General features: G+C 41.7%; 1 long non-coding RNA gene across 1 annotated transcript; it reads right to left on the bottom strand.

Annotated features, from left to right (window-relative positions):
* Positions 1-69,762: 69,762 nt before the first annotated feature.
* On the bottom strand, positions 69,763-109,292 carry LOC140197248 (uncharacterized). Its single transcript, XR_011885893.1, has 3 exons — positions 109,192-109,292; positions 78,661-78,777; positions 69,763-71,496 (listed from the first exon to the last, which is right to left on the bottom strand). It is a non-coding gene; the product is annotated as an uncharacterized lncRNA (long non-coding RNA).
* Between the last annotated feature and the right edge of the window lie 34,887 nt (positions 109,293-144,179).

The raw sequence follows: 144,179 nt of genomic DNA, 5'->3' as shown, positions 1-144,179 counted from the left end.
TCATAAAGAGACTATTAGGTTTGTAAAAGTTAAATGAATCAGGGGCTATGGGATTACTGCAGGGAGGTACTGCTAAGGTAAAAGATCAACCCTCTCTTTAAATAGAAGAGCAGGTATGAGGTGCCAAACTCTCACTCTGTTGTGAGTGGGTAGTGGGGCAGCGAGCTAGATGCCAAACTCTTTGGATTTCTTAACAACTGGACAGCATGAAACACTGTTAATGAAGTTCACCAAGAAGGCTGACTGCAATGTTCATGGTCAAAGATCATCTTCACCTATCCTCAACCAAGTTAGCAGGGTCGAAAGCTGGAGAAATTTTGTTGCTGCTACAGACTTAACTCACTTACAATGAGCCCACACACCAGTGATATTTTAAGCGTCTGCTAAGCTGTTCACCATGTGCCCTAGTCAGAAAAAAATCTGCAAGTGGGAGGTGAGTAATTTAAGCTTGTGCCCATGTTTTCAAGTGCACAGATACAAGCAGATAAACGTATCCTTGTAACCTATTTGTGGCCTCAAACTTTTAGTAATAGACTGGAAATATTAACAATCCCTTTCTGGATAATTATCCATGTTGTGTGCTTCCTCTGGAAGTTGTTCTGTGACAGAAAAATCAAAGTGAAGAGAGAATTTACTGATGTTTCAGAGCAAACCAGAGCACTGTTGGCAGACTGTGAACCAATCCAACAAAGCACTCGGCTCCCTTGGACTGTGCTAGGAATGATGTTATACTCAGTTAAATTTAAGAAGCTGTCACTTGATGGTAGATAGTCACAGGAAATCAACACAAGACTTAATTAACTGTGTGCTGACAATGACAAAACAATCTCATTCTTATTTTCTTTTTAGCTGAATGCAAGAAAAATTAAAAACAGGCAGATTTTTAATGAGTGCATTATTGAATCATCAGTCACATAGTCCATCTGTTCCCAAGTTTCCAGCATAGAGGGATTTGCTAAATAACTCTCATTGCAAAAGCATAAAGTATAAAGCATTTTTATAAATTATGCAGCATTTGTTTCCATGTTTTGTATTTGTTTTATTAAATGTGAAGATATTTTTTAAACAGGAGCATTTCTTAAAATGAACAGGTTATTGAATGCCTGAAATTGAATTAGTCAAATAGTATTTAATAACAAAATATCACAACATCATGATTTTTGGTTGCAAATACTTATTTCCTTTCAATACCAAAATAAACTGTTCAATAGCTTGGTTAAAGTTTTCTTATTCCATATATCAAATGTGAAGGTTCATTATTCTTGTAAAGAAAATTCAAAGTGTGTGTTATTTCTAGGAATGAATTGGCTATTGATTTTCTTGTCCATGACTGGGACTTGCCCTACATTTGGCCATTACAAAGGGTAATCACAGCTTCTTGTGTCAATGGACATGCTTTGCTCTGATTCCATGTCAATTAGTATTTTTAATTATTTAGAGATACAATGCAGAATAGGCTCTTCCAGCCCTTTGTGCAGTGTAGCCCCGGCAACCAGAGACAACTACAATTTAACCCTAACCTAATCACAATTTACAATGACTATTTAACCTACCAGGTACGTCTTTGAGCTATGGGAGGGAACTGGAGCACCCTAGGAAGACCTATGTATTCTATAGGGAGGATGAACAGGGTCTCCTTAAAGTGGATGCAGGATCCAAACTCTGAACTCTGACACCCCAAGCTGTAATACATGGCGTTAACATCTATGCTATTGTGACACCCAATTATTTGGCCTAATTCACCCTTCGTACCTCTTAGCAGGATAAACTACAATTGTTTTGGCTGATACAACACTGCAGCTTAGACTCTCCTCAGGCAGGGTTCCAAATAGGCCGATCAATAAAGCCTTCCCCAGCCTTTCTAATGCAGGGTGCCACTGTCATCAACATGACACCATCAAGCTAATACACTTGATGGAAAACTTTTGAATACTGACATGTTTTTCAGATCTGCAAAGAATTGAGTGTGTTGGTTGAAGCTGAAAAATAAAGTTAAGTTTCAGTTATTTTTCAAATATGGTTCCTTTTATTAATAAAATTGAGGATATTAACAGAGCAAAGCTTAAACTTAAAGCCACCCCATTGAATCTCATAAGCACCATAAAATACATCAGCATAGGTGGAATTGGCTGGTTGCTATATTCCATGCCTGTTCAGTTCTGTTGGTTTAACTGGAACTGAATTTTGGGTAGCGAGTAGAAAAGACATCTTTGCAATAGTGATTTTCTGGTATCATTCAAAATGAATTTCTAACCAAGGTGTTTTTAAAGTTTTTTCAGACCGATGAACTGAAGTGTCAAAGGCTTTCAACGTGACTCCTAAATTGACATTAGAACATAAAAACATAAGAAATAGGATCAGGAGTAGGCCATCTGGCCTGTCGGGCCTGCTCTGCCATTCAATGCAATCATGGCTGATCTGGCCATGGACTCATCTCCATCCACCTGCCTTTTCCCCATAACCCTTAATTCCCCTACTATGCAAAAATCTATCCAACCTTGTCTTAAATACATTTACTGAGGTGGTCTCCATTGCTTCATTGGGCAGAGAATTCCACAGATTCACCATTCTCTGGGAAAAGTAGTTTCCCTTCTTCTCCATCCTAAATCTACTCCCCTGAATCTCGAGGCTATATTAAGTTTGCGTTGTTAAAATGAATGTGGTTAATTCTAGATTCAATTTTCAAGAACTTAATATTTTATAGTTCTAAGGCTATTTTATCAAATGTTATTTCTTTACTCTAGGGAAATGCAGTAGTGGGGATGGTGGGGGGGGGGGGAACATTCCCATGTGCAGTTCTTCAGTTGGTTATTCTTGTGTGAATAGTGTTAATGTGCATGACTACAGGTCAACCATCTTTACGAATAAAGGTAAATCAGTTCTAGCTCTTACAAAATGACAATTAAAGGCTGCTGTGCAAATCCAGTAAGAGAACAGACAAACTTAAAGTTCAAAAAGTTCAAATTTACTCTCGAAGTATGTGTACCATAATCAACCTGGAGGTTTGTCTTCTTGGAGGTGGCCACAAAACAAAGGAGCACACGATAGAATACATGGCAAATATCCAATGTGCAAAAGAGGACAAATTGTTCAAATAGCAATAAAAAGTAAACAATAAATACCTGGAGCATGAGCTGCGGAGCCCCTGAGAGTGAGCACACAGCTATGGAATGAGTCAGTGAAGATAGTCCAGAAGCCCAATGGTACCAGTTCAAATGAGGTGTTTTTTTTAGCTTTTGTGTCAGATTAGCATTGATAAACATCGTGTGCTTTCTCTGCATATTTCCAGTGTTTAAGGACTTTTCTCATGCTAGTTCTTAGTCTGAATCTATCACAAATATACACAGTCACCAGAAGAGTAATTGAGTCATTTTTCACAGTTTGGGTCTCTGCTACTGTGATCTTGTGCCTAAAATTCAAGAGACGGTGTGACGTTTGCGGTACTGAAAAGACGGGTGGCCATGAGTAATACACAGGAGAGACAGGTGAGAAACAAACATGCAGCTGTTTATTTTGCTTGCAAGTCATCTTCTCAGAATGGCCACTCACATTATGATCTGTACGTAACATGCAGGGAAACTTGACACCAACCCTCAAGGGTCAAAGTATACATGAATACATAACGTATATTCTTATTTTAAAGGTTTCTCCCCTTTCCAATTCACAGACCAGCTGCAGAGCTATTAATATTCAATGGAGTAATCATCCAACCACACAAGGCATTTTTTCTAAACTAGGGAAAGAGGGTAGACTGCCTCTAATGCCCTACGTAACTCTGGGGATTATTCCACCCCACGTGCTGAGGGTTAATCACCATCTAGAGATTCAATCTGGCTGGAGGCTGCCTGATCCTGTAAGGGTACTGACAGCCCGGGGGATGTCAGCAAAGTCATTTTATCTCTTGTGGCGTATTCTTGGTTTGGGTACTGCATTGTTATTAGGATGCATCTCAGAAAGCACTGGTGATGGGGGAGGCACTTGCTATGTCACTTGATCTTAACAGAGGCTCTGCAGTTGTCTCAGAATCCAGTCTTATTTCTACAGCTGAGTCTGGTTTGGTCAGTTTGTGCTAGTTTTCATTTGCCTCAGAAACAGGCAACTGCTGATGAACATGCCTTCTCCAGATGTTGTCGTTACAAGTTTCCACCAGGTACAGCACATGGCCTTTCCCGTCAGTGCTGTCCTCCAGTATTTAATCAGTTGAATGACAAAGCTGGATTGCATGTATGTGTTTGTCTGAGGAATGCTGGGAACTACACCATCAATTTGCAGGACATGTCACCCAGGGACCTGGGTTATAGATACAGTGCCTATAAAACATATTCACTCCATCTTGGTGAAGGAGGCCACGAGGAGACATATGATAACTCTGAAGGAGTTAAAAGCTTCGGTGATGGGAGAGACTGCACATACAGATGTTGCCTGGGTGCTTCACCAGTCACAGCTTTATGGAACAGTGGCAAAGAGAATGCCTCTGTTGGGGGTGAAAAAAAAACTCACATGAAATCTCAGCTAGTGTTTGCCAGAAGGCATGTGGGAGACTCTGAAGTCAGCTGAAAGAAGGTCCTATGGTCTGATGAAACCAAAATTGAGCTTTTTGGCCATCAGACTAAACGCTATGTTTGGCATAAGCTAAACACCATACATCATCAAAAACACACCATCCCTACCGTGAAGCATGGTAGCGGCTGCATCATGCTGTGGGGATGGTTCACGGCAGAAGGCTCTGGAAGGCTTGTGAAGGTAGAGGGAAAAATGCATGGAGAGAAATACAGGGAAAATTTGAAGGAAAACCTGATGAAGTCTGCAAGAGAGTTGTGACTTGGGAGAAGATTTGTTTTCCAGCAAGACAATAATCCCAAGCATAAAGTCAAAGCTATACAGGAATGGCTTTGAAACAACAAAGAGGACAGAGCTTGAGCAGTTTTGTAAAGAAGAATGAGGAAAAATTGCAGTGTCTAGATGTGCAAAGCTGATAGAGACCTATCCACACAGACTCAAGGCTGTAACTGCATCTACTAAACACTGACTTGAATAGGGTGAGTAATTATGCAATCAGTTATTTGTTTAATAATTGTAATAAATTTAGAATAATTTATAGAGTTCTGTTTTCACTTTGACGCAAAAGTCTTTGTTGATTGATGTCAAAAAGCCAAATTATATTTTTGTGACTGTATGTGTGCTCGGTATCAACCCACTCAGGATCTGATCCATTGCTCACAGAAGAAGTGTGGGAACTGATACGTATGCCAAATGGAAGCCATCGGTATCTGAACATTTCTTTGAGAGTCACTATGGTCAACAGTTCCTGTGACTTTGGTTCCACATGCATCACAAGTACGTTTGACACAAATCAGCCTTGCTAAATATCTGTCCTCTGCTCAAACCTGCAAAAAAGTTATCAATGAGGGGAAGAGTATTGTTCTGCTCTAAGAGCCAGGTTAATGCTTACCTTAAAGTCTCCAAAAATTCCTTAAAGATCCATCCATTTCTAGGACAGGAACCACTGGAGATATCCATTTACTTACACACACTGGTTCCAATACCTTATCTGGACTAGTCTTTCATAGAACATAGAATAGTACAGCACATTATAGGCCTCTCGGCCCACAATGTTGTGCCGGCCCTCAAACCCTACCTCCCATATAACCTTTCACCTTAAATTCCTCCATATACCTGTCTAGTAGTCTCTTAAACTTCATTAGTATATCTGCCTCCACCACTGACTCAGGCAGTGCATTCCACGTACCAACCACTCTCTGAGTAAAAAACCTTCCTCTAATGTCCCCCTTGAACTTCCCACCCCTTACCTTAAAGCCACGTCCTCTTGTATTGAGCAGAGATGCCCTAGGGAAGAGGTGCTGGCTATCCACTCTATCTATTCCTCTTATTATCTTGTACACCTCTATCAAGTCTCCTCTCATCCTCCTTCTCTCCAAAGGGTAAAGCCCTAGCTCCCTTAATCTTTGATCATAATGCATACTCTCTAAACCAGGCAGCATCCTGGTAAATCTCCTCTGTACCCTTTCCAATGTTTCCACATCCTTCCTACAGTGAGGCGACCAGAACTGGAAACAGTACTCCAAGTGTGGCCTCACCAGAGTTTTATAGAGCTGCATCATTACATCGCAACTCTTAAACTCTAACCCTCAACTTATGAAAGCTAACACCCCATAAGATTTCTTAATTACCCTATCTACCTGTGGGTCAACTTTCAGGGATCTGTGGACTTGCGCCCCGAGATCCCCCTGCTCCTCCACACTACCAAGTATCCTGTCATTTACTTTGTACTCTGCCTTGGAGTTTGTCCTTCCAAAGTGTACCACCTCACACTTCTCCGGGTTGAACTCCATCTGCCACTTCTCAACCTACTTCTGCATCCTATCAATGTCTATCTGCAATCTTCGACAATCCTCTACACTATCTACAACACCACCAACCTTTGTGTCATCTGCAAACTTGCCAACCCACCCTTCACCCCCACATCCAGGTCGTTAATAAAAATCACGAAAAGTCGAGGTCTCAGAACAGATCCTTATGGGACACCACTAGTCACAATCCTCCAATCCAAATGTACTCCCTCCACCATGACCCTCTGCCTTCTGCAGGCAAGCCAATTCTGAATCCACCTGACCAAACTTCCCTGGATCCCAAGCCTTCTGACTTTCTGAATAAGCCTACCATGTGGAACCTTGTCAAATGCCTTACTAAAATCCATATAGATCACATCCACTGCACTACCCTCATCTATATGCCTGGTCACCTCCTCAAAGAACCCTATCGGGCTTGTTAGACACGATCTGCCCTTCACAAAGCCATACTGACTGTCCCTGATCAGACCATGCTTCTCTAAATGCCCATAGATCCTATCTCTAGGAATCTTTTCCAACAGCTTTCCCACCACAGACGTAAGGCTCACTGGTCTATAATTACCCGGACCATCCCTACTAACTTTTTTGAACAAGGAGACAACATTCGCCTCCCTCCAATCCTCCGGTACCATTCCCGTGGACAACGAGGACTTAAAAATCCTAGCCAGAAGCTCAGCAATCTCTTCCCTCGCCTCGTGGAGCAGCCTGGGGAATATTCCATCAGGTCCTGGGGACTTATCCGTCCTAATGTATTTTAATAACTCCAACACCTTAATATCAACATGCTCCAGAACATCAACCTCACTCATATTGTCCTCACCATCATCAAGTTCCCTCTCATTGGTGAATACCGAAGAGAAGTATTCATTGAGGAACTCGCTCACTTCCACATCCTCCAGGCACATCTTCCCACCTTTATCTCTAATCGGTCCTACCTTCACTCCTGTCATCCTTTTTTTCTTCACATAATTGAAGAATGTCTTGGGGTTTTCCTTTACCCTACTCGCCAAGGCCTTCTCATGTCCCCTTCTTGCTCTTCTCAGTCCCTTCTTAAGCTCCTTTCTTGCTTCCCTATATTCCTCAATAGACCCATCTGATCCTTGCTTCCTAAACCTCATGTCTGCTGCCTTCTTCCACCTGCCTAGATTTTCCACCTCACTTGTCACCCATGGTTCCTTCACCCTACCATTCTTTATCTTCCTCACCGGGACAAATTTATCCCTAACATCCTGCAAGAGATCTCTAAACATCGACCACATGTCCATAGTACATTTCCCTGCAAATCATCATCCCAATTCACACCCTCAAGTTCTAGCCTTACAGCCTCATAATTTGCCCTTGCCTAATTAAAAATTTTCCTGTCCTCTCTGATTCTATCCTTTTCCATGATAATGCTAAAGGCCAGGGAGCGATGGTCACTGTCCCCCAGATACTCACCCACTGAGAGATCTATGACCTGACCCGGTTCATTAGCTAGTACTAGATCCAGTATGGCATTCCCCCTAGTCGGCCTGTCCACATACTGTGACAGCAATCCGTCCTGGACACACTTAACAAACTCTGTCCCACCTAAACCCTTGGAACTAATCAGGTGACAATCAATATTAGCTAAGTTAAAGTCACCCATGATAACAACCCTGTTATTTTTGCACCTTTCCAAAATCTGCCTCCCAATCTGCTCCTCGGTATCTCTGCTACTACCAGGGGGCCTATGGAATACCCCCAATAGAGTAACTGCTCCCTTCCTGTTCCTGACTTCCACCCATATTAACTCAAAAGAGGATCCTGCTACATTACCCACCCTTTCTGTAGCTGTAATAGTATCCCTGACCAGTAATGCCACCCCTCCTCCCCTTTTTCAGCCCTTGCTATCCCTTTTAAAGCACTGAAATCCAGGAATATTGAGAATCCATTCCTGCCCTGGTGCCAGCCAAGTCTCTGTAATGGCCACTACATCATGATTCCATGTATGTATCCAAGCTCTCAGTTCATCACCTTTGTTGCTGATGCTTCTTGCATTGAGGTACACACATTTCAGCCCTTCTACCTTACTGTCTTTACACCGTTTATTCTGCTTCTCTTTCCTCAAAGCCTCTCTAAGTGTAAGATCTGGCTTTACTCCATGCACTTCTTACACTGCTGTATCGCTCCGGGTCCCATCCCCCTTGCAAATTCAACTTTCAGTTTGAGGGTGAATGGAACAGGTCTTGCCTTTAGACATTTGGATGTTGTGTCGGGCTTAACAGTGACTCCTTTCACGCTGCCCACTACCTGTAGAATACTTCTGCATGTTTCTTCAATACTGCTTGAAGACCAGTGCCCACACCAATCAAGTACACTTCATGCGGGTTCTGTTTGAGCTGCTCTAGCCATGAGCACTTCAGAAGAGCTAGATTACAACCCTTAACACTGTACAGTGGAAGTTTCTTCCTCTGTTTGTCACTCTCCACTGTAACACTTAACACTCCCCTCACTGGAACAACCTCATCAGTGTAAGTCCTTAAGATCAACCTTTGCCCTGCTGGGGAAATATGCTGAAACTTCTTGTAAACAGTCTCTGACACCAGCGATACTGCTGCATCTGTGTCCACCTGCATCCCCCCTGTGGTCCCATCAGAACATGGGACCCCCCAGTAGCCACCCTTGTGTCCTGAAATAGAGAAAACGTGCAAAGCTTCAAACAGAGTGAGGGCCACTCAGTCCATCCTCAGTATGCTCAATCTTGTTCACATGTTTCTTCTTGTTTTTTCAAAAAATATTATCTTTACTGCAGCGCTTTTGCTTGACAGTGTCTTTATTTTTTACTTCCATAAGCACATTCAAAGTATCCTTTTTGCAACAGCATCAACAACCTAAATCTTTAAATCATTATTCTTTTACTGAATGCCCAGTTTTGCTACGATAGCAACATTGTTAATAGGTGTCTTATTCTTAGTCAGTAGAAACTTTATGAACTTGGGAAAATGCACTTGATAGCTGTATTTCTTTAGCTGCTATCTCCACAGACATACTAATCTCAATTGCATTACGTAATCTTAGTCTGTCTTCTGTTAGCAATCATTTCCGAATTGCCTCAGTACACAGACCGCATACGAGTCTGTCATGTGACATGTCATTCAGCGACTGCCCAAAATCAGTGCTCAAGCAATTGCTTCACCACCAGCACAAACTGAAATAGACTCTCCTTCCTCCTGATTTCTTTTAATGAAATCTAAACCCCTCAGCATAATCAACATTTTAGGTGACTTTAACTATGTCCTCACAAGGCTCATCAGCAGGCTTAGCAGGTTGCGTTATATGGAGTAATAAATTAAATGTTTTTACACCCATCAGTCAGAAATGTTGGAACACAAATGTAATCTGAAAATTGATTTGCCAGTGCAAAATATTCAAATCTTTCAGTACATGAACTCCATTGCTCCATCATTTTGTCATACAGTCCCATACTTCCAAACATTGTCATGATTTTCAATCACGGTCCAGAAAAGTTAACTAGTCTTATTGGTCTCTCTCTCCTCCCTTATTTGTTTTATTTAACTGCCCTGTTCTCGTTCTCTTCCCTTGGATTCTTTACTCACCATGCTTCCTGTGACCATCTCCTTATTGCTCACTCACATTACTTAGCAGTTCACCACCAATGTTGCACACGGACTTTTCATGCCGAAGGGAACAAAACAATAAATATCATGAGGACTTGTCTCCTCATCACCACTTGTTATGTTTATGGTACAGGGAAGCTGGGTGGCTGTGAGTAACACACATGAGAGACAGAGAGGCGAGGAGCAAACATGCAGCTATTTATTTTGCTTGCAAGTCATCTACACAATGCCCACTCACATTATGATCAGTACTTAACACAGGGAAGCTTGTCAGCAACCCATAAGGGTCAAAGTATACAACAATACATAACAGACAGGGTAATACTGTGTCTGCAATGCTTATTCTAAAGCTTCCGCACTTCGGGGCATAGATATGTGCATCAGAAAATAATTGTGGCTTTTTTTATCCTGGTGTTCATCCTGAGATTGAGCAAATCTAAAGGGGGCTTTTAAACAAAGATAGTAAGCAGACTTATTTGCTAAGCCTTGTGAACCTCCTTTCTGATGGTGTAAATGTGTCGATGGCTGTTAATCAATACATGCTCTTTTATTTCTCATGTAGTCTTGCAACATAAACCTTTTAAATCTGTAGTACCCAGACAAAAGTCTTTCTACTTCAGTGTGCATGCAGTCTGTATTCTGGAAGACACAGCAGCTTCAAATGTCTCGTCACAGAAGAATGAAGAAGCATGCTTGCAAGCACTTCAGTTTACGAAGAATTCCTTACATTTGCCTCCTATGAAAAGACAGCCTGAGGGTTGTGCATATTTTTTTTAAAAAAAATAGAATATTCCTGACTGGCCTGCCATAACATGTTCATGTCTGTCAAATTCAAAAGTGACTGTATTTAATGCAAATATGGTATTAAGCTTTGCAATCTTTGTAGCTTATTTAAAACTTGTATGGTTTCTGATTAAATAATTAAAGTTAAATTCTGCAGAATATGGTAAATATCTTACTCTTGCTGCTTATGCAGTGGGATTAGAACACATAGTTGCCACTTAGATATTTTCAAAACCACCAATGCCATGTGATTTTTCTCTGATTAGTATTATTTTTCCTTAGTGCCAGGACTCCAAGTTTGATAGTTTTCCACTCTTTCAAATGGACAAGCGCTAGACAAAACATTCAATGAGCAGCAGGACATTTAAAGGGGATGCAATGTTAATTTTAACACACAAAAGTCTCCGAAAAGAGCAGCAGAACATGCAGTTTCGTAACTCAGATATCACTGTGCTCCCCTAAGTAGTCGAAATGCTGGTTTGGAGTAATATCCTTGCAGGAGAAAGAGAGAGAATTGGCATGGCTTGCTATAGAGGAACTGGAAGAAGTTTGCCACCTTCAGGAGATTTCAAGGTAAAACCCTTTTGCATTCCTTTCAATAATACAAGCAGGGAAATGTAATCATTTCAGAAATAAATTTCTTTTGGTAAATGAAAATCAAACACTCAGCAGTTCAGGTAGCACCTCTGGAAAGAGCGAAAAAATTAATTTCAGGCCTGGGACTCTGAGGATGACATTCTGCCTGTAGTCTTCTGCTCTGTTTGCAGACCCAGACATGACTATGACTATCTGCCTTGATTTATTTAGGGATACACAGTAAACAGGCCCTTTCGGTCCAATGAGCCTGACCACCCAATTACACCCGTGTCAGCCTGTGTTTAGAAAGGGAGTGTGTCAAAACATAAGCACTCTTGTCCAGGAAGCAAATATTCATCACAATCATAGCCTAGTGCAGCAATCACAGTGCATAGATAAGCACTAGTCTGTAGAGTAGGGGACACAATTGGTCCATAGAAACAGTCCTCCCTACCACTAACAACTCCAAGGGGAGCTGCCACCTCAAGGTGGCAGCATTGAAGATCCCTGCCATCTGCATCATATCCTCTTCTCATTGTTATTGTCAGCCAGAAGGTAGGAAAATCTGAAGTCCCATACACCAGTTCATGAACAGCTACTTTCCTATATCTATCAAGTTCTTGAACTGAGCTGCATAACCCCAATCCCTCCTCAGCAATTAAACATTGCGCACTCTTGCTCTACCATGGTGTTGTCTCTTAGTGTGTGTTTTGCACTAGTTGTCTATATTCTTCTATGTCTTATACTTTGTTCTGTGTGTTGTCTGTAGCTATGTACCTGAGAAGTTGCTCTCAGTTTTTCATTGTAGCTGTATGTCAGTATGCTTGTGTACATGACAATTAACTTGACTTAATGATTTCAATGAAATTAAAAAGTGGCATAAATCAAGATAAGGGAGATGAAGATGGAGGCAACTCCATAGCTTCTGCCCTTTGCCCCATTTTAAAAAAATAACCCAATAAATAATGAAATAGAAAATGTTTGCTCCTCAGCACCAACATCCAAATGTTGAAATGTTCAATGGAGTCCAGTTTCAGGCCTGATGAAGGATCTCAGTCCAAAATATTGACTGTATATGTTCTTCAAAATAAATGCTGCATGACTTGCTGAGTTCCTCCAGCATGTTGTGTGTGTTGCTCAAGTTTTTTTAGTATCTCCAGAATCACTTGTGTTTCTGAAATTCTGTTTGCTCAGTAGCATGCAGTCCACAGCTCCTAAGGATATGTAGCTGGGCTGCAGCTGCCTAAAGAGAAAGGTAAACATACTCATGTTGACTTTAAAATAAATATTGCTGCCATTCATACAAGATTTACAATTTATATAGAGACACAAGTTACTGCACATGCCAAAAGAAAACCCAAAAGCTGGTTGAAGTCGATAGGTCAGGCCACATCTGCAGAGGGAAGTGGAGATTTTGGCATTTCAAGTCAAGACCCTTCATCTGGGCTGGAAGCAAAAAAGGGGATAGCTGGTATAAAGGGGGAGGGGTGAGGCTGGCAAGCATCTATGGGGGAAATTGGTGGAGAAAGAGTCAGTGTATAGTATGGAAGCAGAGCCATTAATTCAGTTGGCCCATGCCAGCCACAGCATCCTCCTTGCTAGTCCCTGATGCTCATTTTCAGCCCATAAACTTTCAAGCCTTTCCACTTCACATACTGTACCTAGATAAATGCCTCAAATATTGCAATTATATTTGCTTCAACTATTTCCACTGGCAGCTAATTTCAGGTACTCACTACCACTGTGTAAGCAAGTTGCTATTTAAATCTTAACTCTATTATCTTGTATCCACGTGCTCTAGTTTTGGACTCACTCTGTCACCCTGGGGAAAAGACCATGACCATCCACTTTATCCACTTCCCTCATGAATTTAAGCATCTGAAATCACCCCTCGTTTACCTGTGCTCTAGAAAGTAAATCGCCAGTGTGGCCAACTTCTCCCTATAAACCAGGCCTTCCAGTCCAGACTACATCTTCATAAATCTCTTCCAAGCCCTCTCTAGCTTGACAATGTCTTTATTATAAAAGAGCAACCAAAGCCACCTGGAAGATGATAGATGAGATCAATTGGGGGAAGGGAGTGGGGAAGGGGGATGTAGGAAGCTAGAAGGTGATAGGTGGAAGAGGTAAAGGGCTAAAGGAACTTGATAGGATCCTTGTACACAAGTCACTAAATGCTACCGCAGAAATAGAACAAGAACTTGTGTTGTATATTTATTATTTCAATGATATTTGAGTAATCTTGTACGTGCGTACCTTGCTTAAAGTAAGCACAAAGATACGCCTGCACTTCCAGACTCCCTTATCTTCCTTTGAGTTAGATTAATGTTTTGAAGTTGCAAAACATTGGCAAGAAAATATTTTTAAAATGAACCTGAAACAGCTACCAACCCATTAAAACACAGCAAGCTGTAGAGGTTAATAGAAAAACACAAGCAACAGCAGGTAAAAATACACATGCTGGCACATGCAGGCTGTCAATTTTTTAAAAAAGACAGTAAATGGAGGAATTCACAGGTTCATAAAGAGTGAGAACACAGTGATGATAATAATTTTTTAAAAAAAGCAGAAATGGCAGGCTAGGTTGGAAAAGTTGACTAGTTTGATTATACAAAAGATAACTGGAATATGTATACTGAGCTAATTCAACAATATTTTGAAGCAAATGAAATGGCCAATGAGAAACGAATTCCAATTTTACTGAGTACATTGGGTTTAAAGGCTTCGAAGTTTATCAGCCCAACCAAACCAGCAGAAATTAGCTTTGCTGATATTGTCAAGTAACGCAGGAACATTTAGAACTGAAACTATTGATTGCAAAATGCTTTAGGTTTTGTAAGCAGAATCAAAGGGAAGAGGGGTCTATTTCAGTGTATGTGGCTGAATTGAAGAGCTTGTCTGAGCATTGTCAGTTTAATAATGGGCTCAATGATACACTAAGATGATTTAATTTGTGGGCTCTTACAAGAAAGCATTCAAAAACAGTTTCTAACAGAAGCACAGCTTGCATTTAGAAGAGCAGTTGAAATAGCTATATTTATGAAAACAGCAAACAGAGGCACAACTGAGTTGCAGTGAGGAATAAAAGTGAGTGTAAACAAAATTGCAACGTCTAAACAGAAACCAGCCTGGCTGAACAAATTGTGTTACCATTGTGACAGGGGCTCACATACTCTGAACCAATGCAGGTTTAAGGGTGAAACTTGTTGAAAATGCAACAAAGTCAGACACATACAAAGAGTATGTTGGGCAGACAAAAAGTAAATGGAAAAGAAAAAAATAAAATGTCAAACTGCAGTTTCAAAAAGAGCACTAATCTGCATGCTGTTGAAAAATCTGATAATGATAAGAGTGCAACAGGATTATATAGCCTTGAGATTTACAATGTGAAAATTAATAATAGACAAGCAATATGACTTACACCAGAAGTGAGTGGCAAATTAATTAAATGGAATTGGACACTGGTTCAGCTGTTCCAGTCATTGCAGAAAATGAGTTTGAGAAGCATTTCAAAGATATAAAGTGTAGATAACTATCTAAGAATTTATACTGAAGAAGAGATGACTCCTGTTGGAATGACATCTGTAACAGTGAAATACAACACCAACAGGCCACATTGAACTTGAATGTGGTAAAAACAGAAGGATCAGCATTGTGGAGAGGTGATTGGCTGAGACAACTACAACTTGATTATGGATCCATCCACAACTTGCACGCTACATCCCTGCAATGAAGCCTTATAAATGCGGATTAAGGAAGGTACTGGATGATGCCACAACTGTCTCCATGCTGAACACTATGAACTGTTGCCCCACAGAGGACAAACAGGTGTTGGTGCCAGCCTCTGTGCCTCTGGTTGGAAAGCATATTGGACCAAGGAAGGACCATGCTGCTCAGAGGAATCGTGAAGATAATGAAAGGAGTGGTCCGATTACATCAGTTTTGGTTGGCAACGCATCTGAGAAAGCTTCTGATATGTTAATCAGTTACTTGTGAAATGTGACTCGGTTTTAAGCTAAAAGGGAGTTCAAGTAGCTTTAGGAAAGCTTCAAGCATTCAGCTTTTGTGAGTATTAAGAACCAGAAATTGCTGTGAAGGAAATGGAAGGAGAAGAAAGGTATCCAGAGCTGTCAGAACCACTTACAGTCTCAGAGGCAACTCCACAACCACCATGGAGGAGGCCCGGGAACCTGAAATTGTTTTCATAGCCTTAAGTCCAACCTGCCCATCAGAGTGACCTCCTTACTCAGGAAAGACATTATTCCACAAGAGTAAGAAATCCTCCACAGCGATTAAATCTTTAGGTCTGAATAGGACTGTGGATGTCCATATATAGTAGTTGTATTACATAATATGCAATGTGTATAGCTGAGATGTATACACTGTTGAGTTGGATTTTATAGCTAAGCAGGGAGACGTGTTGTGTATTAATATGTCAATAATATTTTAATAATGTGCATATTTAAATAAGCATTCTTGTTTGTTTAAATAATTAATTATGGGTTATATTGAATTGCCATACATCATCACACTACCACGTGATATGTGTGCACCTCGCTTAAAGTAAACAGGAAGTTAGAAAAACATTCTTGGGCTGCTGTGTCTTTCTTGAATTGATTTAATGTTTTGAATTTGCAAAGTACCACAACTTAGGAGGAAGAATGTTACGTTGGTTTTATTTGGACAGAATTTGAATTCAGGACTAAAGATGTGTTACTGCAATTATATTGAATATTATGAAATGCTCAATATACAGTTTTCTTCTTAACCAAGAAAGAAGATTCTTGCCATAAATGAAGTGAAGTGAAAATTTACTGGACTTTATTTATTGAGATACAGAATGGAAAAGGCCCTTCGAGCCATTTCACTCTGGAATCTCTATTTCCTGAGGAGACTGAGGTCTTTTAACATCTGCCGGACGATGCTGAGGATGTTCTACGAGTCTGTGGTGGTCAGTGCTATCATGTTTGCTCTTGTGTGCTGAGGCAGCAGGCTGAGGGTGGCAGACACCAACAGAATCAACAAACTCATTCATAAGGCCAGTAATGTTGTGGGGATGGAACTGGACTCTCTCACGGTGGTGTCTGAAAAGAGGATGCTGTCTAAGTTGCATGCCATCTTGGTCAATGTCTCCCATCCACTACATAATGCACTGGGTGGGCACAGGAGTACATTCAGCCAGAGACTCATTCCACCGAGATGCAGCACAGAGTGTCATAGGAAGTCATTCCTGCCTGTGGCCATCAAACTTTATAACTCCTCCCTTGGAGGGTCAGACACCCTGAGCCAATAGGCTGGTCCTGGACTTATTTCATAATTTACTGGCATAACTTACATATTACTATTTAACTATTTATGGTTCTATTATTATTTATGGAGCAACTGTAATGAAAACCAATTTCCTCCGGGATTAAGAAAGTATGACTATGACTATAAATCACCCAACGTAATCCCAGCCTAATCACAGGATGATTTGCAATGACCAATTGACCTTCCAACCGTTACATCATAGGACTGTGGGAGAAGACTGGAGCATCTGGAGGAAACCTATGCAGTTACAGGGAAAATGTACAAACTCCTTCCAGACAGCGATGGGAATTGAACTCAGGTTACCTGTACTGTAAACAGTTGTGCGAACCACTGTGCTACTGCACTGCCTGTCAGATATGACGGGTTTTTCTTACAAGGTGAGATTGATTAGGCAAGCGTTGTATTCACTAGTGTTTAGAAGAATGGAAGTGATTGCATTGAAACCAACAAAAGTGTTATCGGGGCTAGACGGAATGCAGAGAGAATATCTCTCACAGCTTGGAAAACTGGAATCAGGTTCATGGTCTCAGAAAAAGGCACAGATTGCGTGAGAGGGTGCAAGCCTTTTGGAATTCTCTACCCTAAATGGCTCTGGATTCTAGTCAGAGTAAGTTCTAAACAGATACCTGTAGATTTCAGAACATTAGGGGAAATCAATAAACAGCATACAAAAATGAGCCAAAGTAGAAGATCAGCCATGATCTTGATGAGTGGCAAAGAAAGCCAAAAAGGGCAGAAGGCTAAATGCTGCTCCAAGTCCTTGTGTAAAAATGCACTGCAGAGTTTAATTTCCGGGCAGAATTTTTGCTCCTTGCTGGGGCAGAGCCCAAGTACCAGCTTCAAGTTCAATTGTCATCCAACCATACACATGTATACAGTTAAATGAATCAGTGTTCCTCCATAGCCAAGGTGTAAAACACAGTACATACAATTGCACACAGCACAGATAGTTACAGTAGTATGTACAGTCACAAAAACTCTTAGCACAAGTCCCCGAATGGCACTGCAGTGGAAGCGTAGCGCAACAATTTCAAAAGACTCATTGGGAAAACTTCTAGTGATACATGAGCACATTGACAAGGACATGAACCCTGACCTATATCCTGCATCTCAACATTTTCCCACATATCAAGGTTTTGCAAATCCAAGAGTGATGCGAGCCAATTTGAGATCCGTTTTCTGTTTACTATTCTCACAAGTTATTCGCTCCTCCAAATAAAACAGTTCCTTACATCAAATAGAAAGAGGAAATATACTGTATGAGTCTTACACTGTTCAGAGTCTTCTCATTAGTTGATCTCTACTCAAGTCTCACAACAGTTGCACTGCATCATTAATGTCACTTAAAATCAGGGATTACTATTGTCTGAGTTTGGGGGAAAGAGAGAAAGTAACCCCACAAATCAGGCTCAAAACTAATAGCCAGGTACATTTTAATTGAGAGCAAGTGTGGATTGCGTTTGATTGTCACAGAATTCTCCTACTCTCAGCGTCACTCTCTCAGGATGATTTGGATCAAAACTGGAAATAGCAAGCTGGGATTTATTTTAAATTCTTTACTTGGTGTGAACAGCTTCTGCTGGATACAAGATATCTTGAGACTCAAGTGGCTGGAAGTTAATGACATTCTACATATATTACTGTGAAAGTCAGTAAACGGTCATGGTGAGATAGAGAATGGAAACAGGCTCTTTGGCCACCAGGTCTGTGCTGGCCCTTAAACACCCTTTTATACCAACCTTGCATAATTCCCATTTTTTTCCTCTAGTCTCTTCAATTTCCCTTAATTCTACCACCCATCAACCTACTAAGGACAACTTTGTGGCAAATTAATTGACCAAATGTACACATTTTTGAAACAACCTGAAAGTGTTCTCTTGTTGCACTTTCTCTAGTCTCTCACTCCTATTTTGACAAAAAGTTTCAAGGTTCTTTGTTGTTCAAGGCTCTTTTCTCCCCCCAGCTACTATCGTAAAAAAAAATACATAGCTCTCTTATAGTTGTGCTCAGTCACAAACAAAGCCAACAACTGATATATCCCCATCAAGCAGTGGTATATTCAGTACAAGGAATCAAAGCAAGGATCTGCTAGCTAGATGGATAACTTGTGTACTTCGTCAGCCCAGACGATAAGGCTCAAGACTTCACAACTAGTTATCAGCAGAAGCACCTTCTTGCAGTGACCATCCAGCGAGATGCATAGAAGACTTCAGTTTCTGAAGACCCACACCATCAGATTCAAGAACAGCTACTTCACTTCAACCATTCAGTTCTTGAACTATCTGGCACAGCCATAATCACTACAGTTTAACAACACTTTTCCACTAATCACTTCTCAAAACCAAATTTTTGGTTCTAGTTGTATTTTCATGTAAGTATTGTATACAGTTCACTTGTGAATGCTGCTTTCTCTGATGCCATGTGCCTATAAAGGTGCTGCCTGCCAGTAGTTTTATTCACCTGTATCTGCATAGCCCTGTGTAGATGATAAACTTGACTTTGAGGACATTATGAAGTGATCTGAGAGTTGACAATTTTTCTTTAGTAGTTGAGTCAGATGTTGTGGAATCAAATGAAAGGATTACATTTAAGGGGGACTTAGACACTTAAATACACAAGACAGAGGGATATCAACCAAACGCAGGCAAGTGCAATCCATGTGGATGGGCAATGAGATTGGCAAGGATTTGGTAAAGCTGAAGGGCCTGTTTCTGTGCTCTACTGCTCTTGAGTAGAAATATATTGTTGTAATTGCTGATTATGCCAAGTATCAGAGTTTACAGAGTACTTAAATGCTACTCTCCTACAATTTATTGGAATGAAGTCTGCAGTGTCAAGCATCCTATCCTAATTGTGGTGACAATACATTTATAAATACACTGACACCTGGTGAAAAAAAGTCCTAATTTTTCAGTTTTCAAAAATTACATACTAGTGTCATTAACTTTTTGGACTGACTTTATTGCTGCCTAAATGCTTATTCCTGCTTAAAGCAGTACTTAACCGACTAACATGACTGGTGTCTATAAGTTGTTGGCATGCTGCAGTGTGGCATATGTATATAAAGGTTAACTTGCCGCTTACACCCATTCTGTCCTGCTTTAATACCAACTGAATAATTTGACCTCATAGGGTAAATTTTACCTCAGAAAGAAGTGTACAAGCTTTGATTTCACTTCATTTTCTCAACGCCTTTAAGGTAACATGCATTCCAATTTAGGGACCATTCATACCCAACTTTCTGCAACAACCTCAAGGTGAGAGAGGGGAGAAGAGATTATGTCTGGGGTGGGTGGGTTCTTGGATTATGCTGGATGCTTTACCAAGGCAGCAAGTAGTACAGACAGAGTCTGTGGAGGGGAGGCTGGTTTCTGTGATGTGCTGGGCTGTGTCCACATATCTGCAGGTTCTTGCAGTCATGGGTAGAGAAGATGCCATGATGCTTCCAGATAGGTGCATCAATTTTATAAATGGTAAATGTCAATGTGAACTTGCCAAATTTCCTTAGCCTTCTGAGGAAATAGAGGAGTTGGTTAACTTTCCTAGCCATGGCATTTATGTGGTTGGACCCAGGACAGGCTTGAAGCTCTCAGCCTTCTCATCCTCAGTGCTTCATTAAATAATGAGATGAAGATTCTTCCAAATGCTTACTAACATAACATAATATGTAACCTAACTTCCAGAATTCAGCAATCCTCCAACAAAGAAGGTTGGGTACTACAATGCAAGAGTCATGCTACACATTTGCTTTTTATTATGCAGCTAGAAAAGAACATTTTAATATTAAACATCTGTTCTACTTCAAGTTAGAGGTGAAAAGCAACCAAAATGAGTAACTTACTAAACAAAATACTTGAAAGATTAAAATAATTCAGACGTACATAGTAAATAGAAATAGAAATACACCATGATGCTGTTAATTAAAAACCTGTTTAATCATTTACAGTGAAATATAAAAAAGTAAATCCAAAACTATTACTTTTCATCTGATATATACCAGTAGCTGAGTCTGTTTAGGCAGTGCATGTTTTGACGTTGATTAGAGATGTAGTTGATTACAACTACTCGAATTAAACTAACATTTCTACATTGCTTTGGGAATACATCAACATAATTCCCAATTATTTTTGATTTTTATTAACATCAAATATTTCACCTAGGCAAGTTGGAATAGATTTGAGACACGACATTTGATCAATAACTGAGTACAAATAGGGCATGTCAGAAACACTCATCTGGCTTTTGTCCGCAGTACAATGTACAAGTTCAATAATTGAAACAAAATAGTTCATTTTATATTGCAGCTGTTGTCACAAATGGAATGCAAGAATTATTTAAAATATATTTCAATCATTTCCATCATGTACAGATTTGGATTGGTATACATTTTATTACTGTGAGTAGAAATACAAGCTGTTGGACAATTCATAGAAGCATTTGCTAGATCCATGACCTGACACTAAAGGTGCTCTACTACACTGGCCAATGATCCCAATCTTAAATACTTCAATAAGGCCTATGCCTGTTTTAAGAGGATACTGGCTATTCCAAGTTCTGTTCAATGGAGAAGTCTGAAAGGCTTCAGGTAGTCATCAGATTTTTATTAATTATTTTACCACACCTCCCTTTTCAACTTAGCTGCCCAGGCAACATATCATTATGTCTAGGTATGGCAAGTATTCTGGCCCAGATAGCAAGAAATTGCTGAGAGTTGTGAACACAGTTCAGAACATAATGAAAACCCAGCTCCCTCCCATAGACTGTCTACACCAGTGATTCCTAACTGGGGCCCACTTGACCCTCGGTTAATGGTAAGGTCTATGACATTAAAAAAAAAGGGTTGGGAAGCCCGGTCACAATGTTCACTGGCTCAGTAAAGCAGCCAACATAAATTGAAGACCCCACCCATCTTAGAAATTCTGTTCTCCTCCCTCCCATCAGGCACAAGATTCAAAAGTTTGAAGCTCAAGGACAGCTTCTGTCTCACTGTTATCAAACTATTGATTAGACATCATACAATAAAGATCAGTTCTTGACCTCAAGGGACACCTCCTCATGGCTCTTGCACCTTGTTTTCTACCTGCATTGCACATTCTTTTCCAAGTGTAACATTGTTGCTTTCTGCTACACTACCTTGATGTACTGACATGATGAAATGATCTCTATGGATGGCATGCAAAACAGATTTTTCCACTGTACATCAGTATGTGACAATAATAAACCAGTCTACCAACCTGAGAGAATGAAGGCATTGCCACGGCCTACTTATTCTATGAAGGTCAGCATTCAGTTAACATAGCAACCTTTGGCAAGTACCTGATACTAAACATGAGAATTCAGTTCACTTCTCAGACTTCCTTTCTCCAGGTGGCTCTGTTATTTGGCTTTTAATGGGCAGGCAGAATTGAGGAAACTCCCAGATACAGGAGTCTGGCATACACTAAGGAGGGATTACCTACCTGCACAGACCCTTATCATTAACCGAGGGGTCTGTGGTCCCCAGTCTGGGAAACCCTGCACTAATGCGACTATTTTTCTGTGGAAAACAAATTGAAACCATGTGGAACTTCAGGGCCATTACAAGCAACTGTACCATGAATTGATACCAGGACTTTTATAAAAGAGAGGATATTCCCTTTTTTTTGGGGGGGGACAGTCATTATTCATTGGGCTGTTATATTAATTGCTTCACATAAACATAAATGCAGTTACAGTATAGAAGTGAGCTTAATGCAAAAATACATATACTGTATGTGCTTTTAAAAGTTTATATTTGCAGTCTGTTTTGAATGGGTGAATCCCGGTGATTCAACTTTGCAATAAATATTTTGCAGATGCAATTATCCTGTCGGGCCCAGGTTATATATTGTACCAATTGCATAAGATCTGAATCCAAAAATACATAAAACCGTTGTAATGAACATGATAGATCAGATAAGTGGTACCTTATTTCACAGGGAGCTGAAATAACACAAATTACAGCTGAGGTAGGAATCACATGTGATTAGGTTAAAACATACCAGGTATGGTAATTTGAATGTACAAGCTGCTGCAGCGAATAGTGGGCTTAGCTTGGGTGCATCCCTCCTTACCAGTAGTATCTACAGAAGGTGCTGCCTAAAGATACTAAAATCCGACAATCCCTGCGATCCCATACCATGCCACATTCTCACAGCAATCACTGGCAGGAGCTACAGAAGCATAAAGTCCTACACCATCAGGTTAAAGAACAATTACTTCCCTTCAGTCATTTGGTTCTTTGAAATAACTTGCACAACCATCATCATTAATTTAGAAACACTATGACCACTCATCACTAAAAAGCTTAGCAGAGACAATGTCATCAAATTGTAACTCCTTTGCTCACATCTTCGGAAACAGCTCTATTTTGATCTTTAATATCTCTAATTTTCCCTTCCAGGGTTCCTTTGAAGATCCTGACCTGGTGTTACACGTTGACTTCGGTTCTTTGCGGGAATGGGACCTGCTCTCAGGGTATCACGACTGGCCACTATTCGATATACCAAGGACACGTCCTAGAAGATTAGCTCGTCTTCGGAGTTTCGGGATTTCGTGGCTCTGGATGCGGGCAGACTCGAGGTCGGTGCCCCTGCAGAGATTGGTGTATCATCGGAGATGGATGATCGCTGGCTGTGTGCCCAGAGACCCAAGTTCTTTGGGAACAGAGCTTGGAAAAAGCAATGCAACAGACTTTTAACATTGTAAATCAGCGAATTGTTTGTTATGTCTCCCCTCTCGCTGTGAAATGTAGACATCTCTTTTTTCCCTTATTAGGGAGGGAGAGAGCCAGTGGTATGTTGAATACCGGGTGGTATGTTGAATACCGGGTGAACGAGTAGTCTTTGGGGTACTGCAAGTCTGTGTCTTTATTGATGCTTTGCTGCATGCTTGAGTGCTCGGTGGGTAAGGGGGGATTGTTGCTTTGCTGCTGCTTATGCATGGGGGGCTGCTGGGCGAGCTTTGGGGTTCTAACATCTAACTGTCATTCATTCTTTGGAGCACTCTTCTGTTTTTGTGGATGTTTGCAAAGAAAAGGATGTACATTGTATACATTTCTCTGACATTAAATGTAGCTTTGAAACCTATGAAATGGACTTTTCTAGTTGTGCCATCACAAACAAGAGAAAATCTTGAGAAATCTGTCCGGAACCGTCACTGTTAACTCTTTTCCATAGGTGCTGTCTGGCCCCAGCATTTTGTGTGTGTTGTTCTAGTTGTGTTCTTTCTTGTAAAAGTTGGTGTACAAATAATGTTAATGTTTTTCTTATGAATGCTTCTGTCATGCTGGTCCAAGTTTCCCATTGCCCCCTGTGCAGACATGTACTTGTACATGACAATAACCACTGACTTTTGATATGTTGGCAGGTTCTGTGAAATTATAGCATACATTAAACTGGAAACTGCTCTGGAGTAACAGGAAGACTTAACATCTGGTCATTAATATGATGAACAGTTGTCAGAAAGGAATTAAGTCAAATCAAAATATTCTGGAAGAAATCTATAAACATGAACGAATGGGTTACAAAGTTCAAAGTAAATTTAATATTAAAATACATTTATTACCATATACAACCCTAAGATTCATTTTCTTGTGGGCATCCTCAATAAATCCATAATAGAATAATAACTATAACAGAATCAGTGCAAGACTGTACCAACTTGGGCATTCAACCGGTGTCCAAAAGACAACAAACTGTGCAAATACAAAAAAGAAAGTAATAATAATAATAAATAAATAAGAAATTAATATCGAGAACATCAGATGAAGAGTTCTTGAATGTGAGTTCATTGGTTGTGGGAGCATTTTAATGATGAGGCAAATGAAATTATCTCTTGTGATCGAGAGCCTGATGATTGAGGGGTAATAACTGTTCCTGAACCTGGTGGTGTGTGTCCTGAGGCTCTTGAATGTTCTTCCTGATGGCAGCAATGAGAAGACAGCATGTCTTAGGTGGTGGATAATGCTGTTTTCCTACAACAGTGTTTCATGTGGATGTACTCAATGGTGGGGAGGGCTTTACCCATGATGGACTGTGCCATATGCTCTGATTTTTGTAGGATATCCATTCAAGGGCATTGGTGTGATGCAGCCAGTCAATATACCCTCCACTGCACATCTATAGAGGTTTGTCAAAGTTTTAGATGTCATGCCAAGTCTCCACAAACTCTTTAGGAAGTAAGGGTGCTGCCAAGCTTTCTTCATTATTGCACTTACATGCTAGGCCCAAGACTGGTCCTCAGAAATAATAACACGGAGAAATTTAAAAGTTGCTGACCCTCTCTACCTCTGATCCTCCAATGAGGACTGACTCATTGACCTCTGCTTTCCATCTCCTGAAGTCAGCTCCATGGTCTTGCTGACATTGAGTAAGAGGATGTTGTTGTGGCACCACTCAGCCAGATTTTCAGTCTCCCTCCTATATGCGGATTCATCATAATCTTTGAATCGGCCCATGATAGTGGTGTCATCAGCAAACTTGAAGATGGCATTAGAGCTGTACTTAGCCACACAGACATAAGTGTAAGGTGAGTACAGCAGGAGCATCTAAGCACACAACCCTATGGCGCACCTGTGCCGATGGAGATCATAGAGAAGATCTGGTGGAAAAATTGACAATTTTACTTGCCACTAAATTGAATGGCTGTGGTTTAGGCTAAGAACCATTTTGCACCATTTTTTTTTTACAAGTTTTGACACTGATTATTGTGAAATGTAACCCAAAGTAAATCCTGCACAATTATGACTGAAATGAGTCATAGAAAAGTACAGCACAGAAATAGGTTCTTCAGCCCATCTAGTCTGTGTCAAACTATCCAAAATGCCTAGTCCCATTAACCTACACCCAGATCATTGCCCTCCATATCCCTCCAATCCATGTACCTATCCAAACTTCTCTTAATTGTTGAAACTGAGCTCTGGAAATCTAGATCAACACACACAAAATATTGGAGGACCTCAGCAGGTCAGGCAGCATCTATGGAAAGGGATAAAGAGTTGATGTTTTGGGCCAGGACCCTTCATCAGGTTTGAACTACTGGAATATAAAGAAATATTGACAATTATTCCTATTTAGTATTATTTCTAGAATGAAGGGATCAATGGAGTGAAGGTCTGCTCCATGTTGATTGTAGGGATGGAAAGGATACAAATACAACTAAGGGGACTTAACATTTCCCCCCTCCCCCACCTATCATTATCTCTATATACATTTGCTTTTGGCTTGGACGACAGCCATTAACTAAGCTGTTTTCCTGAGGTTGTTCCCTTCCCTCAAATATTTCAAAGAAGCAACATACTTCCAGTTTCAGCATGGATTTGTTTGCAAGTATTGTGTCCTGGAAGCCAACAGATGAGGAAGGAGAGAAAGTTTGGGTGTAACAATGAAATGCCTTTCCTGAGTAGTCTGTGAGTGAAGTGCAAGAAGCTTTTTAACCAAGTCAACCAAGATTCCATACAGCTCCCCAGTCCAATAATTCAAACTCCAGACTGGACATTCCCTCCTCTTCCCACCATCTCCATTGACCTGATCTCCTCTTCATCTTTCAGTCCATCTTGACCCGATATCACCTTCTTGTACCTTCTTCACATTTCCTTTTCTACACTTCTTCAACAAAGTTCACCACAGTCTGTCCCGATTTCTCCATAGTTATCGCCCCTAATGCCTTCACACAAATTCCATGACAGCCTGCATCTCTCCACAAGCACACCTATTGAATTTTCCACAGACACGATCTCTTCAAAGTACCAACAGTATTCCCCTTTCCAACTCTATCTATACCTTCATATTACATCCATTACAATTTATTTGCAACACCAATCCCTCCCTCCAACTCTAGTTGGATATTGTTTGGGAAATGGGTTTAATAATCTACTTTACATCCTGCCATTTCACATTCCCCGCCCCTGCCCATTTACAACCTCCACTCAGCACATTCCCTCCTGCCACAGACCTCAGGGCTTCCAATGACAATTCTGATGATGTAAAGTATAGCTCAAACATTGAATGTCAGGCTGTTAGGAAATGGAGCCCTTATCCAAAATATTATGGGGCAGATTCAAAAGTCAATGCTTCTACTTTGCTTTACTGATTACCTTTGCAGCAGGTGACCCTTGTGTTACAGCCATTTGGGTTTAAGAAATCCACCCTTATAGAAATCACAGATCACTACCTAGAATTGAATAAAATTCATTCTCACAGAATGTTGGAAAAATAATTCTTTTCAAGTTCACGTTTCTGGACTCATAGGCATATGACATGACTCCATGTTACAGAGAAAAAAAATTGTGTTGCAGCCACTTGGAGGGATTATTGTATTAATAACCAAATGGTTACACAAATCAACGAACAAAGTTTTGTCTACGTGAAAGAGATGAGAGCTACAATAACATGGATTTAGAATCATAGATTCATACAGCGTGGATACAGGCTCTTAGATCCACTGTGTCCCCGTATCTACCAATGCTAATCCCGCTTACTAGCACTTGGACTATAGCCTCTTTGTTATATTTTTACAAGAAATTCATGTCCAAGGCCATAGAAGACATATAGAATACAATTTAAACACAAGAGATTCTGCAGATACTGGAAGGAATCAGCAGGTCAGGCAGCATCAATGGAAATGAATAAACAGCCGCCATTTTGGCTAAAATCTTCATCGGGACTGAAAGTCATAGCCATAGTCATATTTTCTTAATCTCGGGGGAAATTGGTTTTCGTTACAGTTGGTCCATAAATAATAAATAGTAATAGAACCATAAATAGTTAAATAGTAATATGTAAATTATGCCAGTAAATTATGAAATAAGTCCAGGACCAGCCTATTGGCTCAGGGTGTCTGATCCTCCAAGGGAGGAGTTGTAAAGTTTGATGGCCACAGGCAGGAATGACTTCCTATGACACTCAGTGCTGCATCTCGGTGGAATGAGTCTCTGGCTGAATGTACTCCTGTGCCCACCCAGTACAGTACGTAGTGGATGGGAGACATTGACCAAGATGGCATGCAACTTAGACAGCATCCTCTTTTCAGACACCACCGTGAGAGAGTCCAGTTCCATCCCCACAACATTACTGGCCTTACGAATGAGTTTGTTGATTCTGTTGGTGTCTGCCACCCTCAGCCTGCTGCCCCAGCACACAAGAGCAAACATGATAGCACTGGCCACCACAGACTCGTAGAACGTCCTCAGCATCATCCGGCAGATGTTAAAGAACCTCAGTCTCCTCAGGAAATAGAGACAAAGGGAAGGGGAAAAGGTGCCAGAATAATGTAGGGGTGGAAAAGAAGGAGTACAAACTAGAAGGTGATCTAGCTTTTACTTATAGCCTTCCTCCATCTTCTTATTCTGGCATCTTCCCTCTTCCTTTCCAGTCCTAATGAAGGGTCTCGGCCCAAAACATCGAATGTTCGTTCCATAGATGCTGCCTGAGCTGCTGAGTTCCTCCAGCATTTTGTGTGTGTGTGTGTGTTGCTCTAGAATATGGTTTAATTACTTTCACAGGTCAGGACGAGGAAACTTACTTAATGCTTACACAGGCTGATAAATTGTGAAATTATTATCTTGCAGTGATTTAGAATTCAGAAATAGTCAACACTAGATGAAGCAGGTTAAGCCTGTATATTGTTAGCGCACAAGTTGAAACAGATGTCAGTGATTTAGTGAGAGATAAATGGAGGTGAAGGTTAAAGATTCAGATATAATTTATATACAGTCTAGTCAACACATTGAATATTCTGTTGAGGGATTTACTAATAATTCCTTTCCTCAGAGATTTGAAAGTCTCCTTTGAAAACCTAGCCAAAGAAGGATCCTCTGAGGGAGACGTGATTAGCACTGAGAAACCATGGTTATTGATGGTGAAACTGTGGAATACTTTATTCATTTCCCATGTTCCATCATATCATTGCTTATACAGAAATAAATGCATCACAGTTCCACGGGCAAAACAACCTCTTGGTTTGATCTGATTCAAAAGGACCCAAAAATACCAGGTTCTTACGTATCTAAAGCATTGCTTAACCTTTTACAGAGCAGGTCACATTAAAAATCTTGAGGCAACATTATGATTGATAGCAAAGCACTCTTCAGATCTTATGAACAGCCTATTGCAAACTTGTCATGCAAAGCAAAAAAAAAACCTGAAGAACTCAAAAACAGAACATGAAAACAATTTAGCATGTAGCAGCTCAACATTAATACACCATGCCTGACAAAATGCTGGGAAAGCAAAGAGTTGTACTCTGAAAACTGACTATAGTAATTCACAAATCTGACCTTGATGCAACTTTAATTCTCATGCAAGTGCCAATGACTTATGAGTTAAGAGTTAGACAACATAGAAGCCGTCCCTTCGACCCATCAGATCCATGGTGATCATCTATACTGATCCTTCAATGCGTTGTCTGTCTAAATGTCTGTTAAATATTATAACAGTATCTGATCCCACCACCTCCACTGGCAGCACATTCTCGATATCCATCACTATACAAAACATCAGTGCCTCAAAATCCCCTTTAAAATTCTTATCCCCTCTCATCTTAAAATCATGCTTCTTTGTCTTTGATATCCTCATCAAGGGAGAAAAGATTTTGGATTGTCTATACCTCCCAATCTTATTTACCTCTATCAGGTCATCCCTCATCCTCCTTCACTCCAGGCAAAACAAACCCAGCTTCTCCAATCTCTCTTCATAACTAAAGTTCACCAATCTAGGCAGTGTTCTCTAGGCTCAAGAGGGATGTGAGGTGCAAGTTTTTTTTACTCAAGTGTGTGGATGCCTGGTATGGTGGTAGAGCTTTAAGAAGTGTTCGCACGTGGATGGAAGGAAGATGGAGGGCTAAGGACATTGTGTAGGTAGGAGGGATTGGCGTTTGTGTTTTTGATTTGCTTTTTAGCTAGTTTGACACAACATTGTGGGCCAAATGGCCTGTTCCTGAGCTGTATTATTCTATGTTCTATGCTGTTATGATTTATTTTTGCTGTATTTTACAATACTGTTTAGTCCTAAAATGTAGAAGTGCAGTGTAAAACATTACTAATTAAAAGGGGAAATAAATTGCATATTGCTTAGCACTTTGGAAGATTATGTATAGAATAACAGTGTATGATGTGCATTTTTTGGCAATTCACATTACCAATACCGACCATTCCCCATTGAAGCCAGAGAGTATGTCATACAGTGTTATTTTAAGCTGATTTTTATAAATTAATTAAATCGAGATTTAATTCAACTCATGGCCTATACTAACTCAAACAGAAAGATTTAGGCTGGCTCAAGCTAAGCTTAAAGTGGAGCAAAGTATGCTCATGATGAGTGAGCCAACTGTGTACAATTTTGCAGTCATTATTATTCATAGCTTTCTGTCAATTTTGACTTTGTGCTAGAAACAGTCCAATGACAATACAAAAAACAGTTACATTAAAAAGACAGCTTGTTACATGTGGGGGAAAAAATATGTTGAGGGAGATTTTTAACTCCTACATGACCAGTGTGAAAAATTCTAACCCACCGTATTACAGCTCCAACGCCTTTATAGATCTCTTTCAATAGTAAAATTGTGTAATACAAGGACAATAATGATCGGAGAATGCTGGAAATCCATAGCAAGAAATTCATTGTCTTCTGCCAATACCCAAAACAAACTGCCAATTGTTTTCTTTATATTTGTATTGATCTTCAATGTATGGATCTAGGAAACATGTCTTTGGTTATGATTTCCAAAAAGCAATTCTTAAACATCTATCTTGCTTCAGATAAATTAATTGTGGAATAGGACCTTAAAGGAATCTCTACTAATGGTTGGGAAGAGGCATTAACCAGGATTATTCTGCAAAGCTGCCCGCCAATCATATGTGAATAGTTAACTTTTGGAAGCCCTTGCTGTTAATATGCAAGAACTAGGTTACTTCACATTCTCATCAGTTACCCTTTGCACCTTTTATGCATATGATTGTAAAGTATTGCTGCCTCTTCTCCACTGGGAATTAAATAGGTTGGTTGCTTTGATGAACTGAAGATCTTCAGCTCACTTTGTGCACTTATGCACTATGGATTTGTTGATGTTGTACATGTACAAATCACCATGTTCACCACAGAAGGCACATTAGTTGAGATGTTCAAGGGCTGGGAAGTTATGCTGCAGCTTTATATGACTCTGATTAGGCCACATCCAGTTTTTGTGACCCCATTATAGGACGGATATGGAGGCTTTGGAAAGGGTGCAAAAGAGGGTTAACCAGGATGCTGGCTGGATTAGAGGGCAGGTGCTACAAGACGCGGTTAGACAAACCAGGGCAGTTTTATCTGGAGTGGCAGAGGCTGAGGGGAGACCTGACAGAGTTGATACAATTAAGATACACAGAGTGTTCAGCTGATATCTTTTACCCCCAGATGTAATTTCAGTGTGGAGCCAAAGCTAACATGCACTTTGAGTGGCTGAACACATTATCAAAATAGCAAGACTCATGGCTAGTGCCACTTAAAGCTAGTAACTACTTTTTAAGGAGGGGGATGATGCCTGTTCCAAGGAACAAGTCATTCTGACATTGAAAATAATGATAGATCTTGGGATTCTCTAATATCAGGAGGCTGGGGCAGAATAAATGTCACGATGTTATGTTGCAACTTTACAGAACTTGGTAAAACTTCGCTTGGAGTATTGTGTGCATTTCAGGTTACCACCCTACAGGAAGGATGCTGTTGCATTATAAAGAGTGCAGAGATTCACTACAATGATACCTGGATTAGAGGGCTTTAGTCACGGGGTGAGATCGGACAGGCTGGATTTATTTTCCCTGAAGTGAGGGGAGACTTGATAGAGGTGTATCAGATTACAAGAGGTATAGATAGGATAGTACAGTAGTCAATCTTTCTCCCATGGTAGTGGAGATAAGGTTACAGTTGTGCAAATTGTTAACGAAGCCACGTGTGGACCACTGGGTACAGTTAGTCACCCTGCTATAGGAAAAACATGATCAAACTGGAAGGAGAGCAGAGATTTGAGGATGCTGCTAGGATAGAGAGCCTGAATTATAAGGGAGGTTGGCCAGGCTAAGGCTAGGTCTTTATTCCTTAGAGCGCAAGAGAATGACAGGTTATTATAGAGGAGTATAAAATCATGAAGGTGTTGAAGGTGATATACTGTATAAGGTGGATGCAGGCAGTCTTTTCCCCAGGGTAGGGGAGTCCAAAATTAGGCGATGTCAATTTAGGGCGAGAGGAGAAAAGATTTTAAAAAGGGTCCTGAAGGACAAGTTCTGTCCCCACCTCCATGCAGAGGGTGTTTAGTACATAAATCAGGCTACCAGAGGAAGTAGTTCAGGCAAATAGAAAAGTAACATTTAGGCACTTGTATTGGTACATGCAGGGGGAGGGGCTTAGAGGGATATGGACCAATCACAGGAAATTGGGGTGAGATGGGTTGGCATGATGGTCAGCATGGACCTGCTGAGCTGAAGGTCCTGCATCTGTGCTGTATTATTCTATAACCATCACTATCACTGCATTTAAGAGTCATTTAAACAAGGAGTAAAATAGGATAGGCATTGAAGGGTACAGACTGAGTGAAAGCAAAGAGGATTTCTGTAGATGGACAAAATGTCTGCATTGATGTGATGGGCCAAAAGCCCCATTTCCATCTGTGTGACTTTATAACCCTGTACTCGTGGAGGAGGAGAGATGCACATCATCCAGAGGCTAGGCTGGATTCTCTGTACCTACACAGGTGCCATTGCTGTTCGGTTTAAGCAATTGTTACCAGGAATATATCTCCAAAGACCACAATATAATGCCACAAGGTCAATTTACTTCAAACAGTCGTTCTGCTGAATGGAGCTTCAAATACCCTATTCTAACAACTGCCTCCCAACTCTCAAACACTGCTCAATAAATATCCACTCATCTTGATTTATCAGCCGCACACTTTGCACACTAAGCACTGATATATACTTACACCCATAATAACTTGCACGCAGCAGATTTTCAACCATGACAGGCAAATGATACACGTTGACGGACGTTCATTAACAATCCCTGGTTTTCCAGGACAAACCCATGTACCACCTGAAATACAGACAGACAATAGGCACAAAAGCAAAATTACATCACCATTGTCAGGGTAGCCAGTACTGAAGCTGTGACCATGGATGTTGCATCTGAGCTGTCTGCATGACATGCAAGCCAGGGCAGTACAATATGGAGAGCAAGCTGTTGCCATACAGCAGACTACCCCTCTCCACACAGCAGATGAATCCAAAGGAATGTCAGAATCTGATATTGTTTGGCCCCAATGTCATTGCAGGAGTTGGCACTCGATGTAGAACTCAGAGTAGAACTGTCTTAGGGACTCCAGCTCCGGATTTTTCCTCAGGGTTTACATCCGAAGCCTTCCCCATGTGTGGGTATAGCCGCAAGGCAGCGGGTATTTGAAACCTGAGTGGTTCTGCTGGGCTTAGTAGCTAAGCCACATGTGAAAGCCAGGAGCTGGACTTGGTTGTCAGAGGCTATTTAAGATGCACATTATTGGGAGTGTATAGTAGGTAGTGGGAGCATCTCCCCACTACCAAGAGCCATCCCTCCCACCAATCCCAGATATAACAACCTTAAGGAACTTACCATGTATGGTAACATCATATCTAAACTAACTATTTAGAACATGGAACTTGGAGCATAGAATAGTACAGCACAGTACAGGCCCTTCGGCCCATAACGTTGTGCCGACCCTCAAACCCTGCCTCCCATATGAGCCCCAACCTTAGATTCCTCCATATACCTGTCTAGTAGTCTCTTAAACTTCACTAGTGTATCTGCCTCCACCACTGACTCAGGCAGTGCATTCCACGCACCAACCACTCTCTGAGTAAAAAACCTTCCTCTAATATCCCCCTTGAACTTCCCACCCCTTACCTTAAAGCCATGTCCTCTTGTATTGAGCAGTGGTGCCCTGGGGAAGAGGCGCTGGCTACCCACTCTATCTATTCCTCTTATTATCTTGTACACCTCTATCATGTCTCCTCTCATCCTCCTTCTCTCCAAAGAGTAAAGCTTTAGCTCCCTTAATCTCTGATCATAATGCATACTTTCTAAACCAGGCAGCATCCTGGTAAATCTCCTCTGTACCCTTTCCAATGCTTCCATATCCTTCCTATAGTGAGGTAACCAAAACTGGACACAATACTCCAAGTGTGGCCTAACCAGAGAGTTTTATAGAGCTGCATCATTACATCGCGACTGTTAAACTCTATCCCTCGACTTATGAAAGCTAACACCCCATAAGCTTTCTTAACTACCCTATCCACCTGTGAGGCAACTTTCAGGGATCTGTGGACATGTACCCCGAGATCCCTCTGCTCCCCCACACTACCAAGTATCCTGCCATTTACTTTGTACTCTGCCTTGGAGTTTGTCCTTCCAAAGTGTACCACCTCACACTTCTCCGGGTTGAACTCCATCTGCCACTTCTCAGCCGACTTCTGCATCCTATCAATATCTCTCTGCAATCTTTGACAATCCTCTACACTATCTACAACACCACCAACCTTTGTGTTATCTGCAAACTTGCCAACCCACCCTTCTACCCCCACATCCAGGTCGTTAATAAAAATCACAAAAAGTAGAGGACCCAGAACAGATCCTTGTGGGACACCACTAGTCACAACCCTCCAATCTGAATGTACTCCCTCCACCACCACCCTCTGCCTTCTGCAGGCAAGCCAATTCTGAATCCACCAGGCCAAACTTCCCTGGATCCCATGCCTTATAACTTTCTGAATAAGCCTACCGTGTGGAACCTTGTCAAATGCCTTACTAAAATCCATATAGATCACATCCACTGCACTACCCTCATCTATATGCCTGGTCACCTCCTCAAAGAACTCTAGCAGGCTTGTTAGACACGATCTTCCCTTCACAATGCCATGCTGACTGTCCCTGATCAGACCATGATTCTCTAAATGCCAATAGATCCTATCTCTAAGAATCTTTTCCAACAGCTTTCCCACCACAGACGTAAGGCTCACTGGTCTCTAATTACCCGGACTATCCCTACTACCTTTTTTGAACAAGGGAACAACATTCGCCTCCCTCCAATCCTCCGGTACCATCCCCTTGGACAAGGAGGACATAAAGATCCTAGCCAGAGGCTCAGTAATCTCTTCTCTCGCCTCGTGGAGCAGCTTGGGCAATATTCCGTCATGCCCCGGGGACTTATCTGTCCTAATGTATTTTAACAAATCCAACACCTCCTCTCCCTTAATATCAAAATGCTCCAGAACATCAACCTCACTCATATTGTCCTCACCATCATCGTTCCCTCTCATTGGTGAATACCGAAGAGAAGTATTAATTGAGGACCTCGCTCACTTCCAGCCTCTAGGCACATTTTCCCACCTTTATCTCTAATCGGTCGTACCTTCACTCCTGTCATCCTTTTGTTCCTCACATAATTGAAGAATGCCTTGGGGTTTTCCTTTACCCTACTCGCCAAGGTCTTCTCATGCCCCCTTCTTGCTCTTCTCAGTCCCTTCTTAAGCTCCTTTCTTGCTTCCCTATATTCCTTAATAGACCCATCTGATCCTTGCTTCCTAAACCTCATGTCTGCTGCCTTCTTCCACCTGCCTACATTTTCCACCTCACTTGTCACCCATGGTTCCTTCACCCTACCATTCTTTATCTTCCTCACTGGGACAAATTTATCCCTTACATCCTGCAAGAGATCTCTAAACATCAACCACATGTCCATAGTACATTTCCCTGCAAAAACATCATCCCAACTCACACCCGCAAGTTCTAGCCTTATAGCCTCATAATTTGCCCTTCCCCAATTAAAAATTTTACTGTCCTCTTTGATTCTATCCTTTTCCATGATAATTATAAAGGCCAGGGAGCGGTGGTCACTGTCCCCCAGATGCTCACCCACTGAGACATCTGTGACCTGACCCGGTTCATTACCTAGTACTAGATCTAGTATGGCATTCCCCCTGGTCGGCCTGTCCACATACTGTGAAAGGAATCCATCCTGGACACACTTAACAAACTCTGCCCCATCGAAACCCTTGGAACTAATCAGGTGCCAATCAATATTAAGGAAGTTAAAGTCACCCATGATAACAACCCTGTTCTTTTTGCACCTTTCCAAAATCTGCCTCCCAATCTGCTCCTCTGTATCTCTGCTGCTACCAGGAGGCCTATCGAATACCCCCAGTAGAGTAACTGCTCCCTTCCTGTTCCTGACTTCCACCCATATTGACTGAAAAGAGGATCCTGCTACATTACCCACCCTTTCTGTAGCTGTAATAGTATCCCTGACCAGTAATGTCACCCCTCCTCCCCTTTTTCCGCCCTCTCTATCCCTCTCCTTGCCTCTCACTTTCACCATATCCAATAATTTCTATCTTACAAGTAGCAGATGCTGTAACACACATCTCCTCTCTCTACAAGTAAACTCCTACATTGCTGTATTTTTCTTCCCTCAGACAGGCCAGGACTGCAGTCTGGTCAGCAGAAGAACAGAAAGTCAACACAAGTACCAACACAGATATTTAAAATGCATGCAACTTAGAAAGCAGCTCAGATAGAATCGAGGTGGGTTGAGATAGAAGAAATGGAAAACTAATGACCCCAAGACGAAGTGACAGTTTCTACCTCCCAGGTAGGCTCTGTTACAGAAGATTCAGATAGGTACTTTGATGGTTCAGGCTGCAAAAGGCAGATGATTAAAAAGTGACATCAAACATTTGTTTTTGTCCTGAAAGACAATGAGGAAAGAAGGAGTCCTATATCTGTACAAAATGTTAGACAGCAAGAGAGAGAGAGAAAGATAAATATATATATTTTGTTAATTGTAAGTGCCTTCTCCTTGGTAGGGAGAGGGGATCTACTGCTCAAATAGTGGATATTGGCATCTAAATTCACTGTGGAGATAAACAGAGAAGCGAACTAGTCTTTGAAGATTGGATAGTTACAGTATAACCTCCTTTTAGTGATGGTACCCTTAGCTATATGTATCTGACAGGGAGTAAGATCTTTGTTTGAGTTTAGAACTTAGTGGTTAGCAAACCAGTACTACCACATTCACAACACGCTGGAGGAACTCAGCATATTGGGCAGCATCCGTGGAAACGATGAGTCAATGTTTCAGGCTGGAACCCTTCATCAGGACTGTAGAGGGAAGGGGCAGAGGCCCTATAAAGAAGGTGGAGGGAGGGTGGGAAGGAGAAAGCTGGTAGGTTCCAGGTGAAAAACCAGTAAGGGGAAAGATAAAGGGGTGGGGGAGGGGAAGCAGGGAGGGGATAGGCAGGAAAGATGAAGAAGGAATAGGGGAAAACACAATGGGTAGTAGAAGGAGGCGGAACCACGAGGGAGGTGATAGGCAGTTGGGGGAGGGGCAGAGTGAAATAGGGATAGGGGAAGGGAGAGGGAGGGATTTACCGGAAGTTGGAGTATTCTATGTTCATACCAAGGGGCTGGAGACTACCTAGACGGTATATGAGGTGTTGCTCCTCCAACCTGAGTTTAGCCTCATCATGGCAGTAGAGGAGGCCATGTATGGACATATCTGAATGGGAATGGGAAGCAGAGTTGAAGTGGGTGGCTACTGGGAAATCTTGTCTGTTGCGGTGGACGGAGCAGAGGTGCTCGACGAAGTGGTCCCCTAATCTGCGTCGGGTTTCACCAAAGTAGAGGAGGCCGCACCGGGAGCACATGATGCAGCAATTCAGGATACATTCAGAGATTCAAAGTACATTTATTATCAAAGTATGTATACAGAATACAACTCTGAGATTCATCCTATCGCAGGCAGCCACAAAACAAAGAAACACCATAGAACCTGTTCAAGAAAACATTAAACATCCAGTGCGCAAAAAAGGAACTAATTGTGCAAACGGCAAAGACTGAGTGAACAACACCTGGAATAACAAATATCAAGCCAGGAGTCCAGTCATGTTCAGTTCAGCACCACACAATTAGCCCACTGCAGGCTGCTGGGCCTTTCTTCGCCGAAGCGCCTGTCTGCATCAATCGCCCTGTCCAAACTGCTCAAAAGCAGCAAAAAAAAAGCAACCAGAATCCAGAACCACATGCAACATGAACCTCAAAGTCCCTCAAAACAAGTCCACAGCCTTGTCAATCAATCCTTGCAGTGTGGATCTCAAGGCTTCTGCGCTTTCCTCTGAAAGCAGCTAGTGAGAGGGAGAAGAAGACCTCAAAGGCAATCAGAAGGCACCGAACATCTGCCCATCCACTGCTGTCATCCTCATCGACTTCAACCTTGCTCAACACCTTAACCAGGGAGAAGTAACGGAGTCGATCATGGGCTCGCGCCCCGTCTCCAGGCTTCCAGGCTGCACACTCCGCTCCAACCTTCAATGACCTCCCTCAGAGACGGCAGAGGACCAGTCACTCAATCATCAAAATGTAAATCATGGATTCCAGAACACACAACTTAGTAGTAGGATCATATTTGAAAGAGGTTGTTTTGTGAACGGACTGCAGGACGTCGCTGTTCGTCGTATGTTCACTGGTGCCATCTTGTACATGGAATAATTGCTTTTGCACCATACAAACCAATCAGAATGAATTGTGTTGAATTCTCGACGCTCTTGGAAACAGTGGGTGCTAATTTATATGTTTGCCTTTCTCCTCACAAGTCCTTGTGAATGGAGAGGTAAAAATTCTACAGCTTTTCTTGTGAAATAAGTGCCAAATTTCACCTGTGTTTCCAAGCTTTTGGCCTCCTGGGTCACCTGACTTACTGAGCACCTCTGAGGAACATTTCAACACCATCTCCTTAATCATATAAGAGCATATTATATAGAGGTATATCTGGCCATTCAATCATTTTCTCCTGTTGATTGACTGACTGATACATAATCTCATTGACATTTTCCTATACTAGTCCCATATCCCTCCCTTCCTCATAGCATGAAAAGAAATTATCAATATCCACCAGCACTGTGCTTTGGGATTGAGTCACCAGAAACATTTGGATTGAGAATTACGAAGATTCACCATGGGTATTTTAATTTCAATCTACTAGCAAATTTAACTCAAATCTTTTCCAAAATACCAATCATAACTGGATTCTATATGCAAAGGACCAAACCTCTGCCCTCCACAGTCAGCAAAACTAAGTTATCCCAAGAAGTGAATTGCATTTTCAAAGTGCAGATGTAACACATTGAGTGAACCATGAAGTTGTAATTCAGAAAACCTTGGTGCTCACTTAGCTCAGAAGTACCCGCCGTATTTGCATTAAGTTTCCTTTCTTTATTTTGATACTCTTCATGATTGAATTTATCTTCACTGATCTGATATAATGCAACTCAACTTTCTGGGGCCCAGGTGGGATTGAACTCACCACCAGCAATCAGTGTCATGCATTTACACTTTCATTTCAAACAACAGTAAAGCCTCATGTACCCCCCAATTCAAATATTATACTTTAAAAAAAACAATATCAGAAAAACCTATTCCATCCTTCTCCCTTTCACCATTACCTGACTCTATGACCATCAATCATATCCTGTGTCCATTCAACAATATTGCCAAATTGGGTACACTTTCAGAGACAATGACATAAACCAATAAAGACTGAAGTTTGAAATGTTGTGGAATATTGGTAGCTCGTATTAGCTATTTTGGAGTTTGGTTGATCACCGAGCTTGGCAAAATGTTTACAGATGTTTCAGTTCCAATCAAGAAGCCATCATCAGTGCACAGTTGTGGGTGTTGTTCCCTCAGAATGCCAGCTTATGTAATCCTCCGGGGTCCGAATGGATATAGATTAGACGTCGTGATCTGGTTGGCTGGTTCACAACACTGTGGACAGTTTAGCAGTAGAAGATTCTGATTAGCTAGTTTCAAGGGTGATCCGTTGGAAGTGTTTGCTTTGCTGTCCAGAACCCAGGGTTACTGGTGGTTCATTGATTGTCAACGCCGTTGTTTCTCCTTTCTCCATAACGGTTCATATACCGGATCTATGTCGATGTGTTTGTTGATGGATCCTTCTGTAGAGAACCACACTTCAAGAAATTCCTATTCTATTCTTTTTCCTGCTTGAGTCAAGAGTCTGGTTGTCGTCCAGTTGAACTGGTGTCCTTCTTCATCTTCATGAGCTGATACTAGAGAGAGTGGGTCGTGTCTTCTGCTCACTAGTTGATTCTCCTGTACCCTGGTCAATAGTTTTCTTCCTGTTTGACCGATGTAGTACTTGTCGCTGTCACTGCACTGGATTTTGTACATAACATTGGTTCACATTTTGCTGTGCTTTGAATTTTGATAGGTTCCTCCTCAAAGTTGCAGTTGGTTTGTGAACAACTGTGATGCTGTGCCGCTGAAGCAGCCTTGCTGTCATTTATGAGATGTTCTTTCTGGATGGTAGTACAACTAGTTTATTCATCACTCGTGTACTTTGTATGTTCAGGTTTCTTACCTTGAGGTACATTCAGATGAAACTTCTTGGATATCTGTTCTGTTGTAAAGTCTTGAAAAGGTGCTTTTCTTCTTCTAGTCTTGTGTCTGTGGCATTGTAATGGGACTCCATCCTCTTGAAAAAGGTCCTCATGCAGCCTTACTTGAAACACTTTGGGTGATTGCCATTGAAGTTCAGAATTCAATCTCCCTCGAAATTAGCCAGTCAGCGTCTTCTACTGCTAAACTGTTCACAGTGTTTTGAACCAGCTTTCCAGATCATGATGTCTCATCAAGATCCATTCGGACCCCAGAGGAGTGTACAAGCTGGCAGTCTGAGGAGACAACATCTTCAACTGCACACCGATGATGGCTTCTCAATTGCAGCCAAAATGTCTGCAAACATTTTGCCAAGTTCAGCGATCAACCAAATTTTCAAAGATTAAAGTTGAAGCCAACTTTACTGGAAGAAGGAGAAAAGACTTGTTGAAAATTTGTCAGGTTGCTTGTTAAAGTGAATGAATTACTACACCTGCAATCTAGACATCAGCAAGTTTATTTTAAGAGGGATAAGGCTTATTTATCCATGCATCTTGGAACTTAATTAGAAGAATTTGCCCTAAACAATTCTCCAAAGGTTCATCAAAGTGTCTCCCGTTGAACAACTTGGAAAAGTGGCCATGAGAGAGTTTGCCATGTGTTAAACTTATCAAGCAATATACTTGTGAAAAATAGGTTGTTCATGGGGTAGGAAATTCCAAAGTTTTAAGGTCTCACAAATGAATGGATCAGAATAGATTACAGCTTGATTTTAAACTAGGTCCTTGCTTTCCATAGGTCTGCACTGGAATCAGTTCAAATCTTGCCTGGACAGAATAAAAAGAGGGAGTGTGTTTCAAGTCTTCTAAATGTCATGCCAATTCTACAGCCCAGTGGTTGGTTGACAGGAATGATAAATGACCTTAGAGTTGTCCACTCCATGACTTCAGCATCAGATGCCAAATAATCCTCTCCTAATGTACTGATCAGGAGAATAGATCACTGCAGGGAAGACTAAGATTTACTTGAAGGTTACAGGGGTAAAATCGTGGTCACAAATCTATCTTTTCAGCCTTGATTTGCCTCCTACACCAAAAGCTGGAAGAACCAGACAGGTCAGGCAGCATCTACTGAAAGAAATTTTGGGTCAAGATGAAAGTCCTCAATAACCTGTTCATTTGCCTCCATGGATGCTGCCTGACCTGATGGGATTCCCCTGTTTTTGTGTATTGCTCTAGATTTGATATCTGCAGTCTCCTGTGTCTCACCTCTGATTCACTTTCATACTAGTTTGTTCTGTCAGAAAATGTATTCATTTCTCTCTGTCACAAAGAAAGCATTACAGTTAATATTTGCAGGATTCATGACTAGGTTTAAAAAATGTTGCCTGCTTAACGAAGGTTTAAATCATGGTCTAAAGCCCCTCCTTTTAAATTGACAAATTAAGATCTCCTAGTATGTCAGGATTCAGATGAAAGGTTCTATCTTTAAATTGTTTTAAGCCCAGATTACTTATTTACCCAAGGCCCCATCCTGACTTTTGACCCAGACAAGGTGGGGGCAACTTGTAATATTTGATTTTGAAGCAAGTAAATTAAGCTGGAAAACTAAAATCAACTAGATCTACTTTCTGAGCCTTCAACTGGGCTTTACCACTGCAAATTGCCAAAAATTCCCTACAGCCAAAATTTAAGTTTCAGGTTTGAGAAGAATTGGAAATTTCTTCTACAATAAGGTCTACCCCCTAATCCCTTCTTCATTCTGGCACCATTTTTAAGCCAGCTGTTCCCAAGAAATCGCAAAATGGGGCATATCTATTTGAATCAAGTTCTCTAAACTTGTCTCAAAAAGCCTAGCATTCCAAAAAATGAATCCAGCATGAATTTCCTCTTCTTCCCTCATTTGGAGCCACAATAAATATGCAGTTTACTGGAGCAGCACAAATGTTCCACAAGAATGTCCTGGAAGACTGGCAAAGAATTGAGGCCGTTACTTTATCAGTCATGATGTCCAACAATACAGCATTTAGGAGGGATCAAATGACCTACTTCTTGGTTCTTTTATTGATGTCCTCTGATTTCCCCTTGACAGGCTCTCCAGTCCTCATGCTTTGCTCACAGTCTCCTGCTTTACCAGTCAGATACTAGACTACAGAAAATGGAGCAGAATCTGCTCTGACCGAGCCCACCGGCAATGAATGGAGCACTGCTCCCACCCTAAACCTGGCCACAGATATTTGGCCCTTTGATTTTTTTTCCAACTACTTAATTTAATGAGAGCATATGTTTTTCTTTGCTGAAATCTCCCTTAGAGACCACTCCTTTTCAACTATTGATTGCCATTTGAACCAATGATACTGGATAATCCACAACAGGGGTCCCCAACCTTTTTTGCACCACGGACAGGTTTAATATTGACAATATTCTTGCAGACCAGCCGACATGGGGGAGGTGTTCAAGTGGGGTTAAACTCACCTCAACATGTCTTTTACAGTTAGGGTTGCCAACTTTCTCACTCCCAAATAAGGGACAAAAGTTGCGGTCAAATCCTGGGACACTTTACCACATGGAAGACGACCATGATCATGAAGCTTTGCGCGGGCACCTGTGTGCGCATGCATGACGTGCGCGTACATGCCGATTTTTTTTCCTCACAAATCGGTTTTGCCTTCATCCTCCCGACTCTACTGTACATACATTATTTCTATTTTATATAGGCTATGTATTTATCATATCATTCCTGCTTTTACTATATGTTAGTGTTACTTATTTTCAGCTTTATGTGTTATTTGGTATGATTTGTTAGGTTATTTTCCCATATAAATTAATGGTAATTGCTTCTTCGCTTCACGCCATTTCAGCATGAAAGATTTCATAGGAACGCTCTAACTTAGTGGGGTAAATAAGGGACAAACCAATTTAGCCCAATATACGGGATGTCCCGGCAAATATGGGACAGTTGGCAACCCTATGTTCAAGTTCAACAGTGCGTGACAGGGAATGAGGAAAGGTGCAGCTGACTCATATTGTTTCCTCACGGCCCGGTAGCACATGCTTTGAGGCCCAGTACTGGTCTGCGGCCCAGTGGTTGGGGACCGCTGATCCAGAGCACCTTCCAGATCATTCAGCCTTGTCGTATCTGGTCAGAGATAGCGTGTAAGAGAGGAACAAGTGCAAGAATGGGAACCATCTAGGACTTAAACATTTCTATTTGAAATATTTGCTGTTATGTAGCACAGTTGGAATATTGGCCAGTATCAAGTATTACCAAAGAATTGATTGGTGTCCCAGGTAACACCAAGTAATGTCTAAAAATGTTTCTTCACTGATTTTCAGAGGGAAGGCTAGAAACAAATAGGCATACCTTTATATGCATGAGCCATTCTGAAACCACTTTAAAAATTACAAATAAAAATCCTAACCCTATTAGTCCACCTTACACCCACTTCATTGTCAGGACAATATTCCATGAAAGTATATGACAAGTTCAGCAAGATACTTTCAGAATAAAATTTACCCAAGTAAGAAGATGGCAGTTAATCGAAATTGAAGTTTTAAAACACAACTTCATGGTACATTTCTGTAAACCAGATGTCTTTGTGCCTATTGAAACAGCAAGACTCATCTCTTGCCCATTTCCTTTCCACTCCATTGCCTTGCACGAATTTTAGTGTTTGCACTGGCCTTGATTGAATAGAAACAAAAGATTTTATTGGTACTATCTGGACTCCTCTATTTAGGGTTTCATTACAGCTGATGATTACCTCCAGGGGGAGCCTGCTGGCAATTTCTTTCATTTCAAGCATAACTCTGACTTCTTCTGAAGCAGGATTATGCCCAGCAGCTGTGAAATATTCTCTGATCTGCTTTAAGCGCCCTGCTTCCTGGAAGGAAAAATGGGGCTGTACAGAATGTAGATCTTCAGAATGAGTGATCTTCCTCTTCCCTTTTCAGCTCTCTACCCGACATGGATCCTCCCAATAGTGAATTAGTGAATGCTACCTATGAAATGGAAGGTGAAGAGATTTTTCTGCTCCCTGCCACATTCCATCTGCAGTGATGAGTGTGCTTGGAGATATATATATATATAAAACAGGCCTTTGCTGGGATCAGTTCAATTGATTATAGAACTTGTAGCCGTCAGCCATCTCGGGAATTGATTTTTGCACAAGCAGAAATGTATCTGATTAATAATGCTTTAACAATTACATCTTACAGAGTCAGAAATCCATGTTAACACAATACCAATCATGTCCAGTGTGCTCGAAAACGTCTTAGAAACTTAGTAATATTGCTATCATTTTAAAAAGAAATAAAACCCAGAAGCTGATGTGATGGTGACTTTCTAAAAGAATTTCTGTTGCCGACAGAATAGAAGACTCCTTTAGAGGAACATGCTCCTAGTGGAGAGCTTCGACAGCTTGCTACCCAAACTGGGAAATTTATAGGCACACTTCCCTTGATTTTCAAAATCCTGTTTAAAGACTGGAAATTTGTGATTATCAAGCCATCCTTGACCCATTGTGAATTTTCTTGAGTGCTCAGAAGAGACATATGGTGATGGCATTTTCAGTAAGGACAGACTGTTCTAACCATCCTATTCATCACCGCTATAAAGTGTTTCCTCCATCACCATACAGTATATTGTATCTAGAACACACTTTGACAATTCAGCTTACTATAATTTGCCAGCACCTCCCTAAGTGCGCCCTTCACTTCCATGAAGAACAAGGGTAGCCGAAGTTTTGGAACACAACATAGAACATAGAATAGTACAGCACAGTACAGGCCCTTCGGCCCACAATGTTGTGCCAACCCTCAAACCCTGCCTCCCATATAAGCCCTCACCTTAAATTCCGCCATATACCTGTCCAGTAGTCTCTTAAAGTTCACTAATGTATCTGCCTCCACCACTGACTCAGGCAGTGCATTCCACGCACCAACCACTCTCTGAGTAAAAAACCTTCCTCTAATATCCCCCTTGAACTTCCCACCCCTTACCTTAAAGCCATGTCCTCTTGTATTGAGCAGTGGTGCCCTGGGGAAGAGGCGCTGGCTATCCACTCTATCTTTTCCTCTTATTATCTTGTACACCTCTATCATGTCTCCTCTCATCCTCCTTCTCTCCAAAGAATAAAGCCCTAGCTCCCTTAATCTCTGATCATAATGCATACTCTCTAAGCCAGGCAGCATCCTGGTAAATCTCCTCTGTACCCTTTCCAAAGCTTCCACATCCTTCCCATAGTGAGGCGACCAGAACTGGACACAGTACTCCAAGTGTGGCCTAACCAGAGTTTTATAGAGCTGTATCACTACCTCGTGACTCTTAAACTCTATCCCTCGACTTATGAAAGCTAACACCCCATGAGCTTTCTTAACCACCCTATCTACCTGTGAGGCAACTTTCAGGGTTCTGTGGACATGTACCCCGAGATCCCTCTGCTCCTCCACACTACCAAGTATCCTGCCATTTACTTTGTACTCTGCCTTGGAGTTTGTCCTTCCAAAGTGTACCACCTCACACTTCTCCGGGTTGAAATCCATCTGCCACTTCTCAGCCCACTTCTGCATCCTATCAATGTCTCTCTGCAATCTTTGACAATCCTCTACACTATCTACAACACCACCAACCTTTGTGTCATCTGCAAACTTGCCAACCCACCCTTCTACCCCCATATCCAGGTCATTAATAAAAATCACGAAAAGTAGAAGTCCCAGAACAGATCCCTGTGGGACACCACTAGTCACAATCCTCCAATCTGAATGTACTCCCTCCACCATGACCCTCTGCCTTCTGCAGGCAAGCCAATTCTGAATCCACCAGGCCAAACTTCCCTGGATCCCATGCCTTCTGACTTTCTGAATAAGCCTACCATGTGGAACCTTGTCAAATGCCTTACTAAAATCCATGTAGATCACATCCACTGCACTACCCTCATCTATATGCCTGGTCACCTCCTCAAAGAACTCTTTCAGGCTTGTTAGACAGGATCTGCCCTTCACAAAGCCATGCTGACTGTCCCTGATCAGACCATGATTCTCTAAATGCCCAGAGATCCTATCTCTAAGAATCTTTTCCAACAGCTCTCCCACCACAGATGTAGGGCTCACTGGTCTCTAATTACCTGGACAATCCCTGAAACCTTTTTTGAACAAGGGGACAACATTCGCCTCCCTCCAATCCTCCGGTACCATTCCCGTGGACAACGAGGACATAAAGATCCTAGCCAGAGGCTCAGCAATCTCTTCCCTCGCCTCGTGGAGCAGCCTGGGGAATATTCCGTCAGGCCCTGGGGACTTATCCGTCCTAATGTATTTTAGTAACTCCAACATCTCCTCTCCCTTAATATCAACATGCTCCAGAACATCAACCTCACTCATATTGTCCTCACTATCATCAAGTTCCCTCTCATTGGTTAATACCGAAGAGAAGTGTAAAGGGGTTTCGACTTTTATGTTACTGCGGAGGCTAATTAAAATGGCGTCTTTGTTATGTTAATCTGGGGAATGCGGCTTTGTTATGTTAAATGCTGAGAAAGTTTGCACTAGCAGCTTATTTTGGTTTAGAGGGTGATAAGTGGGTGCTATTAACCAATTGGGATAGTTGTTATGTTTTTGGTGTATTTGAAGATACTGGATGCATGGGGTTTTGGGGCAGAAGGCGGGAGAACAAGACAGAGGATGAATGAGGTGCTCTGAGTCCACTAACGGGGTCGGACCCCGAGCGGGACGTTCGGCAAGGAGACAGAGACAGACTCGTGTGGAGCGTCTGGTCGACCACCGTTGTTGGTCCCAGGCGGCCGGTCGAGGTGGTCCGAGGGGTCACAGGGTGAAGAAGAAGGTCCTTGAGCTCCAACGGTTTTTGTGCACGAAGAGATTGAACTTTGATAAGTGTGGCGCCTTTTATTTTCCTTTTATATTTTATTCTCTTTTAATTATATAGTTCCAGTAATATCTATAAACTGTAAATCATTTAATTGCATCTGGTGTATTGTCTGTTATTTGGGCGGGATGGAGTACCTCACACAGCATCCACACAAACGAATTACCCAGTTTGCCGGGGCCGAGGCTGTTTCCCTAGACGACAGCAAGCCGAGCGACCCTGAGGGTGGCCGGGGGGTGGGGGGGGGGGGGGCGGCTGCAGAAGTATTCATTGAGGACGTTGCTCACTTCCACAGCCCCCAGGCACATCTTCCCACCTTTATCTCTAATCGGTCCTACCTTCACTCCTGTCATCCTTTTGTTCCTCACATAATTGAAGAATGCCTTGGGGTTTTCCTTTACCCTTCTCGCCAAGGCTTTCTCATGCTCCCTTCTTGCTCTTCTCAGCCCCTTCTTAAGCTCCTTTCTTGCTTCCCAATATTCCTCAATAGATCCATCTGACCCTTGCTTACTAAACCTCATGTATGCTGCCTTCTTCCACCTGCCTAGATTTTCCACCTCACTTGAGTTCCTTCACCCTACCATTCTTTATCTTCCTCACCGGGACAAATTTATCCCTAACATCCTGCAAGAGATCTCTAAACATCAACCACATGCCCATAGTACATTTCCCTGCAAAAACATCATCCCAATTCACACCCGCAAGTTCTAGCCTTATAGCTTCATAATTTGCCCTTCCCCAATTAAAAATTTTCCTGTCCTCTCTGATTCTATCCTTTTCCATGATAATGCTAAAGGCCAGGGAGCGGTGGTCACTGTCCCCCAGATGCTCACCCACTGAGAGATCTGTGACCTGGCCCGGTTCATTACCAAGTACTAGATCTAGTATGGCATTCCCCCTAGTTGGCCTGTCCACATACTGTGACAGGAATCTGTCCTGGACACACTTAACAAACTCTGCCCCATCTAATCCCTTGGAACTAATCAGGTGTCAATCAATATTAGGTAAGTTAAAGTCACCTATGATAGCAACCCTGTTATTTTTGTACCTTTCCAAAATCTGCCTCCCAATCTGCTCCTCTGTATCTCTGCTGCTACCAGGGGGCCTATAGAATACCCCCAATAGAGTAACTGTTCCCTTCCTGTTCCTGACTTCCACCCATACTGACTCAAAAGAGGATCCTTCTACATTACCCACCCTTTCTGTAGCTGTAATAGTATCCTGACCAGTAATGCCACCCCTCCTCCCCTTTTACCCCCCTCTCTATCCCTTTCAAAGCACTGAAATCCAGGAATATTGAAAATCCATTCCTGCCCTGGTGCCAGCCAAGTCTCTGTAATGGCCACTACATCATAATTCCATGTATGTATCCAAGCTCTCAGTTCATCTCCTTTGTTCCTGATGCTTCTTGCATTGAAGTACAATGTTGAGTTTATTGTCATTTGCACAAATGCATATATGCACAGGTGTAGTGAATAGCTCTGTGTTTGAACTACACACATTTCAATCTAAGCTCACTTGGAGTGACTATTCAGTTTAGCAATAAGCTGTAATGTTTCAAAGAAAAGACTAATTGCTCAGTGACTTGGAAATTGAATCATAAATGGAAGTTAATGAGTGAAATGTAAATTGATGTGCATTGGCAAGCATAGCAGCAAACATTATTAAAAAATGAAGGTTCTATTAAAATAAGTTATAAAGCCCAGTCAGATACATGACTGATTAGTGAATAGTTCCTAAAGAATTTTACATCAACTGCAAAGTGAAATAGCGTTAGTATTTAGCAGTTGGTTTTAAGATCTTACGTAACAGAAACAGATCTTTTGGTCCATGTCTATGCCAACCCATTTGGTGAAATATACAAGTAAGTACTTAGTTTGACTCTACAAAATTTGAAGCAGAGGAAGAAACCGTCAAGAAGGTAAAAGTAGCAATACAACACACACAAAATGCTGGAGGATCTCAGCAGCTCAGGCAGCATCTTTGGAGAGGAATAAGGAGTTCATGTTTCAGGCCGAGACCCTTCATCAGAAATTCATGAAGGGTTTCGGCCAGAAACCTTGACTCTTTATTCCTTTCCATAGATGCTGCCAGACCCATTGTGTCCTTCCAGCATTTTGTATGTGTTAATCTGGATTTTCCGCATTTGCAGAATCGCTTGTGTTTAAGAGTAGGCAATAGGATTGTTTCTAGGTTGCTCTAGTGAAGAATTCCTTTGGAAGTTCATGTGAAAGATTCAGAATCTAATGGCTGCTGCCTTCATCTACACAGGGAAAAAATGATTGTAAGTGCTGAGTGCTGTTGCTAATTAATACAATACCAAGCCAGTAGACATGCTGGATTGATTTGTATTGGAATTCATAAAGACATCAAGGTACAGGCATGGCTCTAGCTGAATTGTATAACTTCAGGAGATTGCTGCATTTGGAGAAAGGAAGTGAGTAAGGAGAAGTGGAAAGAAAGCTTAAAATCAAGACAAACAAAAGGTAAAGAATACTGTGCAATTGATGTGAGAATTAGACTTCCTCTCTCTCTCACACCCTCAAATCTCCATGCACTGGAGTCAGTTTTGTGTAAGTTTCATTTGCAAGTAGATTTTGGAAATCTGCAATTTTAAAAAAAACAGAAAACAAAAATAAGTACACAGCAGGCCAGTCAGCAGCTGTGGGAAGCAGCAGGAAGGGGAAAGAGGGTGAGCATGCAGCACTGGAGAGAATCAGTGTCTTTACAAGTCTGGTGCCCCAGGCCCAGCAAGTACAGTAGATATAAAATGCTGGCATGCTTTCCTTACTTTTGGGGTTAAGAATGTTTAACTTATCATCAAAAACTCTCACAAGCTTCTACAAATGGTACTGTTGCATCAGGTTACAGGACTTTGAATGCACAGGAATGCAAGAACTTGCAAAGAGTAGTGGGCTCTGTGCAAATACATCATGAGCACATCTTTCCCCACCATTGAAGGTTCTGCCTCAAGTAGACAACATCTATCATCAAAGATCTCCAACATCTGGGCTATACCATCTTTTCACACCTACCCTCTGGCAGGAGGTACAGAAGCCTGACCAACGAGACCAAGACCAGCTACTTCCCTTCAAACATTCTGTTCTCGAACCAGCGGGCTAAATCCTAATCACTACAGTTTAACAACACTTCGAATGCTTTGCCCACTTTGCACTAAAATGTTGTTCTCTTCTCATTGTTTTTTCTTTTAAAAGGTGTATAATTTTTTTTAATGCTAGTTATGATGCTCTGTGTCTGAGACCCTGCTGCATTTGATTTTCATTGCAGTTCAGCATACATGTGTTTGTGCAAAGGACGATAAACTCGACTTTGACCTAGTGAGGAGAGAAGTCGTTAATATTTCACATGCCTGATCCTACTTTAGATTAAAGGTTGTCAAGTTGTAATGTTGATCTGAGGACACACTGACCTTAACTTGTCCCTTCTTCCTTAGAACACCATCTCTTTTTGTTCTGAACAGGCCTTAAAATGTAGAACTGTAGAAACATACAATACAGCACAGAAAGGGATCCTTATGGCCAACCATGATGCCTATCTCCTCTAATCTCATTTTTCTGCATTAGGTGCATATCCTTCTGTTTCCTTTCTATCAAGTATTTGTCCAAGTGTAATTGCTCCTCTACTACCTTCTCTGGGAGCTCATTCCAGATAACCACCACCTTCTTTGTGGAAGAACTTCCCCTCAGATCTCCTTCAAATTTCTCCCATCTCACCTTAAACATTAGCTCTATGCTCCACTGCCTTGGGGAAGGGGTGAGGAAGGAAGGGAAGGGGATGCAGAATGCTTTTGTAATCTACCTTATTGATGCTTCTCATAACCGTATAAACTTCAGAGCCTCCAATGTTCCAGTAAGAGTAAACCCTACCTATCCAATCTCTCCTTATAACTACAGCCCCCTACTCTATGCAAAATCTCTACCATACCCTCCATTGCTACCACATCCTTGTACTGTGGCAACCAGAACTATACACACTACTCTAAGAGCTGCCTAACTGCAAGATAATATCCCAATTCTTATCTATGCTCAACCTATGAAGGCAACCAACTAAATTGATTCTTTGCTGCCCTGTGTACATGTGTCACTATTTTAAAGGAGTTATGGATTTTCACTCTGAGGTCTCTCTGTACATCAATGCAAAGGTCTATGCCATTTACTTTATATGTTCAAGCAAAATTCGACCACCCAAGATGTATTATGTCACACTTATCTATAATAAATTCCATCTTCCACTGTTCTATCCAACTTTCCATCTGATCTATGTTCCACTGTATCCTCAAACAACCTTCTTTATCTATAACTCCACCAATTATTGTACTGTTGACAAACTAGGTCACCCCATGATGTTCTTATGTTATACCTATAATCAAAACAAGCATGTCTCCCTTATGGAGTGAAAGTGATATTTACGTTCAGTAACATTTTTTTGCCTCACAGTAGATGTTACATCAACGTTCTATAGGTAATGTGCGGGCATTTGTTATCTTGAAAAGCCTTTGTAAAAGACAAAGGGTCTGAAGAGATCACTTTTTTGCTGTGTGACAGTCCCGGTGACAATTCAAGGCTGTTTGATTAGATTTATTTCTTCTTTTAAGATTCAAGATTGTTTAATGTCTTTTCCAGTATGCAACTGTAAAGGGGGCAGAACATATACTACTCTGGATCCAATGCAGCATAAGAAAAAACACAATAAGACAAAGGACATAATAACTTAAAAAACACACAATAAGTATAAATACATATGATAGCTTATATACAGAGATTGATTGTATGTTCATAAAGTGATGCTAGGCACAGGAGTGGCTGTACATAAGGTGACTGACTGGAAATGATAAAGTAGTGGTGGTTGCTGGTGTGGAGAGTGGGTCAGTAGCTGTAGGTGTTGATTAGTCTTACTCCTTAGGAAAACTAACTGCTTTTGAAACTAGTAGTTCTGGCCTAGATGCTATGCAGTCTCTTGCCTGATGGGAGTGGGACACCAGTCCATCAATAGGGTGGATGGGATCCTTCGTGATGTTACTTGCCCCCTTTAGTTACCTTTCTGTATCTATGTCCTTGATGATGAGTAGGCCGGTGCCTACCCATTGTAGAGCCATCCAGTCCACCGCAGAGCAGTTTCCGTACCATGCAGTGAGGATGCTCTCTACTGCGTGTCTCTAGAATAATGTGAGTATAGATGTGCATAGTCCAGCTCTCTTCTGCCTCCTCATAAAGTAGAGGTGTTGGTGAGCTTTCCTGATTGTGTAGAATGTGTTCATGGACCATGACAATTGTGCATGATGTGCACTCCCAGGAGTTTGAAACAGCTTGCGGTTTCTACTGCTGTGCCGCTGACATAAAGAGGAGTGTGAGTGGTGCGGGATCTCCTGAAGTTGATAACCATTTCATTTGTCTTGTTGACATTGAGGAAGAGGTTACTTGCTTGGCACCAGGCCTTGAGCTCTTCTACCTCCTCTCTATAGGCCATCTCATCGTTGTTGACAAGCCCCACCACTGTCACGTCAGCAACGAACTTGACAATATTGTTACTCGGATGTTTGGTCATGAAATCATATGTGAGCACAGTGTACAGCAATGGTGCCAGCACACAGCCCTGGGGTCACCCATGTTGAGAATGATGGGAAGGGAGGATTGGTTGTGCATACTGACCATCCGAGGTCTGCTGATTTGGAAATGTCACACCCAGTTGCAGTGTGGTGTATTTAGGCCAAGGAGTTGGAGTTTGTTCACCAAGGTCTGAGGGACAATTATGTTGAATGCCAAACTGAAATCCAGAAACAGTATTCTGCCATAAGTGTTGTTTTCTAGATGTGTCAGGACCAGGTGCATGACAGATGTATGGCAGCTGTCGTAGAGTGATTCTGCTGGTACGCATATTGGTGAGTGTCCGGTGTGGCAGAAATAGAATTTTGGTATGTGCCATCACCAGCTATTTGAGAAACTCTCAGTGTAATTTGAACTGGAGACTTATTTTGCATTTCTCTATTATTAGGAATGCATCAGTTACTTGACAAACAACTTGTTAATTGAGTATAAGTGTACTCAGCCAATATTTTGATGATTCAATCATTTAATACCCTCCAGCTTTACAAATTAATTGCATTTGGTTTTCCTGCTAAGTTGCCATTAAGTTCATAGGCAACTGATGTCATTCTTTTCACAAAAGTTACTCAGAATCTCAAGAACTTACATTTCCTAGTTCCTGTAAATGTTTCCTGTGTATGGTAATGTTTTAAGTGAACTCCAGAGTTTTCTTCAGAACTAAGAGCAAAAGTAATCTCCCTTATAAACCTTGGGAAAGAATCATGGTCAAATTTGATCACATCTTCACTTGGTAACCACACTGCATTTTTTGCACAGAGGCAACAACATTCACTACTTAGTGCATGATCTGGATTGAAGTAGCTATAATTGAGCTTTGGATGAACCTGGAATCAGTCCTGGCCCTTAAGTAAATTTGCACTATTGAACCACATTTAAAAACAATGTCCAAGCTAAATACACACAGCTCCCAAGATTATTGTTTATCCAATTTAAGACTCCCAAAATAGAATGCTGCAGTTAACTATTCGTGTGCTGGCAGTTGGATAGATTTTAATATTGTTACTTTGCTACAAAGAATTATCCTACTCTATTTAGTGGAAGGATGTTAGTAGTGTTAGACAAAAAATGGGCTGAATGGCTGGAAAAGATCTCTGCTAGTACCTCAATGAAGTTACATCAGGTCAGGCAAAGGATCAATGGATCTCAGGAACCAATTGGGATTGGGTTATTATTGTCACATATACTGCAACACAATAGAAAAGCTTTAATCTTAGGGCAGCTGACTCCGAAGGGGTAAGCCAAAGGTTCAAGACAGGCTCTAACAAGTTATAGTAATTAGCTTGCTCTTGTCACTTGCACCAGGACATGATGAAAAGTATTATTTGCATGCATCCATACAGATCATTTCAAAACATAAGTACATCAAGTTAGTTCCAAGGAAATCAACAACCACAAGCAGAAAGTGTAACGTTACAGCAGCAGAGAAAGTGTAGTGCAGCCATATAGTAAGATGCAAGGCCATGATGCGGTAGATTGATAAATCAAGAGCTTGTCTTTACATTTGTATTTTGTTTTGAACAGCGAGGGCTTTGATTGCATCACGACCTCAAGAACCAGAGTGTGAATCACGACAAACTTTAGCAGCCTCATTGATGCATGTCTGTGGTTGGTACATGCAGGCACAAACTTCTGCCGGTGGCGACGACACTATTGTTGTAGGCTGAATCAAAGGTGGTGACAACTCAGCATATAGTAAGGAGACTGAAAATCTGGCTGAGTAGTGCCACAACAACTACCTCTTATTCAATGTTAGCAAGATCAAGGAGCTGATTATTGTCTTCAGGAGGAGGAAACCACAGGTCCATGCGTCAGTCCTCTTTGGGAGATCAGAGGTGGAGAGGGTCAGAAAATTTAAATTCCTTGGTGTTATAATTCTGTAGGTCCTGCCCTGGGCACAGCATGTAAGTACAATTATGAAAGAAAGCCCAACAGTGCCTCTATTTCTTTAGGAATGTGCGAAGATTCAGCATAATGTTGTAGAATGCTGCTACTATTGGGAAGAGCATCCTGACCCACACCACCAGGTTCAGTAACAGTTATTACCCCTCAACTATCATCCTCATGAACCAAAAGGGATAACCTCACTCAACGTCACTTACTGCAGCTTTGGTCTTTCATTGTTTCTATTATGGTTGTTATTCTATTAATGAATTTATTGAGTATACCAGAAAGAAAATGAATCCATGATGACATATATGTATTTTGATAATAGATTTACCTTGAACTTTGAACTTTTGATCTAGAGCAAGTATGTACACTTGCTGATTTATAGATCCATGTGTGTGTGAACTGTTCCAATGTGTGTATGAGCTGGTGTGCAAGCTCCTGGAGTACTCAGCGCGGGATGTTGTCTGACCCAGCTGCGTAACGAGGTTGACTCAGGTTGAGTCCTTCTCAGGTCTATTACAGTGGCTGCTCACCTGGGGAGGCGTTAGCTTTTATGGCCAGCATTGTGCTGAAGTTAATATATCGGAATATTTCCAGTAATATATTAAATTTAGCAGAAGTCTCATGTAAGAGCTGGAAATTGATTCCCACATTCCTAATGTTCAGTCAAACCTTACATCCAGACCATAGTACTTAGGCAGTCTTTCAAATCTCAGGTTTGATTGGACTGAGATTATTAACCATAGCTCAGTTTACAATCACTTTTCGTACAGTCTCACCTATTAAAGCAAGGAGAAACACCCAGTCCTTTTGCTTTCATTGAAAGGTCGTGTTTGCACTTTGCATTGTTCAGTAAAATCAGGGATATTTTGTTTTCTTTAATTAAATTCAGTAAAGAAATTCATTTGCTATCAATGCAAGGAACTGGTCTGAACTGCCATTGAGATTTTGCTGGTCTCCATCCATAGCATGAGCAAACAGAAATCATGAGGCCGTAAGTGTAATATTGAGCTCTGTACTTCAGTGCATGAGACAGTATTACACTGTTTCGTCACTACCTTCTAAAACCCTGGCAAGGTACTAATCTGTCAAAATGAAAAATTCTCATCAAGAATTGAATTATTGCAATCAGTTCCCAGGCATGCAACCACATATTGGAAAATTAACTGCAACTAATGTCAGTAGAAGACATGCCAACCTACCTCTTTCAAATCAGATAAAATTATTCTAGTAGTAGCAAAAAGTTTGGTAAGCTCAGAACAATGTAAATTTTACTGACTTTCCAATCATAATCTTTTCAGCACATCTATGAGGCAGTTAAGATTTTCTCATCAGACCAAAGTAATCTGCTCCTGGATTAGAGGAATGTCAAAGTCAAAATGCCCGATTGACATGATATCCAGTTGGTGTTGCAACTTTTTGATCAGTGCTGTGGACCCTCCCAGGTTCAGCATGCCCAGTATCCTGTAAACAGAGATTAGACTTCTTCAGTGAAGTCTTTACTCAAACAGAAATCACAATATGAAAACCATTGTGAAATGTACTGAAGACTGGCATGTTAAATCTACAAATTTGAGTTGAGTGATTTTGCTCCGTCCTGGAATGAGATGGAGGCAATTAAAAACCAACAAATTATCTTACTTTTGTTTTCATGTAATCTGTGAATGGACAAAATAATATTCACATTGAAGTTCAATCTCATCGACTTCATTGCACTGGAAAGGAGACACTTCACTCAGTGTCCTGGGGATCTGAAGAATCGGCACTTGTTCAGTTCAAGACCTTCTCAAATGTGATTGTAAACATTGTTAAGGGAAATGTCAGGGAAGTTTTTCAATAGAGAGTGGTGAGAGTACAGTAACAGGGATAATATGGTTGATCTGTGGCGATGAGAGGAGAATTCCATGTGTTTGATTGCGTTCCAGCTGTTATCTGTTCCGACTCAATATATGTCTACTTTGTTTTACTGGTGAAATGGTTGGAATGGATAAAAAATGGGTGCATAACTCAGAGGATGATGCTGTCAATTGGAGCCTGCATCAACGTCACGGCCAAGGTGTCCCAGAGTTTCTGCGCAGAACTATGTGTGTGCACGTGCTGGAAGTCATAAAATCATTCAGCTTGCAAACAGGCTCTTTGACCCAGGTAGTACATGCTAACCTGGATGCCCATCTAAGCTAGTCCATTTGCCCATGTTTGACGCATATCCCTCTAAACCTATCCTATTTATGTACTTTCCAATTGTATCTTAAGTGTTACTGTGTCTACCTCAGCCACTTCCTCTAGTAGCTCATTCCATATGTGTACCTCCCTCTGAATAAAGAAGTTGCCCCTTGGCTCCCTTGTTAAGTTTTTCCCCTCTCACTTTAAACCTATGTCCTCTAGTTTTTGAACCTCCTGTCCTGGAGAAGGAAAATGCTTTGTGGTCTTCCAATCCATTGCTTAAAGTAACGAGGCAAATCAAAGAAGTAAATAGTCCAATCACGTTTTCTTGAAATTATGCAAGTAGCTAAACATATACAATGTCCTTGTTTGTAGGGTAACTTCATTTTTAGCAGTGGTACATCTTTGGATAGAGTTAGGATTATTAGAAAGCTTAGAAGAGGATTCTCTGTCCCTGTCTGTCTTGTAGAAGTGTTTTTCTGTCATTGGTCTGTTAGTGACTGAGGGAGGGGTGAACTAACCTGCAAATCTGATTGCTCATTGGGGATTAGTTTGCTGAACTATAGTGCAATTCACAATCAAATTAATTCAGAATAAATTATTTTATTTTGTCTGCCTCCCGCTATTACCCATCTGCCTCTTTCACTTAACAGGCTCCATCTGCCCATTAACATTCACCCCTCCTTAGTCCCCCAATCACCTACTGGCCCCTACCTCCCACTTCTCCTTCTTTTCTCCTCTTTACATCTATCTTCCCTCCCCATACTCCCCAAACCTTGCTGCAGGTTTTCAACTCAAAATGTCAACAATCCCTCTTCTCCCCCCACCCCACTTCACAGATGCTATCTGACACAGTCCTCCAGCAAACTGTTCATTGCCACAGAGTCAAATATCTACCATCTCTTCCTTTACATCCATTACACAACTGCTGAATCAGCTAAGCAGATGCTTCAAGAATAAAAATGGTACACAGGGCATCAATCCAGCTGCAGAGTGCTTTATTTCTTAGTGAATTTGGAAGAGAGCCCAAAATAATACAAATCATGCTTTACAGACCCAACATCTGAAGATCGCAACAGATGGCATGAATACACTTCGAAGTATCTCCTTAGTAAAGAGCCAGCTTTGGTTGATGCTGACTATGCATGCAGGACAGAGAATAGATAAACAAAACAGTCTTAATAAGCTAAGACAAGCAAATTCTATAATGCCTCCAGAGAAAATAAGCTGAGCTGATGAAGTGGAAGAACAACTGAAATATATCAAAAGGAGATTGATAAAGCCACGGAGGAACTAGAACTCAGAAGGTAAGCCAAAATTAATACATTTTCTGCCACTGACCAGGGTCGAAGTGATTAACCTCCTGATGCATGGTAAGGCATACAAAGTGGGAATGAATGAATGACAGCTTCTGAAAACGCATGGGACTGATTTGCAGCAGTTTTTGGATTGCTCAGAAGGATGATTGACCAGAATGAAACATGTGGTATGTTAATATATTGTTTTAATTTAAATTAACAATACTAGAGAAGTTAGAAGAAGAAATTCAGGAATATTGTGTGTGCAGTAACAGTTATGTTAGTGGTCTCAAGTTAATCACTGCCTTAGGTCTGTCAATAAACTATGCAGAACTTTCACCAAATTTGCAACCTATAGTACGTCATTCAAATCACAACTCCCAATCATGGGATTCATTCAATAAGTAATGGCAAAAATGCTAGGACAAGGCAAGCTTGTTTCTATTTACAGCCATGGATTCTGATTGCAGACTCACTCTCAAACTTGCCACTACAACTGAGGACACACCTGGAAGAAAGAGTTCCCTTGGTATCACTAGTCTAGGTAATTTGAGTTTCTTTGCCACTCAGTTGTTTCTGGGTCCTTCTATTGCACCTGCAGCAGCCTTATATTCATGCTGTGTGCTTGACCAAGGCCAGTACTTCAGTTCAACCCAGACCCATGAAGGGTTTTGAAGTTGAAAAATAATTCTTGTTTCTCTTTCCACAGACGTTTTCAGTGTCTGAACTACTGAGGTATTTCTAGCATTTTATGTTTATAATTCTAATTTATTGTCTTGGTTTAGCCACATTCCCCAACGGTGTTGCCAAGGGACCAAGGAACAAGTCTTTACAAATTGCTGCAGCCGATGTTTTGCTTCCCGTTCTCCCATTACATCAGGCACTGGGGACAAAGTGCTGGAACCATTTAAGATTTAAGGAGTCATTGACCTAAAACATGAACTCAACTTCACTCTCCACAGAAACTGTTTGATATACTAAATGCTTCCAGCATTTTCTACTCTTTTCAATAAACAATCTGAACGAAAAATTCCTTCATCCCCACAGATGCTGTTCTCTACCCTCTGAGGTTTGTTTATAAACTTCAGTTCATACTGAAAATAATGCAATGCTCTGAGGAGGGGAGAAAAAAGACTTGTGCTGAAGTCATCTGTGTAATTGCTTGGAACAGAGTCTGCCCACCAATTTCCCTCACCCCTGGCCCGTTCATTGCAATTTACCAAAGAGTTTGCATTTATATTAAAAAGGTTTGATTTCATATTTTGAATTCAAAAATTGGATGCTTTCTATGATGTATAGATAAAAATTGGTGAGGGCCAAATTTCTTTAGCTTTCTGAGGAGTAGAAGCATCGATGAGCCTTCGTTTCTGTGCGGTCTAAGAGGTCGGACCAGGACAGGCTTCTGGTGATGTGCTCTCCTAGGAACTTGAAGCTCTCAACTTCAGCACTATTGATATAGACAGGGACATGTGCAGAATCCTCTTCCTGAAGGCAATGAAGGCTTTATTGTATTGTTGACATTGAAGGAAAAATTGTTGTCATGACACCATGTCATTAGGATCTCTTTCTCTTTCCTCTAGTCCAACTCATTGTTGTTGGAGATATGACCCATTACAGAGGGGTCATCTACAAATTTGTAGATGGAGTTGGAGCAGATTCTGGTCATGCAGTCAGGAGTGTACAGGCAATAGGGCAGGGACTGAGGACCTAACTTTGTGCAGCATCAGTGTTCAGAGTATTTGTGGTATCAGTGTTGCAGCATAGTCTTACTGATTGTGATCCGTTAGCCAGGAAGTCGAGGATCCCTCTGCAGAAGGAGATGTTGACTCCTAGATCTTGGAATTTGGTGATGTGTTTGGTTGGAATTGTAGTATTGAAGGTGGAGCTGTAGTCAATAAACGATAATCTAATGTCTTTCCTGTCCAGGTGCTCCAGACATGAGTGTAGGTCCAGGGAGATGGCATCTGCCATAGACCAGTTGTAGTAGGATGGGGTTGCCGGGGATGCTGGAGTTAATGTCTGCCATGCCATGACCAGCCTTTCAAAATAGTTCATGATGGTGACTGTCAGAGCCACTAGGTGGCAGTCATTAAGGCACTTTACCTTGTTTTTCTGAGGTACTGGGGTGACAGTGCTCTTAAAGCAGGTGAGAAACTAAACTGAAGCAGGAAGAGGTTAAAAATGTGTGCAAATATCCCAGCCCACCAATCGGCACAATATCTAAGGACACAGCTAGAGACAGTATCCTGTCCAGTTGCTTTCCATGTGTTCGCTCTCCAGAAGAGTGATCTTATGTCTGCAGTGGTGACTGTGTGTTCAGATGTATTAGATACTTACAGGATGCGTGGTGACATGCCAATCTTCTGTTCAAAATGTGCTGAGATTGTGTTAAGCTCATTGGGGAAGGGATATGCTGTTGTCAGTGATGTTGCTTGACTTTACTTGATAGCCCTTTATAGCATGTAAACCCTGCCACAACTGACAGCCAGTGTGGGACTGTTTTTAAGACTGGTATCGTCTATTGGCATCTCTGATAACTTTACAGAGGATGTACTGTATCTCAATTTCTAGCAATATAGTGGAGTAGTCAACAGGTCAGACAATTCCTGTGGAGAGAAAAACAGAATTAATTTTCTACATCAATGACCAGAACATTTCTTCAGTCATTTATACGAACATGCAATTATTTTTTTTTCCGGTGTTATCAAACTGAGCCTGCACACCTTGTGACATTACTGCACACTGCCATTCTCATTGATACTCCACATTTAATGTCCTACAGTGCATTAGTTCAAGTTTCATTATCATTCAACCATACATGAATACAGCCAAACGAAACAGTGATCCTCCAGGGCCAAAGTACAAAACATAGTACCAATAGTCACACACAGCACAAGGCACATATAGGACAAATAGGATAGCAGTAAACATACAGTCACACAAATATTTACATATCCCAAATTCCTGAGTGACATGTCCTGTAAATTACACACACACACACACACACACACACCAATCCAGCTTGTCTTCTACCAAGTGAACACTAGAGGGCAGCACCAATGGGAGGAGCAAGCCCCCAATTCAACATGGACACTGAGCCACACTGCCTCTGGTGCCTCCCCTCCAGGACTACTGCAACAGGCAAGACCACAGCATGAGGCTTCCTCCTTGCTACAACCGAGGCCAGGCAGCTTCCCTACTGTTGGTTTCGCCAATGTCCAACAGGGTGTTGTGATTGCAAGGAAAACGTCCCAGACAATCACTCGCTGTTAGCCTGCACACCAACTGTGTGCACCAACTTTGATGCTCTTCTGTAGCAGGCAGTAACGTGTTCCACACCAAATCCAGCTCCCCCAGCTCTTCCACCAAAGAAAAACTCATTGATAGAGTAGAGCTGCAATACCTGAAGTTCTTAATATCCAGCATTATCTTGCAATTGTAAAAAAAGACATTTATAAAGGATTACTGAGCCCTTGTATCCAACCATATTTTGTCATTCTTTAATAATTAAAAAAAAGTCAGCATAGCATACCGAAGTAATGCACTGCAGAATTTCTAGGTTACTTACATTGTATTGTGGCGGCTTGCGCATATGGGACTCGAACCGCTATTGGGAGCCACGGGCAGATACGTGGTAGTGCATTTGGAACTACCCGCTGGGGGCAGACCTTCCGGGGACAGTCTGACGTCACGTCCACCCCACGGGTCGCAGGGGCCCATGGGAGGGGAGATTTAAGCGCGCGATTTTGAATCAGTAAAGGCATTCTGAGTTCAGCTCTCTCCGCCTCCGTATGTTTCTTTAGTAGCACATTTGTGCGCAACTACAGTATAACATTATCTTAATTCTGCTAAACAGTAATTTTTAGTAAGCATGGAAATGATACTGACTCCTTACCCACTGCAGATACCATGAAAATACATCTAATAAATGGTCAGTTAATGTAATTGGCGCTGGTTCAGAGGGGACCATTCTCTTCTTGGAGGTATCACTGGTTGAGCCGCAGGTGAAATACATATTGAGTCCTCACTTTAGAACCGGTGTGTGTGTGTGTGTGTGTGTGTGTGTATGTGTGTGTGTGTGTGTGTGTGTGTGTGTATGTGTGTGTGTGTGTGTGTGTGTGTGTGTGTGTGTGTGTGTGTGTGTATGTGTGTGTGTGTGTGTGTGTGTGTGTGTGTGTGTGTGTGTGTGTAAAACAAGCTTCTAGAATTATGTCAGAGATAAAGGGATAGAAATTGAATAGTGAGCTGGAAGGTACAGTCTAGATGTACACAGAGATTAATATACCAGGAAATTGGAATCAGCAGAAGAACATCTAATAAGTTAGGGATGTTTACAGTGGAGATGCTGGCAGTGCTGGTTGTGTTGCAAAGGGTGCAGAAAGCCAGACAAGCCAAAGCATTGATATGTTCAGATTCATCCTCAGTTCTAGCAAGTTTAAGGTCTTTTCACACAAACAGTCGGCAAGATGTACTTTATGAAGTCCTTCAGTTAGTTACAAGAATTGCAAATCAGGGAGGTCAGGTAAAATTTCTATGGGTTCCAGCACATGTAGGGGTGAAGGGGAATGAGAGGGTGGATGAGTTGGCAAAGAGGGTGTTAAAGAAAGAAAATGTGGAAATGCACATTAGTATCAGTAAAGCAGAGGTTAAGTGTGTAATCTGGGAAAAAGTCAACCGAATGTGGCAAGAAAGATGGGACAGGGAGGGGAAAGGGAGGCATTTATATCAAATACAAAAGAGTGTTGCAGTTACTAGGGTAGGTAATGGAAACAGAAGAGAGGAAATTGTGTGGACTAGGTTAAGGCTGGGGCATTGTGCATTAAACAAAACATTGAAAATGATAGGGAAACATCAGACAGGATTGTGTGAGGAATGTCAGGAAGAGGAGTCAGTAGAACATGTAGTTTTGTGTTGCAGGAAGTATGGGATACAGAGAGAGATGATGAGAAATAAATTAAGGGAGTTGGGGATGCAGGAATTCACATTAAAAGGGTTGCTGGGCATGGGTGAGAGAGCACAAGTCCGGGTATTTTTAGCGTCCTTAAGGGGTACAGGGGTTTTTTATAGAATATGACGAATAAACAGGAATAGGATACTAGGATGGTCAAAGATGGGAGGGTGAAGTGTAGGTTTGTGCGTGTGTGTGTGTGTGTGTGTGTGTGTGTGTGTGTGCACGCGCGCGATTGGGTGAAGGGATTTAGAATGTATGTCTAGTGCACATTCCGGAGCAGAGGGTGGTGGTAATGCACCATTAAGCTGGATGCCAACCACCGTAAAACAAGATACAGACAGACAGATAGAATTCCCTGCTGGACTGTTCCCTTCCCCTTCCTTCTGAAGTCTTGCCTGCATCCCTGTTAAGTTCATCTGCTGGAGTGAGACTGAAGCCTTGCCATGCCAAGATAAGGAACTATCTATTGTAGAGTTTGGAACTATCTCTTTATGTCCCTGTGTTTAGTGTCTGTGTCAAAGAAGAGTCCCAGCCCTAGGTCCTATTCCCAAGGAGGGGTCCCAGCTCTGTGTTCTGTGTTCCTGTGTTCCAAGTTCCAGGCGCTGTGTTCCAGTCCTGTCCAAGTCTGATCTTCGTGTTTTCCAGTCCATGTGCCTCGCCCAGCACAGGAGTTCCTCACCCAGCCCAGTGCTGGAGATTCCTCGTCCTGCGCTGGATCGTCCCCATCTGCATTCTCGGCAGTTTACCTTGGCAGTCATCCCGGCCCTGCATCCCAGAGAGGGTCCTGGCCCTGCACTCCAAGGAAGAGTCCTGGCTCCGTACCCAAGAGCCTAACCAAGCTGAGTCCAAGAGCCGAGCCAAACCTAGTCCAAGAGCCACGTCCTGCCCTGGAGTACCTCGCCCAGCTCAAGTCCAAGGCTCTGAGCGTCCAGCTCAAGACAAGGCTCTGTGTTCCAGGACCAAGTCTAGGTGCTGTGTTCCAGCCCTGTCCAAATCTGAGCTTCATGTCCTCATCTAGTTCTGGTGCCTCGCCCAGCCCAGTGCTGGAGATTCCTCGTCCTGTGCTGGAGTACCTCATCCTGTCTTTGCCAAGATCCTAGTCCCGAGTCCTAGCCTAGACCCGGGTTCTGAGTCAAGACCCAGGTTCCGATCCTTGCCCAGACTCTGGTTCCGGAGTTCCAAGTTTCTAGTCCAGGCTCCTTGTTCTTAGTTCCACGTCTGGGTCCCATGTTTCTAGCCCAAGTCCTAGCCCAGGCCCTGAATCCTAGTCTCGTCCAGGGCCTGTGTCCATGTCCAGCATCGTCTCTTCCTGATTCCCCGTGCTTCCTTGATAACCTTGTCCTGTTCCTAGTACTTCAGTGCCTGTGTCTTGCATTTGGGGCCGCTACCAGTGCCCCTGTATAACAACTTTTGTCTAAATCTGGTCTTCATAAGGCTTTTCCAAATACCACTTCTCAAATGATATGCCCAAATTCTTCGCCTGCATCCGGGTTGGTGCTAAGCTTATGTTATCCCACGTTGGTTTTTCTCTGAGGACTCAGGCCCACAAATCAAAAACACCCCACAGACAGACTTGATAGACTGTACAGTCTTTCCACTGCTTGCAGATGTAGGATAAACTGGTGGAAATTGGACTGCTGTTATGGGAGGTGTGCACTGAAGGAGCGTTAAATTGAAAGAAAATAGCAGCAAGCAACAGGCAATAAAAAATGATATTCGAGCAGGCTATTTTCAGTTTTTCAAACCAGAACCAGCAAGTGTTGCAAACACAGCAACCTAGATTTAAGTGGTCAAGCTCTTAGTAAAATAGTACATTTTGTACCATATATGTAAAACAAGTTACAAATTCAGTCACTTTTCCAGATCTGTGTACTGATAGACTAAGAATTTGTAATTTAATGAGGGCAATTATGGTAGCAACTAATGTGCTACCCCAGGCAACACTAATTTCTGCAGAAATTTAAAGGGGAAAAAAATATGGCTTTTCAAGAGGAGAGAGGTGGGGAGAAGAAACAAAAAGATGAGGATTTTCTTAGAACTGCTGATACTCCACTGTCATAACCTTACCAGAGCATTGAAGGATAATTGGATTCCAGTCAGGTTACAGTGATGGACAGCAAGCAGTTCCAAGGAAACAAGAGTTTAGATTATTCTAATAGATTATATCCAGTGTGATAATCTACAAGCTAACATTAATAAAAGAAACCCTTAGGTTATAACATGATCAACAAAATAAATACAGTAAACACATTTAAATCAATTGGTAGGTTTTGCATGGCTACAGTTAGACTTCATTGGAAAGATGCAAAGCTTAAATCAATACCAGATGTTGTTTGCGAGGCTCGGCAAGATCATTTTGCATTTTTTCATAAATTGCATAAATGAATAACTGACAGAACATTTGGAAATGTTAAGAACTTAAACTTCTCTAAACTCAATTTGGGTGTTCAAATAGTATTTGGAGGGCCAGTGTTAAAGCTTTGAAAAAATATAATTATTTCACCACAGACTTTTAATTACAATTAAGAAATTACACATACAATAAGTTGAACTTTGCCAATGTTTGCATACGCATAGACATTCATCCTGTTTGTGTGTGTGTCTTTGTGACAAATTATGCTGGTCTGTTCTTGAAAGCTTAACGATGGTGGAGGAGAAAGAAATCAGTTTGCAATCAAAAGTATGGCATATCACAGTCAATAACAAACCTTGTTGCAACAGGAATATCTTGTCTTACTAAACTGTAGCTCAGAATCTCACTTTCGGCATTACCTTATGCATTATTTCAGTTGCCATTCATGTACAATGTTACAGTGCACAGCCACAAAGTTGATTCCATGTAGTGAATGACTCAACTATAGTTAATTTAGTTCTCTTCTTTGTGTAATAGGATTGGTGAGTGTTTTATCTCAGTTTTTGTGGATTATGTAAACCCATTAACTTTCATCCAAAGGCTACCTGTTGACAATGCAAGTTTAGAAATTAGCTTCACTATCTTGTTCTTGTTCTTAATGCAACAGGGCCAAGTTTACCACCTTGGGTTTATTCCTGGAAATATTTAATGATATTCTGTCTTAACCTCACACATGTGCATCTGGCTACCAAATTGTTCATTCTGCAGCAACTGAAAGACAAATAGCGTCTTGTACTCAATTGTATTATTCTTAGCTATCAGTCAACTGTCAGATGTTTGCCATGCCTAGTATGTTTATTCTTATCAAATGGAAATGCAAAGCAAATTGAAACAAAACAGATGTTTTAAAAAATGATACCACTAAAGTATTACTCCAGAACAATTTGCACCAGAGCAATAGAGATTAGCTTTTAATTCCTTAAGACTCTGACCCAATTCTGGAAGACTGGCAATGTTGGACTCCATGCAGTATTTTTTTTTCCATTTGCTCCAGTGGACCCAGTCAACTTCATCACCCCCCTTGCTTATCAAAGCCTGCAGTGGAGGAAAATTCAATAGCTGGAAAATTGCTGGAGAATGTAGTGATAAAGTGGTTGTCTGTCAGGATATGTTTGAAGAATCCAACAATTTCCCACTGCAATCTATCCAAAAAATTGAGCTAGATTTTACAAGCGAAACAGTGGTGAGTTTAGTGAGATCTGCAGCTTGTAAACTATGAGTTACTCATTAATCTAGAGAAAGGAAGAGATCCACATTTAGTGAAGCAATAGATATTGTGTAAATTGCCAGACATTGCAAACTGTTGAAAAATGTGCACTGTTCTGCCATTAACTTCCTCAAAATATTTAAAAAGGATGGATGCATTGGCAGATTAACTATCCAGTAAACTCACTGCAAAACATAATGACTGATTTTTGATAGCAAAAGGACCTCTTTCAGAGATGAAACTGAAGTCCCTAAGATGGCACTTCGCTTTTCTGTCTTAGATTGGGAACAATTGAAATTTGATAACTCAGCCAGTTAATTGAAATTTGGATTACTTGGCCAGCCAACAAACCAGTCAATCAGTAAAAATATCAAGTTCCATTGAGTTGGCTTTGACTCCTCATAACACAATTCATCCAAGCCCTTGCCACATTGAGCATCCAAATCCTGTAACTGCTTACACTAAATTTGTTGATACCATTGCTAAATCTTGGTGATTTTTATTTCCATCCTTATCATCAAGTTTGATCAGATTTTCCATTCTGTTATCTGCATCTCACACCCTAAATATGCTTCTTTAATCTTCCAAATGTTGTAAGGACCAAATGTTGTAAGGAGATGATGTTTCTTCTGGTTGAGTTATCCAGAACTAGATGGCACAGGCTTAAAATTTAGGGGTAACCTTTTAGAACAGCGGTAAGGAGGAATTTTTTTAGCCAGGAAGTAGTGAATCTGTGGAATACTCTGCTATAGACTGTATCGGAGGTCAAATGTGTGGGTATATTTAAGGCCGAAGTTGATCGGTCACTGCATTAAAGGATATGGCGAGACGGCAGGTGTATGGTGTTGAGCGGGATCCAGGATCAGCCATTATGGAATGGTGGAGCAGGCTTGATGAGCTGACTGGCTTAATTCTGCTCCTATGTCTTATGGTCTTATGGCTTTTCTCGTTGAGCATCGTGATCTTAGGAAACAGGAATTATCAGTAGTTTGTTCCTATTATTGATAATGGGGATTTTAAGCACTTATCCCAATTACCAATATTAGGTGGGTTAATCCACTTGATTTTGACTTTAGTTCAGGAAAATTCCTGTTATTACAATGTCAGGATAGCAAGCATATCATTACTCTCACTATTCCAGGTATTAAACCGCTTTTCGAGATGTAATCATTTTTCTTTCTGCCTACACTTTTTGTTCCACTAGTAAAGCAGCCAACGAAATGACTCCACCACCCCAGATGTTCTCTCTTCCTCCCCCACTGTAAATAACAGCCTGTAAGTACATACCACCAACCTTAAAGGGCAACTTCTATCCTGTTGTAATAAGACTATTAAATGGACCTCCAGTATGATAAGATGGTCTCTTACTCATTGGTTGTTTGTCTGTCTTTGTGTGCAATTTTTCATTAATTCTTTTGTGTTTCTTCGTATCTACTGGAATCTCTGTGATATAATGAATTTCAGGGTAGGATATGGTGACGTGTATGTACTTTGATAATAAATTTACTCTGAACTTTGAGCTTTGAACCTAATTACATGACATGAAATCGTGCTGCGTTTGAGCACATACTTATGTAGCATTGGCTGAATAAAGAAGACACATTGTACGGTGCTGTTCCAAACCACTTAAGGAAGTTTTTGTTCTTTAAATGTAGTTTAAAATCGAGAACTGGACACTGGTACTATCATGAGAAAATCTGCAGATACTGGAAATTCAAGCAACACACACAAAATGCTGGTGGACTGCAGCAGGCCAGGCAGCATCTATAGGAAGAAGTACAGTCGACGTTTCGAGTCGAGACCCTGTGTCAGGACTAATGGAAAAAAGAGATAGTAAGAGATTTGAAAGTGGGAGGGGGAAGGGGAGACCCGAAATGATAGGAGGAGACAGGAGGGGGTAGCCTCCAACCTGATGGCATGAACATTGATTTCTCTAACTTCTGTTAATACCACTGCTCCCCTTCTTACTCCATCCCTGATTTATTTATTTATTTATTTATTCATTCATTCTCTCTCTCCCCCCCTCTCACAATAACCCCTTGCCTGTTCTCCATCTTCTTCTGGTGCTCCCCTCCCCCTTTCTTTCTTCCAAGGCCTTCTGTCCCATGATACTCCCCCTTCTCCAGCCTTGTATCCCTTTTGCCAATCAACTTCCCAGCTCTTGGCTTCATCCCTCCCCCTCCTGTTGTCTCCTATCATTTCGAGTCTCCCCCTCCCCCTCCCACTTTCAAATCTCTTACTAGCTCTTCCTTCAGTTAGTCCTGACGAAGGGTCTCAGCCTGAAATGTCGACTGTACTTCTTCCTATAGATGCTGCCTGGCCTGCTGCGTTCCACCAGCATTTTGTGTGTGTTACTGGTACTAACATGAAATGATATGACAAATTGAACATTGAAACAAACTGCAGAACTAACAGTGGTACAGACTGCAGTTGGACGATTAGTAGGAAGCATGCACACTAGTCACTGAGTCGATGACCCATCATTCTGCACTTCCCTGGGTTATGCAGTACTGTCACTTTTGATTCCTTTTGATGCTTTGGGAGAGTGTTACTCGTGAGTGACCAATAATCGTTTAGTCCCTTGAAACAAGCTCGTTTCTGCTCAATGGTTGAACTCTGACTTCAACAAAAGGAGCAGCTATTACACTCTCCTAAATTATTCTTGCTGTTCTTTATCTCAGATTCTCAGGAATATTATTCAAAGTGTATACACGTGTAATGAAATGCATAGGAACACAGATGCATCATAGTGAAATCAATAAAATAACAAAACCATCAAATCTCAAGCATACATTTATTATCTAGTCTGTACTAGGGGAAAATGTATTGCTGTTATTTGTATTACTCAATTAGTGACTATATGGCCATAGATTATAAATAGATTCATAAATGGACAATTGTGATGTGAATCAATGTAATATTTTATTTTCATTTATTCATCATTGATGAAGTCAGTGCAGATATACTGTCACCAAAACTCAACATCCATCATTAATATAGAAAACTCACAAAACGTCATTAACACATGGAACTGAGTTGAATTGACTTTATTTCTTACATCCTTCACATACATGAGGAGTAAAAAGCTCTGCATTACATCTCTATCTGAGTGGACAATGTGCGAATTATAGTAACTTGAAATAAATAGTATGTGCAATAAGATATACAACAAAACAGTCAGAACACCTCTATGGTTTTAAAGAATAAAGTTTTATTTCATGTTATAGCTTTGTTATATCTCATTTCAGATCTCATCCATATTTATAGATGAGCAAACTAAACAGCAACATCCACAACTCCACCTTGATTGATCACTCTCATCTCCTCATCAAAAAATTAAATTGAATTGACTTTATTACTTACATTTTTCATATACATTAGGAGTAAAAATCTTTACGTTACCTCTCCGTCTAAATGTGCAATGTGCAATTTATAGTAATTTATAATAAATATTATGTACAACAGGACAGTCAATATAACATAGAAATACAATTGTATCCGCATGAATTAATCAGTCTGATGGCCTGGTGGAAGAAGTTGTCCCGGAGCCTGTTGGTCCTGGCTTTTATGTTGCAGTACTGTTTCCCGGATGGTAGCAGCTGGAATAGTTGTGGTTGGGGTGATGCAGGTCCCCAATGATCCTTCGGGCCCTTTTTACACACCTGTCACTGTAAATGTCCTGAATAGTGGGAAGTTCACATCTACAGATGTACTGGGCTGCCACACCACTCCCTGCAGAGTCTGCTACTGAGGAAAGTACAGTTTCCATAGCAGGACATGAATCAGCCAGTCAAGATGCTCTCATTTGTGCCCCTGTACAAAGTCCTTAGGATCTGGGGGCTCGTGCTTTTTTCACCACACAGCCGGTATGTACAGACCAAGTGAGGTCCACAATGATGTGTATACCGAGGAACGTAAAGCTGTTCACCCTCTCAACTCCAGATCCATTGATGCCTGTCTCCATTCCTCCTGTAGTTCACAACCAGCTCCTTTGTTTTTGCGACATTGAGGGAGAGGTTGTTTTCTTGACATCACTGTGTTAGGGTGAAGACTTCTTCTCTGTTGGCTGCCTTGTTATTATTTGAGATTACGCCAATCAATGTAGTATCATCTGCAAATTGAATTAACGGATTGGAGCTGTGGGTGGCGACACAGTCACAGGTGCACAGAGAGTAAAGGAGGGGCTTAGGACACAGCCCTGGGGGGCTGCTGTGTTGAGGGTCAGAGGGGCAAAGGTGAAGAAGTCCACTCTTACCACCTGTCGGCGATCTGACAGGAAGTCCAGGATCCAACTGCACAAGGCAGGGTGAAGGCTGAGGTCCCTGAGCTTCTTGTCAAGCCTGGAGGGAATTATGGTGTTGAATACTGAACTTTAGTACAAGAACAGCATTCCTCTTCTCCAGGTGTGCAAGGACTGTGTGTAGAGCTGTGGCTATTGCGTTGTCTGTTGATTAGTTGTGTCGGTAGGTGAAATGTAGGGGGTCCAGTTTGGGTGGTAGCATGTTGCAGGTGTAGTCTTTGAACAGCCTCTCAAAGCATTTGCTTATTATTGAGGTGAGTGTGACAGGATGCCAGGTATTCAGACGTGTTGCCTTGGTCTTTTTAGGTACAGAGACAATGGTGGATGTTTTAAAACCTTGCCATAAGCTGCATGTGTTGTTGGTGGAGAGTTGTGTCTGGATCTTGTCCCTGTATTGTTGTTTCGCTGCCTTGATGACCTTGTGTAGATTGTAGCTGCATTTATTGAGTTCCTGGTGGTTAGCGGCAGTGAAAGCTCTGTCTCGTGCGGTGAGCACAGCACACACACAACTGTTGATCCAGGGCTTCTGGTTTGGATGGACCCAGATCGATTTTTGGGGGACAACATCTTCGATGCACTTCCGGATGAAGCTCGTGACCCCTTCTGTCAACTCGGAGACATCCTCATCACAAAAGACATTCCAGCTGATGTCATCAAAGCAGTCCTGCAATATGGAGACAATCCAGTTATAAAGTGCCACGCAGCTGGGACACCATCCTCCCGGCCCACTCCTCATAATCACTGCCCATGTGACTACGTCAGTTCAAATAACATTTTGTGGCAGTGCACATCACATCCCAAAGGTCCCAAGAGACCAGTTTTGTCTGCAGTTTCGGTCACCTACCTACAGGAAAGATGTAAATAAGGTTGAAAGAGTACAGAGGAAATTTACAAGGATCTTGCCGAATCTGGAGGACCTGAGTTATAAGGAAAGATTGAATAGGTTAGGGCTTTATTCCATAGAACATAGAAGATTGAGATGAGATTTCATAAATGTATACAAAATCACGAGGAGTATAGATAAGGTAAATGCAAGCAGCCTTTTTCCACTGAGGTTGGGTGGGACTACAACCAGAGGTCATGGGTTAAAGGTGAAAGGTGAAATGTTTAATGGGAACATGAGGGGAAACCTCTTCACTCAGAGGGTCGTGAGTGCATTGAATGAGCTGCCAGCACAGGTGGTGTATCCAAGCTCGATTTCAATGCTTAAGGGAAGTTTGGATAGGTAGGTGGATGGTAGGGGTATGGAAGTCTATGGTCCCGGTGCCTGTCAATAGCAGTAGGCAGTTTAAATGGTTTCAGCATGGACTAGATGGGCCAAAGAGCCTATTCCTGTGCTGTACTTTTTCATGACTCGATGACACTTGGATGGGAAAATTAGTTGGCATGGATCAGTTCAGCTTCCATCGAGGAAGTGGTACAGCAGTTTTAGATCCCACACGACCAGGTTTGGGAGCAGTTATTACACTATTCATCAGGATCCTGAACCAGTGTGGATAACTAACTCACCTCAACTCTGAACTGATTCCACAACCTATGGCTCTGAACTGATGGCACTGGCTAGGGCCCCTTTCTGTCCTGTATGGCTCCATGACTGACTATAGAGTGCAGACCTTCAGTCCTTCTGCTGGAATGTCATTTGAGCACTCTGCATTTGACGCCTCCAGTGCTCTTGGGTATTTCTTTGATTCCATGTACAGTGAGTTGAATTGGCCAAAGGTTGGCCTCTTTGATAATGAAGATCTCAGGCAAACTGAGATGAGTCATCCACTCGACACTTGTGGCTGAATGTGCTTGCAGCTGTTTTAGATACACCTGTTGGGCTCTGTCATCATTGAACATGAGGAATTTCTTGCCACCTACCCTTCCCATTAACTGGTTGATTGTCAACTAGTATTCATACCCAGCAGCAGCAGCATGCAAGACTTTGTTCTGATCCATTGTTTTTGACATTGTCTATTACAAGTGTATCTTCATCAGGTGTGTTCTCATTCTCAGGTGTGTTTGGTGTTGCTCTAGCATGCACCTTTTGCACCCGTTACTGGTTTGTTGATGATAGTGAAGTGAGGGCAAAACCAGGTCACAAACTTACAGATGGTGGTGATGAAAGTTTCCACTACTAATGATCCACATATCCAGTTTCGAGCTCTTGGAAGATATACATATTGCAACACTGTCTCCGTGAGGAACCCATGCTGCTCATTTTTACAATGTTGGCACCAACGGGTGAAACTTCTTAAGTAGAATGTTGAGGACCGGCTCATCCTTCACTGAGTGCCTACCTAAGACTCTGTCCAGTACTTCCATCCTTCAGGGCCCACTCAACTCAGTCAGTGATGGTAGTGCCAAATGATCGATTTTGAAGACATAAGGATGTCCTCAGAGTGGTTTACAAAATTATGAGGAGTACGGACAGGAGAGAGAGTCAAAATCACTCTCACAAGGCAGGAGATTGTAAAGCTAAAGGGCATAAGCTTAAGGTTATAGTAGTGAATGACAGAGAAGTTTCAAGGAGATCTGAGGGTATGATCTTCACATAATGATGTGGGGAGTCAGGGAAGTGGCTGAAGAGCAGAACCTCCAAGGCAATAATCTTTGGATTAATCCCAGTACCATATGCTACTCAGAGCAGAAATAGGATGACTTGGTACATGAATGAGTGGCTCAAGGAGTGGTGCTAGGGAAGGGCTTCAGATTTGTGGATCATTGGGTTCTGTACTGGGGAGGGTATGACCTGTACAGAAAGTGTGGGTTACATCAGAAGGTGAGGGGAGCCAATATCCTTGCTGGCAGGTTTTCTGGAGTTGTTAGGGATGGTAAAAACTAATTTTGGCAGAGGGAGTGGGAACTGGAGTGACAAAGCTAAGGATGAGGCAGTTGGTTTGCATGTCAATACAGTGAGTAGTAAGACAGTGAGGAAGAACAAGCAGACGATAGGGCAAACTTACAGTCAGTGGGATGGAATGAAGTGTAACATCAGAGCAAAATCGAAGAATGTGATGAGAACAGGACTGAAGGTTTTATACTTAAATTCATGCAGTATATGAAGTAAGGTAGATAATCTTATAGCACAGTTAGAGATTGCAGGTATGATGTGGGCATCACCGAATTGTGGAAAATGATAACTGGGAGCTTAACATCCAAGGGTCAAAAAGAACAGGCAGATAGGCAGAGGGATGGGTGTCTCTGTTGGTGAAAATTGATATCAAATCCTTACAAAGGTGTGACATAGGATCAGAATCCTTGTGGGTATTGTTAACAAACTGCAAGGGTTAGGCACTTTGAACTGCCTTGTGTATGAGAAGTGCTATACAAATAAACTTGCTTGTTTGCTTGCTTGATTAAAGACGGTGACTTGAGTTATATACAGATCGCTGTACAGTAGCCAGGATGTAAGATATACATTTCAAAAGGAGATAGAAATGTATAACGGACAATGTTACAACAGAAATGGGGATTTCAATTTGCAAGTAAATTGGAAAATCACGTTGGTGCTGGATCTCAAGAGAACGAATTTGTCAAATGCCCAGAAGATGGCTTTTTAGAGTAGCTTGTGGCTGATCCTTCTAGGGGAAAGGAAATTCTGGATTGTTGTTGTGAAACAAACCAGATTTGATTAGGGAGCTTACGGTAAAAGGACCCTTAGGATGCAGCATTCAGAACATGATCAAGTTCACCCTACTGTTTGAGAGGGACAATCTAAAGTAAGATGTAGTACAGTGGAGTAAAGGGAATTAGAGGCATGAGAGAGAAGCTGGCCAAAGTTCATTGGAAGGGGACAGTAGCAGAGATGACAGCAGAACAGCAATAGCTGGAATTTCTGGGGACAAGTTGTAAGGTGTAGGACAGATACATCCTAAAGATGAGGAAGTATTCTAAAGGGAGGATGAGACAACTGTGGCTGACAAGGGAAGTCAAAGACAGCATAAAAGCAAAACAGAGGGCATATTATATAGAAAAACAATGGCAGGAAGTTAGAGGACTGGAAAGCTTTTAAAAGCAACAGAAGAGAACTATAAAAGCCATAAGGAAAGGAAAGATGAGATGAGAATGTAAGCTAGTCAATTAAATAAAAGAGGATACCAAAAGATTTTTCAGATATATAAAGAGTAAAATAGATGGGAGAGTGGATATTGCACTGCCGGAAGATGATGCTGGAGCGAGTGTAATGGGGGACAAAGAAATGGCAGACAGATTTAATAAGTATTTTGCGTCAGTCTTCACTGTGGAAGACACAGGCGTTATGCCAGAAATTAAAGAGTGCTGGGGGCAGAAGTGGATGTAATTGCTATTACCAAGGAGACAATGCCTGGGAAGCTGAAAGGAATGAAGGTAGATAAGACACCTAAATCAGATGGACTAGACTCCAGGATTCTGAAAGAGGTAGCTAAAAAAATGATGGAGGCTTTAGTAATGATCTTTCAAGAATCACTAGGTTCTGGAATAGTTTGGAGAGCTGGAAACTTGCAAATGTCACTCCACTCCTGAAGAGCTTTTGAAAAGAAAACTGTGCACAGTGTTGGATATAATGGTACCACAGCATCCAACATCCAAGGTCAGGTGCACAAAGGCAGCCACACAGACCTTAGTCGACAGATGAAGTCATTCAAGCCCAGAGCTCCAGTGTGGTCTAGGCAGTATCTCAATGAGCAAGTCCCCAGTTACCATGTCAGATTGTCAAATGAATGGGGAAAGCACTCTATAAAGTTATCGTCCATCAACATCCCTGGCATCACCACATCAACTACTTGTGGCCACGTGTTCATGAAGGCACAACAAATTGATCAGGAAGATCATTAAACACCGAGCAGACCTTCATCTCCTCCTGGAAGGGTTCAATTTACCAGATCGAACCAAAGCACCAATGCCAACAACATCATGACAAGAAATTCACAGCCTGCAATATTATGAAGGACTGATCACCAGCACAAGCCACTTAATCCAGTCCAAATCAACCATCGGCTCAAATCCTAGAGGTATCGTCCTCAAGAAGGTGTTATGGGTAGTTGAAACGACAAAAGTGTATTGGTCAGCTGACAAACAATCCCAGGCTGACTTTCACTGAGTGGTCATTGTGCTTTACAATGTCTTGAATGTCCTTGAGTAAAATGTTTAAGTAGTTGGGTCTGCATGCACTTTTGAGGTTCTTGCAGCTCTGTGGTTTCAATGAATAATGTTTTATTTCATGTTACAGCTTTGTTCTATCTCCTCGTTACAGATAGTTACAGATGAGCAAACAAAACAACAACATCCACAACCCTACCTTCATCAGTCACCCTCATCTCCTCATCAAAAAATTAAATTGAATTGTAAACTATGAATTGACTTGAATTGACTTTATTGCTAACATCCTTCATATACATGAGGAGTAAAAATCTTTATGTTACCTCTCCGTCTAAATGTGCAATATGCAATTTATAGTAATTTATAATAAGTAAATAGTATGTACAACAGGACGGTTAATATAACATAGAAATACAACTGTATCAGTATGAGTTAATCAGTCTGATGGCCTGGTAGAAGAAGCTGTCCCGGAGTCTGTTGGTCCTGGCTTTTATGCTGTGGTACCATTTCCCAGATGGTAGCAGCTGGAACAGTTTGTGGCCGGGGTGACTCGGGTCCCCAATGATCCTTCAGGCCCTTTTTACACGCCTGTCTTTGTAAATGTCCTGAACTCCTGCCTCAGCAAGGACCTGGACCCATTGTAATTTGCCTGTCGCCACAATAGGTCAATGGCAGATGCAATGTCAATGGCTCTCCACTCCGCTCCCAGGGCATGCCCTTTTCTCACTTTTACCATCAGGTAGGAGGTACAGAAGCCTGAAGGCACACACTCAGTGATTCAGGAACAGCTTCTTCCTCTCTGCCATCCAATTCCTAAATGGACATTGGACCCTTGGACACTACCTCACTTTTTAAAAAATATACAGTATTTCTGATTTTTGCATGTTTTTAATCTATTCAATATACATATACTGTAATTGATTTACCTATTTATTTTATTTTCTTCTATATTATGTATTGCATTGAACTGCTGCTGCTAAGTTAACAAATTTCATGTCATATGCTGGTGATAATAAGCCTGATTCAGATTCTGAAGTTCACATCTACAAATGCGCTGGGCTGTCTGCACCACTCTCTGCAGAGTGCTGCGATTGAGGGAAGTACAGTTCCCATACCAGGCAGTGATGCAGCCAGTCATGATGCTCTCAACTGTGCTCCTGTAGAAAGTTCTTAGGATTTGGAGGTCCATACCAAACCTCTTCAACCATCTGAGGTGAAAGATGCGCCTTTTTCAGCACACAGCCAGTACGTACAGACCACGTGAGATCCTTGGTGATGTGTATGACCTGCTGCATACAAAATATCAGAACTAGAATCAGGTTTAATATCACTGGCATATCTCATTTGTTGGTTTGCAGCAGCAGTACAATGAAATACATAAGAAAAAAGATTATAAATTACAGATATATACAAACTTAATTAAATAAGTAACGGGAAAAAGAGTAAAAAATAGTAACATAGTGTACAAGGGTTCATTGTCCATTCATAAATTTAATGATGGTGGGGAAGAATCTGTTCCTAAAATGTTGAGTAGGTGTCTTTAGGATCCTGCATCTTCTCCTTGATGGTAGCAATGAGAAGAGGGTAGTGGCTCTTTCATACCAGACAGTGATGCAACCCGCTAGAGTGGTCTCCATGGTATAAATAATAAAGGCATCCGTTAGTCTTGCGAGACCATGGATCTGCTCCTGGAAAGTCTTCACTCTCCAGGGCGCAGGCCTGGGCAAGGTTGTATGAAAGACCAGCAGTTGCCTATGCTGCAAGTCTCCCCTCTCCACGACACCAATGTTGTCCAAGGGAAGGGCATTAGGACCCATACAGCTTGGCACCAGTGTCGTCGCAGAGCACTGTGTGATTAAGTGCCTTGCTCAAGGACGCACACGTTGCCTCGGTTGGGGCTCGAACTCACAACCTTCAGGTTGCTAGTCCAATGCCTTAACTGTTTGGCCACATGCCCACTCTCCATGGTATATCTGTAGAAATTTGCTAGAGTTTTTGGTGACATACCACATCTCCTCAAACTTTTACGGCAATATAGCTTCCTTTGTAATTGCATCATTATGTTGGGCCCACAATAGATCTACAGAGATGTTCGCACCCAGGAACTTGAAATTGCTCACCCTTTCCGCTGCTGATCTCTCAAGGACTGGTGTATATTCCCTCAACTTTCCCTTCCTCAAGTCCACAATCTACTCCTTGGTTTTATTGGTGTTGAGTGCAAGGTCGTTGTTGCAACATCACCCAGCCAGCTGATCTATCTCACTCCTGTACACCTTCTCATCACCATCTGAAATTTTGCCAACAATAGTTGTGTCATAAACAAATTTATAGATGGTGTTTGAGTTATGTCTAGCCACACAGTCCTGGGTATATAAAGACTAGAGCAGTGGGCTAAGCACACATCTTTGAGGTGTGCCAGTATTGGTTGTCAGCGAGGAGGAGGTGTTATTTCTGATCTGCACTAAATGTGGTCTCCTGATGAAGACGTCAATGATCCAGTTGCAGAAGGAGGTACAGAGTTGTCATATGTTGATTAGTACAAACCCATGCTTGTTCTCCCCAAGCAGGCCTTGGCTTTCCAAATGTTCCTAAGTCCTATCCCTAGGAATTATTTCTAGTAACTTCCCTACCACTTACATGAGAAGGCTTTCCCCTTTGTGTGGTTTGATGTTAAAAACTGTTTTTGTGGTCAGAAACTTGAAGCTGCTCACTCTCTCTGCTTCTGATCCCTCTATGAGGATTGGTATATGTTCCTTCTTCTTACCCTTCCTGAAGTTCACAATCATCTCTTTCTTCTTACTGATGTTGAGTGCTAGGTTGTTTCCGTGGCACCACTCCACTAGTTGGCATATCTCACTCCTGTACGCCCTCTCGTCACGACCTGGGATTGGAAAGAGGCAACATTTCTTCACACAAAAAGTAGTGAATCTTTGGAATTCTTTTCCCAAAAATGTTGTGGAGGTCTGGTCACTGTGCATATTCACAGAACTTTTGAATATGAAAAGAATCGTAAGATATGGAATTTGTACTGGAAATTAAAGTATCAGCCATGATCTTTTTAGAACAGGAGGTAGATGTGTGGAGCCAGTGGGCTTTCCCTCATTCCTATTTTTTGTGTCTTTAACTGCTCTGCAACAAGACCGAATATGATCATGCGTTAAAGATGTTAAATATGTAATTTGTTTGGTGTTTCTATAAATATTTGTCAGTCTTCCTTGGTAAAATCTGTCACCTTCACCCAGGATCAAGAACGTGCCTTAAGCTCAGAAGCACCTCTACTTCCTCAGAGGGCTAAGGAAATTTAGCATGCTCTCTCTGAACCTCACCAATTTTTACTAATGCACCATAGACTGCATCTTATCCAGATGCATCGTCAATAGACATAGAAACTGCTCGGCAAAGAGTTGTGCTCAGCACATCATGGAAAGCACCTTCCTCTCCAGGGACTTTGACTATACCTCTCGCTGCTTTGGTAAGACAGCCAACATAATCAAAGCACCCTACCCTCACAGGACATTCTCTTCACTCCCTTCTCTCATCCGACAAAAGATACTAAAACCTGAATGCGTGTACTACCAGTTTTAAGAACAGCTTCTACCCCACTGCTTTAAGACTACTGAACATTCTTCTAGGACAATAACTTCCTGACTTGACTTGACAAGCTACTTTGTCATGGTCTGGCATCTCATTGTATACCTGCAATGTATTTCTATCTAATGGTAACACCTTATTCTGCATTCTGTTATTGGTTTACCAGATTCTACCTCATAGCACTGTTGTAATGAATTGATCTGTATGACCTGTATGCTGACAGGATTTTCACTATACCTTGGTATATGTGACAAATAGGAAATAATAATGAATAAACTTTCACTGACGGCTGAATTGTAAACTCTACAGACATGAGTTAACTTTCTGTGTGCCAAAATGGTCATTGTGATGCATCTAGTGTGGTAGTGTAGTGGGTAGTGCTTGTCATTCTCACTTTCAGCTTCCACTGCTGTCTAGTAGTCTTGTGAAAAAAAAGAGCTGAATGTGTAAGTCTCTCCCTGCCAGTACATATCTTCTTCAACAGCAGGCCTCATGCAGTGCCTCCTCGCTGGGGACATACGTAAACTGAATTCCTTTCAGACAGGCTGAACTGCGGAAGACAGGGAGGAGAGCTGGCCTTTGCACACGTAGCATGCAGGCTCACTGGTGTGTGGACACACCCTGGTGCTCATGAACCAGATACCCAGCTATGGGTAAATAACCCCACTGCCTTGTGGGCAGCCTTGGTAGAAATAAAGGCTACGGGAGTAAACCCAGACAGCAGATCCAAAGTGAAGCCCCTGTGGCAGCTGGACATCATTGAACATCCTTCCAGCAGCTCCTGCAGCCAAGCTGGTGCCAAATATATTGTTCATAAGCTTTCCTTTGGACTACATCGGTGAGGCTGAGAGGGGGATCTTGGCGACTGGGCATCTCAGGATCTCCATACATTCCATCCAGGGTTGTGGTGATGATCATCATCACCCATTGTCCATCAAGACAGACAGATGCCAAACAAACAAGTATTAATTATTAATTATTCTCACTGCTACCATCAGGTAGAAGGTACAAGAGCCTCAGAACTTACACAACTAGGTTCAAGAACAGTTACTACCCCTCAACCATCAGGATCTCGAATTAAGGAGGATTACACCCACTTGCCTATCATTGAAATGTTCCCACAACCAATGATCTCACTTTAAGGTACCTTTATCTCATCATCTCATGTTCCCATTACTTCTTACCTTTTATTTATATTTGCATTTGCACAGTTTGTTGTTTTCTGCACTTTGGCTGATCTTTCATTGATCATGTTATAGTTAATATTCTATACATTTGCTGACCATGCCCACGAGAAAACTAAATCTCAGGGTTGTATATGGTGACAAATATGCACTTTGATAATAAAATTTACTTAGAACTTTGAACTCTTATAATTAGATTATTACATTTTCTAGCATACTTTTCAGGTGGACTTGTACACCTTCGAGCTTTCATTTCCCTACTGATTCCTAATCACCGTTCATCCGTTGTAAATCGGTATGATCTCAGTCAAAGCTGTAGCGATGGTTGAATACACAATAGATGCAGATGCACGTTTATATTACTGTTATTATACATCAACAAATTGACATTACTCTTCCCTGGATGGAAAATTTATTGTGGTTTGAATATACTGCAGTAGTTTTTTTTAACATCACTAAAAAAAGAACAAGAGTCCCACTGTTCAAAATTACAGCTTATGTCACTCACTAACATATAGGACACAGCGGAATTTAGAAAAGAAGGGTATTTTAATATGTTTCAGGTCTCCCGAGCACTAATCCACAGATGACACCTGACATAAAGTATTAGTTTTCTTTGCTGATCTTCATGAATTTCGTGCAGGTGAAGGGAACTATGGCCTGTTCCTGATGTTTTCCCTGCCTATGCAACCATATTTAATATTTCAGAGGTCTTTGTGCTGTGCTTTCATTACCATGTAATGTTTATGCATTTACAAGCATGTTGCCATAAGAAAGGAAGGATAAAACAAAGATCTATGTTCCAAGCTGATATTCTGTCAAACTCTGATAGTCTCTCCCTTTTCCTCGCTCTCATAATCTAAAGGACAGTTTTTGGAAATATTTGATGTAAGAATATTCATTGATATATTTAAGCCACAGATTAAAAAATAAAGTAAAGGTTTCGGTTAGTCTTGCGAGACCATGGATCTGCGCCTGGAAAGTTTTCACTCTCCAGGGTGCAGGCCTGGGCAAGGTTGTATGGAAGACCGGCAGTTGCCCATGCTGCAAGTCTCCCCTCTCCTCCACACCAATGTTGTCCAAGGGAAGGGCATTAGGACCCATACAGCTTGGCACCAGTGTCGCCGCAGAGCACCGTGTGATTAAGTGCCTTGCTCAAGGACACAGCATACTGCCTCGGCTGGGGCTCGAACTCACGACCTTCAGATCGCTTGTCGAATGCCTTAACCACTTGGCCACGTGCCCAATTAGGTTGCAGATCAGGTGTTGAGAATTTCTGTTATGGAACCTATAGTCATACTGTGGGATGTAGTGCTTGAAACTGATTCTGCAGCAAATTTCAAATGAATGTGTGGGTGGAGGTCGACCAAGATAAAAGTTAGACTAAAGACAGTTGAATGTTTCAAATTAATTTTGAAAATCTGGCAGAGGAGCAGTTGGCTGAAAAGCCTCTGAAATAATATTTCTCAAACATTCTGTAAGCCCTGTAAAATAGTCATCACATTAATGTTTTATATTTTGAGCAAAGGAATTCATACCGGAGTTTAAGAAAGGCATAAAGAAAATCACCTTTAATCAGGTGTATTGACAGAATCACCCCTGACAACTCTTCAATAATTTCATCAATAAGTGATAAAAGGCTTTTCAGTCTGATTCTTGCAATAAGCTGTGCAACTGTTAAGTTATATTTTTTTATCAAACCTAATTGAAGAACACAACAACAGACAGACTCTTCAAAGAAGAGTCCCCATGTATTTGGTGAAATTAAAATATCAGGATCATTATGGAATTTTAAATCTATAGCAAAATTTATATTAGTGTGCTCCCAGCAGTTGCATTATGGTTTGCATTGCAAACGGGGCTGTGTTGAGGCCTTTGGTTGTGTAGAAGTCAATATCAGCAGATATTCTCTTCCCATTTTGCTAGAGGCATATTGCCAAAGATATCAAACTGCTTGCCGTGAGCTGTAGTGCCCATGGTTAGATGGATATACCAAAGCATTCAATGAATGCAAGCCTGCCCTTTGAAATATTACTTTCAACTGCCAAGATCAGGATGCATGCGGCCTTTACCACTTGGAGTGGTGAGCAGGAATGTGAGCTTGTTATTCAGCCAGCAAGTCCAGTTACAACTCACAGACAACATTTCCATACTTGCAGCAATCTTGAAACCACAGTTTTCTCTTAAAAAAAACTCTGGTTTCCATATCCTTTACATAATCTAGCTCTTGTTATAGGAATTGATCAAGAAATATCTTTCTTCCTCTCTTCCAAGCAAATATGACATTGCAATTGGATCAATTCAAATGGCAATAATGTGCCCTACACCTCTTTCCTTGGCCTTACCATTCTCCCAGTCATGCAACTAAGCCAGAAGCACTCCAAATCCAGTGGCTGTCATTGACATTTGTCTTGTCCCATTTGTTAATGCCTGCAATAAAATGTATACCATCCATTTTCAGGAAAATTAACTTAAATTAGCAAGCTTCAGAATGGAGCATTAGAAACTGAAAGACTAGGAATAAATTCTTTAAGGTAGTAACTCATTCTTAGAGTTTCTGGTTTTTAAAATGCTCTGACTCCATGAATGTGGGAAATTTTGATAGCAATGTTACACAACTTAAGAAAGGAACACCTGTACTTGCAAAAAGTACATCATATCCTAGCATTGGCATGAATGTTTATGCGATGTTCACTGATCTGCTATGTTTAAATAGCTGGTAGTTGCTTATGGTGTCAAAATGGTTGTTGTGACACATCTTGTGTGGTAGTGTAGTGGGTAGTGCTTGTCGCTCTCACTTTCAGCTTCCACTGCTGGCTAGCAGTCTTGCAAAAAGGAGAGCCGAGTGTGTAGGTCTCTCCCTGCCAGCACACAGCCTCTCCAACAGCAAGCCTCGTGTAGTGCCTCCTCACTGGAAACACGCAGAAACAGAACCCCTTTCAGACATTGGCTGAACCAGAGAGGACAGGGAGGAGGCTTGGCCCCTGCACACGTAGCACGCAGGCCCATGCAGACACACCCTGGTGCTCGTGAACCAGATCTCCAGTGTGGGTAAATAACGCCGCTGCTTTGTGGGCAGCCTTGGGAGAGACAAACAATATAGCAGTAAACCCAGTCAGCAAATCTGGAGTGGAGCCCCTAAGGTGGCTGAACGTCATTGAATATCCTTCCGGCAGCTTCTGCAGCCAAGCTGGTGCCAAACGTAATGTTTCATTGGCTTTCATTTGGGCGACACTGGTGAGGCTGAGAGAGGGATCTTGACAACTGGGCATCTCAGCATTTCCATACCTTCTGCCAGGCTTGAGATGGTTGATAGTCAGCAGCCGTTGTCTTTTGAGACAGACGGATGCCAACCTGTTGCATATATATGGTTAAAGCCACAATGTGAGAATAGGGTGTAGACAGCTACCACTTTGCTTGTTTAAAGTGACTATGGATTTCTTAGGGGTTTGTTGGAGATTGATGGATAACCAAGAGCAGACCCTTTGCCAGAGGATATTGATGGAATGATGAAGGAAAAAAACAAAGATTATATACCTTCCACGAGCCCCCAGTTCCAAACTCCCCCACCCGCCAAGTCTTCCAGCAGCGATGATCTGATGTTCAAAGAGCAATGAATGAGAGCCCAAGGCTTACAGAGGGGTTCTTAACAAGAACTTGCTGCTTTCTCCATCGTTCACCTGTATCAAGAATGAAAGTCAGTTCCACCAAGTTGTCATAATTCAGACAATGTTCTTGCCCATTTCAAAGCACCATGAGGAAGAGGAAAACAAAGAATAAAGGAAGCTGTGACAAAAGAGACTCCTCTCTACATGTGCCTTCAGGCACACTTAACCTCCTGCAGCTCAAATGGGAATCATCTGCTGAGGCAGTCTGTAACCAAGTATCTCGGCATTTTTCAGGTTTGCTACACTAGCATCAGCCAATGACCTTCTCCATGAAATGGAAGTCTCTTCATTTATTTTCTGCATTCAACATGGTGACTATTACTCATTTCTCCCTCCTGTCAACATCTTGGACAACACTGTTATCAAGAAGCAGGTATGGATCAGTTACTGTGGGCTGGGACTTGGCTGCCAACCTTATTAGGATTTGCCATTAGATCTGAGGCCTGAATCTTTTTGCTTTCAGAAGAAGCACCCAGGTACTAAAAATCGCTCCCTTCTTGCCTCTTTTTGCCAGATAATGGAAAATGTACAAAGTAAAACCTTACCTCACTTACATCAGCCATGCTCACTGCTCTCTTACGTCTACTAAGTTCCTGTACAATTTTTCTGTTTCCAAATAAATATCAGCAACTTGGCAGAACACAAGAAAAATCTTTTCCTCTTTCACTTCGTAGGGCAAAGACAACAACCACTTGAATAGGCTGATCACGACAAGTTGGTCAGTAAGCTGAAGCATTTAAGATCCTTAGGGAATGTGACAGTGTAGATGTTATGATGGCTCCATTTATGAAAGAAATTTCAATAAGGCAATATTATAAAATTAGAGACAGTCATTTAGAAGTCAGGTCTATAGAGGGTAGTGGATTTCTGGAATTCTGTATCAAACAGGGATGTAAAAACTGGATAGTTGGAAGTACTTAAAGATGGGAGTTTTTTTTTAAGATCAGGTAATTGAGGGCTATGGATAACAGGCACAGACGAAATGAGTCCTGGGTCAAAGCAGCCATGGTGATATTGAAGGGTTGGGCAGGCTTGAGAGCCCGAGTGTGCTGCTCCTATTTTCCAGTGTTCCTGTGTTCTAATTTGCCTGTGATCCTGCCCTGGAAATGTGTTATCATTCCTCTTCAGTTTCCCATCTGGTGGAGCTGCCCAAGTAACAGGTGAAGTTCTTCTACCTGAAGTTTTGCAATAGGTCATAAGTTCAGCTTCTCAACCTTGATAATGATTGAGTGCAGTTATTTCATGCTGACTCCCAGCTAGCCCACCTCTGAAAGCAGATTGATATAAGGGAAACCACGGGAAGACAGCTCCTTCCTTCTGTCACTCTGTTGTGGGGATCTCAGGGTCCACTTGAGCACAAGTCATGCATAAAATTAAAAACCCAGATGCCATTATAGTTAATTACCAAATCAGCATGGCAAACATTTTCATGCATTTAAGGTCAAAACCATACACTCATTGTCTTCCATTTGCCTTACTAACTACTACCAGTGAGCCCCCACTATGAGTGCAGCCAAGCTGGTAGATGGTTGCCTAGGCACAGAGGAAGTTGAAAAAGGCAACTGCAAAGGGCTCTGGATCTAAATGGCATGTAGATTTGCAAGTTGATAAGTTTCTTGAGGGAAAACTCATCTAAGAAATACACTTGGCATGTGAGAGATCCTTTCCTAAGACAGAACTATTGAAAATCACGCAAGTACTGGTCTAGGTATGAAAGAAAATGCTTCAGGATCTCAAAAGATGGAAGGAGTCATGGTCGTACACTCCTGTTTCATCTGTGGTGGACGTGCAGATGTCATGAAACAAAAACAGAAATGCTGGGAGGACTCAGCCAGCGTAGCCACATTGTGGAAAGTGAAACCAGTCAATGTTTCAGATCAAAGAAGCTTCAACAGAACTAAGGAAGAGGGAAAGTTCATTTAAGCAGCAGAGAAGTTGGGCCATGGTCGCAACGAAGGAAATGCCTGTCATCGGGTGGAAATTATCAGAACATTGAATGGTTTCAGTAATCACCTTGGAAACCACGGAACTGGAGTAGAAGTAAGTCAGCTCGACTCTGAGGGACTACCTATCGGGAGGAAGGTCAGACAATGCCATAAATCTGCCATGTGACAACATTGCTACTTGCAGGACAACTGCTGGTTGACAAATGCCAAAGCAGAAAGCCTAAACCTAAAGTTTAAGCTTCTTCAATGCTTAACTTGAATACTGAGTCTGCCTTCAAGCCTTCAACTAAGACTAAAGTTATATTTCTACCTATTGTGACTGCTTCATGTGTAAACATCTCACTGTTAAGAGCTGTATAATGCAAGCATTTTTAATCTTCATTTTAGCTTGATCATGATTCATTTAGTTAAGTCACATTACAAAAAAAAGAGTAAAAAAAGTAATATTTTAATTCAGCCTCCATGTCCCCACATAAAGTCAATACACATGTTTCAAGGACTTGGGTTGCTTCCAAGGTTATTTCCCTGAGGGAAAAGCTAGTTACATATCCAAACAAAACTATACTTATGACTTACTCAATCATGTGCAAGGTTGGCAGTTCTTTTTGAAATAAAATGACAAATTGATGAACTGCAATAACCATTTGGAGATTAATTGTGAGGCTGGACAATCAGAGTTTAAAAAGTGATCTGAATCAGAGTTAGTTCTGGAGCCTTTTGTGAGATCAACTGCGGTTGTTTACCTCCTGCAGTTAGTAATAATGTGCTGATATATGGACACCAGTGGAGACCATGGGAATAGTCAATGACACTATATCTGCTGATAGACTAGACACATGACAGAAGGAGGCAGTAGTCAGCACTGGGTACAACAACAATGGGCATGATTGGTGATGCTGTTTCTCAAGAGAGCCACAGGACTGGCTGATTATTATGCAGGTTGAACCATCTCAGATACTATACCCATAATACTCGGATACCATCTAATCAATGCACATTTGAGGTTAAGACCACATACACACTGTCACAAAAATACAGAAGGGATTATGCTCTCACAAATAGAACTTGAATGCAACTAGACTGTTGCTGCCGTGTGTTAGTATATGTCCACAGTACAAGGCCCAGATTTGGGAGCCTGTTCTTTTTCTGGTGCAGAGAATGAAAGATTTGTAAGATGTGCAAAAGATGTAAAAGATTGTAAAAGGAATACACATTCTGCTAAAGTGCTGAACACATTACCAAGTGCTGATAAAAGGACCTTGTATTATCAGGCAAAATATTTTAGACCAAATGTCAGGACACATTTTTCTTCTTACATAACGTGTAATTATTTTTTCATTTAGCTTTATTCTCTGTTCTGTGTTTATTACCATATGTCCATTGGAATCACACATAGCACAGGTCCATCAGATCACCTCTCGTCTGCTGTAAGTACAACAGTCCTATTCCTTCCACAGGCCTGGTACTGCTCTGGTGAAAATCTTACATACTTTCTCAATTGGACTGACATTCATCCTCAATTATAGCATCCAGAATCAAGCATGCTATTCAAGCTGCTGCAAAACAATTGTTTTCTAATGGTTTAGGGCAACTTTTTTTGTTTTTATAGTCTATGCATCTTTTCATAATCCTAAAGATCCCAAATCTTTTTGTTTCTGAAAGCAACTTCTCCAATTTATCATCCCAGTTTCAGAGTTTTATGAAAATAGGACCCAGGTTGTCTGCTTCTGCAACTCTTTTCAAAGTGCAATATTTAGGCTTCATTGCTTCTCTTCATGCACCTGTTGTCATTGATATTAAAACAAAACAACTAAAATAACTGGGTCCAGAACACACACACACACTTATGACTCAACCATACTTCATTTTATTTGTGCACAAGGAGAACAGCATGGCCCCTGTTATCCGCACTGTTCTGATCTGAACAGAAAACTGCTATTTTTATACAGAATTTGCTTTCCAGTTACAGATATTGATCTTTGGTAAATAGTGTATACTTGAATTCCTTACTTGCAAGACCATTCACAATAGAGATGTTACAAGTTAATAGAAACTGAAGTTGATACTTGAAAGTTAGTAAAACAATTGTCCCTTAGTTGTTAGGTGTGTTTCACATCCTTCCGTTATTCCTATCTCATCTGAAAGCATAGTGTTTACTTAAGATGACAAATAGCAAACATATAAAGTCAGTCCATCATTCCTTATCATGAACATGTTTCTAGCCACCTGTTCCCTGGTCTGGTGTGTGATGTGCCAGGCATGTTTCCACATTAGCTTTCCTAGGACCTTTAAAGTGACATATGTGGTCAGCAACACTTGGAGTGGACCTTCCTAGCAGGGTCCAGGCAGTTCTTTTGTTGGTAGGCTCTCACCAGTACCCAATCTCCCGGCTGGTAGGTGTGGCACTCTGAATTCAGCACAATCTTCTTGGCTTTAAGTAACTATTGATGGAAACCTTTAAGAGCTTATCTTAGCACTATAGGTGTCATAACCACAGATTTGGCAATGCAGTAGAGTGTCATAACCACGGATTCGGCAATGCAGTAGATATGGCAATTGCGTTTGTGAATTTGCACGTGTCAGCTAATTATTATTTAATTGTGATAGTACTTAACTCCATTCTTGTCATCATAGTGCTTGTCGAGACTTGGACAGAGCATAGCAACACTTCGCTGCTGTTTTGCATTTGGCCTTCCCTGAGGTATTGGACTTTCAAGTTAACTGACTCTGAAGACTAGCAGTATTTGTTTAATGTTTAGATGTTCTTTTCAGCCGCAGTGCGGGCTTCATTTTCCTTCGAGAGTTTTAGTTAACAGCTCTGTTTGGTCTAGTGTTTATTGTTTTATTTTCCCTTTAACGCTGTTTATATTAAAGTCCGAGAACTATAGACCTGCTTCAGTGTCTCTCACTCCGCACTTGGGCCATATCCGAACCACAGTGACAGCAAGTCTCGACCACACAAAGATGGAACCAGCAGAGAGAGAGCAGCTGAACTTGGCCGTGAGATTCATTAGTCAGGTAGGAGATAAGCTACAGGCAATAGAATCTGTTCTCAGTGAAGTTATGGAGGCAGTGAGGCAGATAATCTCGTGCCGTTCACTTCTCGCTTTTAGAAGTCTTTCTGCTCTCTTGTAGGAGCCATGGCCAGCCTGCCATCTGGCTTCCACTCCCAATCTAATGGCCAGACTGAGAGAGCGAACCAGGAGACAACCCTGCGCTCTCTTTCCTCTTCCAACCTCACGTCCTGGAGCTCCCAATTGGTTTGGGCAGAAATTGTCCACAATAACTTCCAGTCGTCCTCCACCGGCATGTCTCCCTTTGAATGCCAGAAGGAATTCCAGCCCCAGCTCTTCCCTGATCAGGAGATCGACATAGGAGTTCCTGCTGCTGAACAGCTGATCCAGCGCTACAAGTGCACCTGGAGACGAGCCAGGGCTACTCTGCTGCACGCCCAGAAACAGCATTCCCAGCAGGCTGATCGGCTCCATCGACAGGTAAGGCCATTCAAGCCAGGAGAGGGGGTCTGGTTGGCATCAAGGTATCTTCCCCTGAAAGTCGAGAACTGGAAATTGACACCACGCTATGGGGGACCGTTTGTAGTGGAAAAGGCTATCAACAAGGTGTCCTATAGATTGCGTCTGCCAGCATCACTGAAAATCCACTCAGTATTCCATGTTTCCCAGCTCAAGCTGGTTACTACCTCTCCTTTGGCACCTCCTGGCATCTCGCCGGGTACGTGGTAAGGTCCAGTACCTCGTGGACTGGGAAGGGTATGGCCCAGAAGAACATACTTGGATCCCAGCAAAGGCCATCTTGAACAAGTTGCTGTTGGGGGACTTCCAGCAGACACAGGCGTTTGGTGCCTCAGGGGCTGCGCCTAGAGGGGGGAGGGCCTAGTCTCAACCACGGATTTGGCAACACAGTAGATATGGCAATTGCGCTTGTGAATTTGCATGTGTCAGCTAATTATTATTTAATCATGATAGTATATAACTTCATACTTGTTGTCACAGTGCTTGTGTGGGCACGTGGCCAAGTGGTTAAGGCATTGGACTAGCGAGTTCGAGCCCCAGCCGAGGCAACGTGTTGCGTCCTTGAGCAAGGCACTTAATTGCTTTGCTCTGCGACGACACTGGTGCCAAGCTGTATGGGTCCTAATGCCCCTCCCTTGGACAACATTGGTGTCGTGGAGATGGGAGACTTGCAGCATGGGCAACTGCTGGTCTTCCATACAACCTTGCCCAGGTCTGCGCCCTGGAGAGCGAAGACTTCCCAGGTGCAGATCCATGGTCTCACAAGACTAACGGTTGCCTTTACTTTGTCGAGACTTGGACAGAGCATAGCAACACATACATTTAGGTAACTATAAAGTCCATTAGAAGATGCACAAATGAATTCTGGGGCGGGGGGAGGGCCCAGCAGTGGCAGATACCAGCAGTGTCTTACAGGGTTATGTCTCTGGCAAATCATACAGCTGTTGCTTTGGTCCAGAATCTCTTATTTTCAATTATACCCATCCCTCTCTATAGTCTTGTACACAGTATGCTTTTGTCCACAAAGCCTTTCAGCCTTTGATGCATCACATAGTAATTGTACTAGTTCATCAGAAGAATTTGGAAAGTATTGGCAGCCTGTTCACACTGGAGTGCTACGTGGCCATAAAGATCTGCTGTTGCTGCCTTAGCAAATGAGTCAACTCGTTTGTTCCCTTGAGTTATTTCATCCTTCCTGTTAGTACGAGCCACATAATTTGTAACAGCAATTGCAGCAAGTAATTGAAAAGCAGGAAAAGGTTCACAGTTAGTTCACCATGTTTTATCAGAGTTCCAAAGAGATGAGAAACCCGGGTAGTTTCCTTAATTGTCCATTGTTATGTGCTACTCCAAAGGTATAATGAGATTCAGCACCGACAGTACCAGCTGCAGGAATGTAGACCTTTGTTAAAGTAAAAAGGTTCAACTGCTTCAGCGGAACAGGAGGGAAGGTAGCTCTGCCACCTTAGCTGTTGTATGACATGCACACACTGCACATCCACTAACATATTTTTCCCCAATATCAGTTCAACAGGAAAAGCCATCAAAGAAAAATTACATGTGGGCTTACAATGAGCAGAATTAAGATCATTCAGTTTCTTAAATACAGTTCAGGAACAGACTATTTAAACTGCATAGTCTATGGAGCTGGCGGTGGTGGTGGAGGGGAAATTGTTATCTAAGGTGTCTTGGCCCAAGGGCATTTTCGAGGCCTGTGGCCAAGCTGTCTGCAAACAAAAATATACCCTTCACGGACATCCACATTTCCACCATTACCGTGTTCACCAACCCATTTTCATGTTTGTTGGATCAAAGAACCGTAAACCCATAAATTTAGAATAGTATTATCTGAACTACAATGCTGCTCAAAACAAAAATTACCAGTCACAAGTGGTTCATATGAATTGAATTGAATTGACTTTATTTCTTACATCCTTCACATACATAAGGAGTAAAAATCTTTACGTTATGTCTCCCTCTAAATGTGCAATGTGCATTCATAGTAATTTATAATAATTGAGCAGTCAATGTAACTTAGAAATACACTCAGATCAGCATGAGTTAATCAGTCTGATGGCATGGTGGAAGAAGCTGGCCCAGACCCTGTTGGTCCTGGCTTTTATGCTGCGGTACCATTTCCCGGATGGCAGCAGCTGGAATAGATTGTGATTGGGGTAGATCGGGCCCCCAGTGATCCTTCAGGCCCTTTTCACACACCTGTCTTTGTAAAGGCCTGAATCATGGGAAGTTCACAACTACAAATGTGCTGGGCTGTCCGCACCACTCTCTGCAGAGTCCTGCGATTGAGGGAAATACAGTTCCCATACCAGGCAGCGATGCAGCCAGTCAGGATGCTCTCAATTGTGCCCCTGTAGAAAGTTCTTAGGATTTGGGGGCACTGAAACTGAACTTTACTAAAACTGAAGCTTACAGTGAAATTTTAAGCAGAAATTAACCTGGTAATAATTAGCCAAAATTTGTTCACTGTCAATCTAGTTAAACACAGAACACTCAAACTGTATAGGCCAGCTATTGCAATACTTATAAAGCAATGTACAATATTGCTCAGAGGCTATAGTGAAGCTGCTGGGAAACATTGTTCCCATTCCCCTTAACAGCTTTAATCCTTTGATGTTGTAATTTTGTAAGACACTCGCAATTTTACTTACCTCTTATGGTTAATTGGGGCATCAGCTATTTGGAGTAACTCTTAAAAACAAAAACTAATTGAAAATGGAGATGGAGTTCAACCTAGATAAGGGCAGATGGAGTTCAATCCAGATAAGTGTGAGATGGTTCATTTTGGTGGGTCAAATATTATGGCAGAATATAGTATTAATTGTAAGACTCTTGGCAGTGTGGAGGATCAAAGGGATCTTGGGATCCGAGTCCATAGGACACTCAAAGCTGCTACGCAGGTTGACTCTGTGGTTAAAAGGCATACGGTGCATTGGCCTTCATCAATTGTGGGATTGAGTTTAAGAGCCGAGAGATAATGTTGCAGCTATATAGGACCCTGGTCAGACCCCACTTGGAGTACTGTGCTCAATTCTGGTCGCCTCACTATAGGAAGGATGTGGAAACCATAGAAAGGGAGCAGAGGAGATTTACAAGGATGTTGCCTGGATTGGGGAGCATGCCTTATGAGAATAGGTTGAGTGAAATCAGCCTTTTCTCCTTGGAGTGACGGAGGATGAGAGGTGACTTAACAGAGGCGTACAAGATAATGAGAGGCATTGATCGTGTGGATAGTCAGAGGCTTGTCCCCAGGGCTGAAATGGCTAGCACGAGAGGGCATAGTTTTAGGGTGCTTGGAAGTAGGTACAGAGGAGATGTCACGGGTAAGTTTTTTACGCAGAGAGTGGTGAGTGTATGGAATGGGCTGCTGGCAGCGGTGGTGGAGGTGGAAATGATAGGGTCTTTTAAGAGACTCCTGGATGGCTACATGGAGTTTAGAAAAACAGGGGGCTATGAGTAAAGCCTAGGTAGTTCTAAGGTAGGGACATGTTTGGCACAACTTTGTGAGCCGAAGGGCTTGTATTGTGCTGTAGGTTTTCTATGTTTCTATGAAAATAGTCAGGATTCTTTGTTTATTTGGGATAGTATGTCACTTAACTGGGGCAGGAGACTGTTGTCAAACAGTTTCTAACCAGCGTCAGACACATGTACTTGTTGGCTGTTTGACATCATCATGCTTAGAGCAAACAACTTAAAAATAGTGACAGCTGTGTGTGCTTGCGTTCAATATGCAAATGTATACAAATACAAAGATTTTTGTCACAGATAGTTGACAAGAAATAAGCAGCAAGACAATTCAGAACTGCTTTGCTCACTGCAGTTTTAAGCATTGAGGCTTGGAAATGACAGAAACAGCTGCGAGTGAAAATGAAACAATTTCACTACTTCAGCAATTTGCAAATTATGAAGGATTTGAGGAAACATCTTGAATGTTACAATGAAAATGAAGATGTGAAGAATGCAATCATTGATAGCATTGTATGAAGGCTGTCCATTTTCCGTAGTAGGTGTCTGCGCTGCTTTGTTAATATATAGTTAATCAAAAGGTCATGGTATCCTCTGCCGATAACTAACAGGAAATAAAACACAGTTTTAAAGTACTCTAGTGGTGTACTAATTTGTTCTGTATTTCATTTAAATACATAATTTGTTATTCAGTTTGTCTTTTTTTATAGCTTTTTAACTATTTCCACAAAACTTTGGCTTATTTGGGTCACAATGTATTGATCTGAATGTGTCCCAATTAACTAGAATCCAGTGTATATGTTTTTCTTTAAACTAATGTCAGTATCTCTAATTGAACTCTGTCTTTTTGTGTGTTTTCCCCAGCTGTCAGTCTGTGGTTTTGTATTGCCATGTACTCCTGTCCCCGCTCCTGCTCTACTCTGGCCCCTACATTACTGAGTACTCCGTCTCTCATCTGTTTCTCATTATTACCTGTTTTGCTGCCACCTGTGTCTCATTGTGCTCCACCTATCATCTGCCTCTCTGTTTATTGCTCAGTGTATTTCAGTCCAATGTTTTCACCTGCTTGTTGCCAGGTTGTGTCAGTAGATTTTCTTGTTCCTTTCCAGTGTTTGTATCTATTGTCTGTCTGTATATCAACTCTGCCTGTTTCTTGATTCTGGTTTTTGGATTTCTCTGGATGTTTTGATCTTTGCCTGAACTTTGACACTGACTTGGTTTGCACCTTGGGATTTGTTATTCCATTAATATCACTGTGTGCATAGTACTGAGTCTGCGATTGGATCCACGCTCCAGTGTCCTGACACCTAAGTTGTAACTTATCTATTTATTATAGTACAAATACACAAAATAAAAGCAGGATGAGTGTAAGCATATTTTCTCCAATTTCTGAATAATTTTTCCCTAGCTTGTTCTTAGTTTGATAGGTGAAATTAAGGCAAAATGTTAAGGGATAGAATTGTATTAGTTTAATACCTTCATATCTTTTGCAGGAATACTAACAGAGTGATCTGGTTTAGTAACTGAAGGAATATATTAGAGCACCAAATCTGCATTATGAAGGTCACACAGATCATACAAATTACCAGGACATTCTGCTGGTTGAACAGTCTGCTTTCTTCAGCAAGGTTGAGATTTTAAAGCTAGTTAAATGTTGGTCATGAATAAATTAAAATGTGGATGGAAACATTGAACACTAATGAGTCAAGGACAGTGAAAGTAGACAAACCAATTGTCTTTGTTCTTGCCATGTAGTCGAAGGAATTGGGGCTGACATTTTGCAAAGCTGCTCTGTAACCTCCATTCTGTGAGCTGTCTTGTGAACTGGTTTTGCTCAGTATGAAAGTGCTTTAAAGTGGACACAACAATGCTCCTGATAATCTGCTGAACTAGAGATCATTTCCAGGTAGGAAGTAATTTGTGCAGTGTTCATTGGTATGAAAGAACATAAAGATTTATGAATAGGGGAGTTTGTGCTGATCTGAGTAATTCAAGCCTAGTAACTGGTTGGTCTGCTTTGATTCAGAACAAAGATATTAATTATAAATTGTCACTTGCAAGAAGGGCAATAAAATGATGTTGGCTTAGATCAGAGCCAATGAAATGTTGACACACATTAGCCAGCTAGGCGAGGTTGAAACACAACATTTGAACTGATAATGGGGGTATAAGAATGATGAGCTTCAAATTCAAATGGAGACTAACTACTGCAAGGAAGACCCCCATGCCAGGGACCGGGAGAAGGATCAATCACTTGGCCAATGGGAGATCTCCTATTTCAGTGTTATAAGTTAGAGAAGTGGTCTGAGTGAGAACTGGTAAAGTGGAAACAGTAGAATTCATGTTTTAAGTTGTTGGCCTGGAGTCAATATACTGTAAGTTAAGTTGAATTTTGTGCAGAGACAATAAAGTGCAAGATTTGATTAATGAAGAGTAGTGTAGTGAATTGCCTAACCTACATTAGTTAATAATAATCAACAGATTTGGTATCCCTTGGTCATTTTGAAAACAAAAGAGCTCGGGGACCCAAGTTTCAAGTTGAACCACCCACTAGGTTAGGATATTAAAATGGGAAAATGGAAGACTGACAAAAAGAACCCGGAGGTTCAGAGGATTGGAGACTGCATTCTGAAGGGGTGGATGAAGAGCCAGGAGTCATGGTCCATGTGGGTTCCAGTGACATGGGTAGGTCAAGTGGTGAGGTTCTGCGTAGGGAGGTAGGTGCTAAATATTTTGAGGATGTGACTAAACACGAAGGCTGAGCCATAGATGTAGTGTGTATGGATTTCAGCAAGGCATTTGGTAAGGTATCCCATGCAAAGCTTATTGAGAAAATAAAGAGGCATGGGATACAAGGGGACATTGCTTTGTGGATCCAGAACTAGCTTGCCCACAGAAGGCAAAGAGTGGTTGTAGATGGGTCATATTCTGCATGAAGGCTGGTGACCAGTGGTGTGTCTCAGGGATCTGTTCTGGGACCCCTACTCTTTGTGATTTTTATAAATGACTGGGATGAGGAAGTGGACGGATGTGTCAGTAAATATGCTGATGACACAACATATTTGTTGTGGATAGTGTGGAGGGCTGTCAGAGGTTACAGCAAGACATTGATAGGATACAAAACTGGGCTGAGAAGTGGCAGATGGAGTTAAAACCAGATAAGTGTGAAGTGGTTTATTCTGACAGGTCAAGTATGATGGCAGAATATAGTATTAATGGTAAGACTCTTGGCAGCGTGGAGGATCAGAGGGATCTTGGGATCTGAGTCCATAGGACACTCAAAGCAGCTGCACAGGTTGACTCTGCGGTTAAAAGGCTTACAGTGCATTGGCCTTCATCGATCATGGGATTGAGTTTAAGAGCCGAGAGGTAATGTTGCAGCTATGGCCAGACCCCACTTGGAGTACTGTGCTCAGATCTGGTTGCCTCACTACAGGAAAGATGTGGAAACCATAGAAAGGGTGCAGAGGAGATTTACAAGGATGTTGCCTAGATTGGGGAGCATGCCTTATGAGAATAGGTTGAGTGAACTCTGCCTTTTCTCTTTGGAGCAATGAAAGATGAGAGGTGACCTGATAGAGGTGTACAAGATAATGAGAGGCATTGATCGTGTGGATGGTAAGTGACTTTTTCCCAGGGCTGAAATGGCTAGCATGAGAGGGCACAGTTTTAAGGTGCTTGGAAGTAGGTACGGAGAAGATGTCAGGGGCAAGTTTTTTTTACGCAGAGAGTGGTGAGTGCATGGATTGGGCTGCTGGCAGTGGTGGTGGAGGTGGAAATGATAGGGACTTTTAAGAGACTCCTGGATGGCTATGTGGATCTTAGTAAAATAGAGGGCTATGGGTAAAGCCTAGGTAGTTCTAAGGTAGGGACATGTTGAGCACAGCTTTGTGGGCTGAAAGGCCTGTATTGTATGTTTCTATGTAAAGGGCAGGACCTTCAGGGTTGTGATCTCATTGCTACCCACACCACATGATAGTGAGGCCAGAACTAGGAAGACTATACAGTTTAATATGTGGCTAAGGATTTGGTGTAGGAGGGAGGGCATAAGATTTTTGGACATTGGGCTGTCCTCCAGGGAAGGTGGGAGCTCTACAGAAGGGATAGTTTGCACCTGAACTGGAGGGGGACTAATATCCTCAGGGGAAAGTTTGTTAATGCTGCACAGTGGGGTTTAAACCAGAGTTGCAGGGGGATGCAAATCAGAGAGCCAGAACAGTCAGTGGAGGCAGATGTTTGTAAGACCTCAGGAAATAATTAGGAATCTAATGTTGAGCAGAGTGTTACTAGTATCCTGCGCTGCATGTATTTAAAAACAAGAAGTATTGTAGGAAAGGCAGATAATAGTGCTGAAGATGAAGCAGCTGATTTACAAACAGAGGCAATGTGTAGTGAGGAGAGACTGTTGATGGGGCAAAATTTCAGTCAACAGGATAAATTGCAACATAAAAGGTGGACAAAATTGAAAAGGATGAATACAGGACTGGAGCTGTGTACCTGAATGTGTACAGGATACAGAAAAAGGTAGATAAACTTGCAGCATAGAATAGGGGCATCCTTTTAGAACAGATGGGGAGGAATTTCTTTAGCCAGAGAGTGGGGTATCTGTGGAATTCTTTGCCACAGGCAGCTATAGAGACCAAGTATTTATGCTTAAGGGAGTAGTTGATTGATTCTTGACTGGGAGAAGGCAGGAGATTGGGGCTGAGCGGGAAATTGGATCAGCCATGATGAAATGGCAGAGCAGACTTGATGGGCCAAATGATCTATATCTTATGATCTTATATTATGTTCATAGTAATATATGAAGAATTTGGCCAGCCTATCAGGAGTGCCTAGGAAAGGTTGAGAGCGGAGGGTCAGGGACCCTCGGATGCATTGTGGAAATAAATGAGTCAAAATAAACCAATGAAATTACAAGGGATTAAAAGAGCCATTACAATGTACTGAATGCTGGAAGATCTAACTGAAGTGAAGAGAAAAAATCAGAAACTGGCAGATGAATTGTGAAAGTGTAGAGAAGAGATAGAGAGGAAAGAAAATAAAGTGGTGAGGGGCAGAGTTAAGTGAATTTGATACACATGGCAGTTTAATGCTCTATGAACGCATGACAAGAGGAAAGGGAAGAGAAGTGTATGTGAAAAGGGGAATATGGAAGTAGAGAAATGGAAAAGTCAGTGTCAGCATTTACGGACTACTCTGAATGTTATGCACAAATCAGTAGCTGAGGAGATGGGGGGCATTAACCACACTAGGTGTTTTAAAACATATCAAAAAGCTACAAAGTAAACTTTCAGGTCAGAGGAATGATAATGTGCTTTTCAGATGAGAAACTAATGATGGGGTGATCTAGTGACTGGAGAAGTGGCCCAGCTCCCTCTTTTTTTATTTGGAGAGGGGTTGCAACCTTCAGCACCTACTGTCCCCAGTGGTGTTTGTGGTAATGGCAAGAGTTCAGGAGACACTGGAGCCATGGGGGCCAATTGTGACACAGTATTCTACCCCTTTTGACGTGGCCTAATTGAGTGCTGTAGCTGTGAATATACCAAAATGTGGACTGGGCGATGATCCTTGACAACTTCTCCAGTTCACTCACAGTGCAGGATAATTCATGGTTTGGGATGAAGCGGAAGAGCGGAAGTTAGCCCTTTAGTGTTTAACTTCAGTGTTAGACTCATCCCTGCTAGAGCAATAGGCACAAGACAGGGGACTGAGCGAGGTGACCCAGTGGAGGCTGCATAAGTGCAGACAGCAGAAAAGGGAGTAAGTGCCTCCCTGCATTTTTAATGAGATTGTGGCTGGTTTTCATGGGACTTGGTCCCATCTTGGATAGGTGGAATTTGTCTCAACAACAGAAGCAACTGGCTTACATCACTGGTATCAGACAGTACTGAGGAGGGTAGATGAGTGTGTGACATGTTTGATCCCACAGCTAATGAAGCATGGGTTCTCGGATGAATGACAGGAGTATGGGAAAAGGAATTAAGGGAGAAAGGTGCTAAGGAAGATAGTCAGAAAATGGGGCTCCAAAATCGCCTCCATAAGGGAGCTGTGGCAAAAAAAATGCAAAGAGATGTAAAACATTATTGGAAGATTTGTTTGTTCTGTGCCTAGTATTACCTAGATAAGTGGCTAGAGAAGTCAATTAAGGCACACACATCCCATAGAAGGACCATGAGTTAACTTGCAGATTGATTTTGTGGAACCTTTACCTCCATCACCTGAAGAACTGAAATAAGACCATCAGACATAGGAGCAGAATTAGGCCATTTGACCTATTGAGTTTGCTGTGCCATTTCACCATGACTGACACATTTGCTTCTCAAACCCATCCTCCTGCCTTCCCCTCCCAACCTTTCACACTCTGACTAATCAAATACCTATCTACCTCTTCCTTAAATACACTCAGTGATCTGACCTCCACAACCACCAGTGGTGACAAATTCTAGACATTTACCACCATCTGGCTAAAGAAATTCCTCCTCATCTCTTTTCTAAATGGATGTTCCTCTATTTTGAGTCTGTACTCTCTGGTCTTGGAGGTCCACCAAAGGAAACATCCTGTCCACAGCCACTCTGTCAAAGTCTTTCAACATTCAATAAGTTTCAATGAGATCCCTCTTCAATCTTCTAAATTTAGCAAGTACAGGCCTGGAATCATCAAATGTTCCTGACTCATTAAACCTTTCATTCCAGAATCATGAACCTCTTCTGAACCCTCTCCAATGTCAATACTTCATTTTTTAAATAAGGGGCTCATGGTATTCTAAGTGAGACCTCACCAGTGCCTTATAAAGCCTCGGTATTACATCTTTGCTTTTATATTCTAGTCCTCTTGAAATGAATGCTAACACTGCATTTGCCTCCTCACCATCGATTCCACCTGCAAATTAACCTTTTGGGAATCCTGCATGGGAACTCCCAAATCACTTTGCCCCTCAGATTTGTGAATTTTCTCCCCACTTAGAAAATTAGCTGTGCTTTTATTCATTCTATAAAGTGCATGACCAAATACTTTCTGGCACTATTCCATCTGTCATCTCTTTGCCCTTTCTCCCAATTGGTCTCAGTCATTCTGCAGACCCTCTGCTTCTACACTGCCTGTCCCTCTACCTACAGTATCTTCATACTGTCTGCCAAATATGCCACAAAGCCATCAATTTCATGATCCAAATCATTGACATACAGACTCCTGTGGAATACAATTAATCTCTAGCAGCCAATCTGAAAAAGCTTCATTTACTCCACTCTTTTCCTCCTGCTAATCAGCTAATGCTCTATCCATGCTGGTTTCTTTCTTGTAACACCCTGGGCTCTTGTTTAGCAGCCTCATGTGTGAACCTTGTCAAAGGTCTTCTGAAAATCCAAGTGCATAACATCCACAGATTCTCCTTTATCCATCTGTGTGTTATTTTTTTTCAAAGAATTCCAAAAGATTTGTCGGGCAAGATTTTCCCTTAAGGAAACATGCTGACTTTGGCCTATTTTATTGTGTGCCTCCAGGTACCCTGAGACCTCATCCTTAACAATTGACTTGAACATTTTCCTAATCAGAGGTCAGGCTAACTGGCTATAATTTCCTTTCTTCTGCCTCTCTCTTCTTGAAGAGTGGAGTGACAGCTGCAATTTTCAAGTCTTTCGGAACAATGCATTGATCCTTGAAAAAATTGCTAGTGTCTCCACAATCCCTTCGGCTACCTATTTTAGAACTTTGGGGTGTAGACCAATATGCCCAGGTGACCAACCTAACTTCAGACTAATCAGTTTCCTAAGCATCACCTCCATAGTGATAGCATCTGCTCTTTCTTCTGCCCTTTGACATTTTCCAATGTCTAGCATAATGCTCATAGTAATGTATCGATCACATCCTGGCTACTGCTCTGAGGCCTGTATATAACTCCCATCAGGGTCTTCTCACTGCACAGGTGATGCAGAATCTGATGAAATTGTTCTGGGTAAAACAAAGCTTCCACATCCCTTATCAACCCAAATCCAGTGGAGTTATTGAATGGATAAATAGGACTTTAAAGACAATGTTGACTAAAATGCCTTATGTCTTACAAGGCGTGAAACAAAAGACTGTGTGGTGCGCCACTCCTCACGCAGGCAGTAGATGGCCGTTGACTCACAAAAAGTTCATCCGCCCTTTGACAGGTTTTATTTTCAGTCCTGCTGGGTGCCTACACACCCTCCTCCCTGGTTAACCAAAGTGCACCAGGGGGTGTGCCGGTTGAGTCGCTGACAACCTAACCCGAGACAGGTAGTACTGGGCTACGTGGTACCAGTAGAAGGGCAGGGCCCTGACCTGAGACAACATAGTAGTAGCTAAAATGGCTAAACGGTGCAGGACCACATGGGTCACTGTCTTACCCGATGTCCTTATGATAATCCATAGCACTGAAGCTTCTACTGGATTTACCGCTTTTAAGTTGATGACTGAGAGAGAGATGAGAGGGCTAGGATTCTTGGTTTGGTTAGATTTATCAGAGCCTGAGTATGATAGTATTGTAAAGGACAAATGGGTACAGCAATTAATTGACACTATTATGTAAGCCCATTATGTTCGATGGAAGAAACAGCAGAGTAAAGCTTATTTTGACCTACAAACAAAACCTAGGGAGTTGGAAATAGGAAAGAAGGTTACGATCTCAATATATTAGCCAGGTGCTTTTAAGTCTCTGAGATTTGTAGAGCCATGTGATGCCTTTGACAGGCATTCCTTTAGTCTGTTGAATCCAAACTACCCCAATAAGTTAGGTTGGTATCGCATTAATCAACTTAAATCTCTTGGAGAAAGTCAATGTTCTCCAGTAGCTGAGGTTCAAAGTCACATTTTCAATGGGATACTCTGGACGGAGATGGTGACAGTCTTAGATTTATTTTTCAGACAATCGACGATGATGAGGATGATGGAGCAGTTGCCCCTCTGAGTTGGGTAACCACTTCCATTTTGCATCCGGAGATTATGGATAATTCACTTCGTACTCAGCTTCAGGAAGGGAGGGTTAAGGCAAGGCAACCTTTGCAATCGCCTAAGCCAAGGCAGAGACAGTGGAAAAGAGAAACAGGTGGAAGAGTGTGTTCATAGAGAAGTATAACACAGAAACAGGCCTTTGGCCCAGCTAGTCCATGCTGAAGCTATTTAAGCTGCCTCCTCCCAATAATCTGCACCTGGACCATAGCCCTCCATATCCTTACTATCCAGTTATCTATCCAAACTTATTTTAAACGTTGAAATTGAGCTCACATGCACCACTTGTGCTAGCAGCTCATTCCACACTCTCATGATCCACTGAGTGAAGAAGCTTCCCCTCATGTTCCCCTAAACTTTTCACCCTTAACACATGACCTCCAGTTGTAGTTGCACCCAACCTCAGTGGAAAAAGCTTACTTGCATTTACCCTATCTATATCCCTCATAATTTTGTATTTATCTATCAAATCTCCTCTCAATTTTCTATGTTCTAAAGAATACAGTCCTATCCTATTCAATCTTTTCTTTTAACTCAGATCCTCCAGACCCAGAAACATCCTTGTAAATTTTCTTTGCACTCTTTCAACCTTGTTTATATCTTTCCTGTAGGAAGGTGACCAAAACTGTAGACAATACTCCAAATTATGCCTCACCAATGTATTACAACTTCACCATAACATTCCATCTTCTGTACTCAATGCATTAATTTATGAAGGCCAATACACCACAAGCTTTCTTTATGACCCTATCTACCTGTGACACCACTTCCAATGAATTATGTACCTGCAATCCCAGATCCCTTTGTTCTACCATATTCCTCAGTGCCCCACCATTCACTGTGTAAGAGAAAACTGTACACTTGTCTGCATTAAATTTCATCTGCCATTTTTCCAGCTGATACAGATCCTTTGGCAAGCCATGATACCCTTCCTCACTGTCCACTACACCCCCAATCTTGGTGTCATCTGCAAATTTGCTGATTCACTTAGCCACATTATCATCCAGATCATTGATTATAGATTACAAACTATAATCAAGGACTGAGCACCAAATGATGTGGTACACCACTAGTCACAGGCCTCCAGTCAGAGAGGCAACCCTCTACTACCACTCTCTGGCTTCTCCCACAAAGCCAATGTCTAATCCAATTTACTACCTCATCCTGAATGCTAAGCTATTGAACCTTCTTGACCAGCATCCCATGTGGGATCTTATCAAATGCCTTAGTAAAGTCCATGTAGGCAGCATTCACTGCCTTGCCGTCATCCTTTTTCCTGGTAACTTCCTTGAAAAAGTCTTGAAAAATATTGGTTAGACCTGACCTACCACCACAAAGCCATGTTGGCTATGCCCAATCAGTCTATGTCTATCCAAGTACTTGTATATCAGGTCCTTTAGAATACCTTCCAATAACTTTCCCACATCTGATGTCAGACTCACTGGCCTATAATTTCATGGTTTCTGTTTAGAGCCGGTTTTAAACAGGAACAACATTGGCTATCCTCCAATCCTCTGGTACCCCTCTTGTCACTAAGATTGTTTTAAATATCTCTGCTAGTGACTCAGCAATTTCTGCACTTGCTTCCAGCAGGGTCCAAGGGGACAACTTGTCAGGTCCTGCGGATTTATCCACTCAGATTTGCCTCAGGGTAGCAAACATCTCCTCCTCTGTAATTTGTACAGGGTTTATGAAGTTGATGCCACTTTATCTCACTTCCATAAACTCTGTATCCATCTCCCAGGTAAATACAGATGCAAATGATGCATTTAGATCTCACCCATTTGTTTTGGCTCTACACATGGATTACCATTCTGGTCTTCCAGAGCACCAGTTTTGTCCCTTGCTTGTAACATCTCCTTCACCTTGTGTGCTAGAGCAACTTCATGCCTTCTTTTAGCTTTCCTGATTTTTCTTGTGTTCTCTTGCAGGTTTTGTACTCCATAAGCAACTCATTTGTTCCTTCTCACCTATAGCTGCTATGTACCTCATTTTTTTCTTAACCAGGGCCTCAGTATCTCTTGAAAACCAAGGTTCCCTACACTAGTTACCTTTGCCTTTTATTCTGACATCACATACAAGCTTTACCAGATCTTCTGGAAATGAAGCAGAGAATGGAAGAGATAAATTTAGAGGAAATATTAGATAATAAGATAAGTACAGAAACTGCTCTTGAAGTTTTTTTCCCTCCAGGTATTTAGAGATGGTTGGTGTTGAGAAACTACTGAGTGGCCTCATTGCGGTTGGAGGCTTTGTTGAAGGTTACATTTTCTACAATAAAGTGTATTATAGGTCAATTATATATTTATCTAGACAATTGAAAGGTGTGAAGATTAGGTTGGGTGCCGATAGGCTATTCACAACATTCGCAGAAAGTGGATTCCATCAGATCCCTGTGTATGATGAGGAAGGCAAAATGGTAATACAAATTTATAAATATTAGACAAGATTTTGTAAAGAAATAAGACCGATGTCAGTTGATAATTATGGTCAAGTAACAGTGATACAGAGAAAAGATTGGGATAGTGATGGGAAGTCATGCTTCAGGAAAAAAGGTTTATAACTCAAGTACATTTTCATTGTGAATCTAATAGTACTGTTGCTATCTACAAAGGCTTCCTGTCACCAAAAGGAAGAATATTGGGCTTGTCCAGAGGATGTAGTTATGAAAGGGTTAACAGGTTAGTTACTGATGATAATTGTTCTCGGTCTATTTTGCCAGTCAATAACAGGACATTTTTGAAATTTGCTTTGGTGAATAATATTTATTATGTTGCTTCTTTAAGCACACATTACAGGAAGGGATCTTTAATTTGCTGATTGATTAGCTCTTGTGGTTTCCAATGTTTCGAGGTGTTTGCTTTTAGTTGGATAATTTTTACTCAAACCTATTGTTAAAGCATGAATTCACCTGAAAATATATACATCAATGATACTGCTGAGGATTTACTTAGATATATACCTACTGCCCTTCCACCTCATTTCACCGATTAGTGGAGAGCATTATTAACCATTATGAAACTATTATTAGATAATGAGATGAATTATCCAGGACTATTAAAGATCATGTGGATTTGGCTGATGTTTTTCAGAATCCACCCTTTTGAAAGTAAGGTTTGGAACTGGGGTTTGAACGTTAATATAATCCTTGGATTTGAATAATTTCACATGTTTTTAGTGTTCTGCTCATTGTTCAAATGATTGACCAACTTAAGTGTTTAAGATGCTATTCCAAGTCTTTTTGGTAATTTGTCTGACTTTACACCATGATGTTGTCTTACATTGAATACCATGTAGCTATCTCATTATAAAATAGACCGTAGTCAGCATGGTTTCCTCAAGGGGAAATCTTGCCCGAGAGATCTGTGGAATTGTTTGAAAAAAATAACAAGCAGGATAGACAAAGGAGAATCAGTTGATATTGCTTACTTGGATTTTCAGAAGGCCTTTAAGAAGGTGTCACACATGAGGCTACTTTTCAAGCTACGAGCCCATGGTATTACAGGAGAGATTCTAGCGTGGATAAAGTGGTGGCTGACTGGTAGGAGGCAGAGAGTGGGAATAAAGGGCGCCTGTTCTGATTGGCTGCCAGTGACTAGTATTGTTCCACAGGGGTCTGTGTTGGGACTGATTCATTTTACGTTATATGATTTGGATGATGGCTTTGTTGCAAAGTTTGCAGACAATACAAAGGTAGGTGGAGGGGCAGGTAGTTTTGAGGAAATAGGGAAGCTACAGAGGACAGACAGATTAGGAGAATGGGCAAAAAAGTGGTAGATAGAATAGAGTCAGGAAGTGTACGGTCTTGCACTTTGGTAGAAGAAATGAAATGGTTGACTATTTTCTAACTGAAGAGAAAATACAAAAATCTGAGGTGCAAAGGGATTTGCTGAATCCCTTTCCTGCTGAAGAAAATAATTTTATACTTCTATGGCATGTTTATTTTGTTCCTATTCTTCCTCTGTATTTGTGAAGTGTTAATATTTACTTTATACTGTCACTGTGTCCTTGCTATTGACTTTGTTTATTAAAGATCATTGACTTATTTATTTAAAGAAAGAATGCAGAACAAGCTCTTTCAGCCAACGAGCCGCAAAATGCAGCCACCTGTCTATCTAAGCCTAGCCTAATCATAGGACAATTTACAATGACCAACTAATCTACTAATGGGTAGATTTGGAATGTGGGAGGAAACCAGAGCGCCCGGAGGAAACCCATGCACTCATGGAAAGGACTTAGAAGCTGCTTACAAACAGCATTGGAACTGAACTCTGAACTCCAATGCCCAAGCTGTAATAACAATCTGAAAAATTAATTCTGTTTCATTCTCCACTCTCCATAGAAGCTGGCTGTCTGGCTAAGTATTTCCAGTGGTTTCTGATCTGATATTTCATTAGCTTGTTGCATTTCTCTCTGGCTCCCTCCACCATTTGAATCATCATCATGGTTTTGCTGATTTTTAGTCTCTACTGTTTCTATCTTCTGCCTGGTCTCCCATCTTCTGCCTGGTCTCCCATCTTCTACCCTCAAAACGAATTGTCAATTAAACTCTGCTTCCAGTAACCTGTTTCCTGCCTAGGCTTAATCACCTACCTTCTGTTTCCTCAGTTACATTGTCTCCCAGGCCAGCTGCCCTTCAAATTCAAATACTAATCCATCTGACCAAATCCACGAATCAGAAAGATTTTAATGGTGTCGGTGTCACAAGAAAGAAAAATTAATTACCTCTGCCTGCCTGCCCAGATAAGTAGCCTTGCAAGTCGAGGCTTTTATCCTATCCAATAGGCATCTTGCCTTCCAGGGGGCCTTTGGTTTGGCAGCCTCATAACTTTCCTTTTTTCAGTCCCAAAACAAATCCAGAAATCTCATCTTGTTGGACTGCTGAATGCTGGCTAAAAATGAATTTTTTGAATGCAAATTTGCAGTTCTGTGCCCTGTACTTTATACTCTGATTCTGAGAGGAACATATGAATATATAGGTATATGAATGATATACATGAAGAGGATATTTAGTATAAACTGACATCAAGACATTAAGCTGCTATTAAGCATAGCAAACTCATTTACTGCCCATTTTCTAACCTTTGCTTTCCCTGCCTTCCATTTTCCATTCTATTTTTCACCCTCTTGATTCTTTGCTCAGCTTCCCTCCCCCCTACCAAGTTAATTTAAACCCTCCACAAACCTACCTGGGAAGATTTTGCTCCTGCTACTTTCAAAGTTCAACCCACGTACAGATCCCAACTTCCCAGAGTGGATCCTGTTGTCCCAATGGTCTAGAGCCCTCCCTCTTGCATAACTTTACTAGCAATGCATTCATCAAGCGTAATATAGATGTAACCCTCAGGTTTGTCGGCTGCGTGAGTCTAGGGAAGACCATCTCTGGCCCCGCCAAACATGTGAAGTTGACGTACAAAACCTCCTGTTTGTGTGGATGCTGCGTGATCTGTTACCCCGTTACAAATCAGTACCACGGAATAACAGTACACCGTATACAATTAAACGATTTAGCTTCATAATTCATGGGTTATGGCTCCACTCTGGCGTCTTCTCTCTTCATCTCCCACTGAACAAAGGACCCAGATCACCTCAGTGTGGGGCACACAGCACGAAAACACATTCTCCTCATTGGATGGCTCATGTTCCAAAACACCCGTTAACTCTAACCATAACCCAAACACTGCTTCTACAGAAAGACCATTGCATTAGCAGTGAAACCTTGTCTCCTTTGAGGTTCTGCTTCTTAAGCCCCTTCTTAACTTCATACTCTTCCTAATGTTCTTTTTTTTAAAAACCTCATCGTTTTCCTACCCATTTTTGATATTGAATTACCAAAAATTCAATTTAATTACCATCTCGGCGGGAGGAGAAAATGGCAGCGCGCCACACGTGCGCAGCTCTCCGGTGAAAAATGATGTATCTGTTAAATAGGGGCCGTGGACAATTCTGATTTGATGGAGAATGGACGTGAAAGCACAGGAACATCTGGAGAAATTTCTGAAACGCCCGTTCGCTGCTATTGTTACTGTGTGGTCAGGAATCTTTCGGAGGGTAGGCCTCAAAATCCCTGGCCTTGCCTGCTTTTGGTGACCGAGAAGGAGGTCGAATCGTTCAGCAGAAATGCCGCTCAGTACTCGGTGTTGGAGAGCTGATCAGAACTTGAAGTTTTCGGATGACTCAGAGTCGGATTGTGGTCAGCATGGCAGGGAGAGTTTTTCTTCCTTCTCCCGTCTTGGTGAGATGTGGAACATTTGAGAAACTTTGAACTTTACTGTGCTCACGGACTTTCTTCATCAAGTTATGGTATTGTTACTGTTTGTAACTATATGTTATAATTATGTGGTTTTGTCAGTTTTTTTCAGTCTTGGTTTGTCCTGTGTTTTGTGATATCACACCGGAGGAAATAATGTATCATTTCTTAACGCATGCATTACTAAATGACAATAAAAGGGGACTACGTGTCTTCATAATCTAAACCTTTTAAAGTACATTGAAGTCCCTCAGAATGAGACTATGATTTTGATAAGCTGTTAGTCATTTCTCATGTGACTTACTGTCGAGTTTTCTAACCACACATCCCTGTGGTACATCCTGGGATGTTTCCCTGTATGAAGGGGGCAATATGTATAGAATAGAATTCCATGCTGTATCCCTAATGTCTCTTGGCATCAGACACTGGTAATTTTACCAATGGAAACCAGACCACCACAATCATATTTTACATTCATTTCAATTCTGCCAAGAATCCAAGAACTGTTCCTGTTGGTAAAATAACATCAGATCCTTTGCACTGAAATAATTTTACTGTTCTATTTATTTTATCACAGCTTTTCAACAAACAAAAGACATTGATTGGCAGCATAATTGTACACAGAGTCTAAGATCCAATTTCCAAGAATGATAATGCAGTGGTACGTACCGCTATGCTTGCCTGCACTTCGTTGCCTGTTCAGTTTTGGCTGAACCATCAGGACTTTGATAGTTTCCCGATTAAACTGGCTAGGGTGTGCTCCAGATGCTTCTCACATTACTGTTGTTGACATTGCAATCAGCTGCTCACAAAGACTTTGATGGGAACCAGATTGTTGAAGAATTTATCCTGGTTGAGTCTCTTGGTGCACATAACTTCCTCTTGCAACATGCATTGCAAACTACAATTTTAAGGAGGTTATTTTCTTCCACTGTCAAGGCAGGGAAGTTGTCTGCCTGCTGTTTGCAACAACATCACAAATGTGGAAACTTGCCTTGCACACTCACTACTTGAGGTGAAACCATGGAGTTTTTAAAAAAATATTTCTGGTCTTGCTGGACATAATGGCCAGAAGATTTCTTCATGAGAACAGTACACACTCATTGCAGTTCTTTCTCCCCATTACACTAAACCGGAAGACCTCTAGCCACAGATCCACAATTAAGTCTACATGGCAACTTGATACTAAAATGGTCATAATATTTAGGGCATCATGTGGGTCCCATTCTGATATAAGGGTTATGAACTCTCACTGGAGCCAGCTGTAGCACTACTCTTTGTGTTTTAGGAAGTACTACTACAATATGAAGAGGTGATTCATTTTGTAGGTCTCTTTATCTTTCAACTACCTTACTATTCCTTCTTGTTGCTGTATTTATTTGTTTGTAATTTATGTCGTTGTGTTTGTACCGCTGTCAAAAAACAAAGTTTACATCATTTAAGTCTGTAATAATAAATCTGATTCTGTTACTAAACTTCAATAAGTGTTAGCAAATAATCAAAATTAAAAATGTGATACTATTTTTTGACATCAGCATTGTTTATCATTTTCAAGATTCTGTAGTTTCCTTCAGGGATTTGATGCATATTTGTTCTGCCATTAAAATATGTGGGCCAATTGATACAAAACTTTTTTGCAAGCTGAGCTTTGAACTGTCAGTACTCAGCAGTGGGGTTAAGTTTTTCCGAGACAAGGAATAAGATCAGAGAAATGCTGTTGTTGATTAACTACTTTCCCTCTTAATATTCTGTTTAAGTCTGTAGCCCAGCGCCTCAAACCATCATAGCTCAGTCTGACAATTAAGATGGTGAATATTGAGTATTGAGAATAAGACTATTGAGAGAAAGGGCAAGATTTTGTACATGTAAACAAGATTTAAATGATTTTTTAAAGAAGTATTATGTCTGTTGTACAAAGCAAAGTTAAATGAAATGCCTCACACATCAATCTTTATCTAAAAGCAGAAAGTATGAGTAATGTTTCTGGTGTGATTCATTATCAGAGCTCTTTTGATGCTTTTCAGTTGCAGCATTTTATGTTTTTCTTCAAATTTTCAAAACCTTTACAACATTAACATGAAGTTGAAGAGAATGATTAAACCTTTGGGTTGATGGCTGCTGAATATTTTTAGTCCTTACATTTTTTCCTCATAATTGCATTAAATGTGCACCTCATTTTGAAGTATAGCCATTTAAACTATGATATTTATTTCTCTGGAAGATTGTTCTATAGAATGTTTTAGGTTACATGCTGGACTCAGGACAGATCCTCTGAAGTGATAATATCAAGTAATTTAAAGTTGCTGACTCTCTCCACCTCTGATCCTCTGATGAGGACTGGCTCATGAACCTCCAGTTTCCTCCACCTGTAGTCAATAATCAGCTCTTTGCTCTTTGGTTTTGTTGACATTGAGTGAGAGGTTGTTGTTGTGGTACCATTTGGCCAGATTCTCAATCTTCCTCCTAAATTCTTTGATTCTTCCCACACAGTGGTGTCATCAGCAAACTTAATGGCATTGGAGCTGTACTTTGCTTCACAGTCATAAGTATAAAGTCAGTAGAGCAGGGCGCTAAGCACAGAACCTTGTGCTGATGGAGATTGTGACGGGGATGTTGTCAATCCAAACTGACTGGGGTCTGCAGGTGAGGAAATCAAGGATCCAGTTGCACAAGAAGGTAATGAGGCATAGGTCTTGGAGCTTATTGTTTCATTTTGAGGGGATGATAGTATTGAATACCGAGCTGTAGTTAATGAATAGCACCCTGATGTATGCATCTTCACTCTCTATTTGTTGCAGAGCTGAGCTGTTGTGACATTGGGTAGATCCAAGTTGATATGCCTCATCACCAGCCTCTCAAAGCACTCCACCACAGTAGATGTAATTGCTACAGGACGATAGTCACTGAGGCAAGTTACCATGTTATTCTTGTGCACTGGTATAACTGAAGCCTCCTTGAAGTAGTTTGGTACATCAGACTGCTGAAGCAAGAGGTTAAAGGTATCAGTGAACACACCAGCCAATTGATCAGCACAGGTCTTTAGTACTCAACAAGGTACCTTCTCTGGGTTGGATGCTTTCCAAGGGTTCACCCTCCTGGAGGATGCTTTCATGTTGGTCTCAGAGACTGAATTGCAGGGTTGTCGAGAGCTGTGGGAGCTTGTGAAGGTGCCTCCATGTCTTGATGGTCAAATTGAGCATAAAAGGCACTGAGCTCATGAGAATGAAACCTTGTCACAGATGTCACTTATGTAAGGTGTTTCTTCTTTTATGTTACTGCGAAGGCTAACAAAATGGCTTCTTTGTTATGTTATAATTAAAATGGCTTTTCTGTAATAACTGCTGAGAAAGTTCGCTCTAGCAGCTTGTTTGGGTTATAAAGAGAATTGTATTAATTTGCTAACCAATTGGGATAGATGTTATTCTTTCCTGTGTGTCTGTAAGCTATTTTTTGCAGGCTTTGAGGGAGAAGGCGCGATGGGGACAGAGAGAGGAGGCGTGATGCTGTAAGCTGGCCGACGGGACAGACCCTGAGTGGGAGTCCGAGGCCCAGGGTCTTCGGCGAGGAGATGAAGACAAACTCATGTGGAGCGTCTGGTCGACAACCGTGGTTGGTCCCAGGCGATCAGAGGGGATCAAATGGTGGAAAGAAGACTCCGTTAATTGAGCTCCAACTGTTGCGCACTAAGTGGTTGAACTTTAAGTTTGGCGCCTTTTATTTTCCTTTTATATTTTATGTCTATTAATTACATAGTTCCAATAAGATCTATAAAGTGTTATCATTTATTAATATGGTGTATTGTCTGTTATTTGGCGGGGTGGGGTACATCACACAGCATCCACACAAACTTGTTTACCCAGTTTGGCAGGGCCGAAGGCTGCTCCCCCTAGACGAAAGCGAGTTGAGCGAGCCTGAAGCTTACTAGGGGGCTACACTTAGTTTGCAGGATTAATAACATTCAAGCCCTGTCACTACTGTTGAGCATTCTTTAGTGATTCAAGCGTGGTCCAGGATTGCCACTTCACATGTGAAATGGCTTTGTGGAAGTCATACCTGGACCTTTTCTATTTTACTTGGTTGCCAGACCTGAACACCACTGATCTGGCTCTCAGCAGATTGTGGATCTCCTGGTTCATCCAGAGCTTCTGGTTGGGGAAGACATTGAATGATTTTTGTGGGGACACACTGCTCTTTATGATGTCCACGACAACTGTGGTGTATTCATTCAGATCCTCTGTCCTTGAACACGGCCCAGTCCACTGATTCAAAGCAATCTCGTAGCCAATCCTCAGCCTCTCATGACCACCTCTTTGTTGTCCTCACCTTTGAAGCCTTGCATCTTAGCCTCTACCTCTATGCATGTTGGAGGAGGACTTTCAGATGATCAACTTTTGCCAGTTTTCCTCTCTAATGCCTCTGTAGTTCCATTACTCCACTGACACACATGTTTTTAGCTTCCCCCTCTCATACTGAAGGGTGAATTCTATCATATTGCAATCACTGCCTCAAAAGGTTCCTAGTCAAGTCTGGTTCATTACACAACACCCAATCCAGAATTGCCTTTTTCCTACTGGCCTCAACCATATGCAGCTCTAAAAAGCCATCTCATGGGCATTCTACCAATTACTTCTCTTGGGATCCAACACCAAACTGATTTACCAAATCTACCTGTATATTGAAATCCTCCATGATTATCATAACATTGCTCTTTTCACCTGCCTTTTCTATCTCCCATTGTAATTTGTACCCCACATCCTGCCTTTTATTCAGAGGCCTGTATATAGCACCCATCAGGGTCTTTGTACCCTTGCAGTTTCTTAACTCTACCCACAGAATTCTACATCTTCCAATCATTTCTCACCTCTTTCTAAGGATTTGATTTCACTTTTACCAACACAGACACCCCACCCTTCTGCTTGTCTACCCTGGTTTCAATACAGTATGTGTATCCTTTTTAAAATCATTTCTTTTTATTGGTTCAAGTGAAACTCACACACAAAAAGAACTGGCTGGTTTCAATTGTTTCAGCTTTTGCACAGGAACTTATGTTGAATGATTTAAAAAGCTATCTTTAGATGAGGCAAACACAGGAGTCATTAATCTGTATGCAACAAACAGTCTCCAAAGGAACTCAACAAGTCAAGCTGTATCTATGGGAGGAAAGGAATTGTGCAGAATTTCAACCCAAAACATCTACAATTCCAGTCCTCCCAGAGATGCTGTTCAACAAACTGAGTTTCTCCAGCAAGTTATTTGTTGCTCCAGATTCCAGCATTTGCAGCCTCATGTTTCATTGAGTGCATGTGTGGCCCATGATGTTAAAATGTGTTGTGGATGGATTTTATGCACATATATCACTCTCATTTCAATACTTCAATGCATATAAACATACAACACCTAATGATGTTTGTTGTTAGTTTACTGAAAGCTGGTCAATTTTCCTGGATTGAACTTTGTTGGTGGGGGGGGAGAAAAAAGGAATAAATGATAAATAGGAAAGTAGACTAAGAGTAGAATATACTTGTATCACTAGGTAACAAAGAAAATGAAGTAGGCATATGAAGTACAGAAACAAGACCATTAGGGGAAATTCAAACATTGTGGTCTTCATTTGTGATCTGGTTAGTTATGCTGAGTGAAGTGCTTGCATCTGGGCTAGTCCCTCATGGAATCACTGGCACAGCACCAATTTTAGCAGATTTCCCAGATCTCTGCTTTGGAAATCTACCTGCTAAGCCTGTGCCAGGTTAATCTTGGCAAATACTATGTTCCTGTTAAAATAAATGGAATAAATCGCCTGCCAGGAGAAAAGTAATCAGAGCTTTTCATTTGATTTAATTAAGATAGTTTAAATGTTTTTAATTGCCTCATATGCCTTTTAGTCTTTTGCCTACTAACATAAAGTACATTTTTAATGGGTCCCAAGTGTAACATTGACAAACATTCAGTAACAATGAATACTTGGACACCTCTGAGCTAGGTACAGGCTGTCACAGGTTATCAAAGATGTGTCATTAGTGCATTTGACAACTTGGGGTGGACCACACTGAACTTGCCTGATTTTCCTCAGATTAGGTAGTTGAAGACAGGGGGAAGGGACCTGACTGAGGACCATAACAGGACAAAAGTAATGGGCAAGTTGGAAATGGATAAAACAACTTATGTGGCGATCCAAAACAAGCATATAGTTTGATTCATAAGGAGCCACACTTAGCAGCCACTTTATTAAGTATACATGCACGCCTGGTCTTTAATGCAGAATCTAGATCCAAACAACCAATCATGTAGCAGCAACTCAATGCATAAAAGCATGCAGACATTGTCAAGAGGTTCAGTTCCTGTTCAGACTAGCCATCAGAATGGTGAAGAAACGTGATCTAAGTGAATTTGACAATGGAATAATTGTTGGTGCCAGATGGGGTGGTCTGAGTATCTCAGAAACTGCTGACCACGGATTTTCATGCACAACAGTCTCTAGAGTTTACAGAGGATTGTACAAAGTACAAAAAAAATCCAGTGAGCAGCAGTTCTGTGGGTAAAACCACCTTTTAATGACAGTAGTCAGAAGAGAATGTCTAGACTGGTTCAAGTTGACAGGAAGGTGACAACAACTCAAATAACCATGTGTTACCACAGTGGTGTGTAGAAGAGCATATTTGAAAGCACTACACAGATGGTGAAGTGGATGAGGCACAGCAGCAGAAGACCATGAACTGATCAGTAGAACGAAAGAACTGATTGTGGACTTCAGAAATGATAAAATAAGGGAACACACACCAGTCCTCATACAGGGATCAGAGGCAAAAAATTCCTGGGTTCCAATATCTCTAAGGATCTAACCTGGACCAAACATAGAAAAGCTACAGTGCAATACAGGCCCTTCGACCCACAAAGTTGTGCCGAACATGTCCTTACCTTAGAACTACCTTGGCATACCCATAGCCCCCTATTTTTCTAAGATCCATGTATCACTCCAGGAGTCTCTTAGAAGACCCTATTGTTTCCGCCTCCACCACCACTGCTGCAGGCAGCCCATTCCATGCACTCACCACTCTCTGCATGCAGAAAAAACTTACCCCTGACATTTCCGCTGTACCTACTTCCAAGCACCTTAAAACCATGCCCTCTTGTGCTAGCCATTTCAGCCCTGGGAAAAAACCTCTGACTACCCACACGATCAATGCCTCTCATTATCTTGTACACCTCTATCAGGTCACCTCTCATCCTCCGTTGATCCAAGGAGAAAAGGCCGAGTTCACTCACTATTCTCATAAGGCATTCTCCCCAATCCAGGCAACATCCTTGTAATCTCCTCTGCACCCTTTCTATGGTTTCTACGTCCTTCCTGTAGTGAGGCAACCAGAACTGAGCACAGTACTCCAAGTGGGGTCTGACCAGGGTCCTATATAGCTGCAACATTACCTCTAGGCTCTTAAGCTCAATCCCACAATTGATGAAGGCCAATACACCGTATGCCTTCTAAACCACAGAGTCAACCTGCATAGCAGCTTTGAGTGTCCTATGGACTCGGACCCCAAGATCGCTCTGATCCTCCACACTGTCAAAAGTCTTACCATAAATACTATATTCTGCCATCATTTTTGACCTAACAAAATGAACCACCTCACACTTATCTGGATTGAACTCCATCTGCCATTTCTCAGCCCAGTTTTGCATCTTATTAATGTCCTGTTGTAACCTCTGACAGCCCTCCACACTATCCACAACACCCCCAACCTTTGTGTCATCAGCAAATTTACTAACCCATCCCTCCTCTTCTTCATCCAGGTCATTTATAAAAATCACAAAGAATAGGGGTCCCAGAACAGATCCCTGAGGCACCCCACTGGTCACTGACCTCCATGCAGAATATGACCCATCTACAACCACTCTTTGACTTTCTGTGGGCAAGCCAGTTCTGGATCCACAAAGCAATATCCCCTTGGATCCCATGCCTCCTTACTTTCTCAATAAGCCTTGCAGGGGGTACCTCATCAAATGCCTTGCTAAAATCTATATACACTACATCTACGGCTCTACCTTCATCAATGTGTTTAGTCACATCCTCAAAAAATTCAATCAGGCTCATAAGGCAAGACCTGGCTTTGACAAAGCCATCCTGACTATTCCTAATCATATTATGCCTCTCCAAATGTTCATAAATCCTGCCTCTCAAGATCTTCTCCATCAATTTGCCAACCACTGAAGTAAGACTCACTGGTCTATAATTTCCTGGGCTATCCCTACTCCCTTTCTTGAATAAGGGAACAACATCTGCAACCCTCCAATCCTTCGGAATCTCTTCTGTCCTCATTGATGATGCAAGGATCATCGCCAGAGGCTCAGCAATCTCCTCCCTCGCTTCCCACATTAGCCTGGGGTACATCCTGTCCAGACCTGGTTACTTATCCAACTTGATGCTTTCCAAAAGTTCCAGCACATCCTCTTCCTTAATATCTACATGATCAAGCTTTTCAGTCCACTGCAAGTCAATCCTTCAATTGCCAAGGTCCTTTTCCATCGCGAATACTGTAGCAAAGTATTCATTGATTACCTCTGCCATCTCCGGTTCCAGACACACTTTCCCACTGTCATACATGTTGATTGATTCAACTACAACGAAGGCTATATAGCAGATATTTTTCATTCAGAGTTTGAGGAGATTTGGCACGTCACCAAAAACACTTACAAATTTCTACAGATATACCTTGAAGAACATTCTAACTGTCATGGTATGGGGTGGGGGGGGGTGGCTACTGCACAGGTTCAAAAAAAGTCGCAGAGAGTTGTAAACTTAGTTAGCTCCATCATGGGCACTAGCTTCCGTAGTTTGCAGAGCATCTTCAGGGAGTGATGCTTCAAAAAGGTGGCATCTATCATTAAGGACCTGCATCACCCAGGTCATGCCTTGTCCTCATTGCTACCATCAGGAGGGAGGTAAGAAGCCTGAAAGCACCGAGTCAACGATTCAGGAACAGCTTCTTCCCACCTGCCATCTGATTTCTGAATGAACTTTGAACCCATGAACACTACCTCACTCACTACTTTATATATTTCTATTTTTACATGACATATTTAATTTAATTATTTAATATGCTGTATATATGTCCTGGGTATGACTGTAAACTGCAACTGGTGATGAGGCTCTGGTTGGGGACTTTCAGAGCTCTGGGGAAAATGGAGTTACCCCTTAGTCATTCATTGCTCCCAGGGCTGCTCTGACCCGGAACGGTAGCACCTGCAAGGTTTCCTGCTCAGGATACCAGCAAAGGCCACCAGCAGATCCGGCAGGTTCATTAACTGAACTTATGACGGAGAAGGCAGATGAGCTAGGACCTCAAATGTCAATGGCTACAGTACAGGTGGATGAACAATTGGGAAGAGAAATAGCTATTTCTTTAGTTCGCCCAATGGTAGGCAACAGCAAACTACTGTTGCTAGATACTAGGTTTCCTAGAATCTATTTGTGAAGAAAACCATGGTCAAGCTCACAAAATGTATCACACAGCATCGAGGATCTTCAAGACAATTCTGAAGATGTATCGCTCGGTAGGGTTGATTCTGATCAGCAGGGGATCCCCGACCGTCATCAATCTACTGCTCGTAAAATTCAAGTAATGCAAAAGAAAATTATTGCCACTTGGAATGTAAGAACCCTATATCAAGCAGGAAGATTGGACAATGTGATAAATGAAATGGAAAGACTAAAGATTAACATCATGGGAATTAGCAAAGTTCGTTGGATAGGTGCTGGAACATGTCAGAATAGAAATAAAACACTAATTTATTTTTGTGGAACATCCCATACTAATGGAGTCAGAATTCTTATGGATGAAAACATGGCAAAAAGTGATTTAGGACATTGGGCAATATCAGAAAGAATACTCCTTGTTAGATTCAGAGGACAACCATTTGATTTAGCAATTATACAAGTATATGCACCAACAACAGATGGAACAAATGAGGATATAGATAAATTCTATGAAGAGCTTGAACAAGCAAAGAATAGGTGCAAATCTCAAGATATTGTTATTGTCATGGGAGATCTAAATGCTAAAGTAGGACAAGGTGCTGATGGACACACCATAGGAAAATTTGGACTCGGGGAAAAAAATGAAAGAGGTGAGAAATGGGTAGAATGATGCAAGATGAATAATCAGGTCATTATGAATACCTGCTTTAAAAACCATCCGAGATGCTTGTGGACCTGGAAAGGTCCAGGTGATAACACTAGAAATCAAATTGACTTTATTACTATAAACCAAAGATTTAGAAACCCAGTGACTCAATGCAAAACATATCCAGGTGCAGACTGTAATAGTGACCATAACCCAGTAGTATGTCATGTAAAAGTAAAACTTAAAAAAACTAAAGAAGCAAAAACCTGAACAATCCCTTGACTACTTGCAATTAATTAAAGAAGAAAACTTAAGACAAAAATTCATAATTGAAGTAAGGAATAGATTTCAAAGTCTAGAAATAGAATCTGTTGAAGATTATAGCAATTATGTAGAAAAGAAATTTAACTCTTTAAAGGATGCCTCGGTAGAATCAGCAAAGTCAGTGATTCCTAAAAAAGAAAAAAACACAAAGAATAAATGGATGACAGATGAAATCAAAAATCTAATGGAAGAAAGGAGACAGAAGAAAGCAAATCCTGTAGAATATAAGTCCTTAGATAAAAAAAGTTAAAAGCTTATATCAAAAAGCCAAAGAAGGATGGTTAAACCAGGAATGTGAGCAAATAGAAAGAATCTCTATTACTGATCCAAAAAGGTTACATCAACAAATCAAGAATATCACTGGTAAAAAGCCCTTCTGTTCTTCAGGTGGATGTTTGAAAGCAAAGGACGGTACCATTATCATGTAAAAAGATGAGATTATGAAAAGATGGACTGAGCATATTCAGGAATTGTTTGAAGACGATCGAGGTGAAAAACCAGAAATTAAGAAAAACATTGAAGGTCCAAGTATTTTAAAATCTGAAGTTCGTAATGCAATAAATAGGATGAAGAAAGGAAAGGCAGCAGGTCCTGATGAATTAGTAATAGGACAAATTATCGCCCTTGAAGATTATGGAATTGAAAAACTTACTGATTTAATCAATGACATTTGGGAGACTGGAATAATACCAGAAGAGATGAAAAAATCAGTATTTATCACTCTTCCTAAGAAACCTGGAGCAATAGAATGTGAATTACATAAGACCATATGTTTAATGAGCCATATCACCAAGATACTTCTAAGAATTTTGATGAAAAGAGCTAAAAGTAAGATACAAGCTGAAATAGGTAAAGAACAATGTGGTTTTGTGAAAGACAAAGGTACAAGAAATGCAATATTGATGTTAAGGATACTATCAGAACAAGCTATTCAAGTGCAAAAAGATTTGTTTGTTTGTTTTATCGACTACACAAAAGCATTTGATAAAGTGAAGCACAATAAGTTACTTGAAATGCTACAGAAAACTCTAGATCTAGATTCCAAAGACCTCCGCCTAATCAGAAGTCTGTACTGGGAAAAAACTGCCGCTGTAAGAATAGATGGAGAAGTGAGTCAATTTACGAAAATCAAGAGAGGCGTTAGACAAGGGTATGTTTTCTCCCCTGATTTATTTAATGTGTGCAGTGAAATGATATTACAAAAAATAAGAGACATCTTGGGAATCAAAGTTGGCGGTGAAAACATCAATAAATGCAGATATGCAGATGACACTGTGTTAGTTGCAAGTACAGAGGAAGAACTACAAAACTTAATTGATATAGTTGTTGAAGAAAGTGAAAAAGACAGAATGTATGGTGATATCCAAGAAGAAGGAGAATCCTATCTGCAGGCTGAGAACAAACGGGGAAGACATAAAACAAGTACAGAACTTTTGCTACTTAGGAAGCTGGGTGACATCAGATGGCAGGTGCAATATGGATATCAAAAGAAGAATAGGGATGTCAAAAGACACCTTTACGAGAGTAAAGAGTATACTGACCAATACTAAACTAGGCACGACAACCCACTTCAGGGTACTGAAATGTTACGTTTATCCAGTTATGTTATATGTCTCAGAATGTTGGACAATATCTAGTAACACGAGGAAACGAATTGAAGCAGCAGAGAAGTGGTTTTTGAGGAGGATGCAAAGAATATCATGGAAGAAATGAGTATTTAACGAGGATGTCATGAACAGAGCAAACACAAAAAGAGAAATAATGTATGAGATCATGAAAAGGCAATGTAACTTCATTGGACATGTGATTAGGAAAGAGGAGTTAGAATGCACGGTAATTATGGGAAAGATTGAAGGGAAGAAAGCAAGAGGAAGACAAAGACAAATGATGATGGAGAAAGCAGCCAGAGAACTGGAAATGAATACCAATGAATTGATCTACTTGACCCAAAACAGTGTGTGGGCCATGGCAGTAAAAGCTCAACCTGGGCACGGCACCTGATACTGGTGATGACACTGGTGCCAAGCTGTATGGGACCTAATGCCCTTCCCTTGGACAACATTGGTGTCGTGGAGAGGGGAGACTTGCAGCATGGGCAACTGCTGGTCTTCCATACAACCTTGCCCAGGCCTGCGCCCTGGAGAGTGAAGACTTTCCAGGCGTAGATCCATGGTCTTGCAAGTCTAATGGATGCCTTTACTGTAATTCACAGTATTTATCTTATATTGCATTGTACTGCTACTGCAAAGTTAACAAATTTCACGCTATATGCCGGTGATATTAAACCTGATTCTGTTATCATCACAGTGCATTCAGTTAGTAAAGTGGGAAAAAATGCAGAGTAAAATATCACAATTACAGATGTCAAGGTGCAAAGGCATAACAAGGTAGATAGTGAGGTCAAGAATCCATCTTATCACACAAGGTGACATTTATTCATCTTATGACAGTGGAAAAACAGGTGTCCTTGAGCCTGGGTTGTATATGCTTCCAGGGTTTTATTAAGTTCTCCCTGATGTGAGGATGGAGAACAGAGTGCGTTCAGGGTTGGTAGGGTCTTTGATTATGTTGCCTGCTTTACCAGGACAGTGAAAAGTGTAGAGAGAGTCCATGGAGGGGAGGCTGGTTTCCCCGATGTCCTGAGCTGTGTCCACAAACTTGCAGTTTCTTGTGGTCTCGAGCAGAGCTGTTGCCATACCAAGCCTTGATGTATCCAGATAGGATACTTCTTATGGTGCTTTGATAAAAGTTGCCGAGGGTCGGCTCCTGAAGAAGTAGAGGCACAGGTGCACTTTCTGGGTTGTGGAATCCATGTGATCATTGCGAACCCACTGTTCACCAAGCAGACAATCTATCATTCTGAGTTTCAGTGACCTGAAAACATCAGAACAAATATAATCTACTCAGGTCAAGGAATGACCAGGAGAGACGCTATCAAATCCTAGAATATCAAATTCATTTCATAATCCGTTTATATTTTATAAATTTCTGTTCTGATCTGTCTCATGCTTTTCTTAATTTACCACATTGCTCCCTCTCATAATTCTCAATGCAGGAACAATTTCCACAAATAAAGACAAAGTACTTTTGAAGCAATAACAATTAAAAAAGAAAGCGTTTCTAAACATTATTGCACTTATGGCTCCCAATAAAAGAGAAAGCAAAACAAAAGAACCATTGAGATTTGCCTATTTGAAAAGAGCATTGTTATGTGAAAGGAAACTTGTTTCATAAGGGAATGTTCAATCACGTTAAAATATTATCCATCAAGATGGGAAAAGCACTGCTTTGCAAATTAAAGCACTGTACTTTTGTCAGGCATAATCGGATTATTCATAGCACGTTGAGCAATTTGTAACTAGTTACCGACATGAATGTTTGCATCTCAATTAAGGACTAAAACATAATTTGCAGTTGAGATTAGCTTCTGAGCACAATTTCTATTTTTAGGTGCACTGCATATGGTGCACACATGATATTTCTTGAAACTTAAAGTTACAGTCCTCACTATTTGTAACAATTATTGATATTGTCATTTCAGTGAAGTATATGCACTGATAATTCTAGTTTCACAAACAGGTCCGAATGGATTTCTACCCCATTTTTTGCTTTATTTAGTAGCATGAGGAGATACTTCTGTGCATCACATGGTTCACACAGGCAGATCAAGACCAACATACAAATGAAAATTCATTCTGGTGCATACAGTGAATAATGAGAACTGCAAAGAACAGTTAATGTTTATTTTACTTTGAGCCTGCAGGATAAAATAGCCACCAAAATGGAAAACAGAGCTGCTGGAATCCATGACATCATATGCCAAGATGGGTAGAAGTAGCTTGAGAGGAAAAGTGATAAGAAAATGAAATGCCAGCGTAATCCAGAGAAATGCTCAAAAAGTGCAAAAGTTTTCATTTTTAAGGAAAACAGAAAGAGAAGGAAAATGAGTTTTTTATGCAAGAAATTATATTGGGGAATATAGGCATCTGTTAGTCTCGTGAGACCATGGATTTGCACCTTGGAAGGTTTCCAGGGTGCAGGCCTGGGCAAGGTTGTATGGAAGACCGGCAGTTGCCCATGCTGCAAGTCTCCCCTCTCTACACCACCGATGTTGTCCAAGGGAAGGGCACTAGGACCGTTACAGCTTAGCACCGGTGTCATCGCAGAGCAATGTGTGGTTAAGTGCCTTGCTCAAGGACACAAAACACTGCCTCAGCTGAGGTTCGAACTAGCGACCTTCAGATCACTAGACTGGTGCCTTAACCACTTGGCCATGTGCCAACACATATTGGGGAATGAGGAAATAGAAAAACTACACAACTTGGGTCATTTTCCGTGGAAGATGATATAAAATAGTGGAGAACAAAAATTCTAGAATGGGCAATAAGCTGCAAGGAATTGGAAGTAGTAACCAATAGCAGAAATCAGTGGAGCAAATGCAGACCAATTCCTTGATGAGCAGCATTCCATCACACTAAGAGGTGGGAAAGATAACAATATGACTGTGGATGCTCTGGTTGTCATCTTACACAATTCCATATGTTCCTGAATGGTGTACATGCATTAGATGGTGACAAATGTGACCATGAGATTTAAGAAAAGAGGGAGAGAGAAAATCAAATTCAATTAGTCCGACAGAAGATGTAGGGAAAATACCAATGACCATCACAAAGGAATTGGTGATGGGACACCTAACATATGACTGAGGTTTGAGCAGAGTGGACAGTGATTAATTAAAGGGAAATTCAATTTGACAAATCCAGTACAATTTTATGACAAAAAGAATATATAAAGCCAAATTAGTGAATATGTGCTATCTGGATTTTCTGAAAGCCTTCAATAAGGTGTCATTCAAGAGAATATTAAACATGATTATAGCACATGGAATTGGGAAATTTAATCTGCTGTGGATTGGGGAATTCATCAATGATCAGAAAATAGTAGATATAAATGGGCAGTTTTCAGATTGGGAGCCTGTAACATATGGGGGTGCTGTAACTATTTCTAATCCATATCAATTACTTAGATTGTGTAATATATCATTGCCACAACCACAGACTCTGCTGTAGGGCCTACGTGTCCCAGCAGGTGGGCTACACGACAGGGTCAGCAATTGTGCCTGACAGCATGCATGTTCCAGATAATTACTGTTTCATTATGGTGGTATTTAATTCCCTTAATTTTGTTGTAATCTTGTTGAGATCTGACCCAAAGTACAGAAACATTACTCTCCCTGCTCACCCTGGTCCTTGTCCAGGAAAGAGGACTACCATTTCGACAGATGCTGTAAATGAGCAGTACTCGTTTAGCATTTAGTTACTGCTTCCAGCTGCAGTGTTGGCCTTTAACTTTTGGTTTGCGAGTTTTAGTTAAAGGCAATGTTGGCCTAGCATTTATTGTTTTTCCTTTCCTTTAAATTATATAACAGTTTTCATAAAAGTCAGTGAACTGTTGACCTGTTACAGTGTCTCTCTCTGTACTTGGGCCATATCTGAACATTCTGACAGCAAATCTCAACCACCTAAAATGGATGCAGCAGAGCGAAAACAGCTGACCTTGGCCCGGAGATTCATTGGCCAGGTAGGGGAGAAGTTACAGGTGATCGCATCCGTTCTGGGAGAAGTAACCAAAGTGATGTGACAGATAATCTCATTTCGACAAGCCCAGTCTCAGCTGGAGGAACAGATGTCATCCCCCGCAGCAACTGTTCAGCAGCTCACCACCGACAATCGGAATCTGACGGCAGCCATTGCCACTCTCACAGCTGCAAACATCCACAAACATTCAGCCAACGGCCAGTGACAGAAGACAGCCATTAGCATTCTCACAAATGTAATTCAGCAGCCGTTGGTGCGTCAGTCCCACTTCCAGCATCTTGCAGATCCTCCTTTTCTGCTGCCCCAACAGCCTCAGCCACTACTGCCCGGTTCCTGTGTCCAGACCAGAACCAACTCCTCTGTCCATATTAGAACTGAGTATTCCCCATCAGACAGATGCTCAGTTGACCCTGACAGCTGTTGGCATTTCATTACCCAGTCCATGCTCAGTTTGGTCGGTTTGGTGATGATGCATGTAAACGGGTATATGTAGTAAATCTCCTGTATGGATCTCCACTCTGCCTTTTCAATGCTCTACAGGAGCAAGGATCCCCCACAACTCACTCGTTTCAACATTTTTTTGCCAAGTTAAGGAAAGTTTTTGATCTTCCAGTACGGGGTCAGGAGGCTGCCCACCGACTCCTGGACCTGCGCCAAGGTGGAGGGATGGTGAGAGCCTAAGCAGTTAAATTGCACATGCTTGTGGTGGCGAAGGACTGGAACGAGAAGTCTCTCATCACAGCTTTCTCGTGTGGACAGAAGGCAGGGATCCGACACAAGATCACTGTCCATGATGAAAAGGATGGTATGGATGGCCTGATTAATCTGGCTATCCAAGCTGATGACTGGGCAACTGAGTGGCGCAGGGGAAGAATGCCTTGAGTTCCGAACACTTCAGATCACCACCCGTATTCAGCCAATGCAAGTGGGCTGCATGCGCCTATCTCAGGAGGAGCCAGATTGGCACAGGAGAACAGATTTCTGCCTTGATTGTGGCAATCTTGGACACTTCTGGGCATTATGCCCCAGGCATCCCATAAAAGTAGATATCCGTCAACAGGGAGGGGAGTCCTGATGGGTCAGTTCTCCCTGCAATCAGCTTCTCTTAAGCATGTGTTACTGCCAACTTCCTTGTCGTGGGGATCTCAGACCCATGAACTTTAGGCATTTTTCCACTCCGGAGCAGGCGGGAATCTCATGAATTTCTCTCCGGCTCAAAGGTGAGGTGCTCTGACTCAGAAACTGAGGGAAAAAAATCAATGTCAAAGCTCTATATGGTTGCCCTTTGGGCACCGGCCAAATCCACCTTTCTACCAAACCCCTTCAACTTGTACTGGAAAGCAACCATAGGGAACAATTCCCCTTCTGTCTAGTTGATTCTTCTGAACTGTCACTGGTGCTTGGTCTCCCTTGGTTACCCCAACATAACCCACAGAATGATTCATCCCTTAAAGCACTCCAGAAAAGGAGACTGGCATGCCTGTCTACCTGTCTGGGTCCAACTCGAGCTCTGGTCTGCAAATCCCCTCCTGTGTCAACTATTGATGTGGACCTGTCCGGCATTCCAGCTGAATATGAGATCCTGAGGTCTTCAGTAAAAAGAACGCCACCCTCCTGGCTCCACACCAACCATACGACTGTGCCATTATCCTCTTATCCAGTTCCAGGAAGACTTTTGCAGGTTTCCATTGGACATGCAAAGCAGACCAAGCATTCTCAATGCTAAAGCAACACTGCCCCAGTACTGCAATACCCAGACAAATTCCAGCCATTCATTGCCAAGGTAGATAAATCAGTTGTCAGCATTGGAGCTGTACTTTCTCAGCGCTCTTCTGCGGATAGCCGGCTGCACCTTTTGTCTTTCTTTCCTGTTGCTTGTCTCCTGCTAAGAGTAACTACGATGTCAGGAACTGAAAACTTCCGGCTGTCAAGGAGGCCCTGGAAGAATGGAGACACTGGCTGGAGAAGGCAGAGCATCCTTTTTTCGGTTGGACAGATCACAAGAACCTCTTCTACATTCGAGATGCTAAGAGACTCAACTCCCATCAGGTCCTTTGGGTTCTCTTCTTTTCCTGGTTTAATTTCAGCCTCACTTATTGTCCCAACAGCAAGAGTACCAAGGCTGGCACTCTCTCTCAGCAGTTCAACAGATCTGAGGACGATGCCAATCCAGAACCCATCCTTCCTCATGTGTGCATTGCTGCTCTGGTGATCTGGGGAATAGAGGTAGCAATAAGGGCCAGCCTACAGTCAGATCCAGGCCCAGCCGGGAGACCTTCCTGCCTGTTTGTCCCTGCCACAGTGCACCCCAAAGCCCCAAAATGTTGGAATGGGGTCACTCCTCATGTCTGGTTGGCCATCCAGGAATTCAAAAGACCTGGGAATTTATCAAGAGATGATTTTGGTGGCCATCTATGTCACAGGATGTCCATGACTTTATCTCAGCCAAGACAAGACATCATGCCAGTGCCTGGAGGGTCAGCTACATCTGCTGCCTGTGCCCCGCCACCCCTGGTGGATTTCATCGCTGGGCTGTGCCTGTCTAATGGAAACACTACCACTCTTGTCGTTGTGCATTGATTCTCCAAGGCTGCCATTCATTGCTCTCCTTAAGCTCTTGTCAGCTTGTGAGACTGCCACACCTATGGTTCAACGTGTGTTCAGGCTGCACAGCTTCCCTCGGGACAGTGTCTGATTGACATCTCATTTTTGGAAGTCTTTCTGTTCTCTTGTAGGAGCCACAGCCAGCCTGTTGTCTGGTTTCCACCACCCATCTAATGGCCAGGCTGAGAGAGTGAACCAAGAGTTGGAGACAACACTGCACTGCCTTGCCTCTTCCAAACCCATGTCCTGGAGTTCCCAACTGGTTTGGGAAAGTTTGCCTACAGTAACTTCCAGTCATCCTCCACTGGGGTGACCCCTTTGAATGCCAGAAAGGATTCCAGATACCACTTCTTCCCTGACCGGGAGATGGATGTAGGAGTTCCCGCTGCTGAACAGCTGATCCAGCGCTACAAGCGCGCCTGGAGATGAGCCAGGGCTTCTTTGCTGTGCACTCAGAAACATATAGGATCATTCATATTGGAAAAAAAACTACCAACAAGGTCTCGTATAGGTTATCAATGAAGATTCACCCAGTGTTCCATGTTTTCCAGCTCAAGCCGGTTACTACCCGCACCCCCCCCCCCCCCGGCTCCAGTCACCCCAACCCCACACGCACACCCCCCAAACTTGGTGGATGGTTCCCTGGTCTAAACTATGTAGCACTTCCTGGCATCTCACCAGCTGTGGGGCACGGGCCAGTACCTTATGGACTGGGAAGGGTATGATCATGAGGAACGCTCTTTGATTCTGGTGGATGACATCCTGGACAAATCTCACATCTGGGACTTCCAGCAGGCACAGGTCAGGAGCTGTGCCTAGCAAGAGGGCCCCTGTCACAACCACAGACTCTGCTGCAGGGTCTACGCACCCCAACAGGCAGGCTGTGCATAAGGGTCAGCAATTGAGCTTGTAAGTATGCACTTTACAGCTAATTACTGTTTTGTTATAACTTCCTTCTTTTCATTGTAGTCTTGTCGAAACCTGGCCCAAAGCACGGCAACATTATACTCCCTGCTTACCCTCGTCCTTGTCTGGGAAAGAGGCCTACCGTCTTGACAGATGCTGTAAAAGAGTGGTATTTAGTTATGGCTTTCAGCTGCAGTGTTGGCATTAATTTTTAGTGTGTGACTTTTAGTTAACGGCCCTGTTGGCCTAGCATTAATTGCTTTTCTTTTCCTTTAAATTCTACAACAGTTCTCATTAAAGTCAGTGAACTTCGGTCATTCTCTCTATTTCCCATTCCATCGGACAAAAGGTACAAGTGTTTGAGATCATGTCCACTATGTTCAAGGACAGCTTCTATCCCGCTGTAGTAAGACTCTTAAATTTATCCCTTGTACAAGAAAGATGAATTCTTGATCTCTCAATCTACCTCGTAATGCTCCTCGCATTTTATTTGTCTACCTGCACTTTCCCTGTGGCAAAAAAGAATAATACTGAATTCTGTCAATGTTTTCCTTTCATATTAGCTTAATGTACTTATGCACGGAGTGATTTGTCTGGATGATATGCAAATGAAAGCTTTTCAATGCATCTCAGTAAGTCTAACAACATTTATTATCAAATTCCTCTTTGATAAACCGCACCCAGCAACTGGGCACTACTGTTATATAAGCAACAATGCCTCTAATAGTAAATCCTTCACTTCTGAGATTTTACAAATACTTACATGATTACATTTCATGCTATATTTTCTTATTTCCATTGAAGCTGTTCAGAAATAGTCTGTCGTGAAGATAGAAATATCTGCTAAAAATATTATGTTTTTTTAAAATCATTCAATTATTGTCAAATGAAGTTCAGTGCCAGAAACATCTGGTATGTAGCCAGTTTATAGTTCCATGTTCTCTGATAAATCCCAGATACGTCCAGAAGTCTGGGAATACATTCGGGATGTATCTATGACATACCGTACAAATCTGAAATGAGTCTCACATGTAATAGCTATTCCTGTGGGAACTATCACACAAATCTATTAAGCAAACATTTCCTATCCTGGCTACAATATAAATGATAAATCCATATTTTGCAGAATAACAAGATTAAACATTTTGCTGAATTCAAACTCAAGATGAGGAGTAAGGACAGAGATTTAATATTAACAAACACGAGAAAATCTGCAGATGCTAGAAATCCAAGCAACACACACAAAATGCTGGAGGAACTCAGCAGGCCAGACAGCATCTATGGAAAGGAGTAAACAGCTAACATTTTGGGTGGAGACGCTTCATCGGCAGTGGAGAAAAAAGACGAGAAGTCAGAATAAGAAGGTGGAGGAGGGGGGGAAGAAATACGAGGTGATTGAAACCGGGAGCAGGGAGGGGTGAAGTAAAGGGCAGGGAAGTCAATTAGCCTCTAACCTGATGGCATGAACTTCGATTTCTTGATACCCCTCACCCTTCACCATTCCCCATTCCCATTTCCCTCTCTCTCCTTAACTCCTTACCTGCCAATCACCTCCCTCTGATGCTCCTCGCCCTTCCCTTTCTTCCATGGTCTTCTGTCTTTTCCTATCAAATTCCACCTTCTCCAGTCCCTTAAACTTTTCTCCAATCAACTTCCCAGCTCTTTACGTCACCCTCCTGGTTTCACCTCTCACATACTGTATTTCTTCCTCACCTCCCCCCCTCCTCTTACTCTGACTTCTCATCTTTTTTCTCCAGTCTTGATGAAGGGTCTTGGACCGAAATGTTGACTGTTTCCTCTTTTCCATAGATGCTGCCTGGCCTGCTGAGTTCCTCCAGCATTTTGTGTGTGTTGCAGAGATTTAATTATTGCCACATTGTTGTAAATCCACTATTGCAAATCAGACACCCGCTGGTGAAACAGCCTAATATTTAAAAAAGGATCGAGTGCTTTCAAAGGTTTCAAAGGTACATTTAATGTCAGAGAAATTTCCCAGCGTACATAACGAATAAGCTCTTCTCCGGCTGCCAGCTGGGTACAGGTATCTAAAGAAGATGGCAGAGTTTGTCATTGAAATGTCAATTATGATCGATACCTGTAAATGGTTAGAAGCCTAAGAAGAGTTTATTAGCCTGATACTTGATTTATTTAATTTGAAAGGACATACATTGAACAAAACAGAAGAATATATGAAAATAGGAGAACCAATAGGCTGCTCGGCTCCTCAAGCCTGGCCAACATTCAGTACGAACTGGCTGATCCACCCCAGGCATTTCCTCATCTATTCCTGTTCCCCATGGCACTCATTCATTACTATTTCAACAACATATTCACTTCATCTTTAGGTCTCCACGGATCTACTCCTGTGTCTCATATTATCACTCCTTTAAAAATTCTGCTTCATAAGGTCATGGTTTCCATGAAGAAAATCAAAGAACATTATAAAATATTAAGATTTTTATGTCAGTGACCGAACTACGTGAAGAAACATCAACATTTCTATAATGAACTGCACTAAACAGAATCAAGTTCAAGATTCCCACATAAATATGGAGTTCCTAAACTTTCTTCAATGGCAATATTCCAACTCTGATTTGATGTGGCTGGGAATACTAATGCACAATGGTTTCCGAACATTTACTCCAAGGGAACTGCCCTCTGGACCTGCACCGGTTTAGACTTGGCAAAGGAACAGAATCTTTATTCATTTTGAAGTGACAAAGCAAATAAAGAATAGTCATCTACAGTATAGCTAATTAGTTGAACTGAGTTAAACATTATACAATTATTTATAAATGTACTTATATAGTCATACAGGATGAACATAGATCCTTCTGCTAAAGTCTGTACCAACCACTGGCCACCTATTTACACTAATCTTACATTAATACAATTTTTTAAAAAAGTTCCCCAAATTCCAATCAACTTATGTCAGATTCTACCACTGACATATATACCAGGAGCAGTTTGCGTTGGCCATTTAGCCTACCAATTCCCAATTCACCGATTGGGAGGAAACTGGAGTACTCAGACAAAACCAATCTGGACACAGGAAGAATATGCAAACTCTACCCAGACAGCAAATGAGAACAAGATTGAACCCAGGTCTCTGCCTTTGTGAGACAATGGCTCTAGTACCAATACCCACACCTTTACTTGTTTTAATAATTTTGAAACTGATTTTAGAATATTGAACAAACAGTAAATGCAGGCATTTTGAATACACAAGAGATAAAATATTTATTTAATTAGACAGAATTGAGAGCCTGTTAAAATGAAAGTTAAAGCTTAGCTGACTGTCATTTTTTCCTCATGTATTTTTGGTCAGGATATGTTCAAGCTGTTACTTTCCCGGTGCTCCCTTCATTCCAAACAATTTGACAATATTAGATCTCTCAGTTGTGAAGTAGAAGAAAATTGCCAGTCAGTACTTTAGCTCTAAGATAGCCTATTGCATCTTTTAAAATATAAAGAGAAGAGATATAGCTCTTGCTAAGTGTGCACTGGTTTGGCATCGTATCACTATTATGTTTTGTTTGTGGTAGTAAAAATAAAAGAAGAATGCACATTTTAAAAGGATTTAGTCTTGACACTGGTAAATTGATTTTTGTAAACAAAAGTAGACTTAAAAGATAGAACAAAAAAAAATCAAAGCACTACAGGTTGCTGTAAATCTGAAACAAAAAGTACTGGAAGCACTTTGAAGGTCAAAGTTGAGCATATTGTCATATGCACAAGTACATGTATGGACGGATACAATGAACATCCTGCCCGCAGCAGCATCACAGGCCAGCAGCATCACATAAGCAGCATTCACAAGAGAAACATAAATTAACCAGACATTACATACAACTTTTACAGGGAAAAACACAAACAATAGCAATGTCCATTTTTGTGTAAAGAGAGCGAGGTTGGCATTATGTTGTGAAACTGTAGTGATTAGCATTAGTGCATAGTGTATAGGCAGCATGTGAAGAAGAGAAATGAGTTAATTTTTCAGGTCAAGTACCCTTAATTCAGAGTTTGGAAAGAGAAGAGATGTGTTTTTTTTAAATTGCAAAGAAGTAGCGAAAGGGATGGATGAACCTCTCTGATGAATTGAGGCCAGAGCCGCTATGTTTATGAGCTGGAAACAGCATAATCCAGTCAGTGGATTAATGGGAACATTTAGAGAGACAGAATCTGAACAAAGGAACATAAAAGCTGTGAAATGTGGGTGGATGGAGAGTAAGAAGACAAATAAAGGTATAAATAGGAGCAGGGTATATCCAGCAAGTCAGACTTTGCTGGTGTTGTGTAAAAAAACTGAGGCTACGTCCACACTATGCAGGATAATTTTGAAAACGCCAGTTTTGAGTAAAAACGACAGGTGTCCACACTAAGCGTTTTTCAAAATATCTCTGTCCACACTAACATGGATATTTGGGCGAATCTCCTCTACTGGGCACGCGCAGGACACACAGAAAACAAGCGAAGAGGAAACGGTATACTTAGTGCGCATTTGTCCAGTTACAGAGTAGAAAAACTTAAAAGGAATTGCTCTTGGCTGTCACGCAGGAGGACTTAAAACTAAAAAAAACAAATTCTGGAGCGTATGGAGGCAACCGACAGGGAGTTCACGGACAGTATGACCCAGCTGACGACGAACATTGAAAAACTGACTAACCCTGTCACATTAATAAAGCACCTTGTTAAATGTATAAAACATGTCTGCATCAGTGTTATCTTGTATTTCCATACAATGTTACATTAGGCTGTTACATATCTATTGTCAGAGAAGTACTTGCATAAATAGGTAAACCACCTTCATACAAGCAAGGACAGAAAACAGGGCAAAGTGAGTATACTTATTTATTCAGTAAGCTATGGGTCAAAGTATTTGGTGAGAACATTTCTCACTCTTCTGGCTTCAGTCTCGTTGTCGTCTGTTCTGAAATTGTTAGGTTCTGTGAAGCACAGAATCAAATATCGCTGTGATGATTGTATGCTCTAGTATCAATTGTTTGGCAACAATAAAGTAGTAATAATAATAATAATAAGAAGAAGAAGAAAACAATGAAATGCCGGGCTGCCGCCATCTGTTCCGGCATGTCATGACAGCAGTTTTAAAAAGCTCCGGTTACCCCGTACACACTGCAACGGATATTAGGCATTTCCAGATTTATTCACTCTGGAGACCGTTTCTGAAAATCTCCGTTTTCGGGGGATGAAAACGCCGTTTCAGTGTGGACAGATAGTCAAAACGAAGAGAAAAAGCTTTGTTTTCAAGATTATCCGGCGTAGTGTGGACGTAGCCTGAGTCAATGTCATAGGTGGAACGGCCATTTTGATTACAGGCAGCGAAAATAACTTACCTGAGAATGTTGAATTTGGTATTAAGTCCACTGGACTCCAATATATTCAAAACAGTAGATGAGGTATTGTTTGACAGGCTAACAATTTGGAGTGAGAGAAAAAAATAAAAGTGACAAGTAATAGGAGGCTCAGGGACAACCCTACAAGAAAAAAATGTGGGTGTTGATTCCACTCATATGTTGGTTTTGAGATACACCTTATGGTGAAGTTCTGCAGGAGAGCATTCATCTACTTTTATCTAGAATATGAATACCTTGGCAGCATGTTGGAGTACTCTAATGGTTCTGTGGAAATACTTGGGTATATATCTCAATGAACCCACATGCCCTGTGCTTGCAGATGGCTGTGGCTGTAGGCTACATGACAGTTTGAGAAATGTTGTATGTTTAAGTTGCATTTTCAACAGCCACTGCTAAGGCTGTTAATATGGGGTGATGGTAGCCCAGTTAAAGCCTTAATTTATTGGAAATGTGGAGTCCAGGAAGTAATATAGAAGAATTTTGATCTGGATTCAAAAGAGGTTACTTTGAAGTCACTAATCAGGTATGAAATTTGGAAAGGTTTCAGAGAGTCTGGGGAACTGAAAGAGCCTGGAGAAGTTGTGGGTTTGGCAAGATAGAACAGTCTGGAGAAGGAGCACTCAGCAGATTACAGCTGTAGTAATCTGGAGCAAAACACAAACTGTTATTTGCCACTTATCAACTCATGACTGCATTTTGTCGGAGTCTCATTTTGTGCAAAGGCTACTTCCTTTGATGAGAAGTTGTAAATGGAATTGAGCATTGTGTAATCATCATCCAGCATCCTCTTCTGACCTTATGTGAAGTAGAGGTCATTGGTGAAGCATCTGAAGATATTAGTCCTCAAACCCTTTCATTTGGGTGGAGAACATAGCCGACAGGAACTTCTGCAGTGATGTCCTGGGAATCGGATGATGGATGTTTGACAACTACAACCATCATCTGTCTGAGGCATGACTCAAATCACTGGTGTGTTTTCCTTTGGATATCCATTGACTTTAGTTTTTGATCAGGTTGTCGTTGTGCCAAATGCTGCCTCAAGGTCAAAGACGATAATTCTTCCCTCATTTTGGCTCTTTGAACCATGTTTGGGTAATGTTTTTATTGGACTTGTTACATAAGATTTATCATTAATGCTTTCAAACAAGAGATTCTATTTAAATGAAAACCACTTCAAACAGAGCATTAAAGTTCAGACTTCCTCTTGTGACCCCATTTTGATTATAATTAAGTGCTGAACCTTTTGGATACAATGCTTTAAATAAAACAAGTAAAAGAATGCAATATAATTGTTCATGTGTGACAATATTGCTGCTGAGTATGAGATTGTGTCAAAAGGTGGAACCTGGTTCAATGTTCAAGGCAAACTGCATTCCTACAGGAGCCCAGCAGATCAATCAATTGTGTCACCTTGAAAGTCTTGGTCACAAATTTAAAGTCAAGTTTGTCCCACTCATAGGCTAGCATTAGAGATGGACAAGGTTCAGCATTTAAGATAAAAACTCTAAATGAGATGGCAACATGGAAGCAAATATCAGAGGCATTTGAGCCTTTAGCTGGAAATTTATTGGTAAGAAATCCAATGATCTTTCTCAATTCTGCCTTTTCTTTTCATCCGCAAGGATCGATTATTAATTGAAGTCACTTACAAGCGTAGCTTCCTGTATCTGTGGGCAGTGGATTCTGTAGGTGAACCAACGTAAAAAGAAGACAATAAAATACAAAGGAATACTTGTGAAGACAGTGATTGTGTTTAAAAAGTGATGACTCTGATTACCTCACCCCATATGGATATGCAAGAATTTAAGATTCAATTTTTACTGAAGAAATATGGTAATTCAACCAGCTCAATTGATTGAAGAAATTACAACGGGCTTTTTGAACCTTTTACAGCTTCTTTCCTTGAAGAATAAATAGGATGGATGATTCAAAGAGACATCAAAGCTGCAGGGATGTGACAATGACTGTAATGCCATGGTATCTCTCTCCAGTGTCTGTTCCTGTTTAAACCTGAAGTGCAAGTAGCTGTGTCTAATCTTGTCAGTCCTGTCCAATATATGTCAGCGTTGCCAAATGTAAGATACACTGATCCTGGAGGAGATATAATCACAAGCCAATTATGCAATGCATAGCACTTAAACCCTTACATCTGGGTGAAGAATCATTGTATTCACATAAATTTGAATCAATAAAGTTCGTGCCAAAATATTCGATAATATTAATGCATACCACACATGCAGCCAGAAGGCAGGTATATTGTTTCTGCATAAAGCACATTTTAATGAAAAGCATGGCATGCCCACAAAATGCAAAATGTATACAACTTAATTTTAATTAGCAGCAATGGAATCCTAAGGATGCTGTATAACATTATAAACTAAAGCAGCATCCATTGCCATTCACTCTAATCCAGAACCGCACCTCAAACTGCTGTTAGAAGTAAAATGTACAACACAACCAACAGTATTCACAAAGATTCTTGACATTTAAAATGTACATTCCACCACTGCTCCTCAGATCCAAAGTATGAATAATGACAATAGAGCTTTAAAGATCAACCGGTGTTTCTAACACAGCATAATTTAATCCAGGAATTTTGCAAAAAAATAAGTATAGGAAAATTGACTACTCAAAAGCAAAAGCTAAGAGTAACAACTAAACTCTCAGATTTTGCAATGGTAAAAGACAGCAAAGGAAATTAAAAGAGAAGCCTACAAAAACTTAATGGGAAACAAGACTCACCCAAGTCTTTTGTAAAAAAAACCTGTGGCCTTGTGTTGCAGTTGGTAGAGCCATTGCCTCAGAGCTTCAGACAGACTTAGTCCCGACTGAAGTTCTGTGTATGGTTGATTTTTTATTTGCTGCTGTAAATTACCTCCAACTTGTTGGTGGGTTGTAGAATCTGAGGGGAGTTTGTGAGACTGTATGGAGAATAAAAAATGGGATTAATGTAGGATTAGTATAAATGGATGGTTGATGGTTAGTGTGGACTTGATGGACTCAAGGGCCTGTTAACATGCTGTATTACTCTTTCTCTGAAACACAACCAACAATAAAATACTGCCACAACATTTATTCTTTGCTTGAATTTATTTATTCATTTGTTGTGATACAGCACGGAATAGACCATGCCACTCAACAATCTCCCAATTTAATTCAGGCCTAATCACATAACAATTTATAATGACCAGTTAAACTTCCTTAATTTAACCCTAGCCTAATCTCAGGATAATTTACAGTGACTAGTACATATCTGGACTGTGGGCGGAAACTGGAGAACCCAGAGGAAACCCACATGGTCATGGGGAGGACGTATAAACTCCTTACAGGCAGTAGCATAAAGATGTAAACATCACTTCGTAGTGAGGTGGAGTTACAGTGGTGCTCAATAATGACTCCTTCGAGTTCATCTATGAAAATAGCTTAATTTCTACCTTTCATGTTCTCTTTTCCCTTTCCCTGTGGATGGGGTTCTGTTGAAGACCCTGTCCTGGAGTTTGGTTAGACTTTGGTTATTTGTGATGGTGGGATGTGCTCCCAGGAGCCTGTGGCTTTTCTTAATCCCAAGGCCACACCCTAGAAGGTGAGCATGCCTTCAGGGTTCCAAGGTACTGTATATCAAAACGTTCAATAATATTCTTCCAGAGTTTGAGAAGGCAGTTTACTAGAACAGCAGAATCTGTCGGTTTCTAAGTAGTGACATCAAAGAGGAACCTATGTTACTTTGTGAGTTAGTTTATTATTGTCACATGTACCGAGGTACTGTGAAAAAGTTTGTTTTGCTTGCCATCTATAGAGATCATATCATCATGTCAGTACATTGATACAGTGCAAGAGAAATCAATAACAGAATGTGGAATGAAGTGTTACATTTACTGCAAAAGTGCAATGCACACAGACAATAAGGTGCAAGGCCATATCAAGTTAGATTATGAGGTCGAGAGTCCATCTTATCGTACAAGGGGCCATTCAATAGTCATTCAGCAGTGGGATTGAAACCGACCTTGTTCCTGGTGGTATGTGCTCTCAGGCTTTTGTATCTTCTGCCTGATGGAAAGAGAGAATGCCGAGGGGTGGTGGGGGAGGGTGGGTCCTTGATTATGTTGGCTGCTTTACCAAGGCAGCAAGAGGTGTAGACAGAGTTCATGGGGAGCTGTATTTGTGTGCTGTGCTGACCTGTGCTCATAACTCTCTACAGTTCCCCGCAGTCTCAGGCAAAGTACACAGTTGCCATACCAAACTGAATCAGAATCAGAATCAGGTTTAGTACCACTGTCACATGTCATGAAATTTGTTGCTTTCTGGCAGCTGTACTTTTGAATTGAATTGAATTGAATTAACTCTATTCCTTACATCCTTCACATACATGAGGAGTAAGAATCTTTACGTTACGTCTCCACCTAAATGTGCAATGTGCAATTTATAGTAATTTAATAAATATTATGTACAACAGTCAATATAGCATAGAAATACAATTGTATCAGCATGACTTAATCAGTCTGATGGCCTGGTTGAAGAAGCTGACCCAGAGACTGCTGGTCCTGGCTTTTATGCTGCGGTACCATTTCCCAGATGGTAGCATCTGGAACAGTTTGTGGTTGGGGTGACTCAGGTCCCCAATGATCCTTTTTACATAGCTGTCTCTGTAAATGCCCTGAATAGTGGAAAGTTCACATCTGCTGTCCGCACCACTCTCTGCAGGGTCCTGTGATTGAGAGAAGTACAATTCCCATACCGGGCAATGATATAGCAAGTCAGGATGCTCTCAATTGTGCCCCCGTGAAAAGGATTTGGGGACTCATGCTGAACTTCCTCAACTGTCTGAAGTGAAAGAGACGCTCTTGTGCTTTTCTCACCGCACACCCGGTATGTACAGATTATGTGAGATCCTCGCTGATGCGTATGCCGAGGAACTTAAAGCTGTTCACCCTCTCAACACCAGATCCATTGATGTCAATAGAGGTTAGCCTGTCTCCATTCCTCCAGCAGTCCACAACCAACTTCTTTGATTTTGCGACATTGAGGGAGTGTCATAAGGAGGTGGCTGGGAACGGACCCAAGTGCAAGACACAGACACTGAAGGACTAGGGACAGGACTAGGATACAGGGTGAGGGCAAGGACATGAACACGAAAACCAGGAACCCGGGACAGGACTGGACAAGAGAGCTAGGAGCCCGGGCTTGGACTCCGAGCCAGAGACTGGACAAGGACCCAGTACCTGGGTCTTGCCTCTGGCTCGGACCCCAGAACTAGGCAAGAATGAGGCTGGAGTCTAAGAGACTTGAGGTGAGGCTTGGCAGGAGGCAGGAGACTGGAGAGTTGAGGCTTGAGGCTAGAGGCCAGAGACTTGAGGCGAGGCTTGGCAGGAGGCAGGAGGCTGGAGTCTTCAGGCTTGAGGTTAGAGGCTAGAGACCTGAGGCAAGGCTTGGCAGGAGGCAGGAGGCTGGAGTCTTCAGGCTTGAGGCTAGAGACTAGAGGTGAGGCTTGGTAGGAGGCAGGAGGCTGGAGTCTTCAGGCTTGAGGCTAGGGGCTAGAGACCTGAGGCGAGGCTTGGCAGGAGACAGGAGGCTGGAGTCTTCAGGCTTGAGGCTAGGCAGGAGGATGGAGACTTGAGGTAAGGTTTGGGGCTGGAGACTTGAGGTGAGGCTTGGGGCTGGAGGCTGGAGGCTCCTCCTAGGCAGGGTGCAGTTCCCCTGGGCAGGGTGTGGTTTTCCGGGGCAGGGCGCAGATCACCACCCGACGGAGGCAAGGGACAGGAAGGGACAGAACCAACCACAGGTAACGGCAAGACAGCCTGGCTTACCCGACAGAGGCTAGGGACAGGAAGGGACAGAACCAGCCGCAGGGTAATGGCAAGACAGCTTGACTTACCTGGCAGAGGCAAGGGACAGGAAGGGAGCTAGGTACAGGGTGGCTCCAGGACAAGACAGCAAGACAAGGCAAGGCTTCAGGCAATGCAAGGCAAGACAGAACTTCAGGTAAGGTGAGAGTTACCAGCAAGACAAGGCTGGGCTTCAGGCCAGGAAACAGAAGGCAGGGGAAGGGATACAAGGAGTAAGGACAAGAACAATCCAGCAGCCACACCCTGGTCTCTGAAGGTATTTATGCAGCCAGCCCCAACGAGCATCAGCTGCCTCAATTAGACCTCAAGAAGAACTGAAACAGGGTAGACAGGAAAACCTGGAGTGAGGGTCAATGGACCAGACTGTGAACTGGAATACGAACTTCATGGACCGGACTATGACAGGGAGAGGCTGTTCTCTTGACACTTCTGTGTCAGGGTGATGACTTCTTCTCTGTAGGCTGCCTTGTTATTATTTGAGATAAGGCTAACCAATGTAGTGTCATCAGCAAATTTAATTAGCAGATTGGAGCTGTGGGTAGCAACACAGTCATGGGTATAAAGAGAATAAGGGAGGGACTTAGTACAGAGCCCTGAGGTGCTCCTGCATTGAGGATCAGAGGGGCAGAGGTGAGGGAGCCCACACTTACTACCTGCCGATGATCTGACAGGATATCTAGGATCCAACTGCACAAGGCAGGTGAAGGCCGAGGTGTCTGAGCTTCTTGTTAAGCCCAGAGGGAATTATGGTGTTGAATGCTGAACTGTAGTCCAAGAACGGCATCTTACATAAGCATCCTTCTTCTCCAGATGTGTAAGGACAAAGTGTAGAGCTGTGGCTATTGCGTCATAATAATAAAAGCACTATAAATTGCAATAGGAAATACATTTAAAAATAATATTAAATAGGTAGTGCACAAAGAGAGCAATAAAAAGAAAAATATATTGAGGTAGCGTATATAGGTTCATTGTCCATTCAGAAATCTGATGGTGGAGGAGAGGAAGATGTTTCTAAAATGTTGAATATGCTAGAATCAACTCCTGCCAGAGCAAGGACCTGGACTCACAGCAATTTTATTTTTGCTGCAGTAGGCTCCTGTACCTCCTCCTTGATGGTACAACATGGTAGCACTGAGAAAAGGGCATGTCCTGAGTGATAGGGTTTCTTAATAATGGGTGCTGCCTTCTTGAGCCATTGCCTTTCGAAGATGTCCTCAATGCTGGGGAGTTTAGCGGCCATGATGGAGTTGGCTGAGTTCATAATTTTCTGCAGCTTTTTCCCATCCTGTGCGGTTACACCTCCAAACCAGATGGTAATACAACCGGAAAGAATGTTCTCCATGGTACATCTGTAGAAATTTGTGAGAACCGTTGATAACATACGAAGTCTCTTCAAACTCCTGATGAAATATAGCCACTGTTGTGCCTTCTTTGCAATTACATCTCTATATTGGGCCCTGAAGATGTTGACATCCTGGAACTTGAAACTGCTCACCTTGTCCACTGCTGATGGCTTGATGAGATCTAATGTGTGTTCCCTCAGCTTCCCCTTCCCGAATCACACTATCACTTCTTTGGTCTTACAGGTGTTGAGTGTAAGGTTATTGTTATGACACCACTCAACCATCGGATCTATCGCACTCCTATGCACCTCCTCATCAGCATCTGAACCTCTGCAACAATTGTTGTGTCATTGGCAAATTTATAGATGGTTTTTGAAGTGTGCCTATCCACACAGATGTGGATGTAGAGAGAGTAGAGCATAGGGCTATACAGGCATCCTTGAGGTGTACCGGTGTTGATTGCGAGGATATGATTGAGTTGAATACTGAGCTGTGACAAACAAGCAGCAGACTGACGTAGGCATTGCTACTGTCCAGGTGATCCATGGCCAAGGGAACAGCCAGTTAGATTGCTTCTGCTCTAGACCTTTTGCGGGAAAAGTAAAATTACTGTGGGCCCGGGTCCTTGCTGTGGCAGGAGTTGATTCTAGCCATGACCAACCTCTCAGAGCACTTCATCACTATAGATACAATTGCAGCTGGGTGTTAGTCATTGAGGCATCTTACCCTTCTCTTCTTGGGCACTGGAATGATAGTAAGGGGGTCAGATAGGAGATTCTGTGGACGCAGTCCAGAGACCCGGATGGTAGTTTGCCTCCCTGGTGCCAGGGTCCGGGATATCTCTGATCGTATCCAAGATATCCTGAAGTGGGAGGGTGAGGAGCCAGAGGTCGTGGTACATATAGGTACCAATGACATAGGTAGGAAAAGGGAAGAGGTCCTGAAAGGAGAATATAGGGAGCTAGGAAGGGAGTTGAGAAAAAGGACCGCAAAGGTGGTAATCTCGGGATTACTGCCTGTGCCACGCGACAGTGAGAGTAGGAATGCAGTGAGGTGGAGGATAAATGTGTGGCTGAGGGATTGGAGCAGGAGGCAGGGATTCAAGTTTTTGGATCATTGGGACCTCTTTTGGCACAGGCGTGACCTGTACAAAAAGGACGGGTTACACTTGAATCCTAGGGGGACCAATATCCTGGCAGGGAGATTAGCGAGGGCTACTGAGGTGACTTTAAACTAGAATGGTTGGGGGGTGAGAATCAAATTAAAGAGGCTAGGTGAGAGGAGGTTAGTTCACAACAGGGGGATGGGAACCAGTGCAGAGAGACAAAGGGGTGTAAAGTGAGGGTAGAAGCAAAAAGTAGTAAGGAGAAAAGTAAAAGTGGCAGGCCGACAAATCCAGGGCAAGCATCAAAAAGGGCCACTAATTGCATAAGGGCTAAGAGAGTTGTAAAAGAGCGCCTGAAGGCTTTGCGTGTCAATGCCAGGAGCATTCGTAACAAGGTGGATGAATTGAAAGTGCAGATTGTTATTAATGATTATGATATAGTTGGGATCACAGAGACATGGCTCCAGGGTGACCAAGGAAGGGAGCTCAACGTTCAGGGATATTCAATATTCAGGAGGGATAGACATGAAAGAAAAGGAGGTGGGGTGGCGTTGCTGGTTAGAGAGGAGATTAACGCAATACAAAGGAAGGACATAAGCCGGGAAGATGTGGAATCGATATGGGTAGAGCTGCATAACACTAAGGGGCAGAAAACGCTGGTGGGAGTTGTGTACAGGCCACCTAACAGTAGTAGTGAGGTCAGGGATGGTATTAAACAGGAAATTAGAAATGTGTGCAATAAAGGAACAGCAGTTATAATGGGTGACTTCAATCTACATGTAGATTGGGTGAACCAAATTGGTAAAGGTGCTGAGGAAGAGGATTTCTTGGAATGTATGCAGGATGGTTTTTTGAACCAACATGTCGAGGAACCAACTAGAGAGCAGGCTATTCTAGACTGGGTTTTGAGCAATGAGGAAGGGTTAATTAGCAATCTTGTCGTGAGAGGCCCCTTGGGTAAGAGTGACCATAATATGGTGGAATTCTTCATTAAGGTGGAGAGTGACATAGTTAATTCAGAAACAAAGGTTCTGAACTTAAAGAGGGGTAACTTTGAAGGTATGAGACGTGAATTAGCTAAGATAGACTGGCAAATGACACTTAATGGATTGACGGTGGATATGCAATGGCAAGCATTTAAAGATTGCATGGATGAACTACAACAATTGTTCATCCCAGTTTGGCAAAAGAATAAATCAAGGAAGGTAGTGCACCCGTGGCTGACAAGAGAAATTAGGGATAGTATCAATTCCAAAGAAGAAGCATACAAATTAGCCAGAAAAAGTGGCTCACCTGAGGACTGGGAGAAATTCAGAGTTCAGCAGAGGAGGACAAAGGGCTTAATTAGGAAGGGGAAAAAAGATTATGAGGGAAAACTGGCAGGGAACATAAAAACTGACTGTAAAAGCTTTTATAGATATGTAAAAAGGAAAAGACTGGTAAAGACAAATGTAGGTCTCCTACAGACAGAAACAGGTGAATTGATTATGAGGAGCAAGGACATGGCAGACCAATTGAATAATTACTTTGGTTCTGTCTTCACTAAGGAGGACATAAATAATCTTCCAGAAATAGTAGGGGACAGAGGGTCCAGTGAGATGGAGGAACTGAGCGAAATACATGTTAGTAGGGAAGTGGTGTTAGGTAAATTGAAGGGATTAAAGGCAGATAAATCCTCAGGGCCAGATGGTCTGCATCCCAGAGTGCTTAAGGAAGTAGCCCAAGAAATAGTGCATGCATTAGTGATAATTTTGCAAACTGGTTAGATTCTGGACTAGTTCCTGAGGATTGGAGGGTGGCTAATGTAACCCCACTTTTTAAAAAAGGAGAGAGAGAGAAACTGGAGAATTATAGACCGGTTAGCCTAACATCGGTGGTGGGGAAACTGCTGGAGTCAGTTATCAAAGATGTGATAACAGCACATTTGGAAAGCGGTGAAATCATCGGACAAAGTCAGCATGGTTTTGTGAAAGGAAAATCATGTCTGACGAATCTCATAGAATTTTTTGAGGATGTAAGTAGTAGAGTGGATAGGGGAGAAGCAGTGGATGTGGTATATTTGGATTTTCAAAAGGCTTTTGACAAGGTCCCACACAGGAGATTAGTATGCTAACTTAAAGCACACGGTATTGGGTGTAAGGTATTGATGTGGATAGAGAATTGGTTAGCAGACAGGAAGCAAAGAGTGGGAATAAACGGGACCTTTTCAGAATGGCAGGCAGTGACTAGTGGGGTACCGCAAGGCTCAGTGCTGGGACCCCAGTTGTTTACAATATATATTAATGACTTGGATGAGGGAATTAAATGCAACATCTCCAAGATTGCGGATGACACGAAGCTGGGCGGCAGTGTTAGCTATGAGGAGGATGCTAAGAGGATGCAGGGTGACTTGGATAGGTTGGGTGAGTGGGAAAATTCATGGCAGATGCAATTTAATGTGGA

The sequence above is a fragment of the Mobula birostris genome, chromosome 5 (assembly GCF_030028105.1).
Source record: "Mobula birostris isolate sMobBir1 chromosome 5, sMobBir1.hap1, whole genome shotgun sequence".
NCBI classification, from domain to species: Eukaryota; Metazoa; Chordata; class Chondrichthyes; order Myliobatiformes; family Myliobatidae; genus Mobula; species Mobula birostris.
This window is presented reverse-complemented; position numbering and strand designations above follow the sequence as displayed.